At 40.5% G+C, this 144,179-nt stretch overlaps 2 protein-coding genes across 7 annotated transcripts; one reads left to right on the forward strand and one right to left on the reverse strand.

The window, feature by feature from the left end:
• Positions 1-19,613: 19,613 nt before the first annotated feature.
• On the forward strand, positions 19,614-109,014 carry TMEM200A (transmembrane protein 200A). 6 transcript variants are annotated; one of them, XM_060419609.1, is made up of 4 exons: positions 19,614-19,868; positions 20,163-20,610; positions 57,245-57,266; positions 106,044-109,014. In XM_060419609.1, the coding sequence occupies exon 4, from the start codon at positions 106,060-106,062 to the stop codon at positions 107,533-107,535; it is 1,476 nt and encodes a 491-aa protein (XP_060275592.1). In that variant the 5' UTR covers positions 19,614-19,868; positions 20,163-20,610; positions 57,245-57,266; positions 106,044-106,059; the 3' UTR covers positions 107,536-109,014. The 6 variants fall into 6 exon arrangements, with proteins under 6 accessions (XP_060275592.1, XP_060275590.1, XP_004011363.1 ...); XM_060419607.1 differs by lacking the exon at positions 57,245-57,266; XM_004011314.4 differs by lacking the exons at positions 20,163-20,610; positions 57,245-57,266.
• Positions 58,861-72,294, reverse strand: LOC105610726 (coiled-coil domain-containing protein 82-like). The gene has a single exon (XM_060419610.1). The coding sequence runs from the start codon at positions 61,199-61,201 to the stop codon at positions 59,855-59,857; it is 1,347 nt and encodes a 448-aa protein (XP_060275593.1). The 5' UTR covers positions 61,202-72,294; the 3' UTR covers positions 58,861-59,854.
• Positions 109,015-144,179: the final 35,165 nt, after the last annotated feature.

Here is a 144,179-nt window from a genome sequence, read left to right on the forward strand (position 1 = left end):
ATAATTCAATTTATCATTTAATTTCAAATTTATAGCTTTAAGAAAGACATCAGTTTTCTCTAGGAAATAGAAAAGCTTAATTCAGAGAATTTAGGACTAAGAAACATGAAGCTCCACATTTCAGTTCAGTTCAGTTCAGTCGCTCAGTCATGTCTGACTCTTTGCGACACCATGTATTACAGCACGCCAGGCCTCCCTGTCCATCACCAACTCCCAGAGTTCACTCTAACTCACGTCCATCGAGTTGGTTATGCCATCCAGCCATCTCAGCAGCTAGCAAATTATAAATTATAATGAACAATAAACCAGATAACTATTTCAAGAAAATGAATTTAATAAAAATAGCCATTAAACTTGTGCATCAAAGAAGACTCAAAACAAAGGCTGGATAAATTGTCAACTTGACCTAAGGCTTAGCACAGATTTATTAAATTAGTTGGTGTTTACATCTGTCTGGAATAGCTGTTGTTCAGTCGCTAAGTTGTGTCTGACTCTGCAACCCTATGTACTGCAGCATGCCAGGCTTTCCTATCCTTCACTATCTCCCAGAATTTGTTCAAACTCATGTCCATTGTGTCAATGATGTCATCCAACCATCTCATCCTCTGTCACCCCTTTCTCTTCCTGCCTTCAATCTTTCCCAGCACCAGGGTCTTTTCCAATGAGTCAGCTCTTCCCATAAGGTGGCCAAAGTATTGGAGCTTCAGCATCAATCCTTCCAATGAACATTCAAGGTTGATTTCCTTTAGGATTGACTGGCTTGATCTCCTTGCAGTTCAAGGGACTCTGAAGAGCCTTCTCCAGTACCACAATTTGAAGGCCTCTCAGTTCTTTGGCACTCAGCCTTCTTTATGATCCAACTCTCACATCTGTATATAAAAAACTATAGATATTAAATATTTATAGTAACCACCATATTGAGGGCTATGTAACAAGTATTGGTCAAGAGTACATCACAGAAGCTTGATGTGATCTGCTTGTGGTATGACTTATTTTTTAAAATATCTTTGACAGTTACATGGAGGGTGGTTTATGGAGATGTCAAAGTGGAAACAAGAAACCAGTTAGGAGACTACTGCAGTAGCCCAGACAAAATATGATGATGATCGGATTAAGATGGTAGTGGCAGAAACGGAGCAAAGTTAATGATTTAGGAGGTAGAATTGACAGACAGGGGCTTCCCTGGTGGCTCAGATGGTAAATAGTCTGCCTGCAATGCGGGAGACCCAGGATTGATCCCTGGGTCAGGAAGATCCCCTGGAGAAGAAAATGACAACCCACTCCAGTACTCTTGCCTGGAAAATCCCATGGATGGAGGAGCCTAGTAGGCTACAGTCCATGGGATCACAAGGAGTTGGACACGACTGAGTGACTTCACTTTCACTTTCACTTTATTGACAGACAGAATGTGAGAATTCAGATATGGAAGGAGAAGGGGAGGACAATGAAATACAGGCCCTAATTTTGTTTTTGTTTAGAGTCACCAATGCTGTAGAAGGTGGTACTACTTACTGAGAAGAAAAAGGCTGAGTAAAGAAGAGTTTGGGGGGAAAAGCAAGATTTACATTTGGGTGAGTTAAGTTTAAGAGATACATTACATATTCAAATGGAGATGTCAATCCCTAGATCTTGGTAGAGGTTTTCAGCATTAAAAATATTTTAATATATATTTGATACATGCAAAAAATATTATGCACTTGCAAGTTATAAAATATATATAATAAAGGAAAACCTTGTGCTCTTACTGCCCACTCGAGATCTAGACTTTAGAAGTTGATCACAGCTACTCACGTGGCTATATGTTCTTCCCTGATCCCATTGGTCTGCTTTGTTTCCAGAAGTAGCCAAGATTCTGAAATGTGTATTGTGGCCTAAGTTTGAACTAGTGCTGCATCTTGACCCCTTCCAGCCTAATAGTTTCATGAGCGACTATTAGCAATTATATTGTTAAATAGACTTAGACCTATTAGCAATTCTAATGGAAGCTCAATATAATTTAGCATAGAATTTTGAGTAGCTTATATTTAACTCTTTTAAAATTACACTGTGAGAGGGGGGCCTTATGACAGTTTATAGACAACAGGAAGATAAGTTTGAATAAAGCTTCCATATGCACTTGACTCATGTTTGAGTCATAGAGCAGGTGTGATTCAGCCTATAAACTCTGGCGGCAGGAAATATCACCTTATTTATTATTTTAAATTCATATAAAATCTATTCTAAGCTCCTATACAGACAAGGGAGAAATTCAGTCTTAGTCACTAAGATTCAAGGCAGTGTATGTGGTAATGACAAATTGAGGGAAGACTGTTTCATCCCAGTTCACTGTGGTCATCTTATCCTCTTATCCTCAGGCTTTTCACCCACGTGCTCTGTTTCTAGGCTACACGGAGGCTGCAAAGCCTATCCTTGGGACCTGGCCATAAGGGGACCGGAGTACATCCAGACCCCTCCATGGAGCTGTCCCTTTTCTGGGGCTCTGCCCTGGAGCTCTTCTCAGGTTCCAGCATACAGATCTCTGTTCTTTTCCATTTCTGCTGAGATCTTTCCACCTCCCTCTGTTAACCTCAAAGGCACTCCTTTCTCTTTCATCTATCCATGGAGAATTTATCATAAGAAGTTTAGGCATCTCCAAAGACTAGGAGAACTCTCTGATTTCAAGGGGTTTCTGCTTTCCAACCTGCCACACATATCTTCTGAGTGGAAAGAGCATAGCCCTGCCCACTGCTTGAAAAAGGCAGTAGGAGAAGAAGGGGGAAAGGAAACACATTTAAGCAAATTACTATCTCAGTGTATAATCCTGCAGCACTTCTACATAAAGCATGGGCATGCCATCAAAGAAAATGTTTTTAAAAGAAAAGGCAGAGAAAGAAAAATAAGAAAGACTATGGCCTTCTTAGCATTGGATTTTGACCTCTTGTGGTTCTCTACTGAGAAAATGTAGATGCCCCATCTAGTCCATACCTTCTACTTTATTGATGAGATGACTTAAGTTCCAGAGGCCACGTGGTATGGAAGAAACTGCAGAGGCTTTTTACAATGAGCTGAATTAAGTTAGCTTTCTAATTCTGTCGCTTATTAATTCGAGGGTCTTGGACAAGTTACGCAGACTCTCTGAGCTTCAACTTCTTCATCCACAAAATGGCGATGATTATACCAGTCTTACAGAGTTGTTGGAAGATTTAAAGGATTTACATGCCCACGTGGTATTTTACCCAGAAACCGGCACACAGAAGACATTCAACAATGCTAGCTTCTCCCCCTTTAATCAAAGCCATGTATGCAGTGTGTGACAGACCAGAGTGAGAGCCTAGCTTCCCCTACTCCCAGAGCGTACTGCACATCAGGGTGGCCACTGGAGACACCCCGCAACTTATTGACCAGCACGCTGTATTAACAGCAGACAAATCTCTTACCAGCAGACACACGTATGCATGCTCAGCTGTAAAAAGGACATGTCACTTATCAATCAACACTTTTTACTTAAAAGGTGTAGAATCTTTTCCAAAGCACGTGGAAACACCAATCACCTTTGTCTCTGGGTGGAAGGGGATAAGCCTAGGCCCGACAGTAGCAAAGGGTCAGACCCCCAGCTGCTGTTTTTCTCAAGTTGGTTTTCCTATTCTCACAGGCAAGCCAAATGGTCAGCCGGCAGCTAATCAGCAGCAATTGTCATGTTCCAGGGGCGAGGAGGGGGGATGGAAATGAGGCCAAGGCTGGGAGTTCTCTCCACTCATGGGCAGGTATATTCCAGACAGAGAAAATAGTGTGCCGAGCGAGATTAATAATGCTGAGCGATGATGAGTCCAGCCCTGAATCTGACTGAGCAGCTCTCTGATGTGTATGACCTGTCACTGGGACAAACACCTGGGGAGGGGATGGCTCAGCCACGTCCATCACCCCCTGGGAGATAAGCCCATTAGTGAAACTTGCTGAGAGAGGACCCTCACCTACATTCTGCTCAGTGAAGAACAGTGTACTCACTACATGTTATGCATGCCTGTGTGCTGAGTCACTTCAGTCATGTCCGACTCTTTGCGACCCATATTATAGACTTAAGTAAACCAGGTAAAACAATCATGAATTCTTTTTCTCACTCAAACATTATCAAACTTGGGACTTTGTAACCAACATTATCAACAAATACCTCATGTTAGTAGATATCTATGCTTTGGCTATTAAACTGAAAGCTAACATTTATTAATGTAATTTATTGAGGACTTTACATGAATTATCTCTCTAATAATTAAAAAAAAAACTTTGAAATATTTTATAGCATCCCTGCTTCACAGAGGATGAAAGTGAGGTTCAGATTATTAGGGTCACACACAATGGTAAGAGCCAAGATTGGAATCTTGATTTGTCTGTATTTAATCACTGAATCATACTGCCTTCAAGGGCTACAGCTCAGTATGTGAGACTATCTCTGGATAATTTTCACTTTTCAAAAGAGAGGAAGAATACTACTTACAATTATAGAGGATATACCTGGTGAGTTGAAATAATATTTTTCATAGCTAATTCTGTATTTGTGCATTTTCCATAAGGAAAACAGGTATCTCATAATGATTTCAGTTCAAAAATGTTCAAAGGAAAAATTTACTGTATTCGCCTACATGCTGCAAAGTAGTGGTCTTACATGAGCACTTATTATAATCTGCATTATTGAACACATATTGTTTGACCAGCTCGGCATTAAAGATTGTGTACATACTGAGGTATAAATCATGGTCCTACACCCTCAATTGCTGCTGTAACAAATCACCACACACTTAGTGATTTAAACAACACAAATTTATTACAATTTTGGAGACCAGAAGTCCAAAATGAATCTGACTGGGTGAAAATGTTAATAGGGCTGCTTCCTTCTGGAGATTGTAGAGGAAAATCAATGTCCTTCCCTTTTCCAACATTTCTTGGCTTGTAGCCCCTTTCATCTTGACAGCCAGAGCCTTAGCATCTTCAGATTTCTCTCTAACTCTGACTCTCCTATCCTCTTTTATCTACAAGGACTCTGTGATTACATTGGGTTACCTGGATAAGTCAGGATAAACTCCTCCTATCAAGGAGAGCTAATTAATAAGCTTAACTCCACCACAACCTTAATTCTTCAGTGCTATAAAATATAATATATTCATAGTTTCTAGGGCATTGGGGCACAGATATTTTAAGGAGCCATTACTCTGCTAAGCATAAATGCTAATCATTTTAGTAGAAAGAAGATTTAAGGTGAAATCAGGATGGATTCTCCAAACCTCATCTTGTAATTCTACAAAAATTTCCAGGATATCTTAAAAAAAGAAGAAAACACTACATACAATTAAATTTGATGTTCTGATCATATTTATTACATATTTACATCATTTTGACTGTTTTTTTTTTACAAACACCTTAGTTTCTTGCTGTTGTAGCCAGCCATCTGGCATCCTTTATGATTAAGTTCAAGGTTATGTTGCTTCAAATTGTGTTCAATTGCTTCTTAAGCCTTTTCTTTTACCCTGAGAATGTTAAATTTCCCTGATGAAGTCAAGCCTCCAGACAGACAAGGTGTGTCATCTTTGAGTGGAATCTGTCCGGAAGCAAAACCTGATGCCAGAAGCATTAAAAGGTTTCCAATGCATTTGTACCACATTAAGGTTTAGGTGCCTCTAATGCCTGAGCCTTACTGACCTTAGATACCACAAACTCCTAATTAAGATTTGTTTGTGTGCTGTTTGACAGTTTTCAAGAAAGAAAGGACAGCTAAGTGGTAATAACTGATGTGGTCTATCACTCTTCCTTCAACACAACACATGACATCAGCATTCATCAGTTGACTAACAACTTAGACTATTCTATGGACAATGCAAAGCGGTCAAACATTAATGACTTTCAGAATAAAGATGTAGTAGATATGCCGAGTTCTTGCTTTCAATTCAGAGTTTAGTTTTATTTGCTTGTATTTTTTTTCTCACCTAAGAACCTACTGAGATTTGTTGGATAAGAAATGGAAGAAAACCAAATGAGCCAAAACAGATGAAGTTCACTCTAGTTAGTTGAAGCCCACTCTGGCTTACAAATTCCAAAGACATTAGATTATAAATATGGGTGAGCAAAGATATTCTAGGGCTGTAGATTGATTCCATGGCACAGACTAGGATAGTGGTGTGTTTGCAGTCAAAGCTTTGTGTCATATGGAGTGACTTTCACCTTTCCGTGAGCAAGGACCTGGATTGGTCTTGAAATTGGTGCACTTCACCTGGTGTTGAAGGAAGCATGTATGAGTGGAAAGCTGTTGGTATCATCATCGCTGTTGTGTTTACTCAGTTGTCTCCGGTTCTTTGCCACCCCTTGGACTGTAGCCCACCAGTTTCCTTTGTTCATCAGATTCTCCAGGCCAAGAATACTGGATCCAGTTGCCATTTTCTTCTCCAGAGGATATTCCCTACCCAGGGGTCAATCCTGTGTCTCTTGCATCCCCTGCGTTGGCAGGATGATTCTTTACCACTGTGCCATTTAGGTTGGTATCATAGCACGTTGTTAAACTCATTGAAATATCATCTTTTGGAATCTTTTCAGGAAATAAATGGTGAAAAGATGGCATTTCACTATGTCATCTCTGCTTTCTCTAACCTTCAGACTGGCTGAAATATTAAAATAAGTAATTATGTGCTTTCCACACACAAATACCTTCAAAAATGTAGCTCAACAAATATTAAATATTCATAAACTATTCCTGTTATTCTACCGATGGATTAAACTTGTCATGGAAGTAGTTCTTACAAAGCAAGGACACAGACATGCCTTTTGATCTTACAGAAAACCTTGGCCTGACTCTTGGACAAGGTTCTTAACTTCCAGGGTTTATGGATAATTGAATGTTCCTGAAGGATATCAGGCTGACAGTGAATTCTCTCTAAGCATAGGAAAAAATTGCTGATATGAATGCATGTGTATTTTTCTGGAATGAGAAGTCATATTTCATTTGATTCTGTGTCTAATAGATAATAATGAAGAAAATAAAATGATAAGAACCAGAGATTTAGAACCTTTTTTTGTAACCAGATGTTGCTTACCAACTTGGAAGAAAATTGGTTTGGACTCTAATGATCTGTTTTTGGCTATCATGCATAAACTGAGCAGCCACTTTGGAAAATTAATATGAAAACATAAAAATGTAATTGCTAAGCAACCTGTGCATTAAGCATCATTTTCAATTAATTTTAGCTAAGAATTGGGCTATTAATTTTAATATCTTACAATCACATTCATGGTTAATTAAAGTTAATCTCTTTAAAATTCACTTTAGAGGCTCTGCAAACCACAACGTGGTTTGATTTTTGTAAGAATTTCTTTCTTTTTAAAGATATGAAATGCCATATCATCTTGACAGAGTCCCATAATGCTGCAAATGTATAGATCTTTTTCTTTAATGTTAGCTTAAAATCTGAGGCTCTATTGTTAAAAAATCAAAAATGAAAATTATTTAACCCAATTCTTAATTATGTAGTAAGTTTCACACGTAACTCAATATTTTAGTTAATTTTTAACACTTCTTGACTTACTCTAAGAAGCTAACTAGCTTTCTTGCAAGGTAGCAATAACAAAATTATTAAAATTTTATAAAGTTATAGAAATCTTTATCTCTAGAGCGTAAAAGAAAAGTAGATATTGACCATGCTTTGGTAAGCAGTGTAGCTGGTGAATCTAGAAAACTCAGACCATGTTGAGAGAGGGTCTTGATTCAAAACTGCTAGGAACAAAACCTGACTCTTCTAGAGTAAAATCAAATAAGGAAGTTTAGACAGCTTTTGGAAGAAGACTTAACTTTTTGGAAATGATGATGGAATTTAATTACTTTGGGATTATTGTTATTGATTTTATGCACTTTGGGTTTTTTTTTGTGAAATTTTGTATTGATTCTGACATAAAAGGTAATTTCAATGTGTTATCAGCAGCTCTCAGAATTTCACCAAATAACCTTTTAACTTAGAAAAGATTTCATTGCAATGAACATTTGTTCTCCTCGACGCCCCTTGAGTCAGCCCCAAATCTCCACAATGTGGAGTCCTAAGTGTATTATAAGTCATGACTGAGAGATGAAGAGATGCTTTCTAGTCACAGAGGACTTTGTTGGAAACTTCTGACCAGCCCCCAAATAACATGCCAATGTACGGGGGGAGAAATAATTAATAAAGCGCTCATCTCAGCAGTATCGCCACAAAGTCAAATGTATCCTATAGCCGTAATTCTCTGGTACTGTTAGGTTCAAAGTGTGTCTACGTATTCTTCTCCTAAGGGTCAGAGGATGAATGCTGATTCACTACGAGGAGAGTTCAGTATTGAGGGCAAAGGACAGGTGGCTCAGTAGGAACTGAGCAAGTGAGAGGCTAGAAGTTCTGTGAGAAAAGGCAGGAGACAAAATGCCAGCCCGAGAAGAAATCACCAATAAAGAGCCATGGCACCTCTTTACCCTAATAAATCCCCTGAGAGAGGGGCTTGCTGGACTTCCCATGCCAGCAGGCAATACTCAGGGAGGAAACTATTTCTGGGTTTTATTTTATATATATATATAAATTTGCTAACCAGTAAGAAAAACTACAGACATTTTGTTATTTTTGCTCCCAGTGGTTTGCTATGTATCTATTGCTATGCATCCATATGCTGGAACACTGATGAAATCCCGAAATCTAATTGGTAATCTGACTTTATTCTTTTAATGTATTATGTGCCAATATTTCTCCAGAGACACTTGCTTCTGACTTTCTCTGGTTCTGATAGATATTCCCTCCCTACTGACACTTCACTCCAAATACATACATATTTGGAAGGAAAGGAAAAAGCAAGGAGGTAGGGAGGGAGGGGATGAAGGAAGGAAGGAAGGTAGGAAGGGAGAAACGAAAAGGGGAAAGGAAAGAAAGAGAGATAGACTGTGTCAGTTTTACTTTGGCCTAGGAAATTTTCCTTCTGCCATTTCAGGACACCTGCCCTCAGTATGCCCAGCTCACCCCTTCCATTTCTTCTATCAATATTTCTGTACACTTTCTTTCAGCCCAAACACAGACTAGTACACAAATGAGGAAAAGGGGGACTCTTTATTGACCTAAAATTGTGCTGTGAATACATTTCTGTCAAATTAATCAATGTCCTTAAAATCCCTTAAAGTCAGGCCATGATCAAGTGGCCAAGAGTTAGTAAGCACTTGATGAGTGAGTACTGAACTAAGGTGAATTCTTTGGGTGGGGAGAGGGCAGGGAAAGATGGAAGAAGCCTGAAGGGAACAGGAAGGCATTATGGAGGTACTGGGGGCCCCCCTCCAGGGAAAGAGGGGCTGTGAAAAGGGGCCTAGGGATAAAAAAGACAAAATTTCAAATACTCACCATTTCTTTTCATCAATCGGAAATGAGTACATGCTGCCATCCACTGAGGCATTTCCTGTCTGACAGTCATGGAAACAGCTTCTCCAACCTGGGAGGGTGTCCTCATCTTGAAAGGAGTGCTTGGGACAAAACAGGAAGAACTGTGTTAGGTTGATCAACTGTATTCACCTTGCTGAATAAGAACCCCTTAGGCTGAGACAAACCTTAGGCAGAATCCTGAGTGGTTTTGAAGACATGGGGCTAGGCAGAGAATCCAAGTCTCCAGCAACCCCCTCAGAGACAGCAACATTCAGAGTGCTTTCGAGTCCTTGAACCTGGCTCATGGCAGGCTCTTGGCACCTGTTCCTTGAAAGAGTAAACACAGAAACTGAGCTTTAGACTCCTTCCCAGCAATGATGTGAGAATTCATCAGTTGTCCCCAAATGACAAAACAGAAGTTGGGCTGCTTGACTTCACAGATGAACACAGGGAGGACGAAGATAGATGATATAACAGGGACTAGAAAATTCTCAGTATCAGTCCTGGGTAACAGATCATGCCCTGTTCCAAGCTGAATATTAGGACAACAAGTAAGGTGGTTCTATTAGTGCCCTGAGTAACAGAGAAGTCTAGAAAGGTCAAAAACACACTAGGTTGTTATGACAAGCTGAATATTTTATATTTTATCTTGTTGTAATAGGCAGCCATAGAAGTTTTTAGATAAGAAAATGACCTGATTAAAAATTAATATGGTCATTTTGGGAATGAAAAAGGGGGGTCAACTCCAGTCAAGGAGCTATGTTAATGAATAAAGATATTAAGCCTTTATGAGTAAAAGTCCATTAAGATTATTTCAGCACACAGTTTTCCTTATCATATTTTAAAACCCAAGTGTGACTAACTTTGAATTGAAACCTCTTACTTTATGACTTTTCTTACTATACATAGAACCCCCACCCCTGCCACAGGTAACCACCAATTCTCGTGTTTATGATAAATTATTTCCAATAAGAAGGGCCCCCAAGTGCCTGTTCTTTCAACACCAATGCTAATATGAAGTCAGGGATAAGGCAATACAGCTATACTTAAAAGGTCATTGAAGAAAATGAAAATCTCTTCTCAGAATTTATCATTGCAAGATGTCTGGGATCTTCATGCTCACTGAGTTAGAAAGTAAACATTTTGAAGAGTAGACCTTTTATTTTGCATGGAATTCATGGTTTCTGTGAGCAACAAAGAATGGGAGATGTACCTGTACCAGCATGTCTTCATTCTGAGATGCTTAGAGTTTTCATATCAATGGGCCTCAGCCAAAAGGATCAGTTGTGATATAGCTTATATATTTAGGACTTTCCTGGTGGCTCAGATGGTAAAGAATCTCCCTGCAATGCAGGAGACCAGGGTTCAGTCCCTGAGTCTGGAAGATCCCCTGAAGAAGGGACTGGCTATCCACTCCAGTATTCTTGCCTGGAGAATTCCATGGACAGAGGAGCCTAGCAGGTTACAGTACAGTCCATGGGGTTCCTAAGAGTCACACATGACTGAGGGACTAACACTTTGCATATCTTGGGCTTGTGATTGTTTTAAAACTGTAATGTTGGAGGTGGTTAAAATGTTAATTTTCTATTTTCCTCATGTTTCTCTGGGCAAAAGCATAGTAAGGTTGTTGAAGTACCTACTTCTTACCTCTTGAGTCTCTCTGGGGTCTCTCTGATAGACAGGAAATGTGTATTCTTATTCTAGGCCTCACATTTATTAGGTGTCAGAATCTAGTTAAACTCTTTGAGCTCCAGCATTCTAATATGTGTCTTCTCTCTCTGGTTAAAAAAGTAATTTCAAATTCTCTATTGGGCAATTAATCAATCTGTGAAGGAAAACCTTCTGTCACACTATACACTTTATAAAACACTGTAAAAGAGCATTGTTCATGATTATATTTGGTAAACTTTGTGAAAGCACTGTTCTCAATTTTGTGTTGGCACCTGTCAACTTTTGCTTAATTAATGAGAAAGCTTACAGGAAGACAAAAGAGCTGATTTGACAAACACTTGAAGAATGGGGGTTTGTCTTGTTAATAGGAAAAGAAATGCTAAATTAGGGATAAAGCTAGTTAATAGGATTTATTTCTCTAAAAGCAATAACATATCACTTTCTGTCTTTTTTTAAAAAAAAATCATATGATGGTTGTTATTCAAATATACTATAGCAAAAAGTTCTGTTCTCCCATAGGACCAGAAAAATATGTAAGTAGATAATGCTCTTGCTAGTAAGATAACAGAAAATTAGGCAACCATTACTTTGCCTTTTTCCACATTTTGAGGTAAATTATTCTTTAGCACAGATACAAGAAGGACATACAATGAAGCTGCAGCTTGATTGCATTTGCAGAAGATTCCTTGGGACTTCCTTTTAGATAGAATGAAAGCTCAGGAAGCTTTCAATCCAGTTTGCAATCTCAGAAAGGATTCTAGACATTTTGTATTTCAGTTGGTGAATTGTAAAGTGAAATCTGGTTCTTAAATTTGTGGCTGCTTGTATATGCCAGGTTTGGAGAAAAGCTCTGAAAATATGAAGGTGAACTTCCTAAAGCTATCGTTTATAAGTAAGATCCATTCTGCTGCTAGGTCCACAGTTATAGAGAAGTGAAAGGTCTCAATGGTTTTTATTGTCATTTTTTGAATGTTTACTATAAAAGTGAAGTAAGGTTACTATAAAATGATTTAAGATCAAAATTGTGTAAAATAAGAAGAATTCTTTCAATCTTTAGGGTTTCCCTTGTGGCTCAGCTAGCTGGTAAAGAATCTGCCTGCAATGCGGGAGACCTGGGTTCGATCCCCGGGTTGGGAAGATCCCCTGGAGAAGGGAAAGGCTACTCATTCTGGTACTCTGGCCTGGAGAATTCCATGGGCTGTATAGTCCATGTGGTCACAAGGCACTAGAGACAACAGAGTGACTTTCGCTTTCACTTTCTTCTTTTCATTCTTTGACTTTATTCCCCACTAGTAGCCTCTGCTAATATTTTAGTATGCATCCTTTCATGCCTTACACCACACACGTGTGCACACACACACACACACACACACACACACACACTTCAAACAAAGATAAGATCACTCTTTTTGAGATGTTCTACAACTTCTTTCCGCACTTACCAGTGTCTCCTTGACATCTATCCATATTGCTGGATATAGACCTTTTCTGTTTAATGCTACATGGTATTAAACATTATATGAATATATAATAATTTAATGAGTGATGAGCATGGAGTGATTTCTAGTTTTCCCTGAGAGAAAGCTTATGTAGTTCTTGAGAGCCCAGACTCCAGCAACAGACTGCATGGGCTCATAAACCCAGTTCCTCCACGTCCTAACTTATGTAAATTATTCAACCTTCTTAATTCTCAGTTATTTCATTTGTAAATGGATAAAGACTAGCATTTAATCTGGGAACTTATTGAAAAGAATTAATAAATATGAAATGCTTAAATAGTGTGCCTTTCTCATAGTAAATACTACATGAAGGTTCACCATGATATTTTTGTTACTAGGGACAATACTGCAATCCATTGCTTTCATGTATATATATATATATATATATATATATACACATATATGTACATATATATATATACACATATACATACATATATATATACATACACAGATCATATACTTTAATTCATTATTTATATTTTATTTTTGACTGTACTGGGTCTTCATTGTTTTGCATGGGCTTTCTCTAGTTGTGGTGGGTGGGGAACTACTCTCTAGCTGTGGCATGCAAGCTTTTCATTGCATAGCTCCTCTTGTTGCAGAGCACAGGCTCTAGGCGGGGGGACTCAGTAGTTGTGGTCCTTGGGCTTAGTTGCTCTGTGGCATGAGGAATCTTCCTGTGCCGGCAATTGAACCTGCATGCCCTGTATTGGCATAAAGTTCTTGATAAGTTCAAATTCTTATCCACTGTGCCACCAGAGAAGTCTAATCATATGTTCTGAGGACACAGAATTAGACTGTGGTGAAAACAGTCAATGAACTCTTAGTCTTCATTTCTTATTTAGCAGAAGTAGTATAAAGAGATGGAGAAGGCAATGGCACCCCACTCCAGTACTCTTGCTTGGAAAATCCCATGGACGGAGGAGCCTGGTGGGCTGCAGTCCATGGGGTCGCTAAGGGTCAGACACGACTGAACGACTTCACTTTCACTTTTCACTTTCACACATTGGAGAAGGAAATGGCAACCCACTCCAGTACTCTTGCCTGGAGAATCGCAGGGACAGAGAAGCCTGGTGGGCTGCCATCTATGGGGTCGCACAGAGTCGGACTTAAGTCGCTGAAGCGACTTAGCAGCAGCAGAAGCAGCAGCAGCAGCAGCAGCATGAAGAGAAAAGGCAACGCATTGCTGTGATCATGCACTATCAGAGCTAGAGACTGCAAATAAAGACTTTTTCGCATTTCTCCAATTTATCCCTGTTTCTAATATCCTAGTTCAGTTTGTCATCTTCACTTACCCAAGCTGTTAACATCTTCATCTGCCTGCTTCTGAGTCCCGCATCCCTTCCAACCACCCTTTACCACTGCTTCCATAGGAATATTTGAATGTTCCTTAATTTTTCCGGGTTAAAACTTACTTTTTAACCTCCCTGGCAAGGCCCTTTGTGAGCTGGTCTGTGCCTATCTCTCCAAACCCCCTTTGATAGCTCTGGCTTACTGCCACACTCCAGCCACACTGGCTTTACTGACACACCTCTACATGTACCACACTGCCTGGAAATTGCATGCACAGTTCTCCTTCTCTGAATTCTGTTCCCCCTTCATCAATCTTCTGAAGCCTTCTTTTCTTTTAAGACCAAGATCTTGTATGCCAATGTCTTTGAACTATAGCTTCTGAATGATTTCTGACGACATTTACTTTATATTACCATTTTGTACCCTGGTTAGGGTACTTTTCATACTACAATCATATGTTTATGAAAATGCCAAACATTCCAGGTCACAAACATGAAGAAAAGATTTCTGACTCTTTCATTTTTATTGGAGCCTAGCTGAATATAATGTCCAACACATTGTGTGAATATTTTCTGAATGAAGGAATGAAGAAACTGAAACTGAAGTTCGGCTTATTTTATCACAAGGCTGTTTCCTTTGCTGTGGAGGTCTGGTAAGACTAGGGAAATGTATATACTTTCAGGGATATGTTGACATCTCTCAATCCCCTTGGCACTTTAAAACAGTGTATAATTATCATGTTTTACAAGTGTTGAATAAACACCAAATAGGAATAGGAAGAGCTGGGTTCTGGTCATGGTTCCACCACTCTCTGGTTATATGATCCCGAGACAGGTACTTATCTTGTGTCCATAAATTTTAAAATGAGGGAGCTGAAAGGAATGACAATGTATTTTAAACGTTGTTTTCTAGCAACTTTAAAAACTGAATGTAGTGCCTAAGAGACAATTTGACCTGCTCAAGTTCATTATAGTTCATTCATTTATAGAAAAAGATGTTTTCAGATCATCAGCGGCACAATGAGCAATGATCCCAAGTGTCAAAATTCATCAAATGACTATTATAATAAAATAGATGATCAAATTTGACATTTCCTTCAAAAAATGAATTTTTCAATATTTACTCGTGTTCTAAAATAACTGTGTGAAATGTGCCTATCTACAAAACAGAAAAGAACTCTAGACATAGCGAATTGACTTCCCCCTTTCAAAGGGGGAAGAGAGGGAATGGGCTGGGAGTTTGGGGGTTGGTAGATGCAAGCTATTACATTTAGAATGGATAAACAACAAGGTCCTAATGTATATTCAATATCCTGTGATAAACCATAATGGAAAAGAATATTTAAAAAAGAATGCAAAATAAAAAAAATAAATCTGTGAAAGGGTATCCTCAGGGCTTCTAATTAACACAATTTAAACTGCATTCTGTTTTACCAGCATTGTGACTTAATTAAGATCTATACATAATTGTAAATGATTACTGTTTACAAAGTCAGCTCTGTGATGTGCACATTTTTGTTGGTAGTATAATTAAGACATCCAGATATTTGTAAACATGTTTGATATCAAAAGTTATCTCATTCTAATTTAATAAAAAACATATCTAATATAACTGTCAAGAAAAACATTATCTTTCTTTACTCCAGATCATAAATTATGGTTGTAAAAACTCTAAACTGAAAGATTTGGTACATTTAAAATTTTTATTTTATCAAATATTATCAATTTAATATGTATGTGACATACTGTTGATTTGATTGAGCAGAAATCAGAGATTAAACTGTTTTACAATAAATTTTGTCTATGCCTAAGAGTGTTATGCTGAGAGGGCATCCTTCACATAGTGATTGAGAAACATGTCGAACATCTGCTATGTATCAGGCTAAGTACTTTACAAATACTATTTTATCATCTTTGAATTCTTAAAACAGCATTATAAGGACATATTATAATTATTGACACTATGAATGAGAGCCATGGAGCTTAGAATGGTCAGTACAAGTTGAGATTTTAACCTAGTTGTTTGATTCAAAGCCTGTGCTCTCTGGTAACACCACGCCACCATAACCAAAACTGTAGCTAAAAGAGCAACATTTGGGATGTGTACCTGGAGACAATTGAAATGAGGAGTGATTTAAGCAGAGCACCAGGGAAGTCACGAGGTGATGGAAATCGTGTCCTAGGGCAACACTTCTCAAATTTAAACAAGTAGACTAATCACTTGAAGATGTTGTTAATTGAAGAATATCATTCAAGAGGTTTGGGTTGGGGCTGAGATCCTACTATTCTAAGAACTTCTCAGTGATATTAGTGTTGCCCAGCCTCCAACCACACTTTGAGTAGCCAGGTGCTACTGCTGCTTGACTGTTTCAGTACCATGGACAGTAGACCCGGTGTGCCACCACCGCCACCTCTGCCATTTCTCTCAAATCTCTAATATCGTCCGTGGGTAGATTCTTTTAACAAAATGCACAGACTATTAAAAAAAAAAACTGCTTCTTGGATTGCTAGCAGCTATCTGGTGATCCTTCCCTTTATATAGGTATGTACAATTCTATCCAGAGGAAAGAACTGGGGCATTAGAAAGGGGAGAGGGTATCTGCTTCTGCAATTTAAAAATGGATGCCCCTACTGCTCCTCAGGTAGAAGGAATCTAATCAGGACGAATAGAGAATTCATAAAATATTTAAGCAATAGTATTAGCTTCAATATTATAAAGTATCTATTTGAGATATCTAACTTGCACATTTGATGAACAGAAATTAGCAGCATCTTTCTGCCACTAAATCTACTCAACTATTAGCCAATACATAATGAGAGAGAAAAATTTAATATACAGCAAAATGCTACTCAAAAGAAGAGTGAAATTGAAATGATTTTAAATTTTTACTCTTAAATATATTTCTGCTGTCTTTTACTTTCTTCTGGATTCTTTCTACCTAATTCCATATTTTAAGGATAAACTCAAATAGACAATTTTCTTTGACTTTGTCCTTCTTTACCCCTTACTTTGCTGGCAACTCTGGGTGACAGCCAAGCTTCCTCAGGGGCTTTACGACTATCAATCTATTTCACAGCTGGAGCAGAGTAATTCAGATAAGAATCTGGCAAACAATTCCATTTGTTTGCCATTGAAGATATTTTTATTTTCTGGTTGAGGGATTTTCTGCTCAAATCTAGAGATGTTATGGGCTACAATTACAGGAAAAGCAAATGAGTACCATCCCACATAAACTTCACCAGTCTTCCCTTGGCCTTGTTACATGATCTACTTAAGAATTCTTTTTCTTTTCCATTCCAACATGTGTTTTCAAAATCAATTCATTCAAAATGTGTTGCCATCCATTGGCTTACATTTGTAGTGTACAAAATGTTGATTTGCATATTTCAACATTTTTCTCAAGCTAATTCTAAATTCCAGAGCAAGTGTCTTATTCTGTTAATAGCATTAAGACAAGCTTGGGTGTGTGTGTGTGTATGTGTGTGTGTGTGTGTGTGTGTAACCAAAAATGTGATGAGGATCTGTGTCACAGGTTAAAAGAGTCTTACATGTATTACTTCATTTAATTTGCAAAAAATACTTTGGAAATAAAATACTTTGAGATACAAAATACTTTGAAATAGGTTTGTTCCTACTTAAGGGTTGGGAGAAATGAGGGTTCATTTCCCTCCACTAGCATTTTGTTGAATTTGAATTATGGTGAATGTTTTGCTCCCACTACACATTCTTGTAAGATGGGCTTGTTCTAGTGGAAATTGACGCATCTCAGAAGGACACTGCAAAAAATATTATGTGTGAAGTGCAGTGCACTTTGATGGTGAGAGGTGCCATCCACTACCTCAAAGGAGGATATGGAGCTAAATTCAAAACCCATTACAGGCGTGGTATTTTGACTGCTCTTTTTCCACATGGAGAGATACTGCCTGTAGTAGAGATTAAATAATTTACCTGAGCTTGTCTTGGGCACTCAATGCCAAGGAAGAATTTATGAGAATGCCAAGAATTTCTCTTGGAAGTTGCTTGGTCTACTGAATTACAAACAATCCTCTATAGAATATTTTATCCTTGTTTTTTCTGGGACTAATAGTAATTCTTTTAAATGGAAATGTAAACAATTCTCCTTTGGTGATCTTATGGAGTTTATTTTAAGTTGAATCACTGAAATCTAAGTTCAAAAATGAATCATCAGTATTTATGACCAAAAGAATGTGCTTATGCCTCTTTCAAGGCCCTCATCTTTCAGGCAGGTTCAGTCTTTCAGAGTGTAAAATGGTTAGATGACCATTTTAAATGCGCCACTACTTGTCTTAGGACGTCATGTTTGATGATCTTGATCACTTGTGCCCATTCTTCATTTCCTAGGAAGCCACTAGGAAACATAATTAGGAAATATCTCTCAGGAACTCTACAGAAAAATGTGGTTTCAAGATACTTTGTTATGAATTGAAGAGGTTACATAGAACTAAAAGGAAGGCCCCTTGGAATCACAGCCCTTTAATGGCATGGCTGCACAAATGTGTGAGAACACCTAAGCAAGTTGAGCAGGTGGCTGTGGATTAAAGAGTATAGAGACAGGTGGGACAAAAATAAAACTTACAGATGGTTTACAGGGGTGACTCATTTCTCTACCCCTTCCAACTTCCAACCCCTTTAGTGTTTAGTTTTGTTTTTAACATTTTGATTGTGAAATTTTTACTAAAAGTGTCAAATCTCCCAATTCTTCTAGTCAAGACAGGAAGAGTGTACCAAAGAAATCCATTTCTACAGCAGTCTCTCCCCTCATTGCCAAATCTGATATCCAAGATTCTTTTTTTAATGTTAAAGTTTTGCATGGAATTCTCTTCTCTTTCTCATACATTTCCCACATCCAGAAACAAATTTTTGTTGAAAATGAAATCAGCAGACTGCACATTGAAAGACACAAATTCACTGCACTAGAATGCCATACTTGTCTTCCAGTCATCAGCTTAAATATATTCAGGAGACCCACAGGTATCCCCTACACCCAGCGCTGGGGGATCGTATGCTCTGTACATGGCAGGGTCGTGGGTGGACTATCTGGTAATCCCGAGTTTTACATAAAACTTTATTTACTGAATTGACCTGCATATATACAATCACCAGTTAGGTCTCTGCCAAATAGGAGGTACCTAGTATAACCTTTAGCAGCTTCCCAGGTGGCAGAGTGGTAAAGAATCAGCCTGCCAATACAGACAACACGGAGACCAAGGTATGATCCCTGGATTGGAAGATCCTCTGCAGGAGGAAATGGCAACCCAAGTCAGTATTCTTGCCTGGAAAATTCCACCTAGCCTGGTGGGCTACAGTCTATGGGATCACAAAGAGTTGGACGACTGAGCGCGCGCGTGCACGCACGCACACACACACACACACACACACACACACACACACACACGCACACGTCAGATAACCTTCTTCTCTGTGAATCGGGGATAGTCCCCATTTACTGGATGTTTGAGGGTAAGGAAGATTAACCCATACTCCTTGGCTGTGACGTTTAGAGTTAAATCTAAGCACTAATCACCGAAGCTCTCAAAGATCCGGTTCGCCCTCGTCCGCCCTACCCATGACCCTCATATCGGGCCATTCTCGAGGGGCTCTTTTCGGTCCTAGATCAGGTGGGCGCTCCAGGGCCGCGTTGATAGTAGACACCGGGTCTGGTTCCGCTCGCGCAGCGCCCTCGCAGCCCGCCAGGGGGACCCCGACCAGCTTAGGCAGAGTCTGATAAGAGAGAGTCCGAGGGGCGTGGAGCGAGAGTCCTGCAGCGTCGGCTCCAGGAATACCCGGAATCAGCCGGGGCTTCCCCACTGGTCCAGGGGCTGGTGGGACCCCGGCTCCGAATCTTGGGGTTCCAGTGAGAGGCGCGCCCGGCTGGTGGGTGTGTCCTTTTCCACCCTCTGGGCTTCCAGCAGGGAGAAGAGCCCCAGAAAGTGGGTATTTTGTTCCCAACGATAGGTTTTGTCTGCGGTGATCCCTGCACAGCAAGGGCAACTTTGAGGCCAGGGTACGCCTCCTGGAGGCTGGGAGTCCGGGGGAGGGGGATTGGGTTTTGTCTGCATCCTCAAGGAGGAGGCTGGCGGCGAACGTGGGGGCGGCAGGGCCTGGGGAGTTCCTACCGGTCGTGGGCAGCGGGAGACTCGCTCGCACCCGGGTCGCGATCGCGTGGCCACGCTCCTGGAAGCCCGCCCGGCACCCTACGCGCCGCCCCCAGACTCCGCTTTCTGCGACTGGAGCGTGAGGTTCGGTGGGGATCTGTTCAGTGGGGATCTGAGCACTGCTGAAACTTTTCTCCTCTCAGCCTCCGTGAGTCTTTTGTCTTGTGCGACTGAGAGTCCCTGTCCGCTGCCCGGCGCACCCCGCCGGGTGACCACCGAGGGCAGGAGCGCTCGGACTCCGCGAGCCCTATGGCTGCGGCCGGCGGCCGGGCGACCCGCGGCGGGCACAGCCAGCCGCGCGCCCCCAGCCCAGAGGCCGCCGCCCCCACCCACTTCGGCCCTCCGGCAGCCCTCGCCGCCCGCCCCCTCGCCTGACTCATCCGCCCGCGGTGGCCGCGCCGAGTTCGCTGCCCGAGCCCCGCCGGGATGGGGAGGGAGACCGCGGCTGCCCAAGGCTGCGGAGGTTTCTGCTGACGCCCCCAACCCCGCTGCCTCCTGCGCTCTGCTCGGGAGGCGCCCGACGTCCCACCCACTCCGGGAGTGAGAGCCGTGAGAGGCGACTGGACCCCCGAGGCCCCGCGTTCGGGACAGGTGAGGGGGGAAGGAAAGAATGCTGCCAGGGTTGGGAAGGTGGGTGGGCAATCGGTGCGGTTGAAACGGGGCGCTGCTTCACCACTCTCCCTCCCCATCCCACCTCGGCCCCCAGAGTTAGGATAAACACTGTCTCCTGAAGTTTGGAGAATAAACCAAACCCGCCATCAGTTCTGGACTCCCCAGTCCCCGGAGCGCAAGAGGAGCGGTGTAGGGCAGCCTCCCAGGACCCCGGAGCCTTGGAGCGCCTGGCTGGGTTTCTCCAAGCTACACCCTCCTTTGTCTCCGTTCCAGAGTCGGCATTCTCTGTAAAGACGTCCACAGTATTAATTTATAGTAGTCCTTGGCAAGAGCAAAGTGTGGTCAGGGTTTCCTAAAGCAAAATCTGTGTGTGGTAAGATCTTCATAGACAAAATGGAGAGGCGAAGCAATTATTTGCCAAATTGAGCGCTATTCTTCTCTGTATATAATCTGTCCTTAAGAGAAAGGGCTGAGCGTTTGCAAGATTTCCTCCATTAATCATTCTTTTGCTTTAATTAATTGCCCAAGCCAGCATTTCACATTTTGTAGGTACAGGCTCTCTGTGGGTATTTACTGCCACTAGTTTTCCACTGAGAAGTATGTGCCTGTGTGTGTGAATGGTGTATATAATCAGAATAATTCATTATTCGGTACCAGGCATAGGCAATGCCAGAAAGTCAGATGCTTCCCATATATGTAATTTACTCACTGAAGTCAGATCAAGTGAAAGCTATTAACAGCTCTGTGAAAGCTATTAACTTTGCTGGCTTGTCATGTCTTGCTTTACAAAACCACGTAAAATGACCTTCAGTTTGTTATTTGGCCACCAATACTGGACTATATCACCATTTTGTGTAAAGTAGGCTGAACTTCAAAACTTCTCAAACCTTACTTTATTTTTCTACTACTTTTTCCCTATACAGAAGCATCCACTAAAGCATGAAACACTTTAGTTTCATGCCTCTCAGACAGCTTAAGTGAAGGAGTTGTCCTTAACAGAAAATAATGTTTCTCTTAAGTAAATTAATGTTTGAGATTTTTTTAACTCTTAAAATATATCTTCTGAAGTGTTAGGAATGATTTTTCTCTAATGAAGTCTCACTATAGAGCTCATTATTGTGAGATGATTTAACTATAATTTGTAACCTTGGTTATAATTAGCTTTGTATCCTAGGCTGGGGAAGCTTTCAGTGAAAGAGAGTTGTGTGGGGAGCATCTGTATGAGGTTTGCAGGCAGCTGACACAAAGAGATTTAACCTGTTGCTTCTGAGTCAGGTTCAGGGAAATACATGTAATATCCAAAGGCTTTCTGGAAAGGATTCTTTAGGAAAGGTCACTGTAAAGTGTGATGGCTGCTCTTTTTATTCCAATTTAGAGGAATTACTAGTGACGCTTTTGAACATTCCAAGAGTTAGATTGCTATACTTGAACTTTTGTAGCTTCAGCATTTTGACAACAGCTCATTGGACAAAGATAACTACTAGCATATAGGGGGAGAGGATTCAAACCATTTATTTAAATTTTCTTATTCCCATGATAAATCTCAGCATAAAGGAACAGAAATTTAAGAAAATAGATAAGAACAAAGATAAGAACAGATGTCACTTTTTTATGTTTCTTCAACAAAATTGGTAGATGATAAAATTAAGTCTTCATGGTTATACCTATTACTTATCATATAGAATGTATAGTCTAAAAGAGGAGGCAATTCTAAAACAAATTTCATTTCATGTTACTTTCGCTAAATGAGAGACAGCATGAGGAGTTCAGTCAAACAAAGCACGTTTGGGAAAAGAACTTGTGTAGAGATGGAAAAAATGTGTCTGCAGTAAGATGGACCCTTCATTTTATTAAGGGATATATGATTTGCAGTTTTGTCAAGGGTATTTGTTTCAGGATTTAAGATATGCTTTGTCTGCTGAGATCTGATATGTGTCCAACCACTTAGAAAACATCCATGAACACTTGTCATGGTGCTAGGTTTGTTGATTGGTGGCAAATTAGCCTCTCCTCCTAGGAGTTTGCAGGCTGGCAGGGAGGGGACTGGGAAACATGTCAGATCACTGAGCATCTGCAACGGTCCTTGAGCATCAGGGGTCTGGTCCACACTGGATTTCCAAGGGCATTGAATGGGGAGCTGGAAAACCCAAGTTGTTATCCTGGCTGAGATACTGGTTCTGTGGCCTTGGATACCTTTCTAGGCTTTTCAGTCTCTCTGCTCTTGTTGGCAGACCAAGGACTTTGGGCTTTGATTTTTTCATCCTCTTTGTAGAATGCTGCATGATGAAGAGAAATCCAGATGTGGTGGGGGTGGTGTGGTGAGCAGAGTTTGGGCTGGGGGAAGACAGGCTGGAGATTGCACTGGAGACTGGGAAAGAGTAATGCCCATGATAGTAGGGGGTCAAGGAGACCGGACATCTGGCCCATCACTGATTCTACAAGTTCAAATACATAACACAATAATGAATTAGCAACATTCACTTAGTCCTTGATGGTTTTCAATGAATTTTTACAGATAATGGCAGTTGATTTTCTTTCTTTCTTTGTTTATTTTTTTTATTATTTTAAAATCTTTAATTCTTACATGCGTTCCCAAACATGAACCCCCTCCCACCTCCCTCCCCATAACATCTCTCCAGGACTAATTTCACAGAGCATGTTTGTGCCAATATGCTCCATTGCTTTTTTGCAGGATCTGTAGAGACAAGAGAAGCTAGAACACACTTTGGAAACCTTGTGTAAATAGGAGACAGAGATAAGGGTGGCATCAGATTTTAGTAGAGTTTCAAATGTATGAGGAAAAGTTTAGGTTATATTCTGGAAGATGTATGTGTGCTAAGTTGCTTCAGTTGTGTCTGATTCTTTGTGATCCCAAGAACTGTAGCCCGCCTGGCTCCTCTGGCCATGGAATTCACCAGGCAAGAATACTGGAGTGTGTTGCTCCAGGGGATTTGCCCCACCCAGGGATCAAATCCACATCTCCCCCACTGCAAGAAGATTCTGTTGAGCCACTGGGGAAGCCCATACTGGAAGTTAAGAATCTCCAATTGTGATATTAAGGCCTGAAACATCTGAAATTCTGATTGTTAATCTTTAGTTTGATTACTCCTGTTCAGGGCTTCCTCCTCATCTCATTCCCCTCCCCATCCCCAGCAGGAATTCTGGTGATTTGAGTATTATAGTCATGGATAGTGAAAGTGAAGTCGCTCAGTCGTGTCTGACTCTTTGCGACCCGTGGACTGTAGCCCACCAACCTCCTCCATCCATGGGATTCTCCAGGCAAGAATACTGGAGTGGGTTGCCATATGGATAAGACTCTTCCAAAAACTTTGAGTGCAATTGGAAAAAGAAAATTCTCATATAAAGATGGGCATTCTTGGGCCATTGTGCTATTAATCAATGGAATATGTTCCAATAGCAAGTTATTCTTTGGAAATTTTGTCACCAGACGTGAAATTACACAAAATTCATGGAGTGTGAACAAAGTGTGAAGATGTGGACATGTAAGTTCCTTTCTACAGTGTCCTTGTCACTCTGCTCCAGACATTAAGCACACTAATGGGGGTCAAGTCCCCTCCCCTTTACCCTGTGTTCCTGCAGAAGAGAGTTATCAGGATTCATCTGGTTATGCACATGAGGAACCTACATTTAACTGTGTTAAGCAAAAGGAAAAAAAACGAAGTATATTTATTGGCTCATGTGACTGGAAAGTCCAAAGGTGAACTTTGCTTTAGTCACGGCTGGAACACAGAGCCTCATGGCTGGAACACACACCCTCTCTCTCTCCCTGCTTCTCAGCTTCTCTTCTTTCTGAATCAGCTTCATTCTGAGGCCCCTTTCCATGTGTTCCACGTGCTGAGAAAGGTGAGCACTGGTAGTTCCAAACCTGCATTCCTGGGCTTTTGATCCATAAGAAGAGAAGACCTGTCTCTTCCAGGTCCCATTTATGGAAGTCTTCTAAAAGGTCTCTGATTGGCTGTGCTTGGTGGTCATTGACTCAGTCTCCATGTCCAACCAAGAGTTCTGCTGAAATAGTCTTGGACTGGATGGAGTGCCCAACCCTGTTTATATGTGATGCTGGTGCTGGTGGTGGGGTGGGGCAAAGGACTGGGAGGGGCACCACGACGGACAGTTCTGTCAAGATCATATAGATCCCCCAAACTTATGAGGCTGCCAATCAAAAGCAGCATCTCTATTACTGGGGAGGATTGCTCCCTCCTTTTTGGGGATAGCCTCCTGGACAATGATGTGAACTTTGTGTGTAGAGGCAACTGAGATGCCCAAGGCCATGCAAATTCCAGAAATGGGACCTTTCTCCCAGCCAAGGCAAAATCAGGAGATGAAATAGTTCTTTCCTTGTCTAGACTTTCATAATAGGATCCAGAGGATTACGGAGTGAGGAACCCACCATTTATCCATGTCCATGTGCTTTTAGGAAACGCCTTTGAGCCCTATTTTCAGCCTAAGGATTTTATTTTCAAAAGCCTTGGTCATCCTGGGATCATGAGATTGGAGACCCCCTACTTTGGGCATTACAAGATCTAGTGACACAGTGACAGTTTGAACAAGGAAGTAAAGAGATGAACATAGAACTATTGTTTAAACAGGTTTGTTGAGATTGTGGGAACTGGGCAGAGAGGAGGCAGTGGGCAGAGATTAGGGTTATCACTTAGGAGGCCTAAGAGGATTGGTCCCAAGCTAAAATATTGGCTTGTGTGAGCAACTTTATGAAGGTCTGATGAGGACCAAGGAGCCTTTGTGTTGACAGAAGCATTGGAAGGATAAAACAAATCAGAAGGGAGAAGACCAGAAGGTAGGCTGGGTCAGTAGGTGAAGTGGCTGTGTGTTGTACATTTGTTCATAGCAAATGGGCTGTATCAAGAGGCGTCCTGTAGCCACCACACATCCTAGGGGCAAAGCCTTTATATGTGTAGCACTGACATTTCTCAAAGGCATACCTAGTGTGCCAGGTCCCATCTTACATGCTTTACATCCATTACTCATAAAAGCCCTCTAAGGTGAGAAAACAGAAAGTAAGGGAAGTAAATGACTTGCTCAGGGTTATATGGTCATTAAATGGATTCAAATCCTGGCAGTCTGAAACAAAAGCCTGCGCTTAAACTATGCAACACCGTCTTCAAAGTCAAGATAAAAACCCAGTACATCAGGCCAAATTGAAGGATGAGTGCCAAACTGGACCATCTGATGGGCATCCAGACTGCCAGGAATACAGGTCAGACAGAGGGGATGGAATGGAGGCTATTGGGGTGAAGAGGTAGAGTATTGGGGTTCAGTAGCAAACTTAAGGCCTGAGTAAGAAGGGCACAGGCATAGATTCTTGGCTTGGGGTTCGGGTGCAGTGAGGAACGTGGGTAGGAACAGCTCAGGAAGTTGAACAGGTGGGCAGATCAATAGAACAACTACAGCCTGATTGTTGATCTGAGGCCAGGAACTCTGCCATCTGCCTCGGTTTAAATATCCTTCGTGATGGAAGTCAATACAAATACAGCATGGGCAGCTCCTTGGAGGGAGACGGAGTTCTATTAGTTTGTCAGGCACTATTGGGGAAAAAAGAGCTGACATTTGTAGAGCATCTGCCATGTGCCTTCTATACATAATCTCATCAAATCTTCATTAGAGTGCTGGGAGGAGATGTATTGTGGCTTTTTGTTGTTGTTGTTGAGCCAGGAAATGAAGGCTTAGAGAGGTTAAATTACTTGCCTAAGCTCCTGGAGCCAGACTGGAAGTTGAAGGAGCTGTCATGGAAACCGAAATCTATCTGTATCTCAGCCTCATCCTGAGTCTTCAGGGAATCATCCTGCTTCCAGCAGGGCAAGGTCAATTTCAAGTCTGGGCCATAGACTTGGGGAAGTCAGCAAAGGCATATGATTGGAAAGGGAGATTGTGAGTTGAACATTCAGACATTTGAATGGTAGCTGAGAGCAGGTCATCTGAACAGAGTTGTCCAGCAGGACTGTATCTGGCATTGGCAGAAAACTCAATAACCTAGTAGATTTTTCCCCTCAGTGCAGGATCTCTATCATTACGCAGGATAGATACGTCAGCAAGTCAGATGTTTGGAGGGCTTAATTTTAGTTACTGATTTCAGTTGAAGAGAAGGGACCTTTGCCAGCTGCCATGGCCTGAATTTACCTTTAGACATGCAGGTACTTTTCCCAGAAATATGATAAATAAAAAATAGATACATAGAGGAAGAGCGTTAGCACATACTCAATGTCACAAGAATGTAGAATACACTCCAGCTATTAATGTCCATCTTGAAGATGCTCTAAATGATGACATATTTAGAGTTATTTACTGATGAAATATGAGTGATATATCATTTCCCAACAAATTCAAGGTCAAATTGGTCACCGTGTAAATTTGACTGGATGTAGGTGTTTGCCGTGTACAGTGAACTCTGTATACATATGGTAAGAAGAAGCGGAATGAGAAGGTACCTGAGAAGAAATATTTGAGACATATTTTTGAGACTCCATAGCTCATTTGGAGAGGTAAGACAATCATGTTTAAAATGTTAAAGCAGCACAATAGAATAGTATGATTTTAGAGTTGACGGGATCTTTCAGTGATCAAGATCACAGTGCTAGCCAGTACTATGAAGTACAAACTTATTAGGAGCAGTTGAACATAAATGTTATGGAAACTGAAAAGAATGGAACTGTCTGAGCCTGGAAGACAGATCAGGGGAGGCTTCCTAGAGGAGGCAAGTTCTGACGAGTATGTGACAGAAGGGGTTTTCAGGTAGCATGCTACTGCTGCTGTTAAGTCACTAAGTTGTATCTGACTCTTTTGCGACCCCCACGGACTGTAGCCCACCAGGTTCCTCTGTCTTTGGGATTCCCCAGACAAGAATACTGGACCAAGTTGTCATTTCCTTCTCCAGAGGATCTTTCTGACCCAGGGATTGAACGCACGTCTCCTGTTTGGCAGGTGGATTCTTTACCACTGAACCACCTGGGAAGGCCAAGGTAGCATGACCAGGAACTTATCAATATCCTGCAGCCAGAGACCACTGGGAAATGACTTGTAGTTGAACAGGTTATGTTTGCTACTTGTTACAGTGAGGGAAAGTGTACACTACAGGAAAACATGGAGCGTTGCAGTAAATGTTAGAAATGAGTGATTATAAGATTTGGTCTTGTAAGTGATTTGGAAGAGGGTTTAAAGAAATAGGACTTTGCTCTGCATTGAGGCAGAAATAATCTTATGAGTTTGTATCTTATTAAAGTCTTATCTAGAAGGAGCAAGACTAGAGAGGCTAACACTATAACTGGCAAAGATGCAGCAAACATTCATTAGCCAGATTAGGAGACTACTGGTCATTTAGGGGGTTGGATATTTGTGTTTTTGTGTTCAGATAGGATACCACAGTGCTCTTCTTTTTGTCCTGATCCATCACAGTCACAGAGTGGCCTTATCTGGTATTGATGCTCTGTGAAATTATTTCCATCCAACAAGAGAGCCCCAGGGCCAGCTCCTAGACGCCTGTGCTACCTTTGTGCTCTTTCATAAACTGGAAATTACATTCCACAGTGTATCTGATTTTATGCACTGACCAAGATACCCATTTACAATAGGAGCCTGTTAGTGAATACTTCTTTGGGGGGTTATTGAGGTGATTTTCTTCCTATTCTGTAAAATTGTATTTAATGCTAACAGCATTTATTAAGTTCTCACTGTTTACTAGGTACCCTGTAAGATTCCAGGGATGTCAAGATAACAAGGATCTCAAGAATCTCATAATCTAATGAGAAAACCACATGTGAATCAGTGACTATGATGCATTGAAATAAAACTGGTAGAAATATGAGAATAGGTAAAGAATAACAGGGGCTTTGGGGATGAAAGTGATGCTGAGAAAAAGCAGGCTCTTCTGCAAACAGTGAGCTAATCACAGAGGTGCTGAATAGGTTGGCAACTGCTGAGGCATGTTTGCAGTTTTGAGAATCAGCACCTTTGGGTTGAAATGCAGTATGAATTCAAAGATTCTCCATCCTCTCTCTAAGCTGATCTTGGCATAGAAGAGGCACACATTTTTGGCTCACTTGGCAAACCAAGTATCAGATCAGCTCAATGCAAGAATGAGAACATACATGTGCAAGCATTTGTGATACAGTAGGGTTACTTACTAAAAGGAAAACTCCCACAATTATGGAGAGGATCTACATGGTTAACACCAGGCTATGGTCATTTATGTTTAAAGGCTCCTCTATGTTAGGAACTGTTAAATCATACTAAAAATGATCAACCTGGTAATTACGAGACAAGGCTGGGTGCTTTATGAACTATACCTGTTATTACCCTTAGAGAGAGTTATTGGTATGTAACTCAGTGGATTTGTGGCACTAATCTATGGGCTTCACATCTACAGGGATGGATACGAAGGTGTAGCCTGGGATTCCCATGAATTTAAGATCAGACACGTTAACAAATTAGAGGTAACCCTAACCAATCTAACATTGGTATGATCCCAATGGGTCAAAGATCTGTATTCTACTGGTATGACCACTTAGCAGCTTGTGTGTGTGTGCGTGTGTGTGCCTTCAATGGGGTTAGAGGATGTAATTGACCATATCTAAGCCTTAACAGGGAGAAGACAATGGCAACCCACTCCAGTGCTCTCGCCTGGAAAATCCCATGGACGGAGGAGCGTGGTAGGGTATAGTCCATGGGGTCACGAAGAGTCGGACACAACTGAGCGACTTCACTTTCACTTTTCACTTTCATGCACTGGAGAAGGAAATGGCAACCCACTCCAGTGTTCTTGCCTGGAGAATCCCAGGGGTAGGGGAGCCTGGTGGGCTGCCGTATGTGGGGTCGCACAGAGTCGGACACGACTGAAGCAACTTAGCAGCAGCAGCAGCAGCAGGGTTACTTAGCATTTCTGAAGGATGTTATTGTTTCCAATCGTAAAAGTATACATGCTTCCAATGAAAACTTTGGAAAATACATTATGTATTTTTAAAAATCAGGGAGAAAGTTTGCCTATAATCCCATGACCCAAAAGTACCCATAACATTTTGGCATTTTTCTTCCTCTTTATTTTTAATGAAGTTTTTCCATAGTTAAATGCGCTCTGTTTGCTTAACCTTATGTCCTAAATATTTTCCAGCTTCTCGGAAAGCTTTATTAATGTTGTATAATATTTGATTGCATGATTTACCATAATTTATTAACTGTTCCCTTAAAATTGGACCTTTAGGCTGTTTCCAAATATCTGGTATTATAACTGACATTTTGATGAAATCTTTGTTCATATTTCAGAGTATTTCTTTAAGGAAGATCCATGGAAGGGTAATTCCAGGGTCAAAGAGTAAGAATACTTTAAGACCTTTGGTACTTACTGCCAAACCAATTTTCAGAGTAGGTGAACTTGTGATTGCCAGTGCACAGAAATCTCCTCTCACCTGTCTGCATGAGGGGTTATTTATTTTTTTCTTAAGTGAGTAGCAGTTTTGCCAATTGCTGATTTTGTTCCTTTGTTACCAAGACCTCTCCTTTAGAATGGTGATTGGTCAGATGTTGCGATGAGTCACTCCATTAAAAAAAAATTGTTCACAGAGTGGGCCTGAATATCCATATAGGGGCCCATGACAGAGAGAACATTAGTTTGTGAATGATTTCTTAAAGCCAGTGACAGGCAGGCACATCTTGTAAGGGTACTCTTCCGACCTTCGTGTGGAGCACCTCCTAGTGAAGGTGATGCTGGACAAAGGCCCCGCTTTTCGGGCCAAAATCCTCTGCCAACTCTGTCTCTGTAGTTTGGCGGTTGGGTGCTTGGACTCCTAGACTCCTGGAACATTTGGGATCATTGTGCTTGTGGTTCCTACACTGTTGGAAGGGGCTGTCACCCCGGGAGCATGGGTCTGTGTCTATTTCATTCACGCTGTTCTCTGAGCAGGTGACCCAGGAGCAGGTTGTGCTGGTGGGTACAATGTGAGGTCGGCTGCGCCCTAATGTAACATGTGGACACCTGAGAGATACTCCCTCCCCAAAGCCCTCTGCCCTCTTAGTCACTGATCCCCCCCCAAACAAGTCAAGCAAAGATACTGAATTTTGAACCTTCTGGGTTTACTCCCTTTCCCAAAGACTAGCCAACCATATCAAAGTATCTCATTTTCAGAGTGATAACCCTTGCTTTATTCCACAAGAAGGAGGAACTTGGGGTTTACTCAAACCTCCACGGGGTGTTTTGTTGCCCAAAACATTGCTTCAGACTACAAGGGAACTATTGAACTTACCGCCGCAGTCAGTTTGAGGTGGTTTTTGAGGTCCAATTTCAGTTTTTTCCAACTGCTATTTTGCTGCAGAAATAATTTACAACTACAATAAAAATACTTCTGGTTTTCTTCTAAAAGTTGGAGGAGAAAATTATTAGAGTGTTATGATTCCATTTTCTTTTGCGGATCTCAGTCAATAATTTTGAGCAAAATTGTTTTCATTCATTTGTTCACCAAATCATTATTTAGTGAGATTCATTTAGCAGTTGCTGTTGAATCATATTTATGACCCATTTTGTCAAATATGAGGTCATCTTATACATGGTAATGTAGAAAAACAGGGAGGAAATCATGACCTAAACATTTATTGGTTGCTTTCTGATGAGACATATGAAAGTTCTCATAGCTTGCATAAAGTAGTACCCAAAGTACCCAAGCTCTGTAGGAAGCTCATTAATTAATAATTGATTCAATAAATGTTACATGCTGGTAACGGGATATGGCAGGCATCAAAACAAAGGTTGTGGTGGAGTGTACATCTAAGTGGGAAAGACAGGTCTGCTTCAGAGAGTAGAAAGTGCTTGTGAGGAAAGTAAGGAATCTAATGAATAGAGTGCCTGGGTTTTTGTAGATCGAAGGGTAGGAAAGACTTCTCTGTGTTCGAGACATTTGAATTAAGACCAGTCTTGCATACTGGGGAGGGGTGTGTGCATGCATGCTAAGTCATGTCCAGTCATGTCCAGTTGTGTTCAACTTTTTGCGACCTTATGGACTGTAGCCCACCAGGTTCCTCTGTCCATGGGATTCTCCAGGCAAGAATACTGGAGTGGGCTGCCATGCCCTTGTCCAGGAGATCTTCCCAACTCAGGGATTGAGCCCACGTCTTCTGCAGCTCCTGCATTTCAGGTGGATTTTCTACCACTGAGCCACCGAGGAAGCGCATTGAGGAGGGGAAGTAGGCTTTATTCTCAGGGCACTGGGAAACCGTTAGGAAGTTTTTCTTTTGGAGCATGATGTTTGAGGTCATTTATTAAAAATAGGGTTGAGGGAGTTTCCTGGCTAAGTGGTTAAGACTTTGCCTTTCAATGGAGGGGATGTATATTTGATCCCTTGTTGCGGGGCTAAGGTACCACACACCACAGGGTGCAGCCAAAAATTAAAAATCTAATCACAGGGGTTGAGATTAAGACTGTTAAGCAGTTCCTCACTGTGATGATCGTATTGGAAGCGGGAACGAAAGTGGCATTCGCACTTAGAAACTTCTTGGGTTGTTCTGTTCAAGGTGTTCCCTATATCATTAAGTGGCTGAAAACATTCCATAAACAGTATGCATATGTGTGCGTGCATGCTAAGTCACTTCAGTAGTGTCTGACTGTGACCCTATGGACTATAGCCCGCCAGGCTCCTCTGTCCATGGGATTCTCCAGGGAAGAATACTGGAGTAGATTGCTGTGCCCTCCTCCAGGGGATCTTCTAGACCCAGGGACTGAACTCATGTCTCTTATGTCCCCTCATTGGCAGGCCTCTATCACTAGCACCACCTCCAAAAACAGTATATCCACCTTCAACAGTATATCACCCTTCATAAACAGTATTCAGTTCAGTCGCTCAGTCATGTCCGACTCTTTGTGACCCCATGAACCGCAGCATGCCAGGCCTCCCAGTCCATCACCAACTCCCGGAGTCGACCCAAACCCATTGTCCATCGAGTCGGTGATGTCATCCAACTGTCTTATCCTTTGTGGTCCCCTTCTTCTCCTGCCCTCAATCTTTCCCAGCATCAAGGTCTTTTCAAATGAGTCCCTTCAAAAAGCTTTTAATATAAATACAAATATTTGTTTATCCATAGAATATAAACAGCTTAATGAGTCAGTCAGGAAGTTCTTATGTAAAGCTTTAAAAAAAAAAAGCTGTTCCTAGCATAGTGGCGCTTCCCTGGTAGCTCAGCTGGTAAAGAAGCCACCTGCAATGCAGGAGACCCTGGTTCTACTCCTGGGTCAGGAAGATCCCCTGGAGAAGGGGTAGGTTACCCACTACAGAATTCTAGGGCTTCCCTGGTGGCTCAGATGGTAAAGAATCCGCCTGCAGTGAGGGAGACCTGGGTTCAGTCCCTGGGTTGGGAAGATCCCCTGGAGGATGGCATGGCAACCCACTCCAGTATTCTTGCCTGGAGAATCCACATGGACAGGGGAGCCTGGCGAGCTACAGTCCATGGGTCACAGAGTCAGACATGACTGAGCAACTAAGCACAGCATAGCATAGCGACTTGTGTATGGTATGCATTCAGTAACTATTTGCTGAATCAGTTACATTGAATCTTCTATACTGTCATACAGTATCATCCTAGGATATAGAATCACATCGAAGTCACAGTATTTTTATGAAAAGACCAAATAATATCTTTGGAAAAAAATTAGATAAAATGTTTAGTGTACTATGAATATTAATGATTTTCAGTTAGAGTCAAAATTAATAGTTGAAATATTGAATATAAATATCTAATACACAGCTATAATTATCTTCTTTAAATACTTCTCACCGCACAGTATAGGTGGAAATCTCTGCAAAGTCCACACATTAGATAAAGATTTTGCTAGTATCAGTTGGTTTTTTCCCACTCTATTTAGCACATGTGAAAATTCCTTATTTATTTTATGAATCTCCCAATTGTTGAACCAACCTCTGTTCAGAACTCTCCTGCCAGCCCCCGTAGAATGGAATATAGATGGTGATAGCATATCATTAGTGATGTTTGTTAATGAATGTTTAACTCAGTGTCTTCCAGGAGATTGAGTTCAAAATATCCTCTCTGAGTCATCAGACATTTATGGAGAGTGTGCCAAGTGCCGTCCATTGTGGTCAGTTCTGGGAGTTAACAGGCTTCTTACAAGGAACTCACAGTCCAGGGGGCAATTTGGTCAGGACTTAGAGCAAAGAGGAGAGTTTTGAAAGATGATCTTTGGGTGGTGTCCCTGAGTCTAAGCTTGGGGAAAGGAGAGAGTAGTGAGTGAAGCCGTGCATTACTTCACAGAAGTCTTCAGTGTAGAATTTGGTTAAGTGTTTTTCTTAAAGACAGATTAAGAAAAGAAGACAAAGACGAAAAAGGCAGCATGTGCCTTGCATCTGTAGGTAACAGGGCCACCTGTGTCCTGATTCTCATTTCTGTTGAGATTACTGTGGGGATTCCCCAGCTGTCAGTGACTCAGTGTTCATTTGGCACTGACTGCAACATGCTCCTCACTTCAACACCAGGCCCCATGAAACCCGCCCCCTTGGCTCACAAGCCTTGGGATCTACCTCATGGCCTCAGCTCCTCCTGACCCTCACAGACTCCTGCAGCTTTATTTTTTTTGACTGCACTGTGCAGCACATGGCATCTTAGTTCCCTGACCAGGGATTGAACCATATCCCTGCATTGGAAGCACAGAATCTTAAACACTGGACCACTAGGGGAAGTCCCCACATAATCCCGCAGCTTTAGATTGGCAGATTCTTGATTCTGCTGCCTTCTTGGTTGCTAGCAGAGCATCACTTATTCATTGCTTTGTTCATTCATTCACTCATTCATTCACTCATTCTTTCAATAACTACTTTTTCTGAGTATCTACTCATTTAAACACTGGCTATATAATGGAAAACAAAGCCAAGTTCCTCTCTTTATGATCCCTACATCCAAGTTGGAGGAGACAGCCAATGTGTGTATAGTTGTAATGACAAATATTAAGAAGAATGAAGCCCAGCTTAGGAACAGAGAGCACTGGGATGAGGGTAGAGGGGAGGGTAGTATAGCCTAGACACAGAAAGCCTCAGGGATCAGTCTGAAATTTGAGCAAAGACCTGATTGAAAGGGAGGGAAGGAGTCATTAGAATGTCTGGGTGGGAGGAGAGCTCCAGGCTGAGAGCAGGAAGTGCAAAGGCCAGAGGAGGCAGCAGGAGAGGTGGGAGTAAGCTTGGAATGTTTGAATAGCAAAGAGGCTGGTGTGATTAAAACAATGCAAGAGTTTATAGAGGGCCTTGGGACCTTGAGGGAACTCTGGACTTTACTCTGAGAAGCAAGGAAGCACCTGCCAGGATCCTAACCTACCCTGGAAGCTTTGTTAGGCCCAATCCTCATAGAATTAACTAGTTTCAGGAAGGAATATGCAGTGAGTGGAGGCCTATTCCTCTCCTGTAGGCCCTGCCTGATGGGCCTGAACTCCAACTCAAGATTCTGGAAAGTGATGTGATCAAAGGAGAGCAACATTGACAAAGACTTTGAAGCAAGGATAACCCAGAGAATTTCAAAGGGGATGTTTTGCTTTGGGTGTGAGCACAATTTTGTTGTGGATAGAAAACAGTATGCATTCACAGATTCAGTGCTCTGAGGAGACTTTTTCATACAGTAAGAAATCTGAAGACTGGAGAACCCGTCCACTTTCGCTAAATTTCACTTACTAAGTATTTGATGCAGATACAAGATTAAAATCCAGGCCTGACTCTCGAGGAAAGGGGTGATGCACGTGGGTTAAGGAAGAGAAACAATGTGAAATCTGGCCTGAGATTAGCTACCTAATAAGAACCAGAACTGTCAAGGTTAGTGACTTGGAGCATGCCCAGAAAGTCTCCTTAAACATCAGCATTCATTTGGTCAACAGATGCCCGTCGAGCAACTGCTGTGTTCTCGGCACGACTGTGTGTGATGCTGGGGGAACAGGGAGCTGTGTTCACAGGGGGAACAGGAAGCTGGTAGAGGCAAATAATAATAATAATATGTCATAAATAGTAAGTGTGGTTCATAACATGAAAACACATAGGCCACTAGGAGAGAAGGTCATGAGTCAGAGGGGAAATGAAGGTTTCCCTGAGAAACGTCTTGTTAAGATAGGACCAGAGACCAGAGGAGCTTGTCTGGAGAAGATCCTTGCCAGAGAGAAAAACCCAGGCAGGAAGGTTGAGAAAGGAAAGAGTTGGGTTGTTTTTGAGAAACAGGGAACAAGTTGTGTTATGGGATCAAAGTCAGCCTAGGAGAGAGGGTGGAAGGAAAAGTTGTAAGCTGGGCCAGCGCCATCATGTAATGTCCTGAGGGAAATGGAAATCCAAAGAGCCAGTTTTGAGAAAAAGAGGATTGACAAATGAATTTGGATATCATTCTAGGAGTTTCCTGGTGAAGGGGCTGGAGGAAGCAAGAATACATAAAGGAGATAACAGGGCGTTGGATTGGGTGGTGGCAGAGATGAGAGAAGTGGAGAGAGAAAAGGGAGGTTTGGAAGGCAGAACCAGTGGAACTTGGTAACTGATAGCATATGGGAAATTGTGGTCCAGGATGCTCCAAGATTTTAGCAGGGATGGTGGTAACATTCACATAGGTGAGGAAGACTTTTCCCAAGTTCCATTCATGAGTTCAGTTTTGGACATATAACATTTGAGTTATAGGTGAGATATCTCAGAGGAAAGGGCAAGTAGGCGTTTGGACAGATGGGTGTGGAGCTTAGGTGATAAATTTAGAAAGGGCACATACATTTGAGAGTCTTTAGCCTGTAGTTGGTACTAAAGTCATGCAAAGAATAGAGACTGAACAAAGAAGGTGACTGAGGAGCATGCTTTGGGATTTCCACCTTAAAGGGTGGTCAGAGAAACATACAGAGAAGTATTAGTAGCAGCCCTGGAAGTAGGAGAAAAGCCAGGGGTGTGATGTCATTGATGGAAGTCACATGATATTAGTGAAAAAGTTTGTTTGCACATGCGTCTTACTGAGCCAGTGCAACCATAGTGTAGCCTCTAAGTTTTGGGTGAGATGAGATTAGAAGTTACTGATTTTTTTTTTAAAATTCCATGGGCATAGTTGTTGATACTAAATTAGAATAGAATAAATGCTTAAATCACACCTTCACAATAAAAAGATAGAATAGCTTATCTGAAGGTCAGTTTCTTCATTATCATGTTCATTGCTCATCTATTTCTGCTATCAATTCCATCGCTGCCTTCCAATTTAATAAGTCTTTGAACTTTGTAAAGTATTTGGATATATACTTTTAACAAATTGAAATATAATTGATGTGTCAGGTCAGTTCAGTTCAGTCGCTCAGTCGTGTCCGACTCTTTGTGACCCCATGAATCGCAGCACGCCAGGCCTCCCTGTCCATCACCATCTCCTGGAGTTCACTCAGACTCGTCCATTGAGTCCGTGATGCCATCCAGCCATTTCATCTTTGGTCGTCCCCTTCTCCTCCTGCCCCCAATCCACTACACAGTGATTTTTTTTTTTTTTACACAGTGATTTAATATATGTATGTATTGTGAGATGCTTACCCCAGTCAGTTCAGTTCAGTTCAGTCGCTCAGTCGTGTCCGACTCTTTGCAACCCCATGAATCGCAGCACACCAGGCCTCCCTGTCCATCACCATCTCCTGGAGTTCATTCAGACTCACATCCATTGAGTTCGTGATGCCATCCAGCCATCTCATCCTCGGTCGTCCCCTTCTCCTCCTGCCCCCAATCCCTCCCAGCATCAGAGTCTTTTCAATGAGTCAACTCTTCGCATGACGTGGCCAAAGTACTGGAGTTTCAGCTTCAGCATCATTCCCTCCAAAGAAATCCCAGGGCTGATCTCCTTCAGAATGGATCTCCTTGCAGTCCAAGGGATTCTCAAAAGTCTTCTCCAACACCACAGTTCAAAAGCATCAATTCTTCGGCGCTCAGCTTTCTTCACAGTGCAACTCTCGCATCCATACATGACCACTGGAAAAACCATAGTCTTGACTAGACGGACCTTAGTTGGCAAAGTAATGTCTCTGCTTTTAAATATGCTATCTAGGTTGGTCATGACTTTTCTTCCAAGGAGTAAACATCTTTTAATTTCATGGCTGCAGTCACCAGCTGCAGTGATTTTGGAGCCCCCCAAAATAAGTCTTACTGAATTAGCATCTATCACAACACATAGTTACAACTTTTTTTTCTTGCGATGAGAATTTTTAAGGACTACTTTCAGCAATATGTATTTCAAATTGCAATACAATGTTATTAACTATAAGTCACCATGCTATACATTACATTCCCTAGGACATTTATTTTAAACCATTACTACATCATATTTAATATATTATCTATGTGATAGGCATTTTTAAAACCACAAGTAGAAGCTTAAGCTATTTTCTTTTCCGGGACAATATATCATGTAAGGAAAATATATCATGTAAAAGCAAGTTGCTTGGATAGCTAGCAAAAGACTCAGAGGATCACCCTGGCTCTTATTATTAAAATGCATTTTAGCTCATTAAAACTGAAGAGAAAAGGCACCTGTTAATTGAGGTTGCCTTTCGCCTCTCCCCTTGGGAGCTTAGCCCATCCTGTATGTGACAGTGCACCCTGAGGGAGAATCATATCTTTGTTCCTGTATTTTCCTACAGGAAAGGACACAGTAGAAAGTCACTAGTAGTACATGAAACTAATGTACAAAAATTGAAAACCATCCTGTGTGTGCATTTTCGGATTATAAGGGATTAACTACATTTACATTTTCTCTAATCTTCTAATGTAGTCTTTTCATTTTTTAAATATGTTTCATCATATTAAAGACTGTTTAAGATTCAGGAATGACCTTATTTATAAGAAGAGGTTATAAAAGCACTTAGTAGTGCTTGTTATATCCATTGTTGTTTTAGTCGCTAAGTCCTGTCCGACTCTTTTGCCACCCCATGGACTATAGCCCACCAGGCTCTTCTGTCCATGGGATTTCCCAGGCAAGAATACTGCAGTGGGTTGCCAGTTCCTTCTCCAGAGGATCCTTTTGACCGAGAGGGATTGAACTCATGTCTCCTGCATTGGCAAGCGGATTCTTTACTACTGAGCCACCAGGGAAGCCCGTATTATGTCCATAGCACTTTCTTAACCTATGATTGAAAAATATATAATAAAAAACTCTCCTGGACTTTGAGTGTTTTGGGAGTTTGCTCAGGATCCCCTGGATCAGTGAGAATCCACCAGACCTCCTTGGTCACCTTTGTCTTCTTACCTGAATGCTTAAAAGGTGAGCCTACCAGTGGTTTTAGGTGTCTCGGCGTAAGTGTCTGTCAGTTATATGAAACCTTCACAGCAGTGTGTCCTAAGAAGTAGTACTAGGTACTTGCTGGCTATATTTGATGATCCATCTTCTTGCTTGCTCTTAACCAAAAAAAAAAAAAGAATTTTCCCCCAAATCTGTGCCTTTGGGTGAACCATTGCTAAAGATAATCTTTGAGGAGGGAAGTGGGGCTGATTTCAGCTTCAGAGAGGACTTCTGTAAGAATTTGTAGAAGTTGACTCCCCTTGGATAACTATGTCTGGTGCAGAAGTTGAGTGAAAAATAACCCTCAGCCCATGGGATACTGTGCTGGGGACTCCAGTAGCTTCCCTGCAAGTGCAGTGCTTTGGAATGTCAGCCACTTTTTTCTGTGTGACTGCAGTAAATTGAGTGACAGTCCCTAAGCTGTCTTGTGCTAGGTTAGACACACATTACAGCATATTGTTCCTGAAAAGTGGGAGACAGACTTTTTTGTTGAGGTACACATTTAAAAAGCAGTTTGTGAAAAGAGAGTACCATTTTAAAATTTAAGTGTAAGTACCAGAAAGGTTTATTTGGTTCTTATCTTTTATTTCTGGGCTTTTCAGGTGGTGCTAGTGGTAAAGAATCTGCCTCCCAATGCAGAAGACATGAGAGACTCGAGTTTGATCCCTGGGTGGGGAAGATCCCCTGGAGGAGGGCATGGCAACCCACTCCAGTATTCTTGCCTGGAGAATCCCATGGACCGAGGAGCCTGGTGGGCTATGGTCCATAGGTTCACAAAGAGTCTGACATCACTGAAGCAACTTAGCGCACAGGTATGCATCCTTTGCCAACAAAGGTCCATCTAGTGAAAGCTAGGGTTTTTCCAGTAGTCCTGTATGGATGTGAGAGTTGGACTATAAAGAAAGCTGAGTGCTGAAGAATTGATGCTTTTGAACTGTGGTGTTGGAGAAGACTCTTGAGAGTCCCTCGGACAACAAGGAGATCTAACCAGTCCATCCTAAAGGAAATCAGTTCTGAATATTCGTTGGAAGGACTGATCCTGAAGCTGAAACTCCAATACTCTGGCCACTTGATGCAAAGAATTGACTCATTTGAAAAGACCCTGATGCTAGGAAAGATTGAAGTCAGGAGGAGAAGGGAATGGCAGAGGATGAGATGGTTAGATGGCATCACCGACTCAGTGGACATGAGTTTGAGTAAGCTCCATGAGTTGGTGATGAACAGGGAAGCCTGGCTTGCTACAGTCCGTGGGGTTGCACAGAGTCGGACATGACTGAAGTGACTTAGCAGCAGCAGCAATGAGATTTGAGGAATTGCTAATTAAAGGTTAACCTTTGATAGTCTGGTTCCCATATTTGAGTGGGATGCCCTCTTTTATCTGCACTCTCTCTTCCATTCATTCCAGAATCCAAACCACTTGGCTATGTAGCTGAGGTGGCTCCCCTTCAAGTTCAGTTCAAAGATATTTTAAAATATATAGTCAATCTTTGATTATCTGGGCTGTTGATTTAAATCAGATTTTGTTTGAAAAAGAGTCCCGTTGCCAGGGATAATTTGATAGTCACTGGAGAATTTGAACTTTGCCCCCAAGAGCCATGTGGTTTTGTTCAGGTTACTTAAGCTTGCTTGTTCACTCTGCTTAGCATGGGAGAATGTAACCTCCTTAGACAGGTAGTTGGGTCATAAATGCTGATATAGGTAAAGGGTCTGGCAGAGGGTGAGGCACGGAGTGGAAACAGTATGATGCAGCCAGTCTGGGCATCCTAGCATTCCAGAATGAGGCCAGAGGGGGAGTGCTGTCTCATCACCTCATGCTCAGTTGTGTCCGACCCTTTGTGACCCTATGGACTGTATCCTGCCAGGCTCCTGTGTCCATGGGATTCTCCAGGCAAGAATACTAGAGTGGTTTACTATTTCCGACTCCAGGGGATCTTCCTGACCCAGGGATCCAACCCATGTCCCTTGCGTCTGCTGCATTGGCGGGCAGATTCTTTACCCCGGGCCACCTGGGAAGCCCATAAGAGGGGGAGTATTCAAGGACAATAGATAATCCAGTCCTTTACTTGTCCTTTTTCTCCACTGGCTCCCACCACTGTGCCCCGGTTTGCGCATATGCTCTGTGTGAAACAGCTGTTTCTCTGCCTGCTACTTAAGCTGAAATTCTTTCTTGGGGTGGGGGAAGCACTTTTCATTCTAGACCCACTGTGACTGCACCTCTTCTGTGGTCTTCCCCTGCCTTTCCAGGGAGAGTAGTTGTACTTTCCAGGACCTTTGAGATGCTTTGCTCATGCCAGCAGTTAAAACCGATACACAAAGAGTGACTTCTCTGCTGTCTCTGTTGCAGACCTAAGAGCATAAGTCGTAAAAGTGGACCGAATGTCTCCCTCAGGACCACAAAAATAGTTGAATGGAGAGTGAGAGGGGAATTATTTTCTTCCACTGGTGGTATTATCACCAGCAATGTTACCGAAAAAAAGGCAACCACTTCAACTCTAAGGATACTGGCTTGAGCACTTGCATTTTGGAGACCAGTGGACAGGGGTCTCAAGAAGGGCTGCAGCCCTGAAATAAGTCGGAGTATGCAGTGAAGAGATACAAACAAACTACTGTGTATAACATAGAACAGCCACCAGGATATACTGTATAGCACAAGGAACTATAGCCATTATCTTTTAATAAATTATAATGGAGCATAGTCTATAAAAATACTGTTTTACTGTGCTGTACACCTGAAATTCTGAAACTAAAACATTTTAGTAAATAGTAAGTAGTAAAGTAGTAATAGTAAGTAGTAAATAGTAAATCAACTATTGTGTTTAGTTGCTAAATTGTGTCTGACTCTGTGATCCAGTGGACTACAGCATGCCAAGCTTCCCTGTCCTTCACTATCTCCTGGAATTTGCTCAAATTCATGTCCGTTGAATTGGTGATGCTATCCAACCATCTCATGCTCTGCCAACCTCTTCTCCTTTTGCCTTCAATCTTTCCCAGCATCAGGGTCTTTTCCAATGAGTTGGCTCTTCGCATTAGGTGGCCAAAGCATTGGAGCTTCAGCTTCAGCATCAGTTCTTCCAATGAATATTCAGGGCTAATTTCCTTTAGGAAAGTCAACTATACTTCAGACCAAAAAAAAAAAAAGCAGTAGAAGCACCTCCTTCCCATCCCCAAGAGGCTTCTCTCTCTCTTCTGGGGGCAGGGGCAAAGTAGATACACTGGGCAGGGAAGTTTCTCTCCTAACTTTGCTAAGGTCCTGCTATTAAGTTTCTCCTGTGGCCAGGCTCCTGGCACCTGCTCTGGCCCCGTAGGGACTCCAGACTGGAAGTGCACCCTCTTACCTGATGAACTATGTGAGCTCCTTAAGGCTAGGTGTGGTATTCTATCGATTGTGTTTAAGCCTCCTCTCTAGTTTTTGGATGGTATAATTCAGTTGAATTACGACAGAAGCTCTGAGGGGTTCAGAGGTGCCTGTAGCATCAGGTGGGATAATATCACCTTGATTGATGGGCAGGTCTTATCAAGTCAAAAGTGTTAACTAGTTCAGAGGAAGAGCTACCCTAGACTTAGAGGCTGACTTTTTCCTGATAGCTGAGGAGTCAGCAGTGGCATCCTGAGTCAAATGAAGCAGTATGAGGCAGCAAGTCTGGGTGTCCTGGCATTCCAACTCATAGCCAGATGGAGAGTATTAAATGATAATAGATAACCAGTCCTTTTCTTGGCCTTTTTCATTTTGATGTTTTGAAATATCCATGAACTATCTTAGTAAAATTGAAAGTTGAACACTTGGGATGCCTGGCCGTGACAGATAATCTGCTTCCCAAACATAGTTCATAACTCAGCTGTATATCTAGGTATTACTTCCTGGATTTCTCTGAAAACACTGATCAATAAATTATGAGCTGTCAGGTTCAAAACCCAATAAATGTCTTCAGTTTTAATTTTTAGTGTTTCAGTAAATCACATTTTGTTGGCATAGAGATAAAAATGAATATCCAAAAGTGTGAATACTGTCATTATAAGTACAAAAGATGATTAATGTATTTAAAATTTTTTTGAATAATTCTGACAAATATTAAAATTTTGAGGGCCAATGGACTCAAAGAATTCAATAGGAATAATTTATTCAAAAATGTGGAAAAGAAGAAATCATTTCTTTATTACTTTCTCAACATTATAAGTTGTTTTTATGAGTACATATATAAAATAAGTTTATGATTTATGAAAGATTTTATTTTACTATAAATATCGGTCTTGTTACTTAAGTTTTTATAAACATACCTTTCTAAAGACCACATGATGGTCTGTTACCTGCATTTCTAAATTATAGTTTTTAATTAATTAAAAAGGAAATATTGATTCTTCTGATGTTTAAAACTTTGCAATTTCTTTGCAGTCTTGGGAAAGAAAAGCATGTTTTTCAGCTGTAGCATTGGACACTTTGGTATTTTTTAAATGAAGCTTAACCTTTAAAGTGATGATCAGATTGTGCTTGTTGACTTGTCAGAGGGCGGATAGCCATTCCCTAAAGTGTTCTGATGGAATTTTTTTCTCTTCTTAGAAGCTTCACCGTGTCAGACACTTTGGCATTATTTTTGCTTTTCTTTTAATATTACAACGGTTAACATTTGAAGTACATTTATTATCTTTTTTGTAAAAGGATGTATCTTTCTTACCATCTCATCCAGTGGTAGAGAGAAACACAGGAAGACTATCAATCAGGTTTAATACAATCTTTTGAATATAAATATGGAAGAAAAATGTCTTTATCTAGAAATAGGATTTTCTTTGTTAACATTGTGCTCCATGCATGCATTCTGAGGAAATTATCAGTTACAGAGACCACATGATAAAACTTTTAATCTCCATTAGCCTTAAGCCACTGCAGGGTTTGATGGGGACCAGAGCTCCCTACTGGGACCATGTGCCTGGAGGTGAGTGAGCGACAGTGTGGGCTGAAGTCAGGGCCCTGGTGGACTGTTGTCACCCTGAAAGTGGCTTTTTATGATTGTTTTTATAACCTGTTTATTCTTCCAAGGATCTAACAGAGTTCCTTTAAATTCCTAACAGTTTATTGTTGGGGATTTGACAGGCTGTTTCTTTTGTTTTATTATATAAAACAGTTGTCTTATTTTGCCAAATCAAAGTTTCTCCAATAAATACTTTTAACACACAATAAAGATAGACCACTACTCTGGAAAAACACTTACCCTATAAACGAGTTTACAGATTGTTTTGTTGGGGAAGCTTTTTTAGCAGGATTGTTCCTCATTCCTCCCAAAAAGAAAATACCCTTAATTAGAAGCTCAGTGTTGAAAGGAAAAATTAATTTCTTTGCACTTCTGAAATTTTAAAATTACATTATGTTCTGCTTGAGATTAAAAGAGGTTTATAACCGTGCAACCACTGATCTTGCCTATCCTTTTCCTTTTGAAAACCTTCTAAGAGTCTGAGCATCAACTAACTCATAACACTATGTAATCTCACATTATTATAAATAAACTGCAAGAAGAATTTTCAGATGAGTTTTTAAAGGTGGCCTGTTGCCCTTTGGTCATGCTTTGAAATGCAAAATAAACAGTTGAGAAAATTATCCTTCGATTGAGGAAGAAATTCTGCTTTTTCTGAAATCCTATTGCTATTCTAAGGAAAACTTAATATATTTGTGAGCAGAGGGCTTTTAAATTTACATTATCTAGAATTCTATCTTTTTGTTTCGCTTGTGTTTATATCTGGGTTTATACAGTGACTGTATAGTCATTGGGAAAAAATATATATAAAGTATGGAAAAGTATTTCAGTATCTAATGTATTAAAAGAGATTTGGGGTTTTCTGCGGGATTTGGTTCCCATCCCTGAAATGATCTCTAATAAAGTAAAACAGGAGTTCCACCCTGTCCTGTTCACCAAAGCTCAGAGGAAGGGTGTGTGATATCCATGGCACTTGGGTGTTTTGAAGTCTTCTGTGCTGAAAGGGTAGTGGCTAAGTTTTGGCGGAGCTGAAAGTTGCACAGGACCCAGATTCTGTGTGTCAGAGCAAGCTATGATGGCCCTAGTAGTGTACATTTACAGTCTGCTTTTTACAGCTGCTGAAGGAAATCTTGTATTGTCAGCCATAAACAGTGGCACTTGGGAATCGATGATCTTTTCAGACCAGTAGAGAGAATCTGGGAAAGTGATTAGAAAAGCCTTCTAGCTTCATCAAGCTTCCCTGGTAGCTCAGCTGGTAAAGAATTCAGCTGCAATGTGAGAGATCTGCGTTTGATCCCTGGGATGGGAAGATCCCCAGGAGAAGGTAATGGCTATCCACCCTAGTACTCTGGCTCGGAGAATTCCAATTCTACTGCCCCACTACAGATGTAACAGTGCCCAATCTCTGTCCCTTCTGAACAACAACATTTTAGGGCAGAAAGGAAACCACAGGTCTTTAAAAGCTACTCTAGGTTATTGGCATTGAAATACTTTTTCACTGCCCCCCTCATCCAAAAAAGAAAGAGAAGATAAACTAGTAAAAATGTAATCTCAGCAGATATGACCTTGGAACATATTATAATAAATTTGCTTTGCAAATTTTGTCTTGTTAATTTAAAACCATGCTCAAAAGTCAGCATTTCTATTTCTCCATCAGCAGTAGTTGAAAGCCAAGTCCTTTTATAGATTCCCCTGAAGGATTCCCAGGCACTCCCTTCTGGAGGACCTATTTCTAAACCGGAAACCTTTCCTTTCTGATGAAGGCAGTCACACAACACAGCTCATTCATCAACAATCCTTTAATGCTGTTAAAATCAGTGGGTAGAAGAGGGCCCTTTAATTATCAATTATAAGAAGATCTGACCTTTATGATCCTTTTCTATTATCTTGTGATAGTATATCTTTGGTGAAGTTGGTGGTGCAAGACTTTGAAATGCATGAAAAGAAAGAAGGGGGGGTTGCCTATCTGTAACTGTCCCCTAGACCTATTGTGTTTATAATAAAAATACATTAGAAGCCCATAATTCCTTTGTATCAGAAGGGATGTTTGTTTGTAAAGGGTTTTAAAAGGGTAGGTGACCCTGCGTGTTTTGAGTGGATTCAACCACGTGACTTTTCAAGTTTGTTTACAATTGGTTGAGCCAAGCGGACTCAAATCTGTAGAGGGAATTCTAGAGCAAAATCATAACACAGTTTCCATACCCTTAACTACGTTTTCCTGGAACAGTTATGTGAGGTTCTTTGGCAGCCAGACTTGGGAATGTGTTATGCTAAGTCTTGCCAGTCGTGTCCAACTCTTTGTGACCCAATGGACTGTAACCCGCCAGGCTCCTCTGTCCATGGGGATTCTCCAGGCATAAATACTGAAGTGGGTTGCCACTTCCTACTCCAGGGGATCTTCCCTACTCAGGGATCAAACCCACATCCCCTGCAATGGCAGGCAGGATCTTTACTGCTAATGCCATCGGGAAGCCCTGGGAATATTCAAGGTTAAGCTTTCTGACTAGAGCAGCTCAGAGCCCTGTCCAATTGCTGGGGATTTTCTCTTTGGAAGTTTCAGAAATCCTGTTTGCCTTTGTGAAAGTAGGAAAGAGTACAGAGATGTGAGGAGCAGGTATGCCAGCGTCTTAGAGAACTGAAAATTTAGTTTCTGCTTCTTGAATAGTTTTTTCTCACAGGTGGATGTTTTCACAGAGAGCAGTATGGGAGTGGAAGGGAGAAAGGCACACAGAGGAGAGTGAAACTTTAAATGACAGTAACTACCTTGGGCTGTACCCTCGTGAATGGCCCATGGAGATTATTGCGTCCCCTTCAGTGGTGTCCAAATGAAAGATATGAGAGAAATCAAAGTTTAGGTGAGCCATAAGGCCTGATTAAGATGTTGCAAAATGCGAAAGGAACTAGAGTTATTCTGGAGAAGAGAAAGTTTATATTAAATGCTTTCAAATATAAGGATCAGATATCTCCTCTTTAAGAAAAAAAATTAAAAAGGAAATACATTTAAATAATGTTATTAGGAAATTAGCTACCTGGATATTTCCTAAATTAAATTATCTCCAGAATGCATTCTCAAGAGAGGTATTATATATGTACTCAGGGAAAATGGGACCTGTCTTCAGAGTGTGACAACTCATTGCCTAGATAAGTGCAGAGTCTGTTGACATGACGTGCATTTTTGATTATGTGTGTTTTCACTACATAATCTAAGTTCATATAGTTTTTCTATTTTTCCTACTAATGAATTTTTTTGTAAGTGGCATGATTAGGTAATCATGCTTTCTCAATCTTGTTGCCAGAAACAAAGACAATTGATTTTTATGTTTAAAATATCAAATAATGATATTTATAATAATAACAATTAATAATTAATTATAATTAATAAAATTAAAATAACATGAATAAAATTATTTATTTATTGAAATAAAAATTATCAAAAATTATCAAAAAATCAAATATGTAAGCACATATTTGATTTTTAAAATAATTTCAGTACCTAAAAAATATTTGTATCACTCAATTATAAATACTAAAATTACTGAGACTGAAAAAAGGAAGCATTTCAATATCCTTACAGAAAGCATAAATTGCACATTCAGTTTCTGTAAATTACATCAACCATTAAAAGTATATATGCTTACAAAACCGTATAACTCATGTCATTCAGCATATCACTGAATGACAATAATTTTAACACTGATCATCATATTTAAGGAGAAGATAAAAATGCTTATAAAAAACTGTTCATCATTCATCTAATATTTTATCTTGAATATAAAAATAAATAAAATATGAAAATACTACTATAGTCTAGCATAGATTATAGATTATAGAAAATCTTCTAATAAAGTCATCTAATTTTTACGTATCAGAGAACAAAGAATTCGAATTAGGACCTGGGCATATAGCAAGATATTAGTGGAATATTTGTGAAAGCAGGAAGCAGATTGAGAAATGGGAAAAGGGTCTTCTGGTTCCCAGCCCAGGGCATGTTCTACTGAAGTGTGCTGTTCAGAATGCTAAGTGTAGATTTTGAAAAGGGCAGTGAAGGCCTGTGCTGGGAATAAAGATGACGGAAGTAGATATGTCAGTGTTTGTACCGTTAGAGGAAGAGGGAGGTGTGAGCTCGCAGAACAGGATTAAGGTGGTGCTAGAATCCCAGGGAAGGGGGAGCCTGGTGGGCTGCCGTCTATGGGGTCTCTAAGAGTCGGACACGACTGAGCGACTTCACTTTCACTTTTCACTTTCATGCATTGGAGAAGGACATGACAACCCACTCCAGTGTTCTTGCCTGGAGAATCCCAGGGACAGAGGAGCCTGGTAGTAGGCTGTCTACGGGGTCGCACAGAGTCGGACACAACTGAAGCGACTTAGCAGCAGCAGCAGCAGCAGTGGTAAAGAACCTGCCTACCAGTGCAGGAGACAAGAAATGCGCATTAGATTCCTGAGTTAGGAAAATCCCCTGGAAGAGGGTCTGATGACCCACTCCAGAATTCTTGCCTGGAGAACCCCATGGACAGAGGAGTCTGGCGGGCTGTATAGCCCATAGGATCACAAAGAGTTGGGCACGACTGAAGCAACTTAGGATGCACACTTGAGCAGGAACTGTATTTCACCAAGCCAGCTTCACTGTAATGACCCCTGTGAAAGGTGGCCTTTCCAAATATAAAGAGCTGTATGAGGTAATTATCACTTTAGAACTTGAACTTCATCTTTCTGTGAAGGAAAATGTCTAACATTTGTTCGCATGTACTCTGTGTACCTTGCTAGGTACTTTGTTCATACCTTTTCCCTTGACTCTCACTGGACCACCTGAAGTAACAATTCTCTGCCTAAGAATATTCTATTAAAGTGAAGGAACTTGTTCTTGGTTGTTCATCAAGTAATGCTACGAATGCTTTATCGGTTTCCAAAAAAAGTGTGAAACATTAAATGCCCAACAGCCTTCAAACTATTTTTGACTATAATTTAATTTTCTTTGATTATAAGATTTCAAGCCTGACAGACATGATTATAAATCATATAATTTTATTTTATTTTATCTCAGTTGTTTGGATCTTGGAGAAACGAGATCTTATTATACCTCTCAGTTATCTAGTGTGTTCTTTTTTAAGATTTTATTCTATTTTCATTAATGCATAGTTGATTTACATTAAAGTATAGTTGATTTAAGGACTTCCCTGGTGTTTCAGCTGGTAAAGAATCTGCCTGCAATGCGGGAGACCTGGATTTGATCCCTGGGTTGGAAAGATCCTCTGGAGAAGGGAAAGGCTACCTACACCAGTATTCTGGCCTGGAGAAATTCCATGGGGTCAAAAAGAATCAGACATGACTGAGTGGCTTTCACTTTCACTTTCTTTCATAGTTGATTTACAATGTTGTTTTAGTTTCAGGTGTACAGTAAAGTGATTCAGTAACACACACACACACACACACACACACACACACATATATATATGTATTCTTTTCAGATTCTTTTTCATTATAGCTTATTACAAGGTGTTGAGTATAATTCCCTGTGCCATACAGCAGGACCTTGTTGTTTATCTATTTTATGTGTGAAAGTGAAAGTCACTCAGCCTTGTCTGACTCTTTGAGACCCCAAGAACTATACAGTTCATGGAATTCTCCAGGCCAGAATACTGGAGTGGGTAGCCTTTCTCTTCTCCAGGGGATCTTCCCAACCCAGGGATTGAATTCAGCTCTCCCACATTGCAGGTGGCTTCTTTACCAACTGAGCCACCAGAGAAGCCCAAGAATACTAGAGTGGGAAGCCCCTCTCTTCTCCAGCAGATCTTCCTGACCCAGGAATCAAACTGGGGTTTCCTGCATTGCAGGCAGATTCTTTACCAGCTGAGCTACCAGGAAAGCCCATTTTATGTATAGCAGTATGTATTTGTTAATTGCAAACTCCTAACTTATCCTTTCCCCTACCCCCGCAGTCATCTAGTTTTAACCAAGAAGCACTCTGAAATTCTTCACTGTAGCTATAGAGCAAACTTTCTGTGTCCCATTTTGGTGAAATAACAGGTGTCTTTTTGTCATGTCAGGTGACCCACGTTCTGCAGGGTGCTGTCATGCAGAGAGCAGAAGGGGCAGGAGGATCAGGATGTGTCAGTGTTTGGAGTAGCACCACCACTTTCTGTGTGGTCTGAAGTATGTCATTTAATCTCAGTGAGCCATTTCTGAATTTACAAAGTGCAGCATATACTACCTGCTTCACAGGAATTACTCTGAGATTTAAATGATGGAGGATGTGAAAAAGCTTGCTAAGAGTTAGTATTCTTTATACCCTTAAGGGTGTGAACCCATCTTTCTTATGAATATTTCTCCTCCATATCGTGGCGGGGGGGGGGGGGCGTGCATTGCATATGTGTTAGTCTCTCAGTCATTTCCAACTCTTTGCAACCCACTGTAGCTCACCAGCTTCCTCTGTCCATGTATGTAGGAAGTGCTTAATAAATGCTGATAATGGATTGGGACTGTTAGGAAAAAAAAAAAGAATGCTGCTCAACAAGGGACATGGGTGCACTAAGATCAGATATCCACTCATTTCCTGGCAAATTTCTTCTCTTGGAATCTGCTCCAATGTTGAGGTTGCTTGATCCTCCAAGGCAGCCTTGAGTTTTTGTCCCTCTGCCCTGGACTTCGTCTGCTCCCCCTCATTACAGCAGGATTTCTCAGCCTTCTCACTATTGATAGTTTGAATCAGATAATCCTTTGTTGTGGCAGATTGTCCTGTGCATTGTAGGATGTTTAGACACATCTGTAGTCTCTACTTCTCCTTCTGTGCTGTGCTCAGTCATGTCTGACTCTTTGCAACCACTTGGACTATAGCCCCCAAGGCTCCTCTTGTCCATGAGAGTTTCCAGTCAAAAATACTGGGGTGGGTTACCACTTCCTTCCTCCAGGGGATCTTCCCGACCCAAGGATTGAACTCCCATCTTCTACATCTCCTTCTTGGCAGATGGACTCTTTAGCACTGAGTCACCTCTTGCCAGTAACTTCAGCCTTAAGAGCAGACCAAGTTGAACAATAAAAAATATCTCCAGACATTGCCTTTTGTCCTCTGAGGACAAAATTGCCCACAGTTGAAAAATCACTGTATACAACAGTCATACAACAGCCCCAAATGTGTGAAAGTGAAAGTTGCTCAGTTGTGTCTAACTCTTTGTGACCCCATGGACTATATAGTCCATGGAACTTTCCAGGCCAAAATACTGGAGTGGGTAGCCATTTCCTTCTCCAGGGGATCTTCCCGACCCAGGGATAGAAGCCAGATCTCCTGCATTGCAGGTGAATTCTTTATCAGCCGAGCCACCAGGGAAGCCCAGTGTGTATGTAATCATCATTAATAATTTGCCTGTGCCCGCTCCTCACCAACCCCTAGAGGACAGGTCCCGCACCAGACAGAAGTACACTGAATATGGAAAGAAAAGGAAAAGACACTTGAAGAACTACTCAGTTACAGTAATTGAATGGATTCATTATGTGAATTTTTTGTTTTCTTCTGGACCAAAAGGGCAAGGACTCACCAAAACCTCAGGTCTTGTTTCTGAAACCATTAGTGCCACCACCTTTTTCTCAAGCTTCCTTTTCCCGTTCCCTGATGGCTGACAGAATTATTCAGTGTGTTCACTCAAAGTGGCATTGGCTACTTGAGACTTTAGGCTTCAAGGTCCAGGCAGAGATCAAAGGTGCCTCTTTCTCTCCACCTTTTTTTTTAAAACTTCATAGCATCTTCCACCCCCAGGTTCCAAATATCATCTATACCCTGAAGATTCCTAAATTCCTAGCTAAGAACCTCCCAATGAATTCCGGAATCATGTATCTTAGCCCTACTAAGGTATCTTCTCTTGCATATTTCACAAACTCCTGAAACAAAAACCTCATGTGTGTACAGATGAACTCATACTCTTACTTCCTTGTCTGTTTTCAACTTCCTTCTGAATTCTTTATTCCAGGGACTGGAGCAGGGCTCTGGAGTCAGTCTTCCTTTGTTCCTTGATAACTCAGTGACCTTGTGCAGATGACTTCTTTTGTTGCACCATTATCCTCATCTGATAGATGGATACTTGTCTTCCAGGGTTCTTGAGAAGATCAAATTAGGTAATGTGTGTAAATCACTTAGAAAATATTGCCTGAACTGCTTAATAAATGCTAAGTGTTGTTATTGTCCAAAAACATGCCTTCCATGTTTACTTAGGTTTACATTACTCAATTGTAAGTGGTTATTAAATCCTATTATGTGCCAAGAGATGAGCTACTCACTATAGAAACCAAAATGAATGAGAAATCAGAATGATTCTCATCTCTTACTCCTCCTCTTACCATTTCCCTGTTTCTACCCAGCAAATCCCTGCGAATCCCTTTTGTTAATCCCACCTGTCATTTTACTCAGTATGGTCCATTCTTATCCGTTTCAAGTGCGATGGCTTCCATGAAGGTTTTGATCCTTTCTTGCTTAGATTATTACAGCTGTCCTTAAAACCAGCCATTTGGCTTCCAGTTTCATATCCAGCTTGTCCGTTCATTGTCTTGCTTCCTAGTGTCTTTCACTGCCTTTATAATGAAGGTCAACCTCGCTAGCATGATGTAGGTGGCCCTCGGGGACCTGCTTATCTTTTAGGCTGACCATGGGTGGTATCCCAACATGCTTTAGCACTCAAACTCCAACATGCCAGATTCACTCATACTTTCATACCTTTCTGGCAACTGTTCCTGCCTCCTTGTTTTCCCTCTTTTCTTTGTTAAACTAATATCTATTCATCTTTCAGTCAAATCCCCATAATTCCCTAAATTGTGAATTTTTGATGTTATACTCATTTTGATTTCTCATTCATTTCGGTTTCTGTAGCGAGTAGCTCATCTCTTGGCACACAGTAGGATTTGTAAAACTATGATTCCATAAGACTGAGTCAGCCAGTGCAGCCTTATAGAACTGCAGGAATAAAACTGAATCAGAATAAATTGACAGAATTAAGCAGCAAAATTAAGAGTGAAGAAAACATGTAGGTATCTCTAATGGATAGAATACAATGGTCAGTAGACATAGAATCTTAAAGCTGAGATCAAGTTAGAAGTCTTGACGGATAAAGCTCATTTGTAGTAGATAATAGAGGGAGGAATACCTAGGGGCCTGGGGATTAAGGCATGCTACCTTCTTTTACTGTCCCTGCTTTCAAGGAGTTTGATCTCATGAGGGAGAACACCAGAGAAAAAAGTAAATCATTTCTTACAATGGAGTACTATTTAAAAAGGTACGCACCTAGTGTTATGGCAACAGAGATGAAGTAATTTTTCAACAAATGGGGTCACGTCATTGCCTGGGGGCCAGAAATGACCAGCTCAAACATCAAAGGCACATGTGCAGTGGGCAGATGTTTTACATCATTTCCAAGCCTCCTGTGCCAGTAACAGCTTCATATAAAGAGCCTGATCAAAGATCGAGTTCAGTGGACCAGACTGCCTTGGGTTCACATGGCCTGAGCCACAAAAGATGCCAGTGTTTCATCATTTTCTACCTAAGTGTTTTTTTGACTAGTTTACTGCTAAAAGCATGTCTTTTTTTTCCCCCCTCCTTTTCAATCCCTTTATTTTAACTCAAACTGTTCTGCTAAAAGATTACCCTCAACTTATGTTACCTCCTAACAGTCTCTGCCCACAACGCTGCCCAAGGCTCTCAAATCCTCGGACTAGACAGTGGGGTTGGGTAGAGCACAGCACGAGCCTGGAAATAGACACTCTACGGGATGAATATATGTGGTCCCCAAGTCCGGAGGGCGGTGTGGTGGAGCCTTGAGAACACCCCCTGGACTGCAAGAGCACCTGTCCCGGGCTTCTGGGCCCACTCCATCTGTTGCTCAGAAGCAGCCCTGCTTCTTCGGAAAACTTCATCCTCTCTACTTGAAATGCTGGCTGAGGATAGGACCAGGCAGTGTTTGCCCAGGAAGCTGGGAATTTAGGCAGAACAAGGGAACAGTGCCTCCTTTGTGAGCCTCCATGAGGAGTCCCACTCCCCCACAACCCTGCCGGCCCCTCAAATCATCAGATAGCTGGGGATGAGCTAGAGTTCTGTCTCAGGCTCCGGAGGGGAGAAGGAAGGAAGCCCACGCAGTCTTCAGTGCAGCTGAAATATCCCTGATCTGACAGGGGCCCGGTTGCAGGGAGGAAGGGGACTCTTCTGATTTGATTTTAATAATTACAACAGCATCAAAAATATGAATGTTCAGCACAACCTCTGTGTGCGTGTGTAAAAGTATGTCCTTTTTTCAGGAAGATTATTTTTCGGACCTGACATGTAAAGTGGGGGAGCATAGGATACAGCTTTCTCAACACTAAGGAGATGGCCAAAGCATCATTTATTGTCACTAATCGGAAAGATCCTCAGAGAAACGGCAACTCACTCCAGTAGTCTTGCCTGGGAAATCCCATGAACAGAGGAACCTGGAGAGCTACAGTCCATGGGGGTCACAAAAGTGTCGGACGTGACTGAGCGACTAAACAGTAACGATAAACCATTTTAATCCACGATTTCCTTGAAGGAACCATGTTGTTCTGGTTGGGTCAAGGAATGCATTTCTTTGTTGTTCAAATATGTGCCTTTATATATTCTATTGGGAAAATCTCTAATCATGTTTTATCTTTTGAATTGTCAGCTCATCTTCTTGGGAAGGATTTCTCTTCCTTTTTTTTTTTTTTTTGACAGATTGAGTATCACATCCTGCCCTTCAGTTAGGGTAATGTAAACAGTTTCCACTCCTGTTATGTATCCACCACTTCATCATTGACGTGAAATAGCAGTGAATCACATCCCTGGTTGTGTTTCAGGATTCAATAAACTGTATTTTCAAGCTAGTTGTTAGCGTTTGAAGTCAATATTTGTCCATTTCTCAGAAACCTTTTACCAACCCCAGAAGATTTGACTCTTGACTGCTTTGTGTGCAAGGAGCCACCACCCTTGCCCTCTACCCAGTCTAGAGTCTAGAGCCTGGGACTGTTTCAAGGGAAGTGCTGAACTGATGTGCAAGAAAGACCCTTTATCAAGACTTGGTCTGATTTTGCTGTTGCACAACTGTCACACTGAAATCCCTTCCGCTCCTACAGAAGGGAATACTTACTTCTGCCAGCAGCTTCCTGCCAGAAGTTGGAATGGTTCCCTGTAAATAGTCGGAGTAGCGGGGGTGGAAGAGCTTTCTTCTCTCCCCACGCTACCTCTGCTTCTGGCAAAGGTTTGGATATTGGCAGGGGCGCCCCGCCCCTGCACAGTCTGTTCCTGGAGGTGGGGAATTCCTCTTACTTCCAATTACCAGTTTCTTTACATGAGGGAGGACATTTTTTGGCATAGATTATCCTTTTCACTTCATGTCTGGCTGACAGCGCCCTTGCTAATTTATTTTTTTGGCATTTTTTATGCATTTGTTAAGATGTCAAATGGTACGCACAGAGCTTTGGAGTAAAGGCTGAGCTTACATCCTGGAGCTTGCAGTAGGTATGGGATGTTGGAAGTTCTCTTTGGAATAGAAGCTATAGTACTGGGTAAATAGAGGGTGTTAAAAGTCGTTCAGTTGGGTCTCTTTGTGATCCCATGGATTGTAGCCCACCAGGCTCCTCTGTCCTTGGAATTCTCCAGGCAAAAATACTGGAGTAAGTGGGTAGCCATTCCTTTTTCCAGGAGATCTTCCCCACCCAGTAATTGAACCCAGTTCTCCCATATTGCAGGCAGAGTCTTTACCATCTGAACCACCAGGGAAGTCCAAATATAGGGTGTCTTGTGTGATTTACTTGTCTTCTTGCAAAAGTCTTATGACCCTTTAGTGAAGAGTGAACCACAGAATCCTAAACTTGTAAGTGTATCAGGATTTGAAAATTCATGTTCCCCATTGCCTTCATTTCCCTGCTAAGGAAGTTAAAGCCCCAAAACACTTAGTGATTCACCCAAAGCCACCCAGCTGGCCAGTGCTAGAACCTATGCCAGAATACCAGTCTTCTCTCCTTGTCTTGCATTATTTTTGCTATATTTCAATGTTTTGAAAGTACTGGTCACTTAGTACATTGTATTAGGCACAGCAAATTTATCTTCATAGTTCCTTCTGTGTAGGATGGGGAAAAAAAGAGAAAACCTTACCCTTTCCCCACCCAAACAATTCTGACTAGCTGTATAGCCATTCTCGATGGATTGGCTATAATTCTTGCAACTAGATTGAGTTGCCTGAAAAAAGGGTCATGTCAGTAGTTTTCCCCTCTCCCAAGTGGTTGGAACCCTTTGTGGAAATGCCAGCCAGCTGAAACATGTCAAAATCAATCTGTAATTTTGGAGGCTGTGGAAAAGCAGCTCCTGTTGCCTGCCCTGGACAGTCTGTTCTATTATACTATCTGAAACATTAATAGTGCATTTGTGAAGGCATACTCAGGAAGAAGAGAGCTCACAAATTGTTTTTTCAGAGGAAGTGATTATAATAAACAACTGATTTGAGTGAAAGTGGCTCAGAAAATATTTCAGGTTCTGGCTGAGACTCCTATATGGTTAATTAAGTAATTTTTACAAATCTCTTATGAAACCTGATGTTACGAAGTGATTTTTTTTAAAATAAAAAGTTAATGAACATGGTATCTGTTCAGAACAATTGCTTTTAAATTCACTGGTCAGATGGGAAAGGATTTTCTGGTAATGATGTTAGAAGAGACTCACCACACATTTCTTGACTGGATTGTGTTATACCAGAAGGTTACTACTCTGATCCAGAGTCTGATTGAATTTTTTTTTTTCTTTTAAGCACTGATCTTCTAACCTGAATTTTAGTGACCTTTACCTTACAGTCCATTGTTTTATCTATTTTATTTGTTTTGGCTGTGCTGCACAACATGTGGGGTCTTAGTTTCCTGACCAGAGCTCAAATTCGAACCCCCTGCATTGGAAACCTGGAGTATTAACCACTGGATGCCCAGGGGAGTCCTGTGATTAACTTTAAAGGAAATTTGAACCCCTTGCATTGGAAGCCTGGAGTATTAACCACTGGACACCTAGGAAAGTCCTGTGATTGAATTTAAAGGAGATACTGCACATAATGGTAGTTAAAATCCAGAGCCCATAACAACGTGGTCTTTTTTTTTTTTTGACAGCAGTTATTAAAAGGGCAGGGATGTAAAACTTATGATGGTGTCATTAGTGGCTAAAACTTAACACTTTAACATTTAAATATGAAAATAGTGATAAAGGACATTTGGTGTTAGAGTCATTTTCAAATGAAAGTATCAGACATATGAACTTGTGTGAAAAATCAGTACAGTTTACATTTTGGGGGGGCTTAAGAAAACAACTAAAGCTTTAAAAAATGTTCTCTACTCTTAGACTTTATATTTATTAGTATTTCTGACATTTATAGGATCTTGCTGGTGGCTCAGACGGTAAAGCATCTGCCTGCAATGCGGGAGACCTGGGTTCGATCCCTGGGTCAGGAAGATCGCCTGGAGAAGGAAATGGCAACCCACTCCAGTACTCTTGCCTGGAAAATTCCGTGGACGGAGGAGCCTGGTAGGCTGCAGTCCATGGGGTCGCGAAGAGTCGGACACAACTGAGCGACTTCAGCGTCATGTCATGTCTGACATTTATGGACGTGGGACTGACAGTTTCTTACACACAGTGGGTGCTCTGCAGATATTGGCAGCTCATAGTATAGAAGATTAAAAATTTTAAGGAAAATTTTGGTATCAACTTTTTCTTTATGTGTTTTAAAAATTTATTTTTGAAGTATAGTTGATTTACAATGTTGTATTAGTTTCAGTTGTACAGCAAAGGGATTCAGTTTTGCATATACATATATATATTCTTTTTCATATTTTCCATTATGATTTATAATAGGGTATCGAATTTAACTTCCTTGTGCTAAGTAGTAGGACCTTGTTGTTTATCCATTCTATATATAATTACTTTCATCTGCTAATCCCATGCTCCCACTCCATTATTCTCCTATCCCCCGGTGGAAACCACAAATCTGTTTTCTAGGTCTATGAGTCTGTTTCTATTTTGTAAATAAGCTCATTTGTGTCAAAGTTTAGATACTACATATATGTGATATCATAGGGTATTTGTCTTTTTCTTTCTGACTTACTTCATTTAGTATGATAAGCCTCTAGGTCCATAAATGTTGCTGCAGAGGTCATTATTTTTTTTATGTTTTATGGCTGAGGAGTTTTCTACTGTATGTATGCACCATGTCTTCTTTAACCATTCATTTCTTGATGGACATTTAAGTTGTTTCGATGTCTTTAGCTGCATTATTTATATATTTTTGTTTGCTTAGAATTTTATTGTAATTTTGAGAAAATCCTCAGACATTTTGGATTTTTACCAGTTCTTTTAAATTAATAATATTCTAAATTGATGTGAAAAAAGTTTTAAAAATTCAAATTTCCCAAGAGGAAATGAGGGGGCTGTTTTTGTGGTTGTTGGTGGTGGTTTTGTGAATATAATACTCAACTTTTCTCTTTAAAAAATCATATAATTTAGGAAAGTTCAGTTCAGCTCTGTCACTCAGTCATGTCTGACTCTTTGCGACCCCATGGACTTCAGCATGCCAGGCTTCCGTGTCCTTAACCAACTCCTGAAGCGTACTCAAACTCATGACCATCATGTTGGTGATGCCATCCAGCCATCTCATCCTCTGTCGTCCCCTTCTCCTCCCGCCTTCAGTCTTTCCCACCATCAGGGTCTTTTCCAATGAGTCAGTTCTTTGCATCATGTGGCCAAAGTACTGGAGTTTCAGCTTCAACATCAGTCCTTCCAATGAATATTAGGATTGACAGGATGGATCTCCTTGCTGACCAAGGGACTCTCAAGAGTCTTCTCTAACACCACAGTTCAAAAGCATCAATTCTTCAGCGCTTAGCGTTCTTTATAGTCCAACTCTCACATCCATACATGACTACTGGAAAAACCATAGCTTTCACTATACAGACCTTTGTTGGTAAAGTAATGTCTCTGCTTTTTAGTATGCTGTCTAGGTTGGTCATAGCTTTTCTTCCAAGGAGCAAGTGTCTTTTAATTTCATGGCTGCAGTCACCATCTGCAGTGATTTTGGAGCCCCCAAAATAAAGTCTGTCACTGTTTCCCCATCTATTTGCCATGAAGTGATGGGACTGGATGCCATATTCTTAGTTTTCTGAATGTTGAGTTTTAAGCCAACTTTTTAACTCTCCTCTTTCACTTTCATCAGGAGGCTCTTTAGTTTTTCTTCACTTTCTGCCATAAGGGTGGTGTCATCTGCATACTTGATGTTATTGATATTTCTCCCAGCAATCTTTTCTCTTTAAAAAAATCATATAGTTTAGGAAAGTATAAAAAAATAAATACCCATCAGTGCACCCTTCATCTTCCAAATCTGCCATAGGTTAATTTCATATTATTTCTGTCACTGGCCGCCTTGCCTTGCATCTCTTTTTCTATCACTAGGTGCAGCTGCACCAGGTAAAAACATTTGCAAAAAACACATGGATGGAACATCTGTCGATTCCTCACACTGATGATCCCCTCCACGCTGAGAGGTATCTGACATGTGACTGTATTAGTGATCACTAATCACTTATTTGAATTCTGCTGATAAATGTAACAGAACATTCACAATAATTAGTAGATCACAGATTTCCTTTCTCCTTGTTCAGAGAGAATGTATGACCAAGGAAGGTATCATACCAAGCAAATTCTAGATTATGTTGAGTAGTGAAATCTTCTTTATAATTGTTATTATTTTGATAAATGGTGTCCAGGCATAGTGCTCTCTCTCTCTCTCTTTTTTTTTTTTACAGTAGATAGAAGTTTTATTAGACTGCAGTGTTGTTTCATGGAAATTAAGATGAACATGTTTCACACAAGATATTTTGCCATGAAGCTATACATAAAACATATAAATAGGTCACATGATACAGAGAAACAAGACTTGTGATCTTCGCATTTACAGGAATTTACAAAATCTTCTCTGAAGGAAATGTGTTAAAATTCAGTCAAACTTCTCATCTTGAAAGTAATCCGCAGAACTGAGATATTCTTGAAGTTGATCATATTTCTGTTTATCGTGTGACATGAAATCATCTGTTTCCATGGTCCTGGTGTTAAACAGCTTTCCTGATAAATGCACTGAGTATTTACAGTGGCGATGCAACCCACAAGCCTGGCAGGAACAGTTCTCAGGATTCTTCAGTTGGATACTTACCCTAGAATAATTTTCTACTCGCTCCTTGTATTGCTCTTTCCAACGACTTCTAGAGACTAAATTCTCTAGACGAGGCTGAACAAAGCGGTTATCCAAATAATAAAGAGAAGTCAACATATCTTGTGCGTACGATTTCTGCCTGGTGCCACTATATAAAGTTCCCAGAAAAGATCCACCTGGAGCATTGATCAGAAGAGCCTTCACAACTCTTTCAAAGTGAGTATAGTGGTCACTAAAAGAACAAAGAGAATTCTGTTTTATTGATTTCCGTTGTGATGTAGTCAATTGTTCTCCTCGTTGGCTTTTATTCTCTTCATCACCCTCCTCATCTTGTACTACAAAGCCATCAATAATATAATGATCTCCATCTTCACCAAATTCATAATCATTGTCTTCTTCCTCTTCCTCCTCAACATCATTTTCATCACTCCTGGGGGAGGATTTCTTTTCAGAGTCCTCAAAATCTCTACCACTATTACGTCTCTGACGAGATCTCTGTTTTGAGAGTTCTTCCAGTTTCTGCAGCTGTTCTCGCTTCCTTGAGGCTGAAGTTTTTTCAGGAATGTTTTGCTCCATCTCCACTGAGGCACATTCATCTTCGACCACTCTGCGTGGACGTTTAACACCCACTTTCCTAGCTAGGATATCACTGTCGTCACTCTCATCACTGTCACTCATCACAGAGATCCTTTTTCTCTTCCCTCGCTTGATATGTTCTTCTTCTAAATCCTCCTCTGTTATTTGTCCAGTGTGTTTGCGGAGATCACCCTCCTCTTGACCTGAACCCTTTTCATGATCTGCTAAGTCAATACGTCCATGTTTAGTTTTGTTCTTTTCTTCTTCATATGTTGAACTATTGTCAGTGTTAATGAGATGCTTACTACTGTTTCCTTCACCTTCAACATTAATTAATTTAAGCTCTCTTGTATTTTCTGGCTTCTTAATGTGATCAGACCCCTTGCTACTGTCAGGATCTTCGTCACTGTCGACACTTTCATCACTCTCAAGCTTGTCACCGCTCTCACATAACTGTGCGACACTTCTCTTAGTCCGCCTCCAATCGACTCGAGATTTCTGTTCATGCCCTTGAGTTTTAGAATTTTTCCTTGTTTCATATCTTCTAACATGTACCATTTTCACTTAAGCTTCAAAGATCACACAGCTCGTTAGTGACAGAACAGGGATTAGAAACCAGGTCTTCTGACTCCCAGTCCAGCGTTACACAATGACTGCTTCCAAACCTCCCCAGCCTTCTCTTTTTTTTAATTCGAAGAATTTTTTTTCCTGCTAATTTACACTGGTGATCACTTATATGATTAGTGTTATTGGAAGAAGCAAATGTATGTTTTATATTACTGAATTTTGAAATAAAAATGTATAATCTTTGATAGCTTATATTTGAACTGCAAAAGCATGGATCATTTTATGGTTTTTCAGTGAATCATTCTTATAAAAGAAACTTTGAAGAGTTGCTCTACTCACTTAAATCCACTATGGCAGCACTTTGTTTTGATTTCTTCATACCATTTACTTTCCATTAGCTGATTTTGTCTCATGGTAGGAGAGTCATTCCAAGGGGAGAAAGGATGTGCACTAACATTCATGTGAACAGTCACTCACCTCTGACAGCTGGATTGCTCAGGGCTGCTGGAGACAACGCTGCAACTTTCCAAGTCGCTGCCCTTACTCAGCTGAGGTTTGCAGCCTGGAGCTTGCTTTCAGCACTGCCTTGAGGTCCTCTTGGGAGTCTCTGGTGCTCTCCACGTGCTGGCTCACACCATCCTCCTCAGGTGTCCTCACGTCCTGTTTCCTGGTCCAGATGACAAACGTGCAATGCTTACCACCTTCCTGTACCACAGCCTTTCCACATATTGAACAATAATATTGAACAGACATGAAACTGTCAATGTTTGACTGGTTTTGACTTGCAAAATCAGCAGTTACATCTGCCTCAAGCCACTGCATGCTTGGTTTTCATGTTTTCATCTTTCTACCATTCCCTGACTTCTAGGAGTAGTTGACCCTTCCTTGAAAGGTTCATTCGTCCATCTCAGGGACTCATAAACTATTTCGCTTCTGGGATCCACGACCACCTCCATCAGTTATCCTTTTCTTTTCATAGCTTCCACTTCTAACATTCACCTTGGCTCCTTTCATTAACATATAACATAACCAAGTAATTTCTGTCTTTATATTTGACTTTAAAAACTATAGACAACATTCCACATGTATAAACAAGAAATATAAAATGTGTGTGCAGAGTAAAGAATAATTGTATAACAAACAAAATTGGTTTAGCTTAACACTAGATCCCTTCTGATACTTCTGAACAGTTATGTGCTCTGATCACTCTTCCTTATCTCCTCCAAACAATATCCTAAATTTTATATTATTTTCCCCTTTTTCTTTAATCACATATGTATGTCTCTTTAAAAATCTTTTGTAATAATCTCACATGCTATTTAATATAAATGCTACTGGAGAAGGAAATGGCAACCCACTCCAGTATTCTTGCCTGGGAAATCCCCATGGACAGAGGAGCCTAGTGGGCTACATTCCGTGGGGTTGCAAAAGAGTCAGACACAATTTAGAGACTAAACAACAACAAGTATATTCTACAAGAAGTCCTTAAATAAAATATAGAGTCTTTAAAAAATATAAATGCAATGATAATATCTTCTGAAACCAGGCTTTTCACTCACATTTGTGAGATTAATCTCCATGAACACATAGTTTTCTCTCATCTGATTCCCATTTTCCAGGTGTGCTGTTGGAGACTCTATACCTGATCATGTTGTTGTTCAGTCACCAAGTTGTGTCTGACTCTTCGTGACCCCATGGACTGCAGCATGCCAGGCTTCCCTGTCCCTCACCATCCTCTGGAGTTTGCCCAAGTTCATGTCCGTTGAATCGATGATGCCATCCAACCATCCCATCCTCTGTCACCCTCTCCTTCTGCCTTCAATCTTTCCCAGCATCAGGGTCTTTTTCAATGAGTCAACTGTTCACATCAGGTGGCCAAAATATTGGAGCTTCAGCTTTAGCATCAGTCCTTCCATAGAGTATTCAGGGTTGATTTCCTTTAGGATTCACTGGTTTCATCTCCCTGCTTTCAAAGGGACCGTCAAGAGTCTTCTCCAGCAACACAGTTCAAAAACATCAATTCTTCAGCCCCCTGCCTTCATTATTGTCCAACTCTCACATCCATACTTGACCACCAGTAGAGCTATACCTGATGCATGTCCTGAATTCCAAACAAAGTAACTTCTCACTTTTTATTCCCTGACTTTAGCTTCTTTTGTTTCACTTTGTCAGTTTTGTTGCCAGAAAGAAAACTCTTCTGTCTTAAACAGAAAGGCAATACCCTCTGCTTAATTGTGTCTCTATTTCTCATTGCTGTCCTTTCTCTTTTCCTTCAAGACTAAAATCTTAGAGTAGTTCACATTGATTGTCTCTATGTCTTGGCCTCCCAGCCAGGTTTCATTTGACCTCTTGATAGTTGGCTTCTCCATGTTTTTATTTTTCTTTAATCTTTGTGACAAAGCTCATGACAGGCTCCTTTTCCCCCTCTTTTTCTGCTTAATGTTAAATGTAAGCCTCCAAGAGTGTATAATCAGATTTTCTTGGTTTGAGCGCGCTGTACCTGATTTTAATAGGCATTCCTTTTATTTTCATATTGATGGCATAAAGGCTCCCTTACATAATGTAAAAGGCTCCTGAAATTATAATTATGCTCTTAAAGTCTCATATTAAGACAGTGTGGGTGAGGTGGTAAGAGAAGGAGGAGAAACGACTTTGCATCAGAAAGTGCTTAAACCCATTTTAAATACGTCCTGAATAATAGTGATAGAAGTAAACTTGGAAAAAATTCTGATGGAATATTGTCTTCTATCCAGGTATTCAGTTCACTTTGGAATGTGACAGTTATCAAGACTCTGAAATATCACAGATGTTTGGCAGCAGAATTAATAGCTGCTTCTCACTTAAACCAGGAAATTACTAGTAGGATTATTGTGCTTAAGACATATATTTTGTCTGCATTTGCAAAGTTTAGCAAAGATTATTAAAATAATGATCTCCGTAATTCAAAACCAAGAACTTTGTTGCCTAAATTACTAATATCTCTATTCAAATAATTATCTCAATAATTTAACATCGATTATACCTTTACACCTATGTACATGAAGATATTCAGTTTGGTCAATATCATGGGGCTGCATGGAGAAAGAAATGGCAACCCACTCTAGTATTCTTGCTTGGGAAATCCCATGGACAGAGGAGCCTCACAGGCTACAGTCCATGGGGCTGTAGAAGTCAGACAAGACTTAGCCACTGAACCGCCACCCACAATGGGGCTGCAAGCAAGTGATGAATAGCAGAGATAGCCCTCAAGTTGCTGCCAATCGAGAGGAGAAAAAAAAATCAAAGTAGAGAAGTAATTTATATTGCAGATCAGCCTACAAATGGCATTTACAGAACAGAAAAGGTATATAAAGATTCATGTGAAAAGAGAACTTGACTCTCACAAACTGTATGACAATTTTCTTTTGGAGCAGATTTAAGAGACTACATCTCAAACCTGATTTATGAAATTCCTTTTATTTTTATATAGCCACTGTATTGATGGGTTATTTGCATATCATCTGTATTCTAATACATGATAAATTTATTTCATTCATCAAACCTGTGTTGTTACGAAACTATCTTCCACTACAAAGAGCAGGCACACAAAGCCTGATAAAATGTAGTTGAGAAGTTTAGGGTAGTAAGGAGGTAGATATGGACCATGGGTAAGGGAAGGAAGCATTAGAAATTTGAGATTAACAGATGCAAAATATTATATGTAGGATGAATAAGCAACAAGGTCTTACTGTATAGCACAGGGAACTATATTCAATATCCTGTGATAATTCATAACAGTGGGCTTCCCTGGAAGCTCAGCTGGTAAAGAATTCACCTGCAATGTGGGAGACCTGGATTTGATCCCTGGGTTGGGAAGATCCCTTGGAGGAGGAAATGGCAACCCACTGCAGTATTCTTGCCTAGAGAATCCCCATGGGCGGAGGAGCCTGGTGAGCTACAGTTCACGGGGTGGCAAAGCATCACCCATGACTGAAGCAAGCACAGCACAGCACAGCATAAAGCATAATAAAAGAGAATATGAAAAAGAATTTATATATATATGTATAACTGAGTCACTTTTGTGTACAGCAGAAATGAAACACAACTTTGTAGATCAACTATGCTTCAATAGAACAATAAAAAAAAAGAAACGGTATTCTCAGTACAATATAAAAAGTGCTCCAATGTGTACAGTACTGTAATGGTCCAGTGGAGAGGCAGGCAGGAGCTCTGACTGATTAGATAAAGCAGATTGCACAGGCTTCCAGACCCAGTGGGACTCTTGAAGGATGAGTAGAAACTTAGCAGAGAGACACACAAAAAGAGCGGGTTCCAGGTTTTCTGCCCAGGTGGGTATTTATCAAGGATTTTTCTCCAGCTCTGCATGGGATTGGCAAAAGTCTATGATAGACCTCTTCTGAGACCCTGTGATTCATTCTAGCATTGCTCCAGTCTCCACTCTCCATCCTCTGATCGCAGCCTCTTATTTTTCTTTTTTATCTACTTTCCCTGATTTCTGACCCTAGGCTCTGAATGGTCCAGTATGCACGTGTCAGGTGTTGTCGGCTTGGATGAGGCTGGGGAACCAGACACCACAGGAAAGAAAGGAGCCTGAGAAGAGTCAGAGGAGCAAAATGGGCGTGTGGCACGAGGGGAGCAGGAGTGAATATGCCTGACTAGAGCATAGGTGGGATGCTTATGGAGAGGAGGCGGGAACGGAGTTGACCAGAGACAGCAGGGTCCAGAACCCAGAGCAACATACGTGCTTTTCTGAGGAGTTTCGACATTATCACGTTCAAAATGAGAAAACCCTGAAAGGCTTTCCAAGTGGCGGAATGACATGAAAGGCTTGTGTAGCAAGTATATGTGTCCTGTTTAGCTAGTTTGATTGTTTCTGCGCTGAAGCCATTGATGAGGTTGCTGTTCTGACCTGCTTTCAGGAGGGAACTTCTGTGGGAGTATTAATAGTTGGCCAGCAGCCTGCAGGTGCCATATCTTCTGCTTTGCCACTGCATGCCCACAGGGCTTCAGGGGTGATGACTGAGCATGGCAAGGGACCGGGGCCAGGCCAGTTCTGCCCAGAGGGGACTCATTCTAGTGAGTACGCTTGAGGCAAAGCTGGCAGCCTTTCTCAGAGCCGAACACATGAGTCTCCTATTCAATCCTTCTCTTTCTTTTCATGGTTGCCAAGGGTTTATGGTGGTCTGTGGGTTCCTCTCTTTCTTCCCGAACCCTCCCTCTTTATTTGTCACAGGTGTTTCTCCCGGTAATCTCTTTCAGTTCTAATTCTGTCTTGGCATCGGCCTTTCATAGAGAATGAACTGACATACAATTGCCTCAAAAACCTATTTTTAAATTTTAGTATGTATCTTTAAGTGGTTGTTTCCATTTTTACCCTCTGAACTAGCATGCTTTCTTTATATGAAATACACTGTTTTATGAAGTCAGAGGTAACCTTAAATAAATTATCTCAGGACAGTTTGGACCCCCGGGCATGCCAAGCTTCTCTGCACAAGTTTATCATTACAACTACTTGGGATCTGACAGGCTTCTAGGGGACCAGGGCAGAACTGCCAGCCTTACTTAGTTCTACTTAATAATGTATTTCCCACATCCCATCATGGCAGGATTGGCTCAAGTTCAGTGAGTTGATGGACAGGAAATGCTTCAGACAGAGGGGATTTTTTTTTTTTTCTTGACTGTCATTCTTATAAAGTATTTTGATATCTCATGACCAGCAGGTGGTTAGATAAAGGAGGAAGATAATTTAGCATCTTAAAAGCCTGTGACCTAGCATTTGGGAAGACAGGATTAATTACAGCAAATCACCATGTGATTTTTGCGGCAGTGTTTCTCTCTGGAATGTTATGCCTTATGGATGAAGAGCAATTTCTCTCTATTTCTTTAATAAAAAGTCACTTTAAGTAAAAACAGTGAATCATGTTCTTGAAGGAGGTTGTGATCTTCAAACATGAGAAAAGCATGTGCGTTAACCTTTTTGTTTTTAGAAGGTCTGTCATATTGCAGTTTATATAATATGACTAACAGCAAAACTATGCACTATATTTATTTAAAATAAAATGCTAGGCTGAGTATCAAGGTTTTTGAAACTAAAGTGAATTTGTTTAAGTTGTAGAATTGAGTGTTATTTAATCTCCTGGGCAGACTTTCAAGTGTCCCTGTGATCAGAGCTCTTCTGTGAATTGTCTGTGAATGGGGATTCCTGGTGTGGTCCAGGATTTAGGGAGGGATGGAAGACCAAACTCATGGTTTTGGGTGTACTGCTTTGCTCTCATTTTATGTATTAGGATCTCTTCAGTAAGTAACAACTAAAAGGCTGAGAGAAATTCAAATGGATTCAGAATATGTGAAATGATAAAATATTAAATATCTTTAACATTAACTTTTACATTAAAGATATATATGTATTAAGTCCTAATGACATAACTGTAATTGTGGGCATTTTCTAGGAAGTTTTCATTTAAAGAGAACACATAGTAGTTGCTTAAATGTGAAATGAACCATGTGACAAAAGATCTCCTATTTATTTGAATTTGTTTAATAGTACTAGGAAGTCTATCTGGTAGAAGGATTTCATTTGATGTAATTTTATAGTATTAAGACCCATGCACAATTGAGATATTGCTTCTGTTCATGTGACACGTTACTTGCTTAAACAAAGCTAAATTGTAATCAATGAACATGACAAGAGTGATTATTTCAAAAGCCCAAGTGAAATGCTAATGAAATCATGTCTTAATTCTGATAAGATTGAATTTTGGGGGGGGGCATAACCTTCTTATTCAATTAAAAATAGGTTATCAGTGTTGCTCTAGAAAAACCACAGTGGATTGTAGACTTGGCTACTGCTGGGAGGCTGCATTTGTCAAGTGGAAGTTTTGGAAAAGTCAAAATGGCACCTCCCATTGACACTAGAGATTTGTTTTAAACCAGCAATGGACCGTGTTGGGGTAAGTGGATAAGGCAATAAAGCAAACCAGTGCCATTTTGGGAAGTGTTTATTTATTTTTTAATCTTATGCTTACAGAATTTTTACAAGTATAGTACAAAGAACATTTTTCCCTAAGTCATTTGAAAATATTCAATAACTCGTTGGCATGACATCCTCACCTTCAAGCACTCTAATGTGCATTTCTTACAAACAGAAACATTTTCCATGTAACTTACATTATAACCACTGAATTCAAAACTTTCACGTTGGTACATTACCACCATCTAATTTTCAGGCTTTACCCAAGTTTGGCCAGTTATCTCAGTGAAGGATCCAGTCCAGGATCGTGTGTTGGATTCAGTAGTCATGTCTCTTTAATCTCCTTCAGTCTGGAATGCTTCTTTAGTCTTTCCCAGACTTTCATGATCTTGAAAGGCCAGTCATTGTAGGATGTCTTTTAGTGTGGGTTTCTCTGATGCTTCTTTGTTAGATTCAGGTTTGGTGGGAATATCAAAGAAGCAGTTTTGGGGGTGGAAAATAACTTCTTTACCATCTTTAGTTCAGTGTTTGGAGGCCTTTGAAATAAACTGAAAAAGGACAGATTAGAAGAGGAAAGAAAAATGAATTTAATGCATGTATGCATAGGAGTTCAGAAAGAAATATGACTCAAAGAGGAAGTTAGGATTTGGAGCTTTTATGCCATCTTAATAGGGAATGGGGAGGGCCAGAGGGACACCTCTGGGAGAACAAATAACTTCCTAGAAGGGGAGTAGAAAGAAAGAGCACTGAAGGAAAAAATGACTTTTTGAAAGATAAGCGGACCTTAGGAGAATAGATGGGATATATAATAGTTTTGTGACTGTTTGGTTGTAATACTAACTTCTTCTTCTGAAAGAGAAGATTGTTGTTCCCAGGGATGGGATTTATGACAATTGAATTTTTTAGTTCTTTTGAGAGGCTCTGCTTTTAGGCAGATAAGGGATTTTAGGAACTCAGATGGCTTTAGCTTAAAATCATTTTTATGCCACAGTGGCTTATTCTGGATCCCTTCCTGGCACTGTATTCTCATTGTGTCATTTCGTGTACAATTTCAGTTCATCTTGTGATAATGATGCTCAGTTTGATCCCTTGATAAAGGGGTATCTGCCATTGTAAAGTTTCACACTGTTCTTCATTTTTAGTTAATAAGTAGTTTGTGAGGGGTACTTTGAATTTATGCAAATATCTTTAAATTTACAAATATGTGAGTTTTTATTTTTATGGTCACCTGGTTTAATAGGTTATAATCCTCTGTGCTGTGCTGTGCTTAGTCGTGTCTGACTCTTTGTGACCCCATGGACTACATGTAGCCTGCTAGGCTCCTCTGTCCATGGGGATTCTCTAGGCAAGAATAGTGGAGTGGGTTGCCATGCCCTTCTCCAAGGGATCTTCCCAAACTCAGGGATTGAACCCAGATTTCCCTCATTGCAGAAACATTACTGTCTGAGCCACCAGGGAAGCCCAAGAATACTGGAGTGGGTAGCCTATCTCTTCTTCAGGGGATCTTCCTGACCCAGGAATCGAACCAGGGTCTCCTGTATTGCAGGCTGATTCTTTACCTGCTGGGCTACCAGGGAAGCCCTATAATCTCTACTATCATATATTCTGATGCTCAGTTATCCCATATTTGGCTAGTGGTAGCTTATTCAAACTGACTTTTCTGTTGACACACCCCCATTATTCTTTGAGCATTTCCTTGCTTTCTGGAAAGCACATGTTGTTTTGAGATCATCTTATACTTTCCTTGCCTTAGTTCTGAAATTAGCCATTTTCCCAGAAGCCCTGATTCTTAGAAACCAAGATCTGGATGACAGGCATGCTCATTGCTATCAGGGTGTTGGCTGCTGCTCACAGACCCTCTCAGTATGTATATAATCTCTCATCATTGCTGCTCCCACTCTATCTCTTGGGGACACCCTCTTCATTATCGGTGCTCCGATTCTCTTCACTGGGCTCCTGTGCAATAACTCTCCTTCCTCATGTTGCCTGGATCTCAATACCCACATCAGACCATCTTGCCCCCTCCCACAGGGAGTGCTACATCATGTTGCTCAGGCTCTGATACCATGTCTGGGTCACAGCCCCAGGTAGAAATACTCTTTGCTTCCCTTGGGCTCTGAAACTCTGTAACTGGACACTTGCCCCTCCTGCCTCCCACGGGGATGCCTTCTTTCCTCCACTCAAAGTTTGACACCTTGGCTGGAGCTGCCACCCGTCTGAATGTACATCGTCCTCATCCCAACCAGGATCCAGTACTCCACTCTCGGTGATCACGGTTCCTCTACTTCTGTGTGAATTTCTGCCTTGCTCAGCTCCACCAAATGACTTCAGGAATGAATTGTTCATGAAGGGGAATGGAGCTCAATTACATTTTAAAGTGTGGATTTAGAAGTTACCTAATAATTTACCAAACTTGGAAGATCTGCAGTCATATTTTTTAACCAAGACTCTGGAACATATAATTGAAAAGAAATTATTGCATGAGCCAGTGTGTCAGTTTTTTAAAGAATTATTTTTAATGTAAAGGTACATATTTTAATAAGGCAAAGCTCTGATGTTTAATCAAGTCTGCAATCAATGAGAAACAGACACATTTACAGCTTATCTTCTCCAAAATGTACACTTGCATTAATTCCTTAGAAATAAGTTGTCTTCAGAGAATTTTGTGTCCCAAACCCATGATGAAAATTTCAGAATCCCAAGTAGCAGTGAGTTCCTCATTTACGTTTCATCAGATTTGTGGTCTTTTAAATTAGACAAAAAGGTCTAAGCTATTTTCTGTTTTACACATGGAATGTATACTTAGGACATGGAATTTATATTTCCAATCCAGATCTTGACCCTAGAACTACCTTCAAACTCCCTCTGTTTTCGACTACCCTTCAGTTTCAGTTGTGCCCTGAGATGCTTGTGACATAAAATGCAGATGTCAAGTAGGCGTCCCCTATGCTTCATGCTCCTATAGCCAGTGCCTATGTGACATCTCCCTTCTGATGTGTCACGGGCGTCTCATAGGCTTCCTGGTGACTCCAAGATAAAGAATCTGCCTGCAGCACAGCAGACTCAGGTTCAAACCCTGGGTCGGGAAGATCCCTTGGAGAAGGGAAGGACTAACTCAACATGTCCATATCTGAATTTGTGACTCTTGATACTGCCCTCTGAGCACAAATCTTCTTTCCAATCTCAGTGAATGGCAGAACCACCCCCACGCAACCCTGGCCAGAAATCTGGAAATGTTCTTGGTTCTTCTTTTCTTTTATGGAGAATGAAGTGAAGTGAAGTGAAGTCGCTCAGTCGTGTCCGACTCTTTGCGACCTCACGGACTGTGGCCTACCAGTCTCCTTTCTCCATGGGATTCTCCAGGCAAGAGTACTGGAGTGGGTTGCCATTTCCTTCTCCAGGGGATCTTCCTTACCCAGGGATCAAACCCGGGTCTCCAGCATTGCAGGCAGACGCTTTACCCTCTGAGCTATCAGGGATGCCCTTATGGAGAATAGATCAGTGTGTTCCGCGGTCTGTTCTGTTTTTTCAGCACTTCCTGTCTCAAGCCTAGTCCAGCCACCACCATCTCTCACCTGGTATGCTTCTTACTCCGTTCTTGTCACCTTGTGATTCATTATCCTCACAGCTGTCAAAGTGATGTCTGTACATTGGATCATCTTTCTAACCTACTTAAACACACTAAACAAATTCCACAATTCTTATATACACCTGCGTGACCAGCCCCCTGCTCATCTCTCTAGCTTCATCTTGTGTGCTTCATTCCCAAGCACTTGGCCTTCTTTCTGTTCCTAGACCATAACAAATATTGCTACCTTAGAACTTTTGAACATCATCTCCTTAAAATATCATTAACTTCCTTGTTCCAAACAGAACCTTCGTATCTTTATACTAGAGCCAAATGCTTACTGATGAGTATGATCTGGGGCCCAATTTCTGTTCTCTTACATATTACTTATTTTGTACTCAAAGGAGAATTTCAGTGACAGTATGAGATAATTGTTAAACTCAATTTACTATTAAGAAAATAACATTAAAGTTGCTTCCAACTGCTTCCAAAATAAAAATCTTAATAAAAGTCAATATAATTATGACATTTAAAATGTAAAAAAGAAAAAAAGGAACTGTGTCTATAAAATATTCAGTATATGAAACACTTTGAAACCTTAGAAGGAAAGAGAATTCAATGTATTATTGTTACCAAATTATTACTAGTTTTATTTTCACAAGACTCATTTCAGTAAAGATGGTGAATTTTTATTAAATTTATGGTGGTATTAAATTATGGTGGTGTTAAATTTGTGGTGGTATTTTATTAAATTTATGGTATTTATGCTGTTCATAAATACCATAAAATAATTCCTTACGTGTGCATTGCACAATCCAGTGTGTGCATGCATTGTTTTTCTTAAATTCTGACTCATGAGCACAGAGAAGTGACTTGTAGCATCACTTGGCCAAGTCCAGTTCTTTAGACTTCATCTTCATTCAGGAAATATTTTCTGGAAGTATATTGTGCTACTTTGCCTACAAAGGTCCATATAGTCAAAGCTATGTTTTTTTGCAGTAGTTATGTATGGATATGAGAGCTGGACAATAAAGACAGCACCAAGAAATTTATACCTACAAACTGTGGTGCTGGAGAAGACTTTTGGGAGTCTCTTGGACAGCAAGGAGATCCAACCAGTCAATCCTAAAGGAAATCAATCTTGAATGTTCATTGGAAGGACTGATGCTGAAGCTGAAGCTCCAATGCTTTGGCCACCTAATGAGAAGAACTGACTCACTGGAAAAAGCTGTGATGCTGGGAAAGACTGAAGCAGGAGGAGAAGGGGACGACAGAAGATGAGATGTTTGGATGGCATCACTGACTCAATGGACATGAGTTTGAGCAAACTCCAGGAGATGATGAAGGACAGAGAATCCTGGTGTGCTGTAGTCCACGGGGTTGCAAAGAGCTGGACATGACTGAGTGACTGAACAACAAATATTGTGCACCCTGTAGAGAGGACAGGATAAAACTGGAAGCTGAAGGGATGAACCATTTAGTATGTGCTTCTCAATTCTGTGTGCTTGACTTACCAACAGCAAGCTTCATTATTAATGAATTGCACCATTACTTGGTGAAGAAGTCAGTTCTTTATAATTTAAAGAAAACTACGTGTCAGTAGTTAGCAAAAAAGAGAATCAAAGTCGCCATAACACAATAGATCCTTAACTTTTGAAAGGACATTGGTACTCCTTGGAACCCCGTTTTTGTAGTTCACTAAATAATTACAATAAATGTGCCCCCCTTTCCTGCTCATGAGATCTATTTTTTCTTTACCTAGGTGTCATTAGATGTCTCCTTTCCACTGCCCACAAGATAGTTCTTGGAGGGTGTCTGAGATTGTGCCATTAAAAAGGACAACTGAAATCTGATGCGTCAATGAGTTACTGTGCTGTGTGCATGTAAGGAAATGAAAATTTATCATCTTTATTGAAACAAATCATTTGAAAATTAACTGGAAATAATTTGGTTAACAATAATACACTGAATTCCCTTTTCTTCCAAGGCTTCAAAGTATTTCATATACTGAATATTTTGTAGACATTTCAGCCTTTTTTCTTTTTGCATTTTAAATATCATAATTACAGTGATTTTTATTAAGACATTTATTTTGGAATCAAGCTTTTTGGGGTTGTTGTTTTCTTAATAGTAAATTAAGCTTAGCAATTATTCCATACTAATTGCTACTGAGATTCTCTTTCAGGTTATGAAATAAATAATACTGTAAGAGAACAGAAACTAGTTCCAAAATCACATTCATCATTTAGTATTTGACTATTGTAAAAACACCAAGATTCTATTTCACTGAGGAAAGCAACATTATTATGATTCATAGTCATTAAGCTTCATGCTTATTTTATGGATTGAATTTTTAGCTTTTGATAATCATGTGTATATGTCTGTGTGTATGTGCACTGTCAATTAACAATAAGTCTGTAGGAATGTAAGATCCAATAACATGTTCAAAACTTAAATTTACTTTCCAACAGCTTCGTTTCATTTGTTCCTTATTTCTCTCAAAGTTGCCGTCATCCACATCTAATTGCTCAAGCCAGCCACTGGGCATTGTCTTGACAATTTCGTCTCCTTTGCCTTCCACATCTACTCTAATGCCAAGATCTGTTTATTCTACCTTTTAAACTGTCTTCTTAGTTCTTCCACTCGTTGATCCCATAGCTGCCACCTTGATTCAAAGTATGATCATCTCTTACCTTGATTGCTGTCGGGCTTCTTAACTGTTCTTCCGAGACTGTTTTTGCCTCCTTTCCATATAGCAGCAGGAATCTTATAATAATGCAGATCTGATCCTAGTCTGGACTTCCCAGGAGGCTCAGTGGTAAAGAATCTGCCTGCCAGTGCAGAAGATGCTCTTAAGACTCAGGTTTGATCCCTAGGTTGGGAAGATCCCCTGGAGGAGCAAATGGCAACCCACTCCAGTATTCTTGCTTGAAAAATCCCATAGACAGAGGAGCCTGGTGGGCCACAGTTCATGGGGTCGCAAACAGTCGAACACAACTGAGCACGCATAATCCTAGTCTGTCTCCGCATGAAGCCTGTTCACTCTGGCTCCTAAGGGAAAGTTCACAGCTTTGCAATCTGTGAAACTGCATGTGATTTTGCCCCTACTGCCTTTCACTCATCCCTTTGCCAGAGTGCCACCGCTTCTGTTCATTTCTTTGAGAACCGGGTACTTGACCCTTTCAGCATCTTAGAACATGCTGTTTTTCCCTCTCTTCTGTACACTGTCTCAATGTGAAGTCTGATCCTTATACTTCTCAGACTAAGATAGGCCACCTTGACATTCACTTCCATGCCATCCTACATTTTCCCTTCTTAACACACATAATACATAATTACTTATTCAAAGTCTAGCTTTTCCATTCAACAGATAAATCTAAGGAGGTGAAGATCAACTCCTTAGAGTTGTTCATTTTATTCCTTACCCCAGCTGAGTGCTTGACACATAATGAATGCACAGGAAGCATTCACAGGGTGAATGAAGATGAATGAATGGAAGACGCATATGAATATCACTCAGATATTTACTTTTGGTGTCGAATTGTGACAATTGATGTTCAAAAAAATCAAATAATGAACATTTGAGCCCAGGTGAGTGGTGCTTTTTAAAAGTTTGTTTGCAAGTATCATCACCAGTCATGTCTACTAGGGTTCTTGGCAATGTATGGGTACATATAGAAAGAATCTTTCAGGTGAAGAATCTTAAATATACTGGTAAGCCCTGAACAAGTGAAAAGGATTCCTTTTGAGAATACACATGGAATGTAAAATCTAGAAGAGATTGTGATCCCATAAGCGTTTTCTTATAGCTGTTTAGTCATCTAAACAACTCTCAAACATATGAAGGATGATTACATAACTTTAGACTCACTGGAAATTTGCAGATGTATCAAGAATGCGGCAAAAGAAGAAATAGGCACACACCCCAAAAGTCAGAAAGCAAGTCAAATAGATGTCATTTAAAGCCCAAAGCATATGTATTCTCAGAGTCTTGGTTCCAACTTTGATTGCTCTTATTTTGCACATAGTATCAATACACCTATTTCTTGGCTTTTTCATTTCTAAAATCAAAGCCCCAGACAGGAACTGGAGAGGGAAAGAAGTTGTAGGAATCCACTGTTCCCCGTGGCAAGGTTAGCAGACAGCAGAGTCATCTTGCCCCTGTGGAAACTGACTGCATGGCAGCACTAACCATATTCACCTAGTGGCATGATTATGCTTTTAAAAAGTCATTTTCCATTCTTGATCATAAGCTTGTAAGGAAAAACCTTGACTTTTTACAAGGATTTCAGAGAATCACACAAAACCATGTCATAGTTGATATTCATAACCAAAACAAAGCAAAGCAACTCTGAGTCATCAAGAGAAAATTAAATTATGTTCAATATTGTTTGAGGAGGCTGGAAAGAAATACTATATTTTAGAAATGTTTTCTTCTCTAATAATGGAAATAAGCTTTTCTTCTAAAAGAGCTGAATATAAAGTTATTGCCTCCATTTTTTAGAGCCATTCGTAAACAATGGAGTGTCTCAGAGATAAAGTTTTATTATTTACTACTTCTAATTCTATTGATGTTTAGTTCAGAAACCCTTTAAACAACCTAGCTGATAGCAATGAAGAAGAGAGGTAAGTGTTCATACAAGTAAAAACTTGAAGCTGTTACTTAAATTATTATCTCAAGATCACAGCTATTAAAGACCAGAAACGTTTGGTCTTTCTGGAAACAGTTAGCCATAAAAACTGTAGCATTGTGCTAAAATCACAAGCTTTGGTCAGAAACATCCTGGTTTGTATCTTTCCTTTGGTCAATACCAACTGAGCCACAGTGGGCAATGTGCTTAATCTCTTTAGGTGAGAGAAAACTAAACAACTACTGTTTGTTGTTGTTATTTAGTTGCTAAGTCATGTCCGACTCTTTGCCACCCCATGGACTGCAGCATGCCAGGCTTCTCTGTCGTTCACCATCTCCTGGAGTTTGCTGAAACTCATGTCTATTGAGTCATGAGTTGTGGTGATGCCATCTAACCATCTCATCCTCTATCTTCCCCTTCTCCTGTCCTCAGTCTTGCCCAGCATCAAGGTCTTTTCCAGTGAGTCAGCTCTTAGCATCAGGTTGCCAAAGTATTGGAGCTTCAGCTTCAGCATCAGTCCTTCCAATGAATTTTAAAGGTTGATTTCCTTTAAGATTGACTGGTTTGATCTCCTTGCAGTCTAAGGGACTCTGAAGCTATGACAAGCCTAAGCAATGTATTAAAAAGCAGAGACTTCACTTTGCCAACAAATATCCATAACATCAAAGATGTGATTTTTCCAGTAGTCATGTACGGATGTGAGAGCTGGACTATAAGGAAGGCTGAGTGCCAAAGAATTGATGCTTTCGAATTGTGATGCTGGAGAACAGCAACCATTAGTCATGTGATATTATCACTTATCAGCTTGGCAAAGTATGAACTGGAGCCAGGAGGGGAAATCTTTGAGAAATCAGCTAATGAATTTCCTTTGGGTTTTGAAGCCAGTGTGTGTGTGTGTGTATTAGTTACTCAGTTGTGTCTGACTCTTCGTGACCCCATGGATTGTGGCCCACCAGGCTCTTCTGTCCATGGTATTCTCTGGGCAAGAATACCAGAGTGGTTTGCCATTTCCTTCTTCAGGGGATCTTCCCATCCCAGGGATCGAACCTGAGTTTCCTGCATTGTAGGCCGATTCTTTATTGTCTGAAACACCAGGGAAGCCCAAGGATCAGGTATTAAATAAAAAGACATTTCCCAATGACACCAACCCTGTGTGTTTTAGTAAGTTATTTTTTAGTTCATCTGACCCTCAGTTTCTCTGGGTATAACATTGGAATAACAGTAGCACCTATCTGTATCAGTCAGACTAGATCATGTACAATAACAAACAGTCCCCAAATCTCAATGATTTAAAATAACAAAATGTATTTCTCATTCACTCATGTCAGTTGTGGGTTGACCAGTAGCTCTTTCACATCATCCTTATATGAGAACCTGGAGTGATTGACATTTTTAATCTAGAAGATTGTCAATCATCATGGCCAAGGGGAAGAGATCATAGCAAATCACAGATTGATTCCTAAAGGTTTTTGCCAGAAAAAGACATAAATATGTCTCCACTTACATTTGACAGACCATGGCAATTCATCTCTCTTGCTTAACATTATGGAGCTGGGACAATGAAATCCAACAGTGGGTCAATAGGTCTGGAAAGAGAACTGAACTGTTGGTGAACAGCCCTAATGATCACCACCTGGATTTATTAGGATTGTCAGGAGGGTTCACTTAGTGAATGCAAAGCACTAAGGCTCATTCCTGGTACCTTACAAGAACTAAGTAAATGCTAGGGACTGTTATGATGTACATTGATTACAAACTTTATTCATAATGATGACTTGAACTTTATTTTAGTGTCCCTTAAATAAAAAAAATTTTGAGCATTCTTTGACATTGCCTTTCTTTGGAATTGGAATGAAAACTGACCTTTTCCAGTCCTGTGGCCACTGCTGAGTTTTCCAAATTTGCTGGCATGTTGAGTGCAGCATTTCACAGCATCATCTTTCAGGATTTGAAATAGCTCAACTGGAATTCCATCACCTCTGCTAGCTTTGTTCATAGTGATGTTTCCTAAGGCCCACTTGACTTCACATTCCAGGATGTCTGGCTCTAGGTGAGTGATCACACCATCGTTATTATCCAGGTCGTGAAGATCTTTTTTGTACAGTTCTTCTGTGTATTCTTGCCACCTCTTTTTAATATCTTCTGCTTCTGTTAGGTCCCTACTATTTCTGTCCTTTATCAAGCCCATCGTTTCATGAAATGCTCCCTGGTATCTCTAATTTTCTTGAAGAGATCTCTAGTCTTTCCCATTCTATTGTTTTCCTCTATATCTTTGCATTGATTGGTGAGGAAGGCTTTCTTATCTCTCCTTGCTATTCTTTGGAACTCTGCATTCAAATGAGTATATCTTTCCTTTTCTCCTTTGCTTTTTGCTTCCCTTCTTTTCACAGCTATTTGTAAAGCCTCCTCAGACAGCCATTTTGCATTTTTGCATTTCTTTTTCTTGGAGATGGTCTTGATTCCTGTCTCCTGTACAATGTCATGAACCTCCATCCATAGTTCATCAGGCAGTCTATCAGATCTAGTCCCTTAAACCTAATTCTCACTTCTACTGTATAGTCATAAGGGATTTGATTTAGGTCATACCTGAATGGTCTAGTGGTTTTCTCCACTTTCTTCAATTTAAGTCTGAATTTGACAATAAGGAGTTCATGATCTGAGCCACAGTCAGCTCCCAGTCTTGTTTTTGCTGACTGTGTAGAGCTTCTCCATCTTTGGCTGCAAAGAATATAATCAATCTGATTTCGGTGTCGACCATCTGGTGATGTCCATGTGCAGAGTCTTCTCTTGTGTCGTTGGAAGAGGGTGTTTGCTATGACCAGTGCATTCTCTTGGCAGAACTCTATTAGCCTTTGCCCTGCTTCATTCTGTACCCCAAGGCCAAATTTGCCTACCACTCCAGGTGTTTCTTGACTTCCTACTTTTGCATTCCAGTCCCCTATAATGAAAAGGACATCTTTTTTGGGTGTTATTTCTAGAAGGTCTTGTAGGTCTTCATAGAACTGTTCAACTTCAGCTTCTTCAGTGTTACTGGTCAAGGCATAGACTTGGATAAGGCAGAGGAACCAGAGATTAAATTGCCAGCATCTGCTGGATCATCAAAAAATGATGATCCAAGAGAGTTCCAGAAAAACATCTATTTCTGCTTTATTGACTGTGCCAAAGCCTTTGACTGTGTGGATCACAATCAACTGTGGAAAATTCTGAAAGAAATGGGAATACCAGACCACCTGACTTGCCTCTTGAGAAACCTATATGCAGGTCAGGAAGCAACAGTTAGAATTGGACATAGAACCACAGACTGGTTCCAAGTAGGAAAAGGAGTACGTCAAGGCTGTATATTGTCACCCTGCTTATTTAATTTATATGCAGAGTACATCATGAGAAATGCTGGGCTGGTGGGAGCACAAGCTGGAATCAAGATTGCCAGGAGAAATATCAATAACCTCAGATATGCAGATATGCTTATGGCAGAAAGTGAAGAAGAACTAAAGAGTCTCTTGATGAAAGTGAAAGAAGAGAGTGAAAAAGTTGGCTTAAAGCTCAACATTCAGAAAATGAAGATCATGGCATCTGTTCCCATCACTTCATGGCAAATAGAAGGGGAAACAATGGAAACAGTGGCTGACCTTATTTTTCTGGGCTCCAAACTCACTGCAGATGGTGACTGCAGCCATGAAATTAAAAAACGCTTGCTCCTTGGAAGAAACGTTATGACCAACCTAGACAGCATATTCTAAAGCAGAGACATTACTTTGTCAACAAAGGTCCATATAATCAAGGCTATGGTTTTTCCTGTGGTCATGTATGGATGTGAGAGTTGGACTATAAAGATAGCTAAGTGCTGAAAAATTGATGCTTTTGAACTGTGGTGTTAGAGAAGACTCTTGAGAGTCCCTTGGACTGCAAGGAGATCCAACCAGTCCATCCTAAAGGAAATCAGTCCTGGGTGTTCATTGGAAGGACTGATGTTGAAGCTGAAACTCCGATACTTTGGCTACCTGATGCGAAGAGCTGACTCATTTGAAAAGACCGTGATGCTGGGAAAGATTGAGGGCAGGAGGAGAAGGGGACGACAGAGGATGAGATGGTTGGATGGCATCATCAACACAATGGACATGGGTTTGAGTGGACTCCGGGAGATGGTGATGGACAGGGAGGCCTGGCGTGCTGTGGTTCATGCGGTCGCAAAGAGTCGGACATGACTGAGTGACTGAACTGCACTGAAATGAAAATTTTGAAATGAACCCTGTGTCTAAGAAAAAATAGAGCTGTATAAGGAAGCATTATGCATTCCTTCATAACCTGGCATGAAGAAAATGCCTCAGTGTGCTGGACAAACTCAGCATCAGGCCTTGGATGACTTAGATGTTACAGTAGTCAGTTATTCTCTCTGTCCAGTTGGGAAATTTGTTATTTATAAACTGCTAAATAACAAAGAAATTTGAAATTATACATTTTATGTTATGGAGCCAACTTCATCATTTTTGAGTGTCCAACCCTTTTTCTGCACGTTCCTTGTAAAGGTAATGTGTATTAAAATGATGGATATCTCAAGCTGAATTAAAGCTGCAAAGCTTTGCTTATGGTTCAGGGTTTCTTCCAAGTTGAAGATAGGCAGGTCAGATAATAGTCAAATTTATTTAGGCAAAAATAGGTCTTCTTAGGTTTTAGAGTCCTCCTTCATTTCCCTTTCTTCTTGAGAGGGGACCTTTCTCTTGCCTATTTTTTTCAGTCATTTCTGTTAAACAGGAAGAAATCAGTCTTTGAGTCATTGTGATGGATGGTTGATTGGCTACATTTTAGCACAAATGACTTTTTGTGTTAGTTGGCTCTTTAGTCTTAAATGCGTTATTCGGGCCTGTGAGCTTCTCTACAGTGAAGACTGTCATCCTTGGGCTTGGGTCCCCAGTGCCCAGAAGCATCTGGAACTTGGTCTTCATTAACTGTGAGTGAAGAACAGAATGACTGTACAACAAAGGTATTGTTCCCAATTGAAACTATTTTAGGCATCAAGAGAACAAGGGGGCATTCTTTTAGTGTCAGGCCCCTGAAATCCTATGCTAATTATCTTTATCCTTTCTCATCTCTTTCGGCCTCATGGCTGGTGGCGACCATTAGGGAAACAAAAAGGGGATCTCTTGAACCTCCAGCACTGCTGCACACTGTTGCCTCAAGCCATATTTCTCTAATAACAACATTCCCTTCCCCACTTCCTTCCACCCCTGAAAAAGCATCTGTTTTAGAAGAAATAGTCAGCACTCCTCTGCCACTGTTTGATCAGTGTAAAGGCTGGGTCTGTTAAGAAAATCCCTTCATCTCAGTGGCTCTCAAACTTCAGTAGCATCCTCATCACCTAGAGGGCTTGTGAAAACGGACTTCTGGGCCCATCCCCAGGGTTCCTGATGCAGTAGGTCGCAGTAGGCCCCCTAATCTGCATTTCTAACAAGCTCATGAGTTGCACCAATGCTGCCCTACTTTGAGTGCACTACTCCATCTGAACTGCCCCAGGGCTCCTTCCCCATCCCGCCCCCAAATTTCCCGGTGCTAGTTTTTCTCCAGGTACTGGTTTTGCTTTTTCGTATTGCTTTTGAACTATTGGAATATTCCTCATTATTTCTCTTTCTGATACTTTATGTGTCAACCCAAATGTTGTTTTGATTGTTATGGATTATGAATTATTACTCTTGTGAACTGTCTTATCCCAGAAGACTTTCTAGAGAGAAATCTGAGGGAGTTGCCTGCCCAGCTCATATGAAGGCTGTATTTGGTCAGTAAAGGGATGGTTTCCTTATAGCAAACATTTGGGCCCTTTAACTAATTATTTAAGAAATGTATCATTTTTGTTGTTGTTGTCATACTCCTGGTATCTAGCTTATTAGCTGGTCAACCTTTTAGAAATCATTAAAAAAAGAATCACTTCAGTCTATTGGTGAAAGATAAAATTAATGTGTCTGCAGTTTTGCACAAGGAGTTTTGTCATTTAGTTGACTGCTTCAAGCTTTAAATTCATGGTTGTAGCTCTTAAGTTGATCTTGACAAAACAACAGAGTAATTTGACTTTTAAGAATAAAGACACATGTGAACCTAAAGAAATGAAAGTCCAGGGACTTCCCTGGTGGCTCAGTGGTAAAGAATCCACCTGCCAATGCAGGAGACATGGGTTCAATCCCTGATCCAGGAAGATTCCCCATGATGTGGAGCAACTAAGCCCATGTGCCCTGACTACTGAGCCTGTTCTCTAGAGCCCAGGAGCCACAACTGCGGAACCCACGTGCTGCATCTGCTGAAGCTTGCACACGCTAGAGCCCTGCAACAAGAGACGCCACTGCAGTCAGAAGCCCTCACACTGCAGCCAGGAAGCAGCCCTGCTCGCCTCAACCGGAGGAAAACCTGTGCAGCAGTGAAGACCCAGCAGTCAGAAATAAATACACAAACAAAATTCTCAAAAAAAAGAAAGTCTAGATTTTGAGTGATCTTCTGTTTGAAATGTTTGTTAATAAATGAGTAAACTAGAACTTACATTTAATGAGACCATAACGTCAGCTTTTTCCAGATGGCTTATCTGGGTATTTTCTTTATGCATATCTTTTCTCTGTGTATCTCTCTAGTTAGAAGCGGGGCGTTTGTGTACCTCAATCGGTAGATCATGAACAGCTGGGTACGTTTCGGTGTCCATTCTCCAGCCCTGTGTGTGTGTGTAGTATATAAAATATATTTTTTTGAATAAATGAGAGCTTACTACATTTTTCTTTTGATATTAATTAGCATATTTATTGAACATTTCTTCCTGTATTAAATGATTTTATACATTTTTAAAACTGACTACATAATATCCCTTTATGTGAATGTATCCTAATTAGTAGATCAAATCATTGTGCTAATATAGTCAAAAGAAAACTATGTTGCCAAATTACCCTCTGGAAAGAGAGAAAAAACTTTTGTATAAACATTACTAGCAAAAAACTTTTTGCTAATATTTCCTTGGTTTATACTTCTTATCTGATACTTTAGGTAAAAAGTGAAGTCTTTATATTGATTGGGTGTTAAAATATTATCTATGAGTTTAGGGTAAATAGGAGTCAATTTTTTATATTCTTTTCAGTTTGGGAAATAGTCCAATTAGCAGCAATAAAAAGATGAAATACCAAAAATTATGCCCCAAAGTAATGAGATACATAAGAAACTAAATAGATTGAGTGTTGCCATCTGTTACTTTCTTTGGGGAACATTTGATCTTTATTTTATCTATGCATTGGGTGATATGGTATTTGTTTTTTTGTTTTGAGGAACTTGATTTCTTCTCACATACCATCTTGTTAATTTTTATGTAACTAGTTCTTATAAAGGTTAGAAGTTGAACTCATTTTGTCATCACAACACTTGGAAGTCATTGAGGGCAAGCCACTGTGCCATTCAATTCAGAGATGCATATGATTTCATTCTTTAATATATTCTTTCTTTAAATGATAAACTTTGTTCTTTCTTGAAATAACGTATTTTTCCTCACTACATTCTGAATTCATGATCATAAATTCTTCTTTCTCCCCTTATCTCCTTGTTTTCTCTCAGCCTTTCCAATTAGACCTCCTTCCCCTGTTTCTGTTAACAAGCAGTACATTGGGAGGAGGAATCACGTGATTTCAAGCTAAACAGATCTGGACTTGAAATCTTGCTTTTCTACTTCTTCACTGTGTGCTGTTGAGCAAATTACCCTCTCTGAGCCTCAGTGAAATGGTACAGTTTTTCCTCCCTCACAAAGTGTTTCTGAAGATTAAATACGATGATATGTATTAAGTTCCTAAAAAAAACTCAGTAAACACTAATACCTTTCTCATCTTAAATTTTTTATTTTTTCTTCTCAAGTTGCATCCTTTCCCCCAGAGTCTCCAGATGACTCATTTGAACTTCTTGGCAGTTCTCTTGGAAAAGATTCAGGATAAACCTTTTCCCCTTCTTTCTGGGATTCATCAGTATTAAAAAGTCACCATTTAACTAACATTTACTTTGATCTCAGTAAGTCCACAGAGTTTAGCTTAGTCAACTTTATTCCATTTAAGTCTGAATGAATCCTAAAATGACTTTTTAAGCAGGACATAGTCCTCAAGTCTTTTATAAGAAGGAATTACTATCTGAGATCACAGGTCAAGCAGAGAGCTATGATGGTAACGAGTGTCTCCAACAAGCAAAGCTTAAGTATGTTACCACTGAATCCTGTGTTCTGCTTGGGAATTGCTGACAGAAAGGGACACTTCTTGGGTCTAAACTTCCAGCCAGTCTGAATTCACGCGAGTCCACTTGTGGCTTATCTTCCTTCTGTTTCCTCTGCCTGTCTGCTTTTGCTCCTCCCTTCTTTTAAGACAGCTTGAGGGTCATCTTCTTTATGAAATCTCTCCTACTCATTCCTTCTCCTCCCCCACCCCAAGGTCATTATCTCCTTTTGACCTTCTCCATACCCCATAAATACTTGCGTCATCATGCCAAGAACATTTTTCAGTAATTGCTTGTCCTCCTGCTCTAGGCGCTCAGCCCGATAAGAGCACAGAGGATGTCAGATTTACTCTGGAGCTCTGGACAGTCTGTATTCAGTTGGAAGAATTAGGAATGTTATTTGATTTGCTTAATTACTTGATTTCATTATCTTACACAGATTTTAAGAAGAAATGATGAAGAGTCCTCTTTATCATTCAAAAAGTAATAAAAAAAGAATAATCCAGACACCCTATAAATAAATGGTTTAAAGCAAAGGATACTGAATCCTGAATAAGCTGGGTGATCAATTCTCTATACTGTTTTTGTTTTAAAGATACAACCAGTTCTTCAGGAAGTGATGTCATGACTACAGAAGATGTGTAGTCAGAACTGGCGTTGGAGATCCTACAAAATAGTAGTTGTTGTTGTTTAGTTGCTAAATTGTGTCCAATTCTTTGTGACCCCATGGTCGCTAGCCTTCCAGGCTCCTCTGTCCATATTTCCCAGGCAAGAATACTGGAGTGGGTTGCCATTTACATCTTCCCAACCCAGGGATCAAAACTTACATATCAATTACATGTGTTCTTGGACTCTTTGTTCAAGATGATGGGGATATTGATAACAGCTTTTCATAGTTATTGAGAATTTAATGAGACAATATGAGAATAAGCCAACCTATGTTTGGTGGAACTTCAAGAGGCTATAAATAAAATCTGTGGTATAAGCCTGTAACTCCAGGAAAAAAAAAAAATATATATATATATATGTGTGTGTGTGTGTGTGTGTGTGTGTGTGTGTGTACTCAGTACACAAATGAAAATTTACCACTATAACCCTACTAGTATTTGATTTTCATGAAAAAATCAAGATTGAAAGCATTTTATTCATTCATCTGGAGGAAAATTCCTTTACAATGTTATGTTGGCTTCTGTGAACAACAAGGTGAGTCAGTCATAATTATATATATAGGTCCCCTCCCTCGGGAGCCTCCCTCCCTTGAAGGCATTTTAAAACTCAGATTGAAGTCCAGTGAACTGATTAGAAAGCCCAACCTTGGCATAAACTCATCTTAAATAAGCCCCAGGGATGTTAATGCCTTGAAGAAAAGTTAAATGTAAATATTAATAAACTAGTTACTCAGTCATGTCTGAATCTTTGAGACCCTGTGGACTGTAGCCCACCAGTCTCCTCCATTCATGGGATTCTCCAGGCAAGAATACTAGAGTAGGTAGCCATTCCCTTCTCCCAGGGTTCTTCCCGATCCAGGGATGGAACTCGGGTCTCTTGCATTGCAGGTAGATTCTTTACCGTCTGAGACATTAGATTAAGCATGGAAAAGGCACGTATGAGGTATTGAGTGCACGGATGGTTTCCGTGCAGCTCCTGCCATAAAGACCTGCCAAGTCAGACCCACGCACCGGGATAATTCATGGGTCTCTGTAGACATTAGCTGTGCTGCACATGAAGGATGAAACAGGTAAGTGGAGGGGGCAGAAGAGAGAGTTCATTGCAGAGTTTGAAAATTAAATAAAGTTTATTCTTGCTCCATCATCTTTAGGGGAAAATGAATGTAACTCAGGTTAAGTGGAAGACCCCTTTCTGGAGCCCCAGCGCAGTTTCCCTCTCATAATGAAGCTAAAGATCACCATCCAGCCTTGGTGGCTGCATGCTTTATGGAAATAATAATTTTGAAGTTTCAGAGTACTTCTCCGTAAGGAGCTCATTTGCATAACTGAATCAAAACTAGAGGTCAGAGTAACTGAAGGCTGTGAGCAAGGACTGAGCTTGAGCACAGGAAGCAAACCACACCACCTCCGAAAGCCAGAAGGGAGTTGTGTGAATAAGTTAGGATAACCCAGGCACAGAGATAGCTGATCAATCCCGATAAAAGATTTGCTTTACAATACACAGCATTATCCTTGAGAATATTCTAGATTATAAATTTCTTCAAGACAGACATCGGTTCTTAATTCATCCTTTATATTGCTTTGTATCCAGTAAATGCAGGTGTTGCCAGAAAAGGTAGAATTGTTTTCTGTGTTTCAAGATTGTGATGTACTGTAAGTAAACCTTTTGTTCCTGAATTTCTGGTTTAGTCGGTTTAGTGATTTTAGCCATTTTCTACTTTTTCAAGCTCTGCATTTTGGCCTCAAAGGTTATATTACACCTACTTTTAAATTAACAACTCCACTGAATTACCCAAAGATCTAGCGGTCTAACTTTTACTCTATTTTCCAAGTTTCAGGATCTTTTTTGTTGTTGTTGGTCTATATTTCATTAGAGTCCCACAATGGAAATGAAATAAAAGCAATGCATGCTTCATGCAGAGGTGAATAACTAGACGTGCAGAAAGTGAGTGCTCTGTTTCATATTCTCCACAATCCCACTCTTCAAGCATAAGCCTTGTTAACAGTGATGCCGCTTCCTACATCACTTCAGTGCATATCCAAACACATATCTGTATGTTTGATGTAAATAGGACCTTACTCTTACAGTTGTTATAAAATCTCAAACATATGATGTGAATGTTTTTCCTTATTGGTCCATATTAGTCATTTGAATACCTGAATAATATTCTATTATACAGATGCAGCACAGTCCTCTGTTGATGAGGCTTAAGTTGTTTCCAAGCATTTTCTATTATTGTAGCACTGAATGCATGATTTTCCATGTACTTCTGCAAGTCTTCCTAAAGGAGGTCTTCTTAGAAGTGAAATGGGGGGCATTGCAAAGACAATGAACGTTTAAACTTTGGAAAGTCATTCCCATATTAACCTCAAAAAAATACCAATTTGGCCTCTCATGCCAGCTTGTTAGTTTGTTTTCTAGCGCCTCACCAGTAATGGGCATAATTAATCCCTGTTTTCCCCACCATGTTTATCAATAGCTCCTTTACTTCTGAAGTAGCTTTTGTTTGCATTTCTTTGCTTACTACTGAGATCCGCCCCCCCCCCTTTTTTATTGGAGTATAACTGCTTTACAGTGTTGTGTTAGTTTCTGCTGTACAACAAAGTGAATCAGTGTAAACTTATATCTGCTCCCTCTTGAGCCTCCCACCCATCCCCACCATCCCACCCCTCTAGGTCATCACAGAGCACTGAGCTGAGCTCCTTGTGCTATACAGCCGCTTTCTGCTTGCTGTGGAGTCGCAGAGGCGGACACGACTAAAGAGACTTAGCAGTAGTAGTAGTAGTAGTGTAATATACCAGAGAAGGCGATGGCCCCCCACTCCAGTACTCTCGCCTGGAAAACCCCATGGGCGGGGGAGCCTGGAGTCCATGGGGTCGCTGAGGGTCAGACACGACTGAGCGACTTCACTTTCACTTTTCACTTTCATGCATTGGAGAAGTGTTCTTGCCTGGAGAATCCCAGGGATGGGGGAGCCTGATGGGCTGCCGTCTATGGGGTCACATAGAGTCGGCCACGACTGAGGCGACTTCACAGCAGCAGTGTAATATACATCTCAATCCTACTCTCCCAGTTCCTCTGTCCTACTGCCCTTTTCAGTTGTTAACTGGACATTTGAATTTTTTCTTCTGTGAATTGACTATGAATGTCTTTTGTCCATTTTTCTTTGGGATTGCTATCTCTCACAGGAAACTACCAAGAAAGCAAATCATTCTAAAGTATAACAGATAGTTAAGCTAAAAATATTTCAGGCGTGATCCCTAAATGCCCTGCCCCTGTAGAAAATCATAATGTGCATGTATAATGTTTTTAGAAACATGGTGTTATGCCCCGTTGATTTTAGGTTAGGTCTCTCTTGAATCATTTTTACTGCTAAGCATTCCTTCCAGTCTTTTTCATATTCCTGACATTTCATGTAGTCTATCGTTATTCTCAGTTTTCTCTTTTTAGCTAATCTGTTTAGAGCCAGGATTTGTGGAAGATTCAGTCATCCCAGCAGCCCTCGGAGGACAAGTCCAGTCCCTATATGAATGTTTTTTTTAAAGAAATGAAAAGAAATAAGGATTTTAAGGAAATATACGGGAGTTGTTTATGCCTTCAGATAGTTAATGTTTACAATAATAATCCATAGTTTTTTCCCCCAGTACATTTCTCCTCTGCCGCTTTTCCCACCTTTCCCTCTTCCTTCTTTTCTGCCTTTTGCCCATTTTCTCTGTCTCTCTTCTCCAGCAGCAGCTCTGAATCCATTAATTTTGTCTCCTGGAATTCTAGGTAGAAACTCTCAGTAAAATGGGTATCTACTGGTAATTCTTCAATGGTGAAATAGTGGTTATTCTCATTCAGTAGACCAGAGAGAGGCAAGGATGTCCACTTATCCTGTTGTTTACTTGTTTGCCTTTGCTCTCTGGGTGGTAGGGGATATAGATAAGTAATAGCAATTGTAAGTTTAAACTTGGCCTTCCCTGGTGGCTTGGATGGTAAAGAGCCCACCTGCAGTGCAGGAGACCTGGGTTTGATCCCTTTGGGAAGACCCTTGGAGAAGGGAATGGTTACACCCTCCAGTATTCTTGCTTAGAGAATTCTATGGACAGAGGAGCCTGGTGGGCTACAGTCCATGGGGGTTGCATAGAGTCAGACATGACTGAGTGAAGATTTAAACTTGGGAAAAGAGAAGCTAAAATATATCTGGATGATATACTTATATTTCTAGAACACCTAAGATAATGAACTGGAAAGTTTTTTCTTTTTTATTACTAAGTAAGCAAGTTCAGTAGAAGTAGCTTAGTTCAAAATTAATGTACAAAAATCAGTAGACTTCCTACATCCAAACAGCTACCTGAAGATAGAAATGATACTGACAGAAAACATACCAATGTGCAACAGAAATCCAGTGACAGAATACCCAAGAAATAAAAAGTAACAAAAAATAAGAAAGATCAATGTTTAAAAAAACTATGACATAAAACTTTTTAGATAAAATGCTTCAGTGGTATAACAATGCCAAGTTTCCTTTGGCATGATCCCATAAAAATATTAACCAGATTTTTAAAAATCAAATTCGTAAGTTCATAGGCAACATAAAATATGTAACAATAGACAAGAAACTTTTGGCTAAGCAGAATTAGAATGGGCTAATCTTATCAGATATTCAAATATATACTTTAATACAAATTCTAATTAAATCAGTTTGGTTCTGGCAAATTAACAGACCAATTAATGGAACAAAATGGTAAGTCTTAATATTGACCCATATGCACATGAGATTTGGTATATAGTACAGCAATATGTGAACTGTGAACTTCCAAATGTTCAAGCTGGTTTTCAAAAAGGCAGAGGAACCAGAGATCAGATTGCCAACATCCACTGGATCATCGAAAAAGAAAGAGAATTCCAGAAAAACATCTATTTCTGCTTTTTTGACAATGCCAAAGCCTTTGACTGTCTAGATCACAATCAGCTGTGGAAAATTCTGAAAGAGATGGCAATACAAGACCACCTGACCTGCCTCTTGAGAAACCTGTATGCAGGTCAGGAAGCAATAGTTAGAATTGGACATGGAACAACAGATTGGTTTCAAATAGGAAAAGGAGTACGTCAAGGCTGTATATTGTCACCCTGCTTATTTAACTTCTATGCAGAGTACATCATGAGAAATGCTGGACTGGAAGAAACACAAGCTGGAATCAAGATTGCCGGGAGAAATATCAATGACCTCAGATATGCAGATGACACCACCCTTATGGCAGGAAGTGAAGAAGAACTAAAGAGCCTCCTGATGAAAGTGAAAGAAGAGAGTGAAAAAGTTGGCTTAAAGCTCAACATTCAGAAAATGAAGATCATGGCATCTGGTCCCATCACTTCATGGGAAATAGATGGAGAAACAGTGGAAACAGTGTCAGACTTTATTTTTGGAGGCTCCAAACTCGCTGCAGATGGTAACTGCAGCCATGAAATTAAAAGACGCTTACTCCTTGGAAGAAAAGTTATGACCAACCTAGATAGCATACTGAAAAGCAGAGACATTACTTTGCCAACAAAGGTCCGTCTAGTCAAGGCTATGGTTTTTCCAGTGGTATTGTATGGATGTGAATTGGACTGTGAAGAAAGCTGAGCACCTAAGAATTGATGCTTTTGAACTGTGGTGTTGGAGAAGACTCCTGAGAGTCCCTTGAACTGCAAGGAGATCCAACCAGTCCATTCTGAAGGAGATCGGCCCTGGGTGTTCTTTGGAAGGAATGATGCTAAAGCTGAAACTTCAGTACTTTGGCCACCTCATGCGAAGAGTTGACTCATTGGAAAAGACTCTGATGCTGGGGGGTATTGGGGGCAGGAGGAAAAGGGGACGACCAAGGATGAGATGGCTGGATGGCATCACTGACTCAATGAATGTGAGTCTGAGTGAACTCCAGGAGATGGTGATAGACAGGGAGGCCTGGCGTGCTGTGATTCATGGGGTCGCAAAGAGTCGGACATGACTGAGCGACTGAACTGAGCTGAACAAATATATGAAGTTAATATGTGATAGAAGCAGCATTTTAAAACAAGGAAGGAGAGATCTGTTACTTGTTCAACAAAGTAGATCTTTATCTCAGTTCTTACACAGAAAGAAATTCCAGATATATTAGAAAATTAAAATGGAAGAAAATTGGAACAAAGTATTATTGCAAGAAAACATGGGAAATTTTTAAAATATAATCTAATCTTGAAGATCTTTCTAATGATTATATGAGGCTGATCTCGGGTGGCCTTGACCTGCCATGGCTTGAACTGGAGCTTAGCTTTCCAGGCAGAGATTGGGTCGCAATGGAGAGAGCACCAGATCCTAGCCACTAGACCAGTGGTCAGTGACAAGGGCCCTGGCCCTTCAGGAAAGAATTTCCACAAGGGAGGAAAGTAGTGAAGCAAGTATTTATTAGGAGGAAAAGAGAGGATAGTACCTGTGGATAGACACACAGCACACAGGTGAACTCACACACAGAGAGAGGGAGAGACGTCCCCTTGTGGTAGTTTAAATCACTTATATGGGACATTCCTTCTGACTTTTCTTTGGCCAGTCATTTTGGTTTGCCTGGTTCATAGCCTATATCAGGGCTTCCTTGGTGGCTCAGTTGATAAAGAATCCACCTGCAACACGGGAGACCTGGGTTCAATCCCTGGGTTGGGAAGATCTCCTGGAGGAGAGCAGGTAACCCACTCCAGTACTCTTGCCTGGAGGATTCCCATGGGCAGAGGAGCCTGGCGGGCTGCAGTCCATGGGGTCACAGAGTCAGACACGACTGTAACTGAGCACAGCACAGCTCTGTCCATATTTGGTATATCTCAGGATCCTCCCTTGTGCGTGCATTCATCTCTTGACATCACAACTGTTTGACCAACAAGGAGCATGTGTGGTCAGGGAGGTCTTCTGACTTGAGAATGAGAAATACGTGGTATGGGCAAAGCCCAGCTGCCTCCCTTAATTGTCCTGCTATTCTCACCTTGGAGTTTCCTCCACAGGGAATGGGGTGGGGCGGCATCTACCTCCTGCCTTGAGGCCATCAATCAACATACTGATATTTTCTATTTGCTTAAAGATACAATCAAAAAAAGTAAAAAATATAAATTAACTATGGTTGCCAGCATTTCACTACCAGAGAGCTGATTTCTTTGATATATAAACAGCTTGTATAAATCAATTCTAAAAACCAAATGAGAAAAAATTCTCCCCCTTCTATGGAAAGTGGTATGAGAAATCCAACACTGGGCTTACCTCTGGGAAGGGGAACTAGAGAAACCAGGAGTGGGAGAGATTTCCTCTTTACTTTGTACTGTGGGGTTTTTATAATACCTTGAGCACAAGTAGTTACCAAATAAAGAAGATGAGAGAAAGACAGATTGGGCACCGAGTACTTTTTGAAGCTGGAAGCTTCAAAATCTGTTTTCCCCAGTTCCCCTTGCTGCCTGCCACCAACCTGTACAAGTAGGAGAAGAGAGGGAAGAAAACGAAAATAGAAATAGTTACATGCATCCCCACTGCCTTCTGTTTTTTTTTTTTTTTCTTTAAATACATTTACCATTAGCAGAGGCTTCCCTGGTAAGCTCAGATGGTAAAGAATCTGCCCACAATGTGGGAGACATGGGTTTGATCCATGGATTGGAAAGATCCCCTGGAGAAGGGAACAGCAATCCACTCCAGTATTCTTGCCTGGAGAATCCCATGCGTAGAAGAGCCTGGCTGGCTATACAGTCCATGGGGCCGCAAAGAGTCAGACACAACTCAGCAACTGACACACACATAACCATTAGCAGCTTTTGTCTAAAGGACCTATGGGAAATGTCTTGCTCTGCTCACTGCAGGATAGGCCAATACATCTGAGACAAGGTATTGAGACAAAGGGACTTTATTTGGGAGCTGGCTGTCAGAGAAGATGGCAGCCTAGAGCCTCAAAATAACCACTTGTCAAGGCCTGGATGGTTTTTTTAGGGATCAGAGATGGGGCAGGAGGTGAGGAAACAAACAAACAAAAAAAACATTTACTTCTTGCAGACAGCTCCTAGAGCAGCAAACCTCAGGCAGGGGGATGTGTTAGTTTCACTTCCAGACAATCCTTCACTGGTGGGCAGGGTCAGGCTATCTCCCCGAGGCAGGCCATGATGTATGCCTACAATAACAAAAGTGGCTAGATTAGGGATCAAGTCACAGAAGCAAATTCAGTAAGAATTCAAAATTAACCCTTCCTGATGACATATCCTCTAAATGCTGAAGGACTTTTGTATTTCCAGGCTTAATAGATTGCTTTGTGTGTGTGTGACTCAAGAGGAGTTTGATCTTGCCATCCCTCACAAGGCCTCTCTTCATACCACTTTCCATCTTGCCTGAAAAGCATTCCTGCTCAGATTTTACTTATGGGAAAAATAAGTAAGTTCTCTAGAGGGAATGATGGACTTTGAACTATTTCCTAGTGTTTTTCTAGGATTTTAGAAATGCTACATAGCTTAGAGCTACTGAAATTTGATGTACTCTCTTGTTACTGAGGATTAAAAAGATGACATGTGTGTGTCTGACTCTGTGACCCCATACACTGCAGCCTCCCAGGCTCCTCTGTCTGTGGGATTCTCCAGGCAAGACTACTGAAGTGGGTTGCCGTGCCCTCCTCCAGGGGATCTTCCCAACCCAGGGATCAAACCCGCGTCTCTTTTGTCTCCTGCATTGGCAGGTGCATTCTATACCACTAGCGCCACCTGGGAAGCCTGAAGGATGACATGGCTCACGTCTAGTTTAAATGGTGTTTTTGCTCTAGTGAGAAATGTTTCTTCTTTACAGTAGAGAAGAAGGTAAGACCTTTTGCCTTATTAATGGTATTGGCACAGCTGTGTCACATGCAAAGCTGATAGATGTATACAAGACACTGGCTTCAAGGTGGAGCAGCTGGAATTGAAACTTCTTAGTGCACTCTTGCCTGGAAAATCCCATGGATGGAGGAGGCTGGTAGGCTGCAGTCCATGGGGTCCCTAAGAGTTGGACATGACTGAGCGACTTCACTTTCACTTTTCGCTTTCATGCATTGGAGAAGGAAATGGCAACCCACTCCAGTGCTCTTGCCTAGAGAATCCCAGGGATGGGGGAGTGTGGTGGGCTGCCTTCTCTGGGGTCGCACAGAGTCAGACACGACTGAAGCGACTTAGCAGCAGCAGCAGCAGCAGTGCACTCTAGCTTTCCCCCTCATCTTATAGAAATATCAGCCTGTGTTTGGATTTTACAGGCATTTAAAATCACTGGAAAGGACATTTCTACTACTTAGAGTCTCATTTTCCAAAACTGTCTTCAAAAACATGGTCATGCTCCCTGTAAGTGAAGTTACCAGATATGTTCTCCTGCAGAGGAGGAATCCATATAAAAGGTCCAGTTTGTGATTTAGAAACTTCAGCTCTTTTTCCAGGAGTATCTCAGCTAATTTCCTGCACCTTAGTAAGTTTGTGATTTCTTTAGCTTCTTTACACCAATTCTAAGTCCACATCCTGCCAGGAAATGCAGTGAACATGGGTCATTACAATCCTTACAAAAACATATTCAGATTTGAAGAACTGGGGTCCAAGGTGAGAAGTATATTTCTACTTTGGGGAAAATAAGTTCTGATATCATCTGTTCCTGCAGAAAATGTCTCTCACTGGCTCTCTGCAGGGTTTTACCTAACAGCTCATTATGGGGCTGTTATTTGGCCCCCTGAAGATTGTTGTGTTCTGTGGGCTTCCTGGCTTGTAGCTCTTGGAGAAAATTGTTCCATGTCATTGTTATATAGCTCATAATTGGTTTAGGTCCATATTTTATAGTTCATCAGGCCGGCAGGTTTTGGATGCATGAGTAGCAAAGAATATATAGAGATTTTCAAGTGCATTCTACATTCTTAGCATTTTCTGTATATTTAGAAGGTACTTGACCATAAAGTGACATTTTATCTGGGTATTGTGTTGATAGTTATAAAAAATTCTGTATATCCCCTTAGTTCCAGCATTCATGTGGAAGTTGAACTATACTAAGTATAAAGAAACCATTCTCTCCAGGGCAGACCAGCAAAGGTCTTCAGAATGTACATAAAATCATAGCTTAATCTTGTCACAAAATTCACATTTCTTAAATTTTCACTTTCTATCAATATCTTCCCTAGTTTTCATATTCCCAACCCATATTCTTCATTTTCAATCTGTTTATGTTCAAGTATCCCAGTGGGAACAGAAGGGTGCTTGCAGACTTAATCAGATTACTCAGGCATTTGATTTGATTACATCATTAAAATAAGTAAAAATATCAGATGAACTGGTTTGGGTTTGTCTACTTTGTTTTTATTATTGCTAATATTATTTTTTGACACAAACGTATCTAAATCTCAACAAATAGAATGGATTGAAAAAGGAAATTATGCTTTATTCTTTTGGTAGTATATTTCCCACCTGTCTCTCTCTTATATACACTCAACTCTTCTTGAAACTACCAAATTATTAATGCTTCTGCCACTAAAATACACATACTCCGCTCATATAGTTTTTGACTGTAAATCCCAGAACAAACTTGCAGTCATAATTTCCTTCCCATGTACAGTGACCCATCACTAATTATTTAACTCAGTATATTAAAATGTTTTTAGTTTGCCTATCTGAGCAATGAAAGGGTTAATGATATTGAACAATGAATTAGTAATAATAGCTACTGTTTATTGAGAAGTTATTTTAACCAACACTATAGTGGACAGTTTATATATATATAAATATGTATAAATATATAAATATATATATATATGCTGTGCTTAGTCGCTCAGCCATGTCCAACTCTTTGTAACCCAATGAACTGTAGCCTGCCAGGCTCCTCTGTCCATGGGAATTCTCCAGGCAAGAATTCTAGAGTGGGTTGCCACACTCTCCTCCAGGGGATCTTCCCAACCCAGGGATCAAACCCAGGTCTCCTGCATTGCAGACAGATTTTTTTACCATCTGAGCCACCAGGGAAGCCTATGCATGTATAAGTGTGTGTGTGTATAAAACAGCTTTATCCCTAAGAAGATATTAAAGTCAGACACAGATGCTGTCACTGATGTAACCCTATTGGTATTATCCTCATTTTACAGGCAAGGAAACTGAGGCTCCAAGATGATGAACCAGTTTTTTAAGGATAGTTGTTAAGCGATATGCAGGGATTCAAGTTCCCTCAGTCTTCTGCCACCAGTGTACTGCTGCTGCTGCTGCTAAGTTGCATCAGTCGTGTCCGACTCTGTGCGACCGCGTAGATGGCAGCCCAACAGGCTCCCCCATCCCTGGGACCCTCCAGGCAAGAATACTGGAGTGGGTTGCCATTTCCTTCTCCAATGCATGAAAGTGAAGTTGCTCAGTCGTGTCCGACTCTTAGCGACCCCATGGACTGTAGCCCACCAGGCTTCAGAGGAGCCTTGTGGGCTACAGTCCATGGGATCGCTACTGGATCCCCTCTATTCAGGACAGGTTTTGTCATTTTACACATGGAGGAGCCAACATAACCAAAGTTTAAAACAACACGTCCAAAGTTTCATGGCTATCAAGTGATGAAGCAAGGATGTGAAGTCTTATCTTTCTGATTTCAAGGCCCATGTGCAAAACCATTATGCTACACATTAAAAAATGATTTCTATTATATCCTTATTTTTTAAATTTTAATATGATTGAGCTATCAGTCACCCATAGGCATTTTCTCTTTCAACTCTGGGAAGTATGTAGATTAGAAATACTCTTCTGAAAAAGTTTCAAATGTCTCTACAGGGAAGAAAGTCCTAAAACTGTTCTAGCTTGAACAGAAAATATTTCCATCTGTCACATTTGTGGATACCACATGGGGCTTTTATATAATGCTTTTGTTTGGTCCTGAAGGCATAGATTAATTTTTACTTCCCTTTGGCAGATAGCCTCACCGTCTGGCAACTTGTTAAACCTTGAGATAAGAATAAAAATTCAAACAAAAAAGTAAGGCGATATCAAGTATATTTAAAATAATAGGCAGACTTCAGCTGAGAAGATGAAGAAAAGCCATGGAGCAAGAACCCTTGTGAAACAGTGAGAAATAATGATGACTTTGAATCTGTGTTGCAAACTCCTACTGATGTATCAGGTGTCCATGACCTGCTGCTGCTTCTTGGAAGCCTCCCTGATTCCTCCACATAGTATGGAAGAGCATTCTGTTATAATACCATCAGAACTTTTCCTTCATTCAAGTTTAAATGTATACTTTGAGTTCCCACTGGACTCCATACTCTTTGAAATCAGGGACTGAGTGTTATTATCTTTGAATCCCTAGTACCTAGCATATTTCAGTTGTGCTTAAGCTTTCATCAAGGCAGTTCACAGTCAACAGATAAACTTGCTGAGCACTAAGTACATTCTAAGCACTGTGTGAGGCCTTGGAAGATAGCATGAAAAATAATAGAAAAAAGGGCGTCTAACCAAGAATGAACGTTGGACTTGGAGTCGGAAAACTTGAATTCCAGTCTTATTTTCTACTTCATTGTTGGATCTTAAACAACATTCTTGGTTCTTAGTTGGCTAGAAGGAATGTCCAGATTCAGAGTCTTCTAAAGCTTTTAACTCTCCAAATCTAGTTACTTACCATTACCTCAGATATAAGGATATGAATGCATCTAGAATCACATCTGGTGGATAGTAGGCTCATGTGTGGTCAAAATAATAGGTCAGTATGGTCAACAGAAGACTTAAGTGTACAGGAATAAACTTCCATGAGGGTGTAAATATTAAAAACCAGATTTAGGGCTATGAAAAGCAAATCTAGGATATGCTTAAACTTGTTAAAAAAAAAAAAGAGTAAAGGACAACAGAAATAAGGTTTTTAGAATTACAATCAGAGCCAGAATAGGAGAGGATAAACCTGATGGTTAGATGAGATGGTATAGTGTTGATATGTAACACACAGGCAGAAATCTTCTTTGTCAAGGAGAAAGAGCTTTTGGCTGAGATGTGTAGAATAAAAATGGTACGGAGGGGATATGAGCTCAAGGTGATGAGTAGATGGTAATGGAGTCCCTGAAACAATGCAACAGTCTACATCTCTAGCAAGAAAGGTAGCCAATAAGATTGAATTCCTACTGATGATTTCTGAGATCTTCAATGAATGGGTTTGATCACAAAGGCCTGGAGATGGCCCAATAGCATCCTGCTTTGCACAGTGAAGAAGCAAGCATGTTGTGTGAAGTTGAAGCTGCTGATCTAATAGCTAGCAGTTTTGCTAGCAAAACTGTAACTGATTTATGAACACTGAAAATGAAAAATAGGATAATTGATATACAGCTAACAGTTGAGTTCAGTTCAGTCGCTCAGTCATGTCCAACTCTTTGAGACCCCATGGATCACAGCACGCCAGGCCTCCCTGTCCATTACCAACTCCCGGAGTCTATCCAAACCCATGTCCATCGAGTCAGTGATCCCATCCGGTCATCTCATCCTCTGTCGTCCCCTTCTCCTCCTACCCGCAATCCTTCCCAGCATTAGGGTCTTTTCCAGTGAGTCAACCCTTCGCATCAGGTGGCCAAAGTATTGGAGTTTCAGCTTCAACATCAGTCCTTCCAATGAACACCCAGGACTGATCTCCTTTAGGATGGACTGGTTGGATCTTCTTGTAGTCCAAGGGAGAGTCAAGAGTCTTCTCCAGCACCACAGTTCAAAAGCATCAATTCTTCGCTGCTCAGCTTTCTTCATCGTCCAATTCTAATGTCCATACATGACTACTGGAAAAACCATAGCCTTGACTAGACAGACCTTTGTTGGCAAAGTAATGTCTCTGCTTTTTAATATGCTGTCTAGGTTGGTCATAACTTTCCCTTCAAGGAGTAAGCGTCTTTTAATTTCATGGCTGCAATCACCATCTGCAGTGATTTAGGAGCCCCCCAAAATAAAGTCTGACACTGTTTCCACTGTTTCCCCATCTACTTGCCATAAAGTAATGGATCAATGATCTTAGTTTTCTGAATGTTGAGCTTTAAGCTAACTTTTTCATTCTCCTCCTTTGCTTTTTTTAAAATATAAATTTATTTATCTTAATTGTCCTTCTTCACTTTCATCAAGAGGCTTTTTAGTTCCTCTTCACTTTCTGCCATAAGGGTGGTATCATCTGCATATCTGAGGTTATTGATATTTCTTCCGGCAATCTTGATTCCAGCTTGTGCTTCTTCCAGCCCAACATTTCTCATGATGTACTCCGCATATAAATTAAATAAGCAGGGTGACAATATACAGCCTTGACGTACTCCTTTTCCTATTTGGAACCAGTCTGTTCCATATCCAGTTCTAACCGTTGCTTCCTGACCTGCATACAGATTGCTCAAGAGACAGGTCTGTTGGTCTGGTATTCCCATCTCTCTCAGAATTTTCCACAGTTTATTGTGATCCACACAGTCAAAGGCTTTGGCACAGTCAATAAAGCAGAAATAGATGTTTTTCTGGAACTCTCTTGCTTTTTCGATGATCTAGCAGATGTTGGCAATTTGATCTCTGGTTCCTCTGCCTTTTCTAAAACCAGGTTGAACATCAGGAAGTTCACAGTTCATGTATTGCTGAAGCCTGGCTTGGAGAATTTTGAGCATTACTTTACTAGCGTGTGAGATGAGTGCAATTGTGCGGTAGTTTGAGCATTCTTTGGCATTGCCTTTCTAAAAGCTAAAAGTTAACCCAAACTAATTTTGTTGTTGTTGTTTTGGGTTATTTACAGAAGAATATCTGTCAGCTTGTCATTTCACAAAATCATATCTCTTGGGAGAATATGGAAGCACCGAGTGTAGCTGACTCTCTTGCTAGACTTATTTATAACTAGTTGAATGACCGCCTAAAAAAAATAGCTGCTATATTCTTCAGGCCAGGATGCATATTTTGAGACCTATATCTACTATAGTACCAGATACCAGTTTTTACTTGTTACTTGAATGAATATCTATATAAATTAAAAATGCCCACCTAGGAGGAAGTCTCTAGTGGAATATCACAGGGTGTAATTCAAGTTTCAGAAGTTTGGGTGAAGCCTTGGATCCAGAGAGATGGATAAAAAAAAAAAAAAAAAAAACAACTCTGTGCCCAGGTTAACAAAGTGAAATTCAGTGTAGAAAGCTTCTTCACTTGGATCTTTGAGAAAAGTCCCAGCCCTATTCTCTCCAGGATGGTAAAGAAAGGAGGAGAGTTGGGGTGGTGATTGGTTTGTTCTGAGTCTACTCCATCATAGGCTGAAAGGGATCTAGACAGATGTGAGAGGTCAATGCTCACCCAAGGACACACCTTCACTCTCATCTATTCCCAATAAAAATGGAAATGGAAGTCAGCTGGTTCATAGTCACCGTTCTAAAGGAGGCTTCCTAGGTGGCATAGTGGTAAAGAATCCTGCCAATGCAGGAGATGCAGTTCCATCCCTGGATTGGGAAGATCCCCTGGAGAAGGCTAGGGCAACCCATTCCAGTATTCTTGCCTGGAAAATTCCATGGACAGAGGAGCCTGGTGGGCTGTCCATGGGATTGCAAAGAGGACGCAACTGAGCAACTGAGCGTGCAATCACTGTTCTAAAGGCACAAACATTCTTTAGGGTCTGGTGTTCTGATAGAAACAGGAACCAAAGTAAGAAAAATGGGCAGGTAAAGAAGACCTCAAGTGAAAGCAAATGTGGAGGCCCATGTCATCTCAAATTCTATAAGAGCACGGGCTTTGTAGCCACCTCTGAGCTGTGCAACCTTAGGCAACTTACCTAGACTCCCTGAGCCTTAGTTTTCTCATCTGTAAAATAGATATCATAATGATTGTGTCTACTTCCAGAATTGCTGTGATAATAAATATGTTCTTATACCAAAACACTTAGAATGGCTCCTGACTGTGACCAGTGTGTTAGCTATTATTACTATTATTATTATTAAAACCTAGAAGGATGCTATGATTTGTTATGGTAAGAAGACTGTAGTTTACAGGATCCCTATTCTCCCATCCTTTCACCTCCAGCCAAAAAAAAAAAAAAAGTGGTAAAATGTAGAATGGAGGAGATGTGGCTTTACAGAATAAATAAACAAGTAGACTTAGGCTATTTTGTGTATACTGAATACTTTGGATCAAGTTGACAGTGCAGTTTGACACTGCTGAGGCCTGTGTATTCACCACTTCTAGATTTTATAGTTTCCCTAGGTTTCTATGGTTTTTCCAGTAGTCGTGTATGGATGTGAGAGTTAGACTATAAGGAAAGCTAAACGCCGAAGAATTGGTGCTTTTGAACTGTGGTGCTGGAGAAGATTCTTGAGAGTCCCTTGGACTGCAAGGAAATCAAACCAGTCCATCCTAAAGGAAATCAGTCCTGGGTGTTCATTGTTAGGACCGATGCTAAAGCTGAAACTCCAATACTTTGGCCACCTGAGGTGAAGAGTTGACTCATTTGAAAAGACCCTGATGCTGGGAAAGATGAAAGGCAGGAGGAGAAGGGGATGACAGAGGATGAGATGGTTGGATGGCATCACCGACTTGATGGACATGAGTTTGAGTAAACTCTGGGAGTTGGTGATGGACAGGGAGGCCTGTCATGTTGCAGTCCATGGGGTCGCAGAGTCAGACATGACTGAACGACGGAAATGGACTGAACTGAACTGAACTGAACTGTGATTTTTCCAATATCAACTCCTCATGTACAAGTTGAGATAAATTTTCCCTAGATGACAACAAATGTGTTTTGCATCTTCCTCTAACTCGACAAGCATGAGTCTAGCATTCAAGCATTTGGGAATGACTATTGCTACCTTTCAAGACCTGGCCCTCCATCTCTCTAGGCCAGCCCCGCCCCACCCCGCTTTTCCTCTATCAACTTTAGGAATAGAAAATGGCATCATAAGGAGAAAATGTTTTAACAAGTTGGGGACGACTCAAAATGTATATGGAGTGGGAATTCACCGTGGTTGCTTTTAAACCAGATGCAAGCCTTTTGCCCTTGTTTTCATTCCCTCCCTTGGTGCTGAGTGCTAAGGCCAGCCAGAGCTATGTTCCCCAGTCTTTCTTTCTTTCTTGACCTTCTCTGAAATGCCTTTCACTTGCTGTTATCACTCTGATGAATGTTAGAATGCTGTCATCTGTATGAAGCCTGCTGTAAAAGTCCTACCTGATTGAAATTTTTATTCTAGGGGTTACCACATTCTGTTCTATGTAGATATACCAGCCCCTTCATTAGCTTTCAAGCTCTTTGAAGCAGTGACTGAGTGTGTGCATTTTTGCTTTTCCTTTAGGGTCAGTTTGGGGCTCCGAATCCTGAAAGAAGCTCATTTAGTGTTGAATCGTTTTGAATGGAATTGAGGGAGCACATTGACATCCAACCTGAACTTGCTAACCCTTGGGTGTCTTGGTGCCTCTGGCTGGCTGGTCAGGGTGGTCTGGCTGAAGAAACTGTGTGAGCTTTTATTTTCCCCTCACTCTAGACTTAATTTCTGTACTCTTCCAGGTGTCTTTCCTCCTCTCAGTCACACTGTTATTCAGCCTGTGCTTTCTCTCCCTGTCCTGTCTAACCAGCTTTGCTTCTTCCTAAAAGAACCCAGTCCCTCACTGCTCTTTTCCAGCTTCCTCTCCTCATCTGTATTTCTCAAAATATGTTTTTTCTCTTCCATCCCCTTTTTCTTTGTCAACTTTAGGAATAGAAAATTGCATCATAAGGAGAAAATGTTTTAACAATTTGGGGAGGACTGGGAATGTATATGGAGTGGGAATTCACCGTGGTTGTTTTTATACCAGATGCAAGACTTTTGCCCTTGTTTTCATTCTATTCAGAAAGATTTCAGACTAAATCCTTATCCTCCTAAATGGAAATAACTGAGTTAGATGGCTGCTATCTAATCTAAGCATTTTTTTTTTCAAACGCTCAAACTGGTATTTGGTTCAAGAAAACATAGATGGACACAGCTTTGTTTTACCCAAGGTTTTGTGCATGTCCTCAACTGTAGTGTGCATACTTTGATAAACTTCGTAGGCTAGAGCTGTGGGTTAGATCATGGTTTGTTCTTCCAACATTCAACTATTTTAATCCAAGCTATAATTCCAATGAAGGCTGGATTTATTCACCAGCTTGTTCAGCTAACTAAAACTGTGGGTACCATCCACCACCACGTTATTTAAACACAATTCAGAAATCATAAATAGAAATCCAAAAGGAGAGCTTGATTTCACAAGACAGAATTTGATACTGTGAAGAAACTCTTGTAGAAATTTGCCAGAGACCTTGCGGGTCTTAAAATATTCTCTGCTTTCTACTAGCCAGATTTGGCAGCTTGAGAACTATTCATTATACGTAATAACAAATATTTTACCAACTCACAAAATGTTGCTTTTTGTTTTGGCATTGCGTTTGTTCAAATTTTAAACTAGGAAAGTCAGTACAGTAATCCTGTGGTCATACAGAAATCTCAGGAGAAGTATTATTCCCATACTGAGCATTTTAGCAAATATTTCTTGACACTAACTATGTGTAAGGTATTATATCAAATATTCCTGGTAACAAAAATGAGAGTTAAACTTGATATTTGACCACAAGTAGTGGAAGAACTAAGACACTGTAATATGGCGAGTGCCCTAGAAAATTTGCTAAAATGCTCTGAGGCATGAACTCATGTGGGATTTGCTTAGCCAGAGGAGGCTTTATAAAGAAATGGAATATTAGCTTTATAGATTAGCCAGAGGATAATATGTGAAATATGTCAAAGAGGTAAAGAAGGATCTAGACAGATGAAACATTATTAATGAAGTCTCAGAAACATTGTATGGAGTATAGGCAGCATGGTTTGGTTTTAGTTTTACATAACTGAAAGAGAGTAATTGGAGATGAAGCTAAATTCCATTGGTCTGAAAACCCAGATTAAAACTTCGGTGAGTAGTGAGAAATATTTTACTTATTCTTCCACTCTTTAAACAACTTCAGAACCATATTTTTAGATAATTAATCTAAGCTTGATTGTGGAGGAAGAGAAATGGAGTTTGGAAGACCAGTTGGGAGATTATTACAGTTGGGAGATTATTATAATAGTCTCAGTTCATTTCAGTTCAGTTCAGTCACTCAGTTCAGTTCAGTTCAGTTCAGTCGCTCAGTCGTGTCCAACTCTTTGCGACCCCATGAATCGCAGCACGCCAGGCCTCCCTGTCCATCACCAACTCCCGGAGCACTCAGACTCACATCCATCGAGTCAGTGATGCCATCCAGCCATCTCATCATCTGTCGTCCCCTTCTCCTCCTGCCCCCAATCCCTCCCAGCATCAAAGTCTTTTCCAATGAGTCAACTCTTCGCATGAGATGGCCAAAGTACTGGAGTTTCAGCTTTAGCATCATTCCTTCCAAAGAAATCCCAGGGCTGATCTCCTTCAGAATGGACTTTTTGGATCTCCTTGCAGTCCAAGGGACTCTTAAGAGTCTTCTCCAACACCACAGTTCAAAAGCATCAATTCTTCGGCACTCAGCCTTCTTCACAGTCCAACTCTCACATCCGTACATGACCACTGGGAAAACCATAACCTTGACTAGACGGACCTTAGTCGGCAAAGTAATGCCTCTGCTTTTGAATATGCTATCTAGGTTGGTCATAACTTTTCTTCTAAGGAGTAAGCATCTTTTAATTAGTAAGTGTTAATAAGAATAGCACTAAGCAGGGAAGAACAGGATTGGAATGAAGGAGCAGAATTCAGAGACATTCTATAGTGAAAATTTTTAGGACTTCGAACCTGATTAGAAGATAAGAGGCAGAAGAAAAGGAGGACTTAAAGATAACTATGAAGAGTCAAGCACAAGAACTGAGGCCATTGAAAAAGTCAGACTTCAGTTGGTAGGGTAGAAGGTGAGCCCACCCCTGTGTGGTATGGGATGGAGGGGGAGCTCACCTTTGCTGGAGAAGCATGATTGTGCGCAAATATGTTCCCCAGTGAGGAGCTGGAAATCTGAGACTAAAACTCAGGCTACAGTTCAAAGTACAGGCTTGGGACTCATTAGCATTAAGGAAATAGCGAACGATGTAGGGGGAATATGGATGCCGAGGGAGAGCATAAAGAGAATATGGTCACGGACAGGACACTTGGGGGAAGCGTGTCTGTTTTTAGGGGAGGAAAAATAAGCCCAAATCGAAATAGTCAGTGAGGTCAGGAAAGAGCCATGAAGACACAGTATCATAAAAAAAAGCTGGACAAGAGCGAGTTTCAAGAAAGGAGGGCTCGGGTAATATCATGGAAACAGAGAAGTCAGGAAGATGAGGATTGAGTAGGAGAAATTAAATTTGATAGTTGAGAGTTCATGGGTGACTTTTGCAAGAGTAGTCTTAGAACTGTGAGCTGATGGAATGTATTCTATTTGTAAACCTAAGGTTTGTTTGGGGCCTATTAGGTGTTCTGGATGTTTCCATTTCTTTAAAATAATAGATAATGAAGGATGGTGTGTGTGTGTGTGTGTGTAAGAGAGAGAGAAAAAAAGAGAGAATATGTATATCTTGTGACCAGGAAACCGTTTTATAATTTAAAGCAATAAAATATAATTTTAACTGATAAAGTTACTTAAGGAAAATGGACCTTGAGCTCACATTTCCTTAATAATAGAAACACTAATTCAGCCAAAAAAGGAAATCTCTAGAGTTTTACATTAGCCGATAAACAAAACTTCTACCCAAATTATGTTGATTAAAAAGACATTCTTCTGCCCCATTGCATTACATGAGACAGCAACAACAAAAATATAGAAACACTTGCTGAAATGATGAGCGTACCTCAGAACATAGATTTATCATCTTTTTCTCTTCTTTCCAGAATAAAAGACTGAGCTATGATAGCAACTGGTGGAGTGATAACTGGCCTGGCCGCCTTGAAAAGGCAAGACTCTGCCAGATCACAGCATCATGTCAACCTTAGCCCGTCGCCTGCTGCGCAGGAGAAGAAACCAGTCAGGCGTCGACCTCGGGCCGATGTTGTGGTTGTTCGAGGCAAAATCCGGCTCTATTCCCCATCTGGTTTTTTCCTCATTTTAGGAGTCCTTATCTCTATTGTAGGAATTGCAATGGCAGTCCTCGGATATTGGCCTCAAAAAGAACACTTTATCGATGCTGAGACGACTTTGTCAACAAACGAAACTCAGGTCATCCGGAACCAAGGTGGTGTAGTGGTTCGCTTCTTTGAGCAACATTTGCATTCCGATAAAATGAAAATGCTTGGCCCTTTCACAATGGGGATAGGCATTTTCATTTTCATTTGTGCTAACGCCATTCTTCACGAGAACCGTGACAAAGAAACCAAAATCATACACATGAGGGACATCTATTCCACAGTCATCGACATCCACACTCTGAGAATCAAGGAGCAAAAACACATGAATGGCATCTACACTGGTTTAATGGGAGAAACGGAAGTAAAGCAGAATGGGAGCTCCTGTGCTTCGAGACTGGCAGCAAATACCATTGCTTCTTTTTCAGGTTTCAGGAGCAGTTTTCGGATGGACAGCTCTGTTGAGGAGGATGAGCTTGTGGTGAATGAAAGCAAGAGTTTTGGGCATCTCGTGCCGCCTTTGCTCTCTGACAGCCCTGCCTCTGTTTGTGGCCTCTATCCGCCTCCTTCCAAGACAACTGATGATAAAACCAGTGGCCCTAAGAAATGTGAAACCAAGTCAATTGTGTCATCGTCCATCAGCGCTTTTACATTACCGGTGATCAAACTTAATAATTGTGTGATTGATGAGCCCAGTATAGATAACATCACTGAAGATGCTGATAACCTCAAAAGTAGGTCAAGGAATTTGTCAATGGACTCCCTTATGGTCCCTTTGCCCAATCCCAGTCAGCCCTTCCAGCCAGTCAGTCTGATGCTCCCAAGGAATAATTCTGTTGGGGAGTCATTGTCAAGTCAGTACAAGTCCTCTGTGGCCCTTGGACCTGGAGCTGGACAGCTCTTGTCTCCTGGGGCTGCTAGAAGACAGTTTGGTTCCAACACATCCTTGCATTTGCTCTCATCACACTCCAAATCCTTAGACTTAGAGCGGGGTCACTCCACATTAACCGTTCAGGCAGAACAACGAAAACATCCAAGCTGGCCTCGGTTGGATCGAAGCAACAGCAAAGGATATATGAAACTAGAGAACAAAGAGGACCCAATGGAGAGGCTGCTTGTGCCCCAAGCTGCAATCAAGAAGGACTTTACTAATAAGGAGAAGCTTCTTATGATCTCAAGATCTCACAATAATTTGAGTTTTGAACATGATGAGTTTTTGAGTAACAACTTGAAGCGGGGAACTTCTGAAACAAGGTTTTAATGTGGAAAACATATCTTATTTTACAAGGATATATATATTTTAAACCTATTTTCACTGGTATTTCCTTGTTAAAATTTTGGTTACCAACCTTTTTAATCAAATGGTTTGTAGTATATTAGACCTGGCTGCTTAACTGTGTAATGGAGATGGTTATATGTTTGGATTACTTATGATTGCAATACTCTGTATACTACGTGTGATTTTATTTTTTCCAAAAGCATGGTCTCTTTTATTAATATGAATACAAAATACTTCCATCCAAATTAAAGTTCCTTTTTTTTTACTTTAAAGTTCTTTCATCGATGATCATATTCTTTCATCTTGATGATCATGCATAGAGCAAAGTGTCCAATTTAGAAAAGCCAGGGTACCAAAGTGTGGACTGGAAGTATAAATTCAATGCAAATCTTAAGTGTCATTTTCTGAAAAATTGCTTTAGGATTGGTTAAATTTTTAAAAGGCAAAATATCTGGCTTCTGTTCAAGCTAAATAATTGAATTGGTTGAACTTGCTTAGTTCTGTGTGAGTAACTGATATGAATTGGTAAAGTTGGTTGTGACTAGTGCCCTGAGCTTTAGGTAGGTTGTATTTTTTCAACATCAGTTCTATTTTAGTGATATTTTATTAAGAAACCATGTATTCAAGAGCTATGGCTGAGAATGCCAGATATTCTTAGGGGTAAGTATCAAAATGCTCTTAGCTTTAACTTTAGATATTCTGGATTGAAATTTCTTTGCAACTGACTTGAAAAATGAATGAACCAATTTAGTGTTTAGAAGTGCTCTCTTGAAATAATTATATATACGAAGAAAATGTTGACTAAATGAATGAAAATATATGCTAGTAAATGCTAACTAGTCTCAGTATCTTTCCCTAGCCATCTCTCTTCTCATCTAATATCCACTCATTCCTACATCCTTGTTTTCCCCTAATATTTCTTAGTTCCTGTTATTTGGAAGAAAATCAGCTAACCTTGACATTTATTTTATCTTTGCATATCACTAAGTTGGTGGTTGAATAAAATTTAGTCCTTGGTACATTGCCTTGAAATTTATCTTGTTCTAGAAAGCCTTATGATAATTCCAAAGACTTTCTTATGGTATAATAAATATTTAGGATTAGGGTTCTCAGTTATTGAAGATAATAAATATTACAATAGATTTTCCACCAGGAAATTTTCATGGTTTCCATTAGGGTAACCGAATTTTAAAAAATTGTTTAATGGAACACTCAGGAAATTTTACAAGTTTTTCTCAATGTGTAAACATTTCTGAACATCAGTATTGCAGCTGTAGAAGAGGAAAAGGAAGATATCTCTGTATTTGTAATTCCCCACAATCCCACCTTGTATTGGCATCATGAACTTCCCTGGATTGAGGCACAGTGTTAATTGTTAGAACATCAAGCCTGTGTATTCTAATAGTGTGGGCTTAATATTTTATGATAAAGCATTTAATAAACCTCCAGTCTTAATATTAAGTGTGTGCTCTTCATACATTTGCTATTATTTTTGAATGAAATACATTTCTGCTTAAAGTACTGTTTTTCAAACTTTCAGATACCTTCTACTGAAGGTGCTTGATACCCTAAACATCTGCACTGGGTACTGTGGCTTCTTTATTTTCATTAACAAAAATTTTATTTTATTTAGATTAATGAGCTAGGCCCATCCACCTACTGAATTAAGGTATTTTGATATTTTGTTATTTGGATGTGATGCTTAATTTTATGTGTCAAGTTAGCTAGACTAAAGGATGTTCAGATTTCTAAGTGTATCTATTAAGGTGTCTCCCAAATAGACTACCATTTCAATTGGTAGACCAAGTAAATTGCCCTTACCAATGCAGATGGATATAATCTAATCCATTGAAGGCCTGAATAGGACAAAAAGGCAGAGGAAGGATGAATTCCCTGTCTGTACTTGAGCTGGGGCACCATTTTCTCCTGCCCTAAGAAATCAGTGCTCCTGGGAACTCAGACTGGGACTTATACCATTGGCTTAAACCAAAGGCTCCTTGGTTTTTAGGGCTTTGGGTTGGGCTAGAACTACCACCTGCTTTTCTAGGCCTCTCTAGCTTACAGGCAGCTGGCAGATAGTGGGACTTCTTGGCTCCAGAGGTAATCCTTCATAATAAATATATGTATAGATATTTAAAAATATATGTCTGTTAATATCTATCTAATCTCTTATTGGTTTGGTTTCTCTAGAGAACCCTGACTAAAACACTGAGGATCATTTTCACTTAAAATTTCTCTGACTTTCAGGAAAATAACCAGATACATAGCGTCCAGCGAATGTCAGTGATACTCCTAGATTTGAAAACAATGGCTCACAACACCCCTGCTGGGACAAATGACTAAAGCAATATAATTTGCTCAGCTCACCCCTGAAAGAGCTCTAGCAATTTGAAGAGGATTAAGCAGCGTGGGTCTTGGAAGACTTAAAAAAAGGAATTGGCAGCTCAAGCAGTGATTTCCGTTCAACCTCCTCTCCATCAAAAAGCCTGAGTTTTTACTTCCAAACAAATCAATTTATTAAACAACAAATAATTTTCTTATTTTAAATTAATCAAAAATGCATATTGCCAAGTAAAGCTTTTGATAAATGTGAAGTAGCTGATGTTGCCATATTGACTTGATGTCATTCCACCCTGAATCAATGCGACTGGAATTTTAGTCAGACTATATTTTGAACATTCCCCTTAGTCTTTTACAAATACTGCAGATTACTCATAAACTCCATGTCTTCTTCTAGTAAACCCGTCTTCTTCTAGCAAATCTGGGCCATGAACTATCTGCCTCCAGCTTACAAAGGTTCTAAGGCCTGTGGCCTATCTGGGTTATATTAGTTTGCTCAGGCCGCCATACAAAAAAGCACAGATTGAGTGGCTTAAAAAATAGAGCTTTATTTTCTCACAAGTCTGAGGTCTAAGATCAAGGTGTTTGGCCTGTCTCCTTGGCTTACAGAAGGCCACCCTTTCACTGTGCATCTCTAGTGTGTCTCTGTCTTCTTACGACCATACCAGTCATGTTGGGTTCAGGCCCTACCCTCAAGACCTTATCTCACCTTAATTACATTTTAAAAGGCCTTGTCTCCAAATACGGTTACATTCTGATGTACAGGGGATTAGGACTAAACATATGAATTTGGGGGGTGTGCCCATCAACTGAGATGTGCCCTTAAGAAGCAGGAAAGCTGAGTGTTCTTAGCCTGGAGTGGGTGACAAGAACACAGTATGCCCCCAATGGCTTTGTCACCCCTGCTGTATAGCTTTGAATAAGTCACTTCATCTCTCCATCTTGATAAATACAATTTCAACCAATTTCTTAATTTCAAGACTTCGTTCCTCAAATAGGTAGTGGAGATGAGTAAGAACATAAACTACAAAGTACTTTCTAACTCTAAACATCCAGGGTTTTTGGTGCCATGGGATAAAGATCCATTGTTATATATTAAATGGTTCAATGCTCAGAGAGAATCCAGGATGGTGCTTGAATGGGCCCATAGTGAACATTCAACAAATATAAACTATTACTGCCTGAAAGTATCACCTAAGAGCTTTTCAAACTTCATGCTGCCTCCACCCTATGCCCCAGTGGTAGGGTGAATAAAAGGCCTTGAAACATGTCCATGTCCCATATAGCAAAATGGACTTACAACTCTAAATTAAGGATCTTAAAGCAGGGGAAGTTATCCTGGATTGTTCAGGTGCGACCAGTGTAATGAAAAGGTCTTTGTAAGGAGGAGGCAGAGGAGAAGCTGAGGTGATCAAAGCAGCCAGAGAACAGAAAATGCTAAGACCGGGCTTTAAAGGTGGGAGGAGCCACGAGCCAAAAAATGCAAGGAAAGAAACTCTAGGAGCTGCTAAATGCAAGGAGATGGATTCTGCCCTCAGCGCCTCTCTAGGAACCAGCCCTCCTGGTTGGCCTTGACTTTAGCCCAGTAAAAATGACTTTGGACTGCTGGCCTCAGGCATGGTAAGAGAGTACATACCTGTTCTTTTAACCCACTGATTGTGTGTGGACTAGCTAATTAGCAGATGTGTGTGTGCTCGATCACTAAGTTCTGTCCGATTCTTTGCAACCTTATAGACTGTAGCCTTCCAGTGTCCTCTGTCCATAGGATTTCCCAGGCAAGGATACTGGAGTGCACTGCAATTTCCTTCTTCTAGCAGACTCATAAGCAGGTTCATAAGCAGACTCATACCAGGTGATGGCAGGTGGCCCAAAGCATATGTGATCAATGTATGATCAATTTTAGGTTTAAGTCAATACTGATAATGTAACTGTAATCATTTAAACAAAAGTGGTAGAGTTTTCTTGAAGCAGGAATGACTGATTTTGATACATAACAAAAAATAGAATAGTTGCTTAGGAGCAACCATCAATTATAAAAGCTTTCAGGCTCAAATTAGTGTTTCCATCTACATAATTTTAGAGGAAACAGCGGTAGTCAGTAGAAATCAGTAAAAAGAAAAACATTTTACTGAAACTTTGTTTCAGGATGGATATTATGCCAGAATTTAACAATTTGCTAGATGAAGATGAGTTTTTAGCTACTTGTTTTAGCAGTGCAAATGTAATCCTTTTTAATCCTTATGGGAACACACCATGAAAAACTAAACAAAAGGTAAGATAGATTCTTAAAAAGATCCACCAGTTTGCCAAAATTTTATAGTGTTTTAAATATTAAAAGATTGACCTGTCCAGTGGAATATATTCAACTTCTATGGTATTTAGCTTGTTCAGAGGTCTTAATCACTAGTTCTCTAAGTAGGAACCATAAAAACCATACATAGATTACTCTGTCTCATACTTTCAGTGAATTGCCCTATTCCCCTTCACCCACCTTATATGCAATTCTGTTTAAGACATTGTATCAATTATAAGGCACATAAACTTGATATTAGATCCCCACTTGATGATTTTAGTCCTTTGTGATCTGAATTCAAACTGAAATAATTCAGTTGGTTTCTCTCTATATACTCTTTCTCCCAGGATCATGGCACAGGCTTAAAGCCTCACTTATTTGAAGCGTCTTTTATCAAATCTTAATGTCATCTTGCTATAATAATTTAAAAATCAAAGAATGAAATATTGCCATTTATGGCAACATGGATGAATCTGGAGAATATTGTACTAAATGAAGTAAGTCAGACAGAGAAAGACAAATGTTATGTGATATCACTTATTTGTGAAATCTATTTAATGAATTTATTTACAAAAGAGAAACAGACTCACAGACATAGAAAGCAAACTTATGGTTACCAAAGGTGAAGAGGGAATAGACTAGGAGTTTAGGACTAAAAGATACACACTACTATATATAAAATAAACAACAAGAACCTGCTGCATAACACTGGGAACTATCTTCAGAATATTATAATAACCTATAATGGAAAAGAATCTGAAATATATACATACATATATTTGAGTCACTTTGCTGTATACCTGAAACTAACACAATATTGTAAATGAAATGTTCAGTTCAGTTCAGTTCAGTTCAGTCCAGTCACTCAGTCATGTCCTACTCTTTGAGACCGCATGGACTGCAGCATGCCTGGCTTCCCTGTCCATCACCAACTGCCGGAGCTTGTTCAAACTTATGTCCATTGAGTCAGTGATGCCCTCCAACCATCTCATCCTCTGTCATCCCCTCCTGCCTTCAGTCTTTCCCAGCATCAGGGTCTTTTCCAGTGAGTCAGTTCTTCACATCAAGTGGCCAAAGTATTGGAGTTTCAGTCCTTCCAATGAAAACTCAGGACTGATCTCCTTTAGGATGGACTGGTTGGATCTCCTTACAGTCCAACAGACTCTCAAGAGTCTTCTCGAACAACACAGTTCAAAAGCATCAGTTCTTCAGCACTCAGCTTTCTTTATAGTCCAACTTGCACATACATACATGACTACGGGGAAAACCATAGCTTTCACTAGATGGACCTTTGCTGGTAAAGTAATGTCTCTGCTTTTTAATATGCTGTCTAGGTTGGTCAAAGCTTTTCTTCCAAGGAGCAAGTGTCTTTTAATTTCATGGCTGCAGTCACCATCTGCAGTGATTTTGGAGCCCCCCAAAATAAAGTCTCTCACTGTTTCCATTGTTTCCCCATCTATTTGCCCTGAAGTGATGCCATGATCTTAGTTTTCTGAATGTTGAGTCTTAAGCCAGCTTTTTCAATGAATTGTATTTCAATTAAAACTTTTTTTCTTAGTAGTAAAAGTCAAACCTGCCCAAGTATAGGGCTCATTAACATGACAGAATCTGGTCACTCAACCTTCGTGTGTTAATAGGTCAATTCATATTCTTGAAACACAAATTTAGTAAACCTATATGTAAAAAATATATATGCATATAGATATATATAAGATAGTATAAGAAAAGAGAAAATAAGCCATAAAGAAGATATAGGAAACCTCTGTACATAGTATCTTGTCATTCTCACCTCAGATTGGCTTTTTCCATAATCTTAAAATTCATTTATTCTCTTTTTTTGGTTCTCTCTACTACTGGTTGACTCAGTAATTGTTTTATACCACAAATGCTTGAGGAAATTACTTTTATTTTTGTCTCTTCCTCTATTAATTCAGTATTTAGTAGTTTGAGATTTTATTAATTTTCTATTTTTTTCTCATTACCAAGTAATATAGATTCTTCAAGGGCTCCCCTGCTAGCTCAGTTGGTGAAGAATCTGTCTGCAATGTAGGAGACCCCGGTTCAATTCCTGGGCCAGGAAGATCCACTGAAGAAAGGATAGGCTACCCCTTCCAGTACTCTTGGGCTTCCCTTGTGGCTCAGCTGGTAAAGAATCTGCCTGCAATTCAGGAGACCTTGATTTGATCCCTGGGTTGGCAAAGTCCCCTGGAGAAGGGAAAGGCTACCCACTCCAGTATTCTGGCTTAGAGAATTTCATGGACTCTATAGTCCTTGGGGTCTCAAAGAGTCAGACATGACTGAGTGGCTTTCACTTCACTATAGACTCTCCAGGAGCATGTATTCTCTACAAATTAAATGTAGAGATTTTGTTAGCAGTGTAATGGTTTATAATCTAGGCAAGGTCACAGTATTTGTGGTACAAAAGATAAAATACTTGCTAATAGAAACATACAAATCTAAAATCAAGAAACAATAAGAACATAAGAGTTAATGCACAGTGGAATACTCAAGTTCATGGCAGCATCAAGACTTGAATCCAGGACTACTGATTCCCAGTATCAATGTCAATTAAAATCAAATCCAGCTTTTAAAAAAATTAGTTGAAGTAAGGTAGGCAAACCTAGAGCTTGTTATATGGGATGACATAAGTCAGAAAAAGAGAAAACCAAGTATCATATATTGATGAGCATATTAGTGAACATATATAGAGCTTCCCTGGTGGTTCAGTTGGTAAAGAACCTGCCTGTAATCCAGGAGACCCAGGTGCAATCCCTGGGATGGGAAGGTCCCTTGGAGAATAGAATGGCAACCCATTCTAGTAGTCTTGCCTAAAGAATTCCATGGACAGAGGAGCCTGGGGAGCTACAGTCCATGGGGTTACAAAGAGCCAGACACAACTGAGCAACTAACACACACACAGAGGCAAACCTAGAGCCTGTCATACAGAATAAAGTAAGTCAGAAAGAGAAAAAACAAATATCGTATATTAATGCACATATATGGAATCTAGAAAAATGGTACTGATGAACGTGTGTGCAGGGCACGAATGGAGATGCAGATGTAGAGAATGGACTTGTAGACACAGCTGGAGAAGGAGAGAGTGAGATGAACTGAGAGTAGCTTTGAAATATACACATTACCAGGTATAAAATAGATAGCTAGTGGAAGTTGCCGTATAGCACAAAGAGCTCAGCCTGGTGCTTTGTGATGACCTAGAGGGGTCGGATGGTGGGGTGGAAACGAGGCTCAAGAGGGAGGGGATATATATATACTTAAGGCTGATTCCCATTTTTGTATGACAGAAACCAACACAAAACTGTAAAGTGATTATCCTGCAATTAAAAATAAAGATTTTTTTAAAAAACATACATTCAAAATCTGATGAATAGATTTTGGGTTTATTAGGACTGGTTAAAATTTCAGCCAGAATCTATAGTTTGAACTTTCCATTACATCTTAGAAGTGTATGTGGGGTGGTCGGGAGTGTGGTGATATACTAGAGACTAACATTAGAGAAAGCACAGTGTTTGGAATGAGAATTTTCAATACCTATTTTATAGTTTGACTTCCTGTGTTTGATTTATTAACTTTGTAACTCTGCCATGAAAATTATGCCATTAAGCCCTTCTGAGCCATTATATTATCTTTGAACAAGATCTATGGAACTAAAATGAGTCATTTGCATCCATATTCAATAAACCACATGTACTAGAGGAAAGACAGGAAGATAAGGAGGAGGGCAGGAAGAAGTATGGGACTTGGGGGAGAGGAGAAAATGCCATATGTTTTTTCTGCTTATTAGAAACCCATGCCCAGCAAAAGGCATTCCATTTATACTTTATTTTGGAATAAAAGAAAGCTTATAATTTTTAATCACTGAAGCAGTGAGAAAATATTCTTAGTTGATTTTAAATACATTTTAGTACACATTAATAATGTTTTTTATAGAGCTCATTTGAATCAGTCACCCTCAGGGCTTGTGAATTAATCATTAATTTGAAGTTGTCAACTAATGAGTCATCAATAACTAGAAGATGTTCACAGATTATTATTCCAAAAACCAAATCACTTTTTTCTGCACTCAGATATTTTCTGTGTTCATTAAGTATATATTTTTCCTTAAAGCATTTCTGAACTCCCAATGTGTTACCTTCTGTTATCAGTTATAATGTTAATATCTTGAGACGTCATATTGACTTTCCAGCCGGTTAGTTGAAGAGTTAGGGAAATATCTTTCAAAGGCTCTTACATTTTATGAGTTCACTATTATAGTTTCTTACTGTTTCAGGGCATTAAGAGGGTCAAATAAAATATATATGAGCAAAAAATATGGAGAACATTTAGAACCTGGATCATATTCAATATAGGCTATAAATAATTTTCCTTACAGTGTAGCATGCTCATTATCATTTGACAGGAAAAAAATTATGAACTAATCTAAGTGAAATATATTCACTTTGGCATGTAGATACTACCTTGTATTTTATATTGGCTAACAAAATATGCAGCAGCTCCCAAAGTAAATTTCATATAAACCATTCTTTTCTTACTCTAGAGGTCTGGCAATGATATGCGCTAAGAAATTCTGACACAAAATAATTATGTGTTTATAAAATTATACCAAAAGGGCCTAGTCCTACAAGTATAGCCTGAGTCAGTCATTCAGTTGCTCAGTCTTGTCTGACTCTTTGCAACCCCATGGACTGCAGCATGCCAGCTTCCCTGTCTGTCACCAACTCCCAGAGCTTGCTCAAACTCATATCCATTGAGTCAGTGATGCCATCGACAAGCATAGCCTACTCTCAAGTATTTCTTTAGCGTTTAATCTGTGGATTATTCACATTCCTCTCTTTCAACTTTTAAAATATATCTGCATATTTTATTATTTACTTTTGTTACCATAGTGTTATGGTTATGTTCTCTTTGGACTACAGGCTAAAGGAGAGGTAACATTGAATACTGACCATTCTGCAACAGAATAGTAACATTGCCATGGGTTCACAGTAGAAGCAAAGAGAGAATATCTGAAAAAATGGGGGTATCTCAAAATATGTATTTTATATTTGTTATTTTTGTTCTTTCACTCTTGTTGCCACAGTCTACCAAGAGTTGACTCTTGGTCAGAATAGAAGTTATTGCCAATTCAGGTATGTCACTGAATTATTCATATATGGGAAAGTTTGGGAAATTCTGGAACTGATTTTAACATATTCTTTGTAGACGCTTTTCTCAATATTTCTAATTTTCTAGACTTCAGACTTTATTCATCAAGATGCCTCAGAGTCTTGCACAGTGTTGGTACTTATTAGACTCCCAGCGGACACTGATAGAATTAATTTAAATTTTTTTTCATGGGTGAAAAATAAAGGTTATATTTCAATGTCCTACACTTAAGGGTCAGTTCCCAAAAGACCCTATGTTAAGAAAGGGAGAACATACATGAATGATTATAAAATGTTAACTTTTAATTTAACTTTACATTAAATTTTAAGTTTCAATATTTACTGGAAAATAAAGCATGAACTGGCCTGTAAACCAGTTGCTAGAAGTGAAGAAGGAATTAATCCAGTGGAACTCTTGGTCCTTTAATCCTAGGATGAATAAGGAAAGTAATTTCAAAAGCTAGGTTATCTTCCCCAAAACAAAGAACATAGAAAAGCTATTTTAGAAATGCAAAAGCAATTCAGTACCTGCAGAGCTGGTCAATGGCCTTTTTGGAAATTAACTTTTTATTATCTGCCTGCCATATACTTGCTTTTTAATTTTAATGCCCAAGCTCTATTTGAAATAAAGCAGATATTTCCATTTGATCAAATGGAGCAGTTCCCTGGTGTACATAATAATTCAGTTTCATGAGTTTATATGTCAAAACGATCATTTGCAGTTAGTGTTTCTAGAGAGCCACAGGTTATAATCCATTTACCAAGGTCTTGTGATTGGTATGGTACATCTTCCTCATTCTCGAGTCTCCCAGAAATTCCAGCATTACCTCAACATGCAAATTATCTTCATTTCATAGATATAAACCTGAAATAGAAACTTGCTCTTAATGAGATTTTATACCTGTGAGCTAACAGCAAATATCAGAAACATGAGAAAATTGAAATTTAAGATGAAAATATCCATCTTCCAAGTTATGTGAGAAAAAATCCAGATGTTACTCATTTTAGAAAGTTAAAGAAATTGACTTTTAAAAAATCTCAAGTATTTCATGGGCTTCCCTGGTGGTGCTAGTGGTAAAGAACCCACCTGCCAATACAGGTAACGTAAAGAGACATGGGTTTGATCCCTGGGTTGGGAAGATCCTCTGGAGGAGGGCATGAAAAACCACTCCAGTTTTCTTTCCTGGAGAATTCCCTGGAGCCTGGTGGGCTATAGTCCATAGTTTTGCAAACAGTTGGACACTACTAAAGTGACTTAGCATGCATGCATGCAAGTATTTTATATTGCATTCTTGGGATACTGTTGATGGCTGTGGGAACCAATTATGAGAACTGCATTATCCTTAACACCCTGAAAGAATATCAAAGAGAAGGTAATGCTCTCTGGAAGAAACAGCTTGAGGTAGACTTTGAAGGATTTGTATAAAACAAGGAACTATCTCAAGAAAAATCATTTAGAGGAAAATAGCAGCCACGGTTAAGACTTAGAACCAGGAAGAAGTAAAGCCTGCAAGACACATGGCCTGTCTGAAGTACTGAGTTTGAACTGAAGAGAACAGAAGGTAAGTTGCAAAGGAACAGAGTTCACATTCACAGTAACTTCAAAAGCCAGGCCAAGGAACTGGTTTCTAGACTCATGATAAGACCTCCTAAGAATAAGAGAAATACACTGAGGAAGTTTTCCTAGGAATATATGCTTAGTGGTGATATGCAGAGAGGTTTGGGAAATATTGGAAGCAAGGAGAGAAAGACTTGGGACCTAGATCAAGGTAATAGCAAGGAAAATGGGGAAGTATCTATTCTCAGTCATCATATTATTAATTTGCTAGCTTTACTTGTTTGTTTTTCTCTCCCTCATCTTTGGGTCCTTGGACACCATATCTTGATTTTTTTTTTTTTCCTGCTTCATTAGCTCCTTCTTCTCAATCTCCATGGCTGGTCTTTCCCTTTCTTCACTAACACTGGACTGCCCTAGGGCTGTCTCTGGTTCTTCTCTCTTCTGGATCTATGCTCACTTACTTAGTGATCAGATAGCTTTTTTTTTTTTTTTAATTTTTATTTTTAATTTATTTTACTTTACAATATCTCATGTCCATGACTCCTAAAGTCTCCCTTTTCCACTTGGATACCTACTCAGTTCAGTTCAGTCGCTCAGTCGTGTCCGACTCTTTGCGACCCCATGAATCACAGCACGCCAGGCCTCCCTGTCCATCACCATCTCCCGGAGTTCACCCAGACTCACGTCCATCGAGTCCATGATGCCATCGAGCCATCTCATCCTGGGCCGTCCCCTTCTCCTCCTGCCCCCAATCCCTCCCAGCATCAGAGTCTTTTCCAATGAGTCAACTCTTAGCATGAGGTGGCCAAAGTACTGGAGTTTCAGCTTTAGCATCATTCCTTCCAAAGAAATCCCAGGGCTGATCTCCTTCAGAATGGACTGGTTGGATCTCCTTGCAGTCCAAGGGACTCTTAAGAGTCTTCTCCAACACCACAGTTCAAAAGCATCAATTCTTCGGTGCTCAGCCTTCTTCACAGTCCAACTCTCACATCCATACGTGACCACAGGAAAAACCATAGCCTTGACTAAGACGGACCTTAGTCGGCAAAGTAATGTCTCTGCTTTTGAATATGCTATCTAGGTTTGTCAGAACTTTCCTTCCAAGGAGTAAGCGTCTTTTAATTTCATGGCTGCGGTCACCATCTGCAGTGATTTTGGAGCCCAAAAAAATAAAGTCTGACACTGTTTCCACTGTTTTCCCATCTATTTCCCATGAAGTGATGGGACCAGATGCCATGATCTTCGTTTTCTGAATGTTGAGCTTTAAGCCAACTTTTAAATTTAACATATCAGAACTGAACTCCTGTTTTTCTCTCTAAACCTGATCTATCTGTAGTCTTCTCCTTCTCAGTTGTTGGTGACTCCATCATTCCAATTGCCTGGACTCACAACCTTACCACCTTCACTGACTCTGGTTTCCCCACATCCAATGTTTCAGCAAATGCTATTGGCTCTGCTTTCAAAATATATCTATAATCCTGACATTTCATACCCACCTCCACTGTTTCAATTCATCATAATATCTCACCTGGAAATCTGAAATACTCACGTAACTAGTCTTCCTACTTCCATCCTTCAGTGTAGTCTACTCTCAGTGTGGCAGCTGAATGAATTGTCACCTGTCTCCTCATGCCCTGCAGTGGCTTTTCAACCCTGGCAGGACCTACATAGCCTGCCCTTTGTTAAATGCCTCCAATCTTCATCTATTACTACCTGCCTTGCTCAGCTACACCCATTTACTTTCCTTCCTGATCATTGAATACAACAGGCATTTGCCTGTTTCAAGGTTTTCCGCAGTGTGTGCCTTTTTTTCTAGAATGCTATTCCTTCCGATACCTGTCCCTGCCCAACATCAGATGGCATGCCTGGGGAACCGTTGAGCCACTTCTTCATTTCAGAGCCTGAGTTAAGTGTTTATGGTTTACTCTTGTGGCATGCTTTCTTCCTTTCCTGCCCCACAAGGCATAACTTGAATTTACCTCTCATTTTACAATGGATACTGATTCCGACCAGAGCCCTATCTTCCATATCGCCCTCTCTTACTCTTCCTGCCACTTTTAGTTTCTGTCTAATCTCTCAACAGTGTCTAGGGTTTTTCCCTTAGCTTTGAGCACCTTAAGCTACTGCTTCACCTTTGCTTTCAAGACTTTCTTCAATTATTATTCATACATCTAAAATTATTTGCATGACATTACTGGTTTGGAAATAATCTGCAGTCATTACTGTAAAAAACACACATATCCCCAAAAGAAGAAACTGTATAACTTAGAAAGTGAAATATCTCCCATGAGCCTATCCTCAGATAGCCACAGCAAAAATCACTTTTAGAGAGCCCACTGGGCACCAGGCATTGTGATAAGTACTATGGAAACAAAGCAAAACAAAACACGGCCTGACCTTCAAGGAGTTTACAAGCTCAAATAACCACGTACCTCTTTGCTGCACAGGAATAGCCACTGCGCTGTGACCTTTAGCTCATACCTTGCTCTGGACACTAACCATCCACTCTGGATGCCTGCTCTGGCCCTGCAGATGCACAGAACACCCTGTGGACGCATGAAGGCTGAGGAGGTGGAAACAATGGACCCAGAGTGAAGGCTGGATGAGACCAGGAAGACCAAATGCAAACAGTTTTGAAAAGACTGTTTCTGAGATGATCCAGAAACTGAAAAATTATTGTCATGTCACCTACGCTTAAATGGATCTGAGTATACTCTGTTTCTTTCTTCCTCAGGGACAGATCTTCTCAGAACTTTTAAGATTATATTTTTTAAAGTCCCTTAGTCTAAAGCAAAATATTCTCAAAACTTGAGAAGCAGAGGAATGCATTGTCTTAGCTACACTTGAAAAAGAAGCCAGGCAAGGAGGGATACTTGACCCAACCCAAGAGGATCCTGGGAAATTTGTAGTATATGTCTGTTTGCAGTTCAGCCTTTGTGACTCTCCTCTTCCTATCTCCACACATGGCTCTTTGGAACAACTTCCTCCAGCCTCTGAGCTTCTAAGATGAGAAGATCTAAAATGACAATTCATGCTATTTAACTATTAATAATTGATGACACTTTGATTTTTAACCTTTTTATCTCTAACTGTAGGATGAATGTCTTGGTTCTACAGTTGAATTATCCCAGTCTTTGCAAGAAGTTGGGGGGTGGGGGGCGGAAATAATACTTCTGCAGGCTCTATTCTTCTGGAAACTTCTTTCTCAAAAAAGAAAAGCCAGGCTGGCTGGCTACCAGAGAACTTTTCCAGGAATTCCTGGGAATGAAAGAGCTGAAGTCCCAGAATACGTGCTACTTCTAGGACCTAGAACAGCCTCTGCATTCCCTCTAGGACCTAGAACTGCCCCTCCCCCAACTCCTCCTCCTCTCTTCTTGAGGTCGGACTCCATTCTGTCTTCTCATCCTTTCACCTTATTTTCTCCTCCAACTTCCTAAGTCTCTATACCAAGTCTCCTGAGCATTAGCATTATGGTTTTCATTATTGCTACATAGCAGATCTAAGCCAGTATGGACACAAATAACCATGAAGTTCTCACCAACAGCTACAGATCAGAGTAACTAGTCTCTTTCTTACTACCAGGTTATAAGGAAGATAAGTCTCTTACTGAGTTGTGTGACAAGATAGATATTAATTAGCAAATAAGAGGAAAAACTGTTCTGTAAGTTAGATAAAGTTCAAATTTTTTCCAAAATGTATATGCTCCTGTTACACCATAGCAGAGAAAAAGTGTCCCTCCACCTTCTGAGAGTCCTTGGTTGGGTCTGCAATTAAACTGACAAAGGCAGGCAAGCAGGAAAAAGCACAGACATTTTAATACATTTTTATATATGCATGGGAACCTTCACCAGAAAATGGAGACACCCAAAGAACTGATCAGAGCAGGAAGCCTTCATAACCTATTAGACAAAGAAACAATTAATGTGTGAAAAATTGACATGACAAAGGGGTTTGGACTGGACTTCCCTGGTGGCTTAGAGGTTAAAGTGTCTGCCTGCAAAGCGGGAGAACTGGGTTTGATCCCGGGTTCAATCTCTGGGTCGGGAAGATCCCCTGGAGAAGGAAATGGCAATCCACTCCATTATTCTTGCCTGGAGAATCCCATGGACAGAGAAGCCTAGTAGGTTACAGTCCATGGGATCTCAAAGAGTTGGACACGACTGAGCGACTTCACCACCACTACCAGTAAATGATAAAGTAACAAGTTTCTTTATTCAGCTTTCTCAGCTCGGTATTCCCTATCTTTCCCCCTTCCTCCAGAAACAAGGAGGATGTATTTCACATGGGACATTTATCTCTTGCTTTCAGGGAAAATAATATGAGTGGGGAATATCACAGTGACCTTCCTGTTTCTGCCATTTTCTCAAATTTCTCCATCTTAAGATATTTTTAACACTAAGGTGCCATATTTTGGGGTAGCATGTCCTGAACCCCCTCAATATCCTCCATGACAATTTCACTCAAGGCAGACATGGTTATCTAAAGAAGGGGTTCCCAAACTTTTCGGGTTCAAGAATTCTTTACATTCTCTAAATTTATTGAAGACTCCGGAGAGATTTTGTTATATCTGTGGTTATCTGTTGCATTGAAAGATAAAACTGAAAATTTAAATAAATATAAAGACATCTCTAGTTGTCAGAGCAATGATGCTTTCATATACGGAGTTTCTGGAAAACTCTACTGCATACTCATCAAAGAATGAGAATGAGAAAAGCAAATAGAACCTTATTATCAGGGAAATAATTTTGACCTCATGGTCCTCTTTCCAGTCTCTAGAGCCCCCAGAAGTCCCCAAATTGTACTTTTTTTTTCTCCTAAAAAAAGTTTTGTGTATTTATTACTTATGTATTTTTGGGTTTTGGCTGTGGTGAGTCTTCGCAGTTGCAGTGAGAAGAGGCTGCTCTTCCTTGCCATGTGCACAGGCTTCTCATTACAATGGCGTCTGTTACTGCAGAGCACAGACTCTACACTACTCCTTGCATTGCAGTTGCAAGGCCTCAGAAGTTGCGGCTCACAGGTTATTTGCTACGTGGCATGTAGGATCTTTCCAGACCAGGGGTCGAACACGTGTGTCCCCTGCATTGCAGGGTGAACTCTTAACTGCTGGAACACCTGGGAAGCCCATGAACTATGCTTTCAGAATCACTCATCTGCGGTTACAATTCAGTAAAAGAACAGATGCAGCTAGAATCTTCCAAATCAATATCTTGGATGTCTAAAAATAAAATTCTCAGGCACCATCCTAATGAGTAAAAGATGAAGAATGAGATAAAAGGTATCTCAAGTCTTTAGAACCTGTTCATAAAAGTGTAGGAGAAACTCCAAAATGTTTCAGCCAATCTCCTTGTCTTGAATATCACAGATTTCGTAAGTAACAGCTCATCTTTCACAGCCATTTTGCTTTTAGAAAGTCACTGATTTTAACAATGGAAGCTCCTTTCTGATATCATAATACTAGTTAACAAAGTCTCTGCTGTTGCTAGAGATTGAAAAATCAAAAAGGCAAAGGTCTTACCGTAACTACCCCTACCCCTACACTACCTTGGAGCAGAACCCAGATACACCAATTCTTCTGTAAATGTTTCAGCATTTATCCCTAAAGGAGTCTTCTTTCTTTTTAATCTGATAACATCATTATCATACCCAAAAGTGTAACAGGAATGTCTTAATATTATCAAATGCTCACTTGATATTAAAATTTCGCAAATTGTTTCATAGATTTTTTTCTGTCAATTTCCTCATATCAGGATCCAAACAAATCCACACCTTACAAGTGGATGGTGTCTTTTAAGCTTCCTTTAATCTTTAGATTTCTCCTTTTTTCCCCTCTTGCAGTTTCTTTGTTGAAGGAAATAAACCATTTGTCCCATATTGTTTTCCACATTCTGGATTTAGCTGACTACATCCCTCTGGCGTTATTTGACAAGTTTCTCTGCCCCGTATGTCCTGCGCATGGGTTGTCAGGAGTGAGGTTTTTTTTGGATCCCCTTAAGGAGGCACATGAAATGCATGGACGCTTTTTTGTGAATTGCAATAACAAGAAATATAGGTAATGATCTCTACTCCCAGTTCCTGGCAGCAAGCTCCTGAAACCCTTATCATTTCCTAAGTGATAAGAGCACTAAGAGCATCTCTTAGTCTAATATTTCTCTTTGACTTGACCTCATTCCTGACACAGGGCTCCTTCAAGTGTTATGATTTCCTAAGTGATAAGAACACTAGGAGCGTCTTTTGTTCTAATGATGCAACTCTGGGTGGGTTCCTGGGTGACTCCTGGGTGGGGACTGGTCACCAGAAAGATCAAGTCATGATCAGAAGCTTGGAATTTTCAACCTCAATCCTCATTTTCCAGAGAGGAAAGAAGGAGGTGAAAATGGAGGTAATAATTGATCAGGGCTGCATGAAGAAACCTCTACAAAATTCCCATAGTGGGGCATTCAGAGCTTCCAGGTTGGTTGAACACATCTGCACCAAGGGATACACCCTGACTCCAGGAAGACAGAAACTCCTGCACTCAAGACCTTCCCAGACCTCTTCCTATGTATCACTTCATCTGGCTGTTCATCTGTGTCTTTTATCATTTCTTTACAAAAACTGATTAGCTTGAGTGTTTCCCTGAGTTCTGCGGGCTTCTTATAGCAAATTAGTCGAGCCCAGGGGAGTCTTTGGAACTTCTGACCTACAGCTGGTTGGTTAGAAACACAGACATCCAAAGTGTGTATGGGGGAGGTGAGGGAGGTCTTTTAAGACTGAGACATTATCTGTGGTATCTGACATCATATCCAGGTAGATAGGCTCAGAATTACGTACACTTGGCTGTTGTTGCAGAGAATTATTGGTGCGGGGAAAACCTCCACATATTTGGTGATTAGGAGCAAAGTGTTCTGTTAAGTCATAAAGGTCAATCCACAGGGGAGAGAAACACTGTAGGGAAGAACTCAGTTTTTCCTTACATAGGGAAAAAACTGAGTTTTACCCAGAAGAGTGACATTAAGATGAAGTAAACTGTTAAAATTGGATTGTGTAGGGATTGAGAAAAAATCTTCACTGAACTAAACCCTGTGATTGATCAGAGTATCTTCTACAGAAGCCATGTTACTTACCACTATTAGTATACCTATAATAATATCACTTTGTCCAGGAGAAAGTACTATAAAGTAAACTACAGGCATCTCAACAGTCATCTTTGACATTATCAATTTTAATACTATTTTGCTAATGTAGCCTTCTTTACCTGAAAAGCACAAATATTTCTGTTATTATTTCTCCTGATATTTAAATTTCTGAGAGGAATATGTGACTGAAACAGTACTGATAATGATTTTATTGTCTTCTAAAGTTAGGACATTCTAATCTTCAACTAATGATGCCAAATGACAAAGATTTTTTTTGTTGTCTCAACATTCTGTTAAGAATTTTTTTATTTCCGTTTAGTTCAGTTCAGTCGCTCAGTTGTGTTTGACTCTTTGTGATCCCATGGACTGCAGCACGCCAGGCCTCCCTGTCCATCACCAACTCCCAGAGTTCACTCAAACTCACTTCCATTGAGTCAGTGATGCCATCCAATCATCTCGTCGTCTGTCACCCCCTTCTCCTCCTGTTTTCAATCTTTCCCAGCATCAGGATCTTTTCCAATGAGTCACTTCCCATCAGGTGGCCAAAGTATTGGAGTTTCAGCTTAAGCATCGGTTCTTCCAATGAACACCCAGGACTGATTTTCCTTTAGGATTGGATCTCCTTGCAGTCCAAGGGACTCTCAAGAGTCTTCTCCAACACCATAGTTCAAAAGCATCAATTCTTAGGTACTCAGCTTTCTTTATAGTCCAACTTTCACATCCATACATGACCACTGGAAAACCATAGCTTTGACTAGATGGGCTTTTGTTGGCAAAGTAATATCTCTGCTTTTTAATATGCTGTCTAGGTTGGTCATAACTTTCCTTCCAAGGAGTAAGCATCTTTTAATTTCATGGCTGCAGTCCCCATCTGCAGTGATTTTGGAGCCCCCCAAAGTAAAGTCAGCTACTGTTTCAACTGTTTCCCCATCTATCTGCCATGAAGTGATGGGACCGGATGCCATGATCTTAGTTTTCTGAATGCTCAGCTTTAAGTCAACTTTTTTGCTTTCCTCTTTCACTTTCATCAAGAGGCTCTTTAGTTCTTCTTTGCTTTCTGCCATAAGTGTGGTGTCATCTGCATATCTGAGGTTATTGATGTTTCTCCCGGCAATCTGATTCCAGCTTGTGCTTCATCCAGCCCAGCGTTTCTCATGATGTACTCTGCATATAAGTTAAATACGCAGGGTGACAATATACGGCCTTTATGCACTCCTTTTCCTATTTGGAACCAGTCTGTTGTTCCATGTCCAGTTCTAACTGTTGCTTCCTGACTTGCATACAGATTTCTCAAGAGGCAGGTCAGGTTGTCTGGTATTCCCATCTCTTTCAGAATTTTCCACAGTTTATTGTGATCCACACAGTGAAAGGCTTTGCCAGTCAATAAAGCAGAAATAGATGTTTTTCTGGAACTCTCTTGCTTTTTCCATGATCCAGCGGATGTTGGTAATTTGATCTCTGGTTCCTCTGCCTTTTCTAAAAGCAGCTTGAACATGTGGAAGTTCACAGTTCACGTATTGCTGAAGTCAGGCTTGGAGAATTTTGAGCATTACTATTACTACTACTGCTACTACTACTACTACTACTAAGTCGCTTCAGTCGTGTCTGACTCTGTGCGACCCCATAGACTGCAGCCCACTAGTCTCCCCCGTCCCTGGGATTCTTCAGGCAAGAACATAATTTCAATAAAGAACTTTCTCGATAACATCATCATGTATTTGATGGTTCTGGTAAAGTTCTCTCAAGCAGGGCAACCTCTAGAAAAGTCAGAAAATTTTAAAACCTCAAGGATCATAATAATTTAAATTCACCTGATTCTCAAAAGATGAGGTTTCATAGCAAAAGGAAAACAATAATAGGAAAAATAAATTTGAGAGATTTCCTTTATGAGGTGGACTTCCTTTTCTGCACTATTTAATACCCCCTACATTTGAACTAGAAAATAGTTGTTCAGTCGATGGAAATATAATTGTTTACCAGGAAACTTCTTTACTTATAGAGAACAAAATTTGATAATGTAACCAAAAGTGGGGTCCAGCTGCTTGTCACTTTAGGTTAGTGGAAAGGGAAGTTTGCTTTATTTTGGATGCAGGCGACTGAGGGTGGGGGAGAAAGGACAGACGCCTGTCAAAAGATCAACCCTCTATGCCACCCTAGAAATCAGGGGGCAAGAGCTTTTCTAGGCAGTTGGTTGTGGGGGTGGAGGGATTATGTCTAGAAACAGAACAGTTAACTCTGACAGTCATCTTGAAGTTGTTCTTTGGTGGTCTGATCAGCATCATCCTGACTGTTTAAGGTATGGTTACTCTTCAGTTCTAGGATCAGTTTGTTCCCATATTCTTGAGGTCAAATCTCGGAATTGTGGCAGCTTATGTCATAGCTACAGTCTGGGCATCATGCGGTTAACTTCTACCAGATAGAGGTTTCAGTATGTATAACACGGCTGACAGGATTAGCTCAGAATATTGTCTAAAGCCCTTGAGAAGGAACTAAAGGTCCTTGACTATGCTTAATGATTAAATGATTATTATTTAGTCTGTTGGACTGTTTTTCTTTGTTTCTGCATTTTCTCACTTCTCTGATTAAACTTATTCTTTGGCTAAAGTTTTTGCACAGACAAAAGGCAAGCAGAGGACACAGGGGACAAGGACCATAGGGTCTTGCTCCATTTCAATAATACTTAAGTGGTCTGGAAAAGTGGATTTGGGCTTATGTGCCTTTATAAAAGTGTTTGTTGCTCATTGTTTGATCATGATTAATTTGGCCAGAAATGATGTGATTCCAGCCTCCACTGTTAGCCCTATGGGTATTAATCATCTCCTAGGTGATCTCGGTTTCCATGGCAACTGTAATATTTATGTTTTCACTGGAGCACTGGCTGGTCTCCAATAGTTGGAAGGGCAGGGTAATCCTGAAATATTAAGTCTCAGTCATAAATTTCTCATTGCTGTTATTAGAAAACCAGTTCACCACTTCCAAGTATTATTACTGATCTGTATTCAGACAAGTGAATTACAAACAAAAGTGTTCTGAGACAACTCTGTCCTTTTTTTCCATGTTACCAGGCTTTTTGATCCAACGGGTTTTTGCTGACTAAATAAGTTCCTGGTATTTGCATCCATATTTTCATGATAACTTTAAACATACACAATATATCTTATGGAAATATATAATATTTGGAATGTATACATATATAATACATGGAAATAGATTGAGTAGGTCTAGTATAACTCCCTAAAGGGAAAAGAAAATAAATATTAAGTATAACTTTATATATTCTTTAAAACAGAGATATCAATTAAGCCCGACAGACAGTGAATTAACGTTTCTGAATTTTGTTAAAAGTAAAAAGAATCAAGAGTGAATTGTCCATGAGAAAAAGTCTCTGATCTTTCCTGCCTTCATCAGAAGTCATAAATATTATATCAGTTATCAAGATTTTCCTAGAAAGAGTTTCCAGAACAATGAAATCAAGCAGACTCTCTTACACCTAGGGGGATTCAAAGGTGGAAGAAAGTCTTTTCTGAAAGATGGACTGGAGCAAAATTATAGATTCTTGGTCCCTTGAATTAATGGTGTCAGTATCCCTACCACCTTTCTTCAAGTTCTTTTCATCCTGCATGTCTTCTAAAATATACGATTAACCCATTAGACTGATAAATTTTAAAATGATAGTTCTCTTAGGCTTTAAAAAAATTCATGCCATGGAGGCGTCTTCCATCCTGATCATGCACAAAATTGGCCCCATCTTTTTCTTTGGCCAAAGGATGTCAATGGTGCCACAGAATGATGCACTGCCCTCCTAGAAACCTGTTTGCATCATCTCTGAGATAGAAGGCAGGGAAAGCTGCAGGGGGTGGGGGGCAGAGGGGAGAAAGGATGAGGACAGAGAGGGAACCATTAACACTGAGTCACTTTGTGGGTCTCACTGCTGTGTGCACCGGGACTCCTAGACTGTCCTCTAATGAGCGGTACCTCCACTAAGTTCAGAAGTGTCCATACCTCATGCCTGGTGGCTGAGGAGACAAAGTCTAGTGAAGCCGAGCACTCATGTCAATGTATGGCAAAACCAATACAGTATTATAAAGTAAAATAAAGTAAAAATAAAAAGTTAAAAAAAAAAAAGGAAGAGAGTCTTTACACACCAGATGCTCAGAGGACACTGCAATAAAATCGAAGGAAAACTTTAGTCCAGCCTAATGGCACAGTTTTAAACAGAGAGCTCTTAAATTGGAAGATTGGGATTGACATATACACACTACTATATATGCAATAGATAACTAATAAGAACCTACTGTATAGCACAGGGAACTCTGCCCAATACCCTGTAATGGACTACATGGAGAAAGAATCTAAAAAAGAGAGGATATATGTGTACATATAACTGATTATCTTTGCTGTATACCTGAAACTAACAACACTGTAAATCAACTACAATAAAATTTTTTTAAAAGTAAAGTGATCCCAAAGAACTAGCTAAAACATAGCAGCAACAGCAACAATTAAGAAAAAGCAAAACAAAACTGGAAACAAAAACCAAAACAAAGAGCGATCTCCTAGATGGCATCTATTCAAACTTTTGAATTTTTCTACTGTATTCCATAATTCAGATACAGTGGATATCTCCAAATATGAAAACAGGGCCATACAAAATGAATTCCATACTGAGTCCCTGCTCCTTCCTCCAAAATTGGAAACCCAACGATTAAGAGACTCTCTTTTGTCTTTCAGTGCTTCCAATATAAGGGGCATGGGGAGGACAATGAAACACTGCCAGCGTTGGGATACAGTGACTAGGCCTGCTTCTCTGTGATGTTTTTGTGCTCACATTATGGAAAATCCCCATAGAATCTCAAACTGATTTCAAAGTCTTCTGTCATCACGATAAAAGAAATCACTTGAATTAGACATGCATGTAATTAGCTCAGTTCTCTTAGAGGGAGCACTTTATCTTTGAAGTGCCTATTCAGAGTGGACACTCCCTGAGCAAAGCCTTTGCAATAAACAAGATTGATATGATTCTTTAAAAGCATGTTGTTTTATGAACACAAGCTCCAGTGTCTGGGTTCCTGGTAGTGGCTGCTCTCTCCTGGATGAATGGAAACTAAGGTTTCCACTTTCACTTTTGTGTGTGTGTGTGTGTGTGTGTGTGTGTGTGTGTGTGTGTGTGTGTGTGTGTGCAGAAAACAAGTCACTTCCTATGTGGAAGCCAGGTTTTGCCTCCTATATTTTTCTTTGACTTCAAGCATTTTTCTCCTTGTGTAATGGGCATGTCTGCCTCCCAAACATGGAAGCACGAACATACTTGACTGATGCTCAAGTGAAGAGCTCACACAGCACAGGACACAAGAGCCTTGGAATGAAAGCTTACTCTTCCCATCAATTGGCACTTTGCAAAGGAAAACAGGTATTAGTGGTTTATTTTGAGCTAAATCCTCCCCAACAATAAACATAAGTGCACCAGCCTGAAATGTCAAGAGACCCTGAAGGAAGTGCTAGAAAAGCCTTCAATCGCAGCATTTTGGATTTTGCAGGTGGCTTACAGGATGAAGAGAGAAAAGGAGACTCTGGGTGGCCCTCTTCCTGGCAGGTCTGTCTGTGACCTCTGGCCAGTGCTGGTCCTCCCTGGGGTGTGTCCTACTTTTGTCTTGTTGTTTAGTAACTAAGTCCCGTCTGACTCCTTAGGGACCTCGTGGACTCTAGCCCTGTCCATGGGATTTCCTAGGCAAGAATATTGGGGTGGGTTGTCACTGTTTCTGCATGGGGATCTTCCTAACCCAAGAATCAAATCCACATCTGCATCACTGCACTGGCAGGCAGATTCTTTACCACTGAGCCACCCAGAAAGCCCTACGTCCTACTTTAGGGGCACAATAGGTTCTGAAGACAGATATATCTCAATTTTATGTTCTAACTGACATTCCCTACACGACTTGAGGAGATGGTTCTTGGGGGACTGCCAGCAGGATAACCAGGTAACGCTGTGCTGGTAACTGGAAAAGTCCCATTGTCAAGGTCTTACGTTCCTGCCTCTGGAGCTACCAGTTTTCCAGACCAGTTTCTCAGACCAGGTGAGAAGGGAAAATGAACACAAAGGACAGAAAAGATAACCCAATCAAAGAGGCGCAGAGTATACCAATACAAATAAATTCTAATGTTAATCCACTTGATGGAGTTTAAGATTCTGTGGTCTCATAAGAACATCATGTGTTCTCTCTGGCTCCCGTTTTAAATACAGCCAAGCCTGCAGTCACTTCTACTCAGACACTCCGCTCTAACAGCTGACTCCCTTTCAGCCCTCACCTATCTCTCCCCAGGGGTGACTGGCGGCTCACAGACTCCTCTGGGGTCTCCAAAGAACCAGAGACACAGCTTTCCCTGTGGGGATGCAGAGCTAGAAAAATCAGTTGGAATCATCCTCATTTCCTTTTCAAGTGAGTGAATTCAAATGAAAGAGGGTGTCTTAGCGGGGAAAAGAACGCACAAAATGAAGGCTCCAGCAGAAAGAGCACAAGAAAAGCAATTGGAGGACTCTGAATTGTGTGAAGAGCTCCAACCCATGTTTGCAGCCTCTGGGAGAACTGCCTTCTGTTCCATAGGCCCTGGGGTGCCTGACTTGCTGATCATCCCTGGGGGATGGTCAGCTGACCCCATCTGCCTTCCTCCAGTCCCCACCTCAGCCCTGGGACTGCTCTGTTCCTTCATCCCACCACCCTCGGCAATCTTGGAAGGCAGATATGATGCAGATACAATAGAAGCCCAGTTGTAAACCAAATCTAAAGCCATGCTCATATACTGGAGTGGCTGCTGGGTCCACAGAAGCCTGTGAACCTCTCTTCCCTCCAGGGTGTTTTTCAAGTCTAATTCTTTGGTGTCTAGTGAGAGGACTGATTTGATAAGAGAGGCCTGCATCCAGGTCATGGTTCCACCTCTAAATTGGAGTTTTCTCATCTGCCTTAGGAAATAAGAAGAGTGCCTGCCTCCTAGGGCTGTTGAGATTAAATGAGATGATACCCATTAAACATGCAGTAAACGTATCACAAATGTTACCTGTTGTTATTGGCAGAGTCAGCCTTAAGCAAAAAAGGAAAGCAGGCTCTGTTAACTTTTAGAGCCTTTTTGTTCTACTTTCAGTTCTCCCACATCTTAGTGGGCAGCGTTCAACCTCCAGTGCTCAGAAGAATGTCTGTATACTACATTCCCAGTAACCACCACATCCAAGCCTCATAACATAAGCTCCTTTCCCAGGTTAATCAGGCACACAGCACCCAGCCTCCATGAATCAAAGAATGTTCATCCTGAAGTGGTCTCCACAGAAGTATCTCCAGAGACTGTGTAGTCTCCAAACTTTAAGTTTTGTTCAAAGCTCAGAAAACATCTCATCTAGATTTAAAGATCTGTTTTTATATCCTTCCATGCACTAGGCTAACACCAACATTAAAACTAAGTGGGACTAAGTTTTACAGAGTTTCTTTCATAATAACAGGGAATTTCCTTGCCCAAATTTACATACATGCATCCAGTGGTAGGGGATTTGCAGGCTATGATGGCCAACTAGAATAGGATAGATGTTGACTAGTGCAGTAAGGGGCTTCCCTGGTGGCAGTATGGAATGTTAGAGCCAGATAGACAACTGCATTTTATTTTAGAAAATATGTTAAGGGACTGTGCAAGGATTAGTTAGGATATCAACAAGCCCTGACTTTGAGATGTGGAAATGTCTTCTTAACCAAAATCCTGTATTTAAAGGAAATTCATTAAGACAGTTTTGCTTACAGGCCACATATTATTGAATTATCAAAACAAATCCCTAATTCAAATATTAGTGAAAACCATACAGTACAAATTTCATCTGTACAAGAATTTCTTAGAACACTCATCAAACATACAAATGCTATCGTTCCAGTGATTCTGGAATGGTCTGTGGGACTCTGTATTCTAATGAGCATACCAGGTGTTTCTGAGACAAATAGATTAGAAAAATGTTTTGAGAAAAACTGCTGTAGACACATTCTATACTCAGCCATTCTCAATTGGAGGTGAATTTTCCCTCAGGGAACATTTGACAATGTCTAGAGCTATTTTCTGCTTCCCAGGTGGGGCTAGTGGTAAAGAACCTGCCTGCCAGTGCAGGAGACATAAGAGACCTGGGTTCTATCCCTGGGTCGGGAAGATCCCCCTGGAGGAGGGCATGGGAACCCAGTCCAGTATTCTTGCCTGGAGAATCCCATGGACAGAGGAGCCTGGCAGGCTACATGCAGTCCATAGGGATGCAGAGAGTCGGACACGACTGAAGCAACTTAGCATGCAGACATGCAGAGGTATTTTTGATTGTCACAACTTGGTGAGGTGGGGGTGGGAGCAGCACTGCTGGCATCTACTGGGTGCAAGTCAAAAATGCTGCTGTACATGCTACAAGGCACAGCCCTGTTCCCCACAACAAAGAGTTACGATTCACAATGATTCTGGTGCTGCTCTATAACCATACTGACCTCGGCAGACTTGGGGCCCAAACTCAGAACATTCTGCTTTTAGTTTGCGGTTTCCCTACAAGTCAAGCTGGTGTTGGTCCACTCTCCTCGGTGTCCACTGAGTCTTAGGAGTTTACTACAGAGCACTCTAACAACCTAGGTACAAAGATATAGGTACCCAGGTTGTCAGAATAAAGATATAGGGTGGAAAATGCTGGCTCAGCTCTGACCCTTTGGAGGCAATTATCTTCAGAGGCTTGAAGGATGATGGGCCCTCTCTGCAGCCACTCCTGAGTCATCACTGCTGTTGGCAGACACAGTGATGCTGGGAAGATTTCTCTGTGGATTTCAACTCCACTTGCAGTTCAGAAATAGTGTGGAATCAAAGTAGATGATCGAAAAGCATGGTTAAACAAGAAAGCTGTGGAGGCTTTGCTGACCAATTAAGTCTGTTTCATTTCAGCTCAACAATTCAACAAAGGGTTCTGTGCCAGACAAAGTGTAAGGCACAGGGAAGGATTGAAAATTGCATAATATTGTTCCTTCCTCAAGGAGTCACAGTCTCAGCTCCCTCTGCCTTTCTTCTCTCTGTGGTTTACCTTCCCCCTCAAACACCTGAAAAGCCCTTCCTTATGACTGACTTCTATTTATTGGCTGCTTAAGACCTAAGAAGCCAAAAAAGACCCAAAGAGACTAATCTAGAAGTCCCAGAAAGGGCAACAGAACAATATCCCTCTTTATAGGAAGGTTCTGGTAATTTATCATTAACAAAGAAACAGCCTTCAATGGGGCTGTTAAATACTGAGTTTCTATATTCAAGAACTATCTCAGCAAATGCCTCTAATTTCTAGACAGTTTCTATCTGCAAATAAGGTTACCCTGCTTGCTTAGGTGGAATAAATAACCCTAGGACTTGACTTTTGCTGAGGGAAAAACGCAAAAGACATTGAAGTGTAACACACTGGAGTCAGAGTGAGAAGAGTGACCCCTGCCAGCCCACCCGGGGGACTCTGGTCAGACTACACAAAAACCCCATGACAATTTTTGAGAAAGAAGCGTTCGATGAAACCCCACCCATTCCCCTTTCAGTCACATCATTTACTCTCCTTCGCAGTTTTTGCAAAGTCCATATTTCTGGGCTCTAGGTTCAGGATAGAACCTTCTTTTCCAGGACAAGAAAGGCAGCCTGAGGAGGGTACCCATGGAGCTTCAACTGTGGACAATGTTCTTTTTTTTAAGCTGGGTGGTGGACATTTAGTGTAGGGTAGTGCATCATTTTTTAAAAAATATTTGTGACTCATATTCCTTGGGATATATAAACTATTTCATTGTAATGAAAAACAGAATTCCCAAGGTAAATCTTACAATCAGCCAGATGTACACTCAGTGTCGTTTCTCCAGCGTTCATCACTCTTCTCTGCTTCTTCCTATTCCTCTACCTCCTATTCCCTGCTCCTGAACTCCCTCTCCGTCGTTCTCAATCCTGTATCCCCACCTGCCACTTCCTCCCACTGCCTCCTCTCCCCGTCTGGCTCTGTGTCCCATTTCTGCAGAACCTCCTACTCTTTCCTCCCACAGCCTGGGCATCTGTGAGGAGGGAGGGGCTGGTGTGAGCAGGCAGTCAGGTTAATTCTAGACCAAAGCTTCACTTTGAGATTGTCCACATGGTCCCCAAATCCTCAGATGTTTTCATAGCCATACTCCTTTAAAGTGTTCATTACCTAACTTTCTGCACCAAGGATTTGAGCTTAATTATAAAAACATGTAGACTATAGCAAGATTGAATAAATAGTTGAGAGAATCAGAACAAAAATCCCATCACTTTATTGGGCTGGGTTTGTATTAAATCATTCTGGTATCAGCTTAATTAAACTGCAGCTGTATTTCCTAGAACTCCCATTGTTTGATGGTTCCGGGTTAGAACTGGCCATAGGAGAACTGGGCATAAAATATGAGGGGTAGGCTTTAGCAGCAGCCTCCCTCTCTGGATGTTTGTGATCAGAGGTGGCAGCCAGTTCCAGTTTCAACTCACTCTTTTCTGCTTCTTCTTCAACTATCCTTCCTGACTTTTCACTCTGTTGACCCACTTTTCACCCTGCAGCCCAAGTCTATCTCCAGACTCTTGCTGCGGCCCCATCAACTTCTCCCATCGACTCCTCCAACAGCTCCCCCTCTGCTGGCTTCTTCTGGGCCTGCCTGTGTTTGGCTTCTCAAATAAACAGGTCAGGCACTCTGTCGTCTTTTGCCTCCCTTTGAGACCATTACTTACCCAGTGCCCTCTCCCCCTCCACAATTGTGAAAGGTCTGTGTACTCAGTCACTCGGTCATGTCTGATTCTTTGCAACCCCACGGACTGTATGCCGCCAGACTTCTCTGTCCGTGGGATTTTATAGGCAAGAATACTGGAATGGGTTGTCATTCTCTTCTCCAAGGGAATCTTCCTGACCCAGGGATCCAACCTGCATCTCTCCCGTCACCTGCATTAGCAGGCAGGTTCTTACCACTAGCGCCACCTGGGGATCCCCATGAAAGGTCTAATTCCGGTAATAAATCTACTGTCCCTTAATTCTTCAGAGGTTCAGCTTCTGGGATGGACACCGTGAGAACAGTGTTCAAGATCAAAAGATGACACAAATCATTCTCTTTGAAACACTGATTGTGGGCACAATTGAGTCAATCTATCCGCTAATCTCATTTACTGATGAAATACTGAAACCCAGTGATATGAAGTTACCACCATCATCCACTGAGGTCACAGCTCCACTGGCAGACGTGGGAATGGAACCCAGATTACTGATTTATACAGTCTCAATTCTTTTTCTTGACAGTGACTATAGCCATATTTTAAATGAATGACTATTGAATCAGTTTGCTTAAAAAAAAAAAAGAAAAAAGGATGCGTCAAAGCAGAAATTAGTACTTTGACACTGCTTGGATCATTCTTTTAGAAAACAGAGAACTGTAATGATTATTCTGTTTAATAAATGACAGGAAGCTAGATGGCATATCATACAGGTACTGAATCTAATTTAAAAAAACAATAATAAAAGTTATTGGGGTGAAAAAGAATTGAGCATATGAGAACATCAAAATTGATCCTGAATCTAAAGTAACTATGGAAACATTGCTTAGAAAAATTAGATGTATTAATTTTGTGGTTCACTGAAGACATTAGCATCTTCAATATTTAAAAATAAACAGTCTCAATATGTTCCTATTTATATTTTTAGCAAGTAGATATGTAGTCTATGGAGTATATTTTAGCTGTCATTAAGAGAGTCGCTAACAGTGGAATTTCCTCACTTCTAGCTTTGAAATTTCCCCCTTAAAACAAAATTTGCATTGATGAAAATATAAATAGGATATGTCTTGATTGAAATGGTGGGAGTTGCATGAAAATATTTTCTGGGTATGAAAGAAAAGAAAGACAGAGTTCATGCAACACATTGTTAGTACAACTCCCGGATAAGATGTGGAGCCCAGGGTCCTCCACACTGGTGTGTGGGGCTTATTCTCAGGCGACTCATGACTAGGAGAAGGCGCTCTGAATACCCACCCTGAGGTGACCCTGGGAAAATCATGTCCCCGTCCAAATTCTAATCTGTTTCCTCATCTGCAAGAGAGTACATCGGGATAATCTCTGAAACACCTTTCTCTCCTTAAATTTCATTTTTGTGTTGTGTCAAGACATAGCATAATGGTATAAATGAATTTTTAAACTTATAGTTTACAATGCTGTGTTAGTTTCAGGTGTACAGCACTGTGGTTCAGTCCTCTCTCTCTCTCTCCCCCATATATATATGTCATATATATATGTGTATATATGTATGTATATATACATGTATATATATAGTATATATATACACACATATATATGTATATATATATATACATATACATCAGATTCTTTTTTCTTATCTTGTTGTTGTTCAGTCACTAAGTCATGCCCAATTCTTTTGCAACCCCATGGACTGTAGCATGCCAGGCTCCTCTGTCCATGGGATTTTCCAGGCAAGAATACTGGAGTGGGTTGCCATTTCATTCTCCAGGGGATCCTGCTGACCCATAAATTGAACCCAGGTCTCCTGGATTCTCATGATAGAGGGTAAAAAGGAAAGAGCAGTGGGCTGTGAATGGCTGTGGGTATCCAAATCACAGCATCTGCATCAGCGTACTCCAGAACTTTTTCTGAAATGGAGCTAAATTTATCTTAGACCAAAGGCTGCTCTGATGGTCATCCTGTCTCCATCAAAGATGCCTAGAAAAAAATCAGTTTTTGATGATGATTGCCAAAGTATCTAGAAATTTGTCAGAATTATAATTACATAAATTAGAGGAGTATATCTATACCAGTACAATAGCCCTAATAATAATATAAAATAAAATTAATAATGCCATTTGCAGTAATATGGATGGACCTAAAGATTATCATACTAAGTGAAATGAGAAAGACAAACATCATATGATATCACTTGTATGTTGAATCTTTAAAAACAATACAAATAAACTTATTTTAAAAATAGAAAGAGACTCACTGACTAACTACCACATGAGAATCCAGAGAGCCAAACACCCACCTACCCAGGCTTTATTCTATCTGAGCTGACAATATGATCCAGTTCTGGCCAGTGAAAACAAGGCAGAAATCACTGAGAAGAGCTTTGGGAACACATTACAGAAGAGAGAAGCCAGCTGCTTCTCTCTTCTGTCCTTTGGCTCATGTCCCTCCCACCTGAGACCTGGACTCGGAAGCTGAGAAGTGCAGTAGTCCTCCAGCCACCATAAGGCTAAGGCCACATGCTGAGGAAGGAGAAGCAGCCAACAGGAATCTGGGCTAGATGGTATCTCTGAGCTATTATCCAAATTAATCTACCCCAGATTCCTTGTTGGGGGTAATAAAATCCTGATTGGTTGAAGCTTTCAGTGTCCTATTGCTTTTAGCCAAACACAGTCTAACTAGTACACATGGACTCTGTGGACAGTGTTATAACAGGGCTCTAACTTGTACGGCTTAAAGTGAAGAAAAGGGACAAATAAATTTGGACCACTACACACCAGTGCCATTATCCCAAACCACAGATTTTTAGGTATACATGGTGAGAGCAAGGACAGTCACAAACAGAACTGCAGAGAATGCCACTGCCTTTTAGAGAAGATGAGGAGCAAAGCCAAAAAGCCACAAGAGAAGTGAAGGAAAACAATGATGGGGTGCCTCCTGTGAAAATTGAGGAAAATGGTCTTGCTCTTCCTTCCCTTCCATGGGGACTGCACCTAAAGTGGCAGAACAGTCAGAGGAATGTGTTTTTAAATTGTTGGTTGAAAGGAAATACAAGTTTTTAAAACTTTGATTATAACATTTCCTCTCTATCCATCACTACTTATGGGTTGTGTAGGATAATTCTCATATCTCCACATTCTCAACAACACAGATGATTTCCAATCATTGTGTTTTTTTTTTCCAACTAGCACCTTAGATTTTTATTCACTATGATAGGCTTCAAAGATGTTCACATTCTAACCCTTAGAACCTAGTAAATGTTCCCTAGTAAAATGAACTTTACAGATATGAACAAGTTCAGGATCTTGGGAGAAGGAACTTAAGATGGGTTACTTCCTACCTAGGCCATCTGCATAAGCTCAATGTAATGACAAGGGTCCCTGTCGTCCCCTTCTCCTCCTGCCCCCAATCCCCCCCAGCATCAGTCTTTTCCAATGAGTCAACTCTTCGCATCAGGTTGCCAAAGTACTGGAGCTTCAGCTTTAGCATCATTCCTTCCAAAGAAATCCCAGGGTTGATCTCCTTCAGAATGACAAGGTTGGATCTCCTTGCAGTCCAAGGGACTCTCAAGAGTCTTCTCCAACACCACAGTTCAAAAGCATCAATTCTTCGGCACTTAGCTTTCTTCACAGTCCAACTCTCACATCCATACATGACCACTGGAAAAACCATAGCCTTGACTAGACGGACCTTAGTTGGCAAAGTAATGTCTCTGCTTTTGAAAATGCTATCTAGGTTGTGCATTAGGCATCTTCAATGTGCTTACTGATGTAGTAAGCCCTATAAGTGTTTGTGTGTGTGTGTGTGTGTGTGTGTCATGAGGAAGCACAGATGAATAAGAACATCTCTGGGAGTTTACTGTGTCACAGGCCATCCGGACTTCTTCCGCCAGGGTTGTCCTGTCTGCTATATCATCCACTGCCTTGAGTAGGGAAGAGAGGGAAGATGATCATTCAGACTGCAGTGAGCCAGCTGGGAAGCAACCTACTACAACTGGGAACTCGATGGCAGGAACAGAACTGGGTCTGCTTTGTGCAAATCAGTTTTATCACCTACCTACCATGGGACCTGGGGCTTCCGATGGTAAAGTATCTGCCTGCAATGTGGGAGACCTGGGTTCGATTCCTGGGTTGGGAAGATCCCCTGGAGAAGGAAATGGCAATCCACTCTAGTACTTTTGCCTAGAAAATCCCATGGATGGAGGAGCCTGGAGGGCTGCAGTTCATGGGATTTCAAAGAGTCAGACACGACTGAGTGACTTCACTTCACTTCACCATGGGACCACAAAGGACACCACAGATGCTCCCACAAAAGGAGATGGTGTTGAGAAGTCCACAGCATAATTACCTTTGTTCTTAGCCTCTGATGGCCTTTCTCCACTGTTAGGGTGATTTTTCACATTTTCTAGGTTTTAGTCCAGCCAATTTAACTGGTCATAGGGGGTAGGTTGGAGGTGGAATGAGAGACTATGAATCAAAAGTAAGACCATTCCCACTGACATCAAATAAGGATGACAAACAGGTAATTAAGTCTAGCATGTTTCTAATTAAAACTCTAATTGCGTCAAGCTCTTCTAACCCAAATAGCAAAGGGATGATTCCTACTGCTTAATGAAAGCAAAATTCTTACCAATCAATGCTTTAGCCTAATGCTCATTCATTTATATAAAGGTCAATTGCCACATAATATCCACTGCTGCTTGCCACCCACAGAAAAAAGTAGTGGGAGGGAAAAAATCCATGTGATGTTGGTTATCCTGCCTAGTTTTCCAGCTTTTAAAAATACCTGTGTCTGCAATGACTACACCAGGAGGCCTTGATTATACCTCGTTTTTATATAACAGGAAGGAACTGTACTTTTTAGCTGTTATAATATAATATTGGCTTGTACCTACAGGACAGTGAGTCCTTTTGTTTGTTGTGATTATCATGGTTAGTCATAGAGAGAGAATACGTAAGAGCATCCAGCTCAATTTTCTTAAAATGCCTCCAGTGCTCATTGGAAAGACATGTCAGACACGATTCATCTTCCCACCTGTCAAATTTCAATCCTGTTTTCAAACACTTATGGAGCAAGATAACATAGCATAACCAAAATCAGAAAAAAAGATCTCAAGGGAGCTGGCAGCCAAATCATGGAGCAAAATGCTTCCCTCCAGAGGCTTACCTAAGTTTCCTGCTAGAAATTGTACCTGCTCTGCCAATTAGCTGATGCTTAATGGCAAAGCAATATCTCACAACTCAACAGAGACTGGGAAAATCTTACAGAGTATAATGTAAGGAACCACTGGCTTTTCTAAATCAGAAAAAAAAGTTATTGGTGAGATAAGTCTAGTAGTGAGAAGGCGTACTTATGTTTCGGAGGCAAATTGCAAACATCAAAGAAAATTTACTGGCAAGTGTTCTTCTGAAAAGCAGAAGGGAAGCCATATAAGTGGGTTTATTTGTCCTGCAAACAAAGATAAAGTCATGTGCTAGAAGGAAGTGAGATAATTCTGAGGCTTCTCTAAGACACTGCAATCAATCTCACTGGGGCATGCCATCCTGTGATTTGGTTAACAGATGCATGCCCCACTTTTTACCTGGTTCTTGCAGACTCTAGTTTCCGCTCCTCTCTGGAGTCCATTGTCAGGGGACCCAACTCTCACTTCACGTACCTGCAGGCTCTCATTTCCTATCTATTTATGGTTTCACACTATGGAACATCTTGTACCTTTCTTTACCCAAAACGTATCTCTTTTGTTCATTTTCTTTTTCTTGACAAATGTTCTTATTCTTCTAACCTCAGTGAACCTATTCTGCTTAAAGTGTTCGCGGTCCTCTGCAGTTTTACTATGTGGTCACACCATGTTGTCTCCTACCCTCTGCAACCACCAGGTACTAGCCTTGCAGTTAGAAAGGAGCTTTCTCAAACTAATATGCTGATGTTATCATATCTTAAAATAGAACCTGGGAATATCAATTGTCCTGTGAGCAAGAACTGTCCTGCCTCCTCTCCTCAGGGAGCTCCGTACCAGTCTCAGGTGGGGCTGCTGGAGTGACTGCAAATATTCCTACAATGCAAGGGAGAATTCTGTAGCTGGTCACGGCAAATCATGGCTAACATCTTTTAGCTCCAGGAGACAGTCTAAAGGTATTCGTCCCTGCTTCTGCTCCCCCAGCACCTCCACATAACTGAGGCATCAGCTCATGGGTCCGCTCCCCTTGGAAGCAATCCTTCATCATGCAGACCTCAGGCTAGGTCTTTCTAACTAGAGATCAGGTGGATACCTTTGGACTGTCTCCTCCATTAGCAGATAGGATGGGGACTCTTTACTTCAACCTCAGCCTGTTGTCAGAAAAACATCACCCACCATCTGTAGTTATGTGGGCCAAGCATAAATACAGATGACACTGGTAAATGCCTGGGAAACTTCTTGGGAATTAGCTTAAAAGTCTTAAGTTAATGAAAAATATGATACAGTTTAAAGATAAGAGAGTAAAAAATTAAGTCAAGGCCTCATTCTTTTTTTTTTTTTTAAAGATTCAAAACCAAGTTAATGTGTTACAATGAACTCCTTAGTTCTTTATTCAGTGCTATAGCCATATCAATACCTGCATTAACTTAAAAAATATTCATGGATGGGCTGCCTCATTTTTTGCAGAATGCAGTTTGTTTTGTTAATAACAGACAATAAGATTAATGTTAAGGAACAGTGCAATGTTTTCTGCACTGTTTGATGATACTTTCATCAGTCTTTAATGACATTATATGATGTGACAGTGCTTTTCTTGGTTGTATCCTTCTAAGGCGTCTGACAAGCAAGTGCTTGTAATGTTTTCTAAACATAGGTGATTGAATTGAGTTTTCAACTTTATCTTTAGATGCTGACTCAATTTCTGAGCCTCACTTCCCAATAATTATAACTGAAAAACTTCAGAAAAGCCTCATTTTTGGTGATTCAAGGTTCATAAATATTTTACCATAGATGATTTTTCACTAATTTAAAGTGGGTGTTTGACATCATTAATTAGTCATTTTGTTACATAACCCCCATTTAATGTCACTGAGTTAGAAACATTGAAGTCTTTTCTCTTGCGTGAACTCAACAAGTCATTTGAATCATACGACGTTTCCTATACAAGCAATAAATGCTGGAGAGGGTGTAGAGAAAAGGGAACCCTCTACACTGTTGGTGGGAATGCAAACTAGTACAGCCACTATGGAGAACAGTGTGGAGAGTCCTTAAAAACTGGAAATAGAACTGCCTTATGACCCAGCAATCCTACTGCTGGGCATACACACTGAGGAAACCAGAATTGAAAGAGACACGTGTACCCCAATGTTCATCACAGCACTGTTTATAATAGCCAGGACATGGAAGCAACCTAGATGTCCATCAGCAGATGAATGGATAAGAAAGCTGTGGT

The sequence above is a fragment of the Ovis aries genome, chromosome 8 (assembly GCF_016772045.2).
Source record: "Ovis aries strain OAR_USU_Benz2616 breed Rambouillet chromosome 8, ARS-UI_Ramb_v3.0, whole genome shotgun sequence".
Taxonomy (NCBI): Eukaryota; Metazoa; Chordata; class Mammalia; order Artiodactyla; family Bovidae; genus Ovis; species Ovis aries.

Coding starts and splice junctions, on each gene's coding strand:
- LOC105610726 (XM_060419610.1), bottom strand. CDS start 61,201: ATGGTACATGTTAGAAGATATGAAACAAGGAAAAATTCTAAAACTCAA.
- TMEM200A (XM_060419609.1), top strand. CDS start 106,060: ATGATAGCAACTGGTGGAGTGATAACTGGCCTGGCCGCCTTGAAAAGG.